This window comes from Puma concolor, chromosome B1, assembly GCF_028749965.1.
Source record: "Puma concolor isolate L17-30 chromosome B1, mPumCon1.1.hap2, whole genome shotgun sequence".
NCBI lineage: Eukaryota > Metazoa > Chordata > Mammalia > Carnivora > Felidae > Puma > Puma concolor.
The window spans coordinates 26,553,875-26,698,053 of record NC_141670.1 but is presented as its reverse complement, the minus strand read 5'-3'; the positions used below and the strand labels follow the sequence as shown (position 1 = coordinate 26,698,053).

General features: G+C 44.7%; 1 protein-coding gene across 6 annotated transcripts; it reads left to right on the top strand.

The window, feature by feature from the left end:
• Positions 1–29,014: 29,014 nt before the first annotated feature.
• MFHAS1 (multifunctional ROCO family signaling regulator 1) lies at positions 29,015–129,886 on the top strand. Of its 6 annotated transcripts, none has more exons than XM_086703340.1 (5): positions 29,015–32,157; positions 116,705–116,831; positions 122,958–123,068; positions 127,095–127,295; positions 128,217–129,886. In XM_086703340.1, exons 1-3 carry the CDS (start codon positions 29,160–29,162, stop codon positions 122,983–122,985), a joined length of 3,153 nt encoding a protein of 1,050 aa, XP_086559466.1. In that variant the 5' UTR covers positions 29,015–29,159; the 3' UTR covers positions 122,986–123,068; positions 127,095–127,295; positions 128,217–129,886. The 6 variants fall into 6 exon arrangements, with proteins under 6 accessions (XP_086559466.1, XP_086559467.1, XP_086559470.1 ...); XM_086703341.1 differs by lacking the exon at positions 122,958–123,068 and adding an exon at positions 119,711–119,909; XM_086703344.1 differs by lacking the exon at positions 122,958–123,068 and adding an exon at positions 119,711–119,909 and having other exon boundaries at positions 116,705–116,881.
• Positions 129,887–144,179: the final 14,293 nt, after the last annotated feature.

Sequence of the window (144,179 nt, the reverse complement as noted above, 5' to 3'; positions counted from 1 at the left end):
CATCTGAACTGTGGTGCATCATAATTAACTCATTTTTTGGTTTTGAAGTGGTTTTTTGTTTTTTTGGTTTTGCGGTTTTTTTTGGACTAAGAAAATGTATATCATCTAAAGAAGAATGTTCCAACTATTTGGACCCAGTTATTCCACTTCCAGGAATTCATCCTAAGGAAATACTTCAGAAGGGAAAAAATGCTAATCATGCAGAGATGTTTATAATCAACTTTATTTATGATGGCCAAGAAGCAGTTAGAATCATATGTGACCATTAGAACTGATATAGAAAAAAGCATGTAAGAAGCAATCATGTGTGAGTATTATGCCTCATAATTTTACACATTGTGGAGTTTACAAATTGGCTTTATGTTACACTGCCTCATTTATTCTTTACAATAGCCCTGTGCAATAGAAGAAATTCTCTCCATCTGCTGGTAAAAACCAGACGAGAGGAACTGAAATGGTCTGTCTGAGGTCACTCATGAAATATTCAACATGTTGACCACAACAGTTTAAAAACCATATGTATATAGATCAAAATTGGAAAGACCATGGCAAGTTGCACATAGTTGCTCTGTTCAAACAAAGTGTTTTTCTCCACAGGTGTGTGTATATATATTATATGTGTGTGTGTTGGTAAAACTCCTTAAACACTGAATACTTCTAGGATTATTTATCCCAGTCATTGAAGCTATGTTCATCGGCGTCCTTATCAAACAGCAAAACCTTGAGACTACCTATGACATAGGGTCTCTGCTCTTTGCACATATACGCCAATCATATTGATGTCCTGTGTTCCCATACAGACAGGAAGATCGTCTGGGGTGGCCAAACCAGTGGCATTTACGTCTGCCTGCCTGCTACACCCCCAATTCCAACACAAAGATTAAACCTCGGTTGTCCGGGAGAGTGACTGACTTGATAATACACTGTTGTTTGTTTTCTTCTCTTCCATGTTTCTCTCTCTCACTTCTATGCCCCTGTTTCTTGGGATCACCTCCCAAATAAACTACTTGCATTCAAGTCCTTGTTTGAAGATCTGCTTTGAAAGAACCCCAAATAAGACACTGTATTTCCGCAGGGAAGTAATTACTTCTTTGGGACACTGGACATGCGGGGTTGGCCAGTCCTTCCATTGGCCGTACACACCCAGAAGGCAGGAAATCTGGGTGACACAGTACAAGAGTGGCCCCTAGGAGAATAAAGCAGCCCAGAGAAGGCTGGGGGGGGTGCACCTGTAAGGACATGGGGTGCAGCAAAGGGAACAGAATCTGCACAGCACAGAGGTGACATGCCAGTCTGCCAGGCTTCTTTGATAGAATTCCATGCGACCTTTACACCCTACGGGTCCCTAGTATTTATTAGGCCTACATGTATTGCCTGATTTTCTGTAACAGATGCACTTCATTACTGACACACCAATACGTATACTGATGTATAACAAAAAATAAAAATCATGCTTTAAAAAAAATTTTTTAAGTTTGTTTATTTTTGACAGAGACAGAGTGTGAGCATGAGCTGGGGAGGGGCAGAGAGAGCGGGAGACACAGGATCCAAAACAGGCTCCAGGCTCTGAGCTGCCAGCACAGACCCTGACTCGGGGCTTGAACTCACGAACGGCGAGATCATGACCTGGGCCAAAGCCGGACGCTTAACCAACGGAGCCACCCAGGCACCCCTAAAAATCATGCTTTTAAATGAAATTAGCCTTGTTTATTAAAAATACACATTGTAAGTTTGTGATTCGGAAGAGCCTAAAAGTCTAATTTGGTCTTGGGGGCACCTGGGTGGCTCAGTCGTTTGGGCGTCTGACTTGGCTCAGGTCATGATCTCACGGTCTGTGAGTTCGAGCCCCGGGTCGGGCTCTGTGTTGACAGCTCGGAGCCTGGAGCCTGCTGCGGATTCTGTGTCTCCCTCTCTCTCTCTGCCCTTCCCCGCTTGCGTTCTGTTTGTCTCTCTCTTTCTCAAAAATAAATAAACATTAAAAAAAAATTTTTTTTAAAGTCTAATTTGGTCTTCACTTGCGGTCAATCATGATTAACCCACGACACTATAATTAAAATAGCAGTGTCTCTGGGTAACAGTTACTGCCAGACTCAGTTTAGGGCACAGATGAGAAAACAAGCAAAACCCAATATTGTGCCCACACTTCTGAACAGGTTCAGTTGTAAAAGCCACGTACGGTTTATGAAAGTTCTGCTTCGGGGAAGCAATAACGAAATATAATTTCAAGTCTTGCTCACTTCTGAATGTATTTTATTTAATTCTTCAGGATACACACATTTAAGAAATGTCTGGCCGTAGAAGGAAAAAGGCCAGCAAGAAACAACACAATGGATATTTGTTAGAACACACATTGCCAGCCCCTTCTTCCTTCAAAACAATCATTCTTTCACTTAAAAAAAAAAAAAAAGATCTGGTTCAACCGATGTTAGAATTTGTAGCAAGAATCAAGGCAGGATTTTGCTCTTTTGATAAGATGGTTCATTATTCTGTACACGGATGCACATTATACGATACCCAGAGCCGATATTTCTCCCCCTATAATTATGTCCCATTAGGACACTGGAACACAAGGAAACATCCGAGCATTGTTCATATTTGGCCTGAATACGTTTGATTTTTTTTTTTTATTGTGGTAAAATATACATAACTGAAATTTACTATTTAACCCTTTTTAGCTTTACAGTTGATCAGCACTAACTACATTTACAGTGTTGTGCAACCATCACCACCATCCATTTCTAGAACTTTCTCATCTTCTAAAACTGAAACTCTGTGCCCGTTAAACAATAACTCCTCATTCCCCATTCCCCTAACCCCTGGGAACCTCCATTCCACTTTCTGTTTCTACAGATTTGACTACTCTAGGTATTTCATATAAAGTAAAATCAACAATATATGTCCTTTTGTATTTGGCTTGTTTCAATCACTATAATGTCTTCAAGGTTCGTCCATGTTGGAGCACACATCAGAATTTCATTCCTTTTTAGGGCTGAATATTATTCTATTTTTTTTTAAGTTTATTTATTTTGAGAGAGAGACTGCGAGCGGGAGAGGGACAGAGAGAGAAGGAGAGAGAGACTCGCAAGCAGGCTCGGTGTTGTCAGCACAGAGCCAGATGTGGGGCTCGATCCCACAAACTGTAAGATCATGATTTGATCCAAAACCAACAAGTGGACACCTAACAGACTGAGCCACCCAGGCGGCCCTATTTTATATATGTATGTGACATTTTGTTTATCCATTCATCTGTTCACGGACACTTGGGTCTTTCCACCTTTTGGTTATTGGGAATAATGCTGTTATAAACCTTGGTACACAAATATCTAAGTCCTTGTGAATTTTATTTTTAATAGACATTTCATTTCTAACCCATATAGCATGTGTGATGTTTGTTTATTTATTTATTTATTTATTTTAAATGTTTATCTATTTACTTTGAGGTGGGGGAAGGGGCAGAGAGAGGGAGAGCACCAATCCCAAGCAGGGTCTGCCCCGATGCGGGGCTTGAAGCCATGAATCGTGAGATCATGACCTGAGCCCAAGTTGACTGAGCCACCCAAGCGGCCTTCTGATGTATATTTAAACTCTATTGAGGATCTTTGCTTTTGCGAGATTAGAGCTCCAAAGACTTTACAAAGTAATCATACGGATGAAATATTTTCACAATTTTGAAATATAGACAGAAAATATGTATAAACAAGGAGAGGGGTTTGGCTTAACACAAAGGAAATAAAGGTGAAGCTTAATGATAGAATATAGATATCAAATACCATAAGCCCTATAATACATCCTGCATTTCTCTTTTTATAGGTATTTGTCTTAGTTTTCTAGAACTGGTCATAAACAGATGACAACTTGAGAGGCTGGGTTAGAGTGTTCTTAGAATGATAGTTAAGCAAAAATAATTTTTTGAAATGTTTATGTATTTTGAGAGAGAGAGAGGAGGGGAGGGGCAGAGACAGAGGGAGAAGGGGAGAATCCCAAGCAGGTTCCACACTGTCAGCACTGAGCCCAACGTGGGGTTTGATCCCATGAACCGTGAGATCGTGACCTGAGCTGAAATCAAGAGTCAGAGGCTTAACCAACTGAGCCACTCAGGCACCCCAAATTTTTGAATTTAGTATTGATTTAAACTCTTAAAACTTATCCTGTGGGTTTAAGGAAACTTAATTTTCTTAAAGTGGACTTTTTTTTCCCCCTTTAATCTTTATATTCACAGAGCTGCTCTCCCTGGTGTCTAAGAACTTTGAAAGAGATTTTGGTTTTGGCTTCAAATACTGTCTGATGTTTTTCACACCATGAGTGGTTTTCTATGAACAAAGTGAGCACGTCCACCCTGCCGGAAGGTGAGATAAGACCACTACCACAGATGGTCAGTTATGCATCAGCCCATGTAACCCAAAAGCGGATTCTTATTTTGAAAACCATGCAGACAAGATGTTCAGTGGAGCAAATATGTGGCCCAAGTAAGCTTTTCCACTCTAAGCCACTGGCACGACTCCTTGTAGCGACTGGCTCCAACTGTTGCTAGGTAACCATCTTGAATAGGACACCTAGCAACTATTAACCTCCATCTTCCTTTTCGTTCTAGCAGTCTTTCTTTTTTTAAGATTCTGGTTTTTTATTGTTTCTATTTTTTATTTTGGGGCGCGCCTGGGTGGCTAAGTCGGTCAAGTGACGGGCTCTCGACTTAGGCTCAGATCACGACCCCATGGTTCGTGGATTGGAGCCCCACATGGGGTTCTGTGCTGAGCATGAAGGCTGCTTGGCATTCTTTCTCTCTCTCCCTCTCTGCCCCTCCCTTCTCGTGTGCTCTATCTCTCTCTCTCTCAAAATAAATAGATTTTAAGAACTTAAAAAATAAATAAAAAATAATTATTTTTAATTTTAGAGAGAGAGCAAGAGAAAGAGAGAGAGAGCATGCGCATGTGGGGAGCAGGGCAGAAGGAGAGAGACAGACTCTCAAGCAGCTTCATGCTCAGCACAGAGCCCGAGGTGGCCCTCGATCCCAAGACACTGAGATCATGACCTGAGCAGAAAGCAAGAGTCAGTCCCTCAACTGACTGAGCCAGCCAGGCACTCCTATTTTTTTTTTTTTTTAATAATCTTTACACCCAACGTGGGGCTTGAACTCACAACCCCAAGATCAAGAGTTGCAACTTTACTGAATGAGCCAGTCAGGCATCCCCTGCTCTGTTATTCTTTGAACAGACTTACAATTCCCAGATCCAGTGGAATATCAAAAGTCCAGCAGGGAGGGGACAGAGAGAGATCTGAGACTGTCAGTATCTAACCTTTCCATTTTTAAAGGTTATACTTCTTTGTGTCTCTCCCCAAATTCAGTAAGTATATACTTTCGATGTAAACAAAACTAAGGCTCAGTATATACTGTTTGGCCATTTAAATAACTCCTTTGTGAGGATGATGAGTTAATACAAATAACGCTCCTGATCAATTAGTATTCCATGCAAGGGCATAATCTTTTTGTGGACAAGAGTCCACTTAATGCAACCCTTTCATTGACTGGAATTAGGTGCTAAAGAACTCAGAAAGTTCTTGCAAGGGAGTTATATCATGAAAAGTTATGCGCTCTCTCTTTTTCTTTCTTTTTTTTTTTTTTAAGCGATCCAGGAACTGGTGGGGGGATAAAAAGCAGTGAGAAAAAGGTACAAGTAAAACCTGTATTAGTTGGGATTAGATTTACCTGTGACAGGAAATTCAAATTAAGATTGAGTTAACCAAGGGGGAAGTTTCTCTTTCATTCTACGGAAACTCAGCTGGTGTGGTGGCTCCACAATTGTGAGAAAAAGATAGTCTTCTTCTATTTTCTTGTCCCTGTCTTCCGCCTCATGTCCAAGATGACTGTCCACCCCGGCATCAAGTCCTATCTTTCCCAGTAGGAAAGAAAAAAAGTGAGGAGAAGGGCACCCCCACCCCCGCCATTTTTAGGAAGCTAACAAGAAGTTTCACATTCCACTCCCAGCTTGAGCAGCGCCAACAAACACTCTCTTTTGCCTGTAGTTTGCCACACTCCACACATTTCCAAAGTCACTTAGGTTAACACTGTTTCCCCTGACCTCACCCGCCTCATCGCCGTGGGCTTGTTTCAACAATTGTGATATAGATAGTTTTGGTACACTTTGCATTCCATCCTGGGATCCCTTGGCTACCTGAAGTATCTGTAGATTTGCACACATTAATGTGTTCTCTTTGTGCTGGAAAATTCTACTGCTTTTGTTGCATATCATTTTAAATATTAATAAAATACATCATTTCGATATTGTTTTAACGAATTATCTTTAATGGTTTAGTATTTTAATATCAATTTAATATAAAGGACAGCAAATGATTTACTCAGGGTTGCATAGCTGTTGAGCGGCAGGGCTAGGATTCAAACCCAAAAGAGTGACTTTCCAAGACCCCCTTTGCGACTTGTGTCATTTTCTTTTTTTCAAGAATCTTAATCTCTGCGTGTTCTCATATGATGGGCAAGACGTGAGATTTCCCCTATGTAGAGTTGCTTGCTCTTTCCCATGCTTTGGCATAACACACCCTACAATTATCAGGTCAGGTTTGGAGAGTGGGTATGGAAGGTTTGTTTTTAGAATTGCCAACTGCCACTGAGTGAAAACGGCACATTGACAACCGATTTGATAGTATATTGCTGAAGGGGCGCTGACCAAAGTTGTGGATGGGGCCTCACTAATGGTCATTCGGCAAAGCCCATCCCATCATCCATGTTTCTTTCTCCGTGTTGTACTCATATCTTAGATCAGTCAGCGCCCATTTGCAATCTCTGCTCGCTTCAGCTCCCCAACAGCTGGCCAATGGTTCCATGTAGCCATCCCTCACCACCTCATTGACCTGCTGTGCCCTCCCACCTCTCAGTTTATAATGTGCTCAATGGGGTTGCTCCCCTGACTCCTGTTAGTGATGGCTGGTGGCTGTGGAAGCTGAAAGAAGCTGGAACTGGTGCTATAGCACAAGAAAGAAACAAGCATTGTGTCAAAAGGTTGTGTCTGAGGAAGAAAACAACTGACTTTCTCATGGAAACTCAACGAAAATTCAAAACAAGGCCACTGTATTTTTCTCCTTTGTGACCAGTCACTTCAATGCATTGTATAGTGGAGACCAGTAACTGTGTTCCCTTATTGATTCTCCCCTTCTTCCTCAGGAACAGAATCGTTGAATGATACCAGGACCATGGCCATCCAGAACAAACTAGTTGATAAAGTTGCCTGCCACAGGGGTACATATTAACAACAATTGGATACTGTTATATGCGCATACTGAAACCGAACAATCAAATAAAGGGATGGTGATGGTAGGAGTCCAGTAACTCATTGCTGGAGCAAGGGGAGGAGACTAGAATGATCCATGTACTAATGGACTGGAGATATCTATATGAACTCATGTTTAGCTTAATACAGATACGAATAGTTACATATAGACATATTCATACATATGTGTAAATACAGGGTTTAGTATTTGCACATATAGTCCCTTTCTCTTTCAGCTGAGAAGCAAAGACATTCCAATAACAATGAGCTTATCCATCATCCAGATCCCAATTACTTAAAAAATTTTTTTAATGCTTATTTATTTTTGAGAGAGACACACACACACACACACACACACACACACACAGAGTGCAGGTGGAGGAGGGGCAGAGAGAGAAGACACAAATCTGAAGCAGGTTCCAGGCTCTGAGCTGTCAGCACAGAGCCCACTTGGGGCTTGAATTCATGAACACTGAGATCATGACCTGAGCTGAAGCTGGATGCTTAACCAACTGAGCCCCCCAGGTGCCCCAGATCCTAATTTCTATTACCATTCTCCAATAAAAGCAATCAGGGTTCCTTAGTGAAATGGCTGGTTCTAGGACTGGGGTATGAAATGTACAAGATGAATCTGGAATAGGTTGTAGATCCAGAAATTAAGGAAGTAAGGAAATACTTCAACACACACACACACACACACACACACACACACACACACACACACAATGAAAGAGCATGTCAAAGAACAAGGGGCCAAATAAAAGAGCCCAACAATATGCGATAATTGAAAGTATTTGGGATGGGATCTCAGAACAGAAAAAGGGCATTAGGTAAAAACTAAGGAAATATGAATAAAGCATGAATGTTACTTAGTAATAATGTATGGGTTGATGAATCATTGATATATTATCATTGATACATTATTACATTAATTGTAACAAATATACTAATGCAATATGCTAATAATAGGGAAGACTGGGTGTAGGATATATGCGAATACTATGATCTTTGCAATTTTTCTGAAATCTGGAACTGCTCTAAAATAAATCTTACTTTAAAACAATGATACATGATGGGGTGCCTGGGTGGCTCAGTGGGTTAAGCGGCTGGCTCTTGATTTTGGCTCAGGTCATGATCTCATGGTTGGTGGGTTTGAGTCCTGAGTCAGGCTCTGTGCTGTCAGCACAGAGCCTGCTTGGGATTCTCTCTCTCCCTCTTTCTCTGCTCCCACCCCTGCTCTCTCTCTGTCTCAAATTAATTAATTAATTAATTAAGAAGAAGAAGAAGAAGATACATAAAAAGTGATTTTCACATTGTAAACATTCAGTACGTGTGTGTTGACCTGAACTAATTTTATTGTCAGTACACTTTCTCAAAATGAGGGAACAAATGACTTCCCTGCCAGGGAAACTCTGTATAGTGAGCTAGCACTGTGGGAATTTCTCCAAATTCCTGTGGAGTTAGTTCCACTCCCGAGAGGGAGTATAGAACATGTTTTTAGAATGAAAACCAACAGGCTTTTTTTTTTTTCTTACCATCTACAGTCTGGAACAAACACAGACTTGAATATTAGAGAGTAAGGAGCGACATGTGAGCACAAAGCTAATGTTGAAAATGACTCACATCACGGAAGATAGAGCTGCAGTGAACTGACTGATCAGTCACACCACCCTGCTCTAATTGTGATTACAAAAGCTAAACTTTTTATGGGCAACACCCAATGAGCCAGACTAAACAGGAGGAATTAGGAGCGTTTAAATAGGGGTGCTGAATGATAACACCAGCCTCACTGTTTCAGAGAACCTACTCCAAATGCAAACCCAACAGCCTGGGGCAAAGTAGGGAAAAACAACCCTTTCAAAGAGCTTAAGTAATCAAGTGACAGGAAACCCAAGATCCACAGTGGGTGAAGGGAGGGATGACTCAGGAGAACAGGGTTCTGGGAGCACCCAGCAAGATGCCAATGAGGAGCCACTGATACAGGCAGGGTTTCTAGTCCTTACTCTTAGCCTAGTTCAAGAGCCTTTTCTTGCTGGTGTTTTTTGTTTGTTTGTTTGTTGTTTGTTTGTTTAAGCATTTCTTTTTCAGTAATTCCTCATTTGTCACTATTGTTCTATGTTGCCTTTGTTACCTTTCACAATTAAGCATGCAAGCAAAGCAAAGAAGTTCCACCTGTGAGAACTTGATAGAAAACAAATGAAAACCTTACATGGGTGTGGCTCTGCATAAGAGTTTTGTTCTGGAGGGATCTGAACAGGTAAATGTAAACTAGTGAGTGACAACAGGGTTCTGTTTTCCTTCAAGCTGTAGGTATTAGAATTGGTAGAACTTTCAGGCAGGCTTGGAAATCGAAATTCTCTGTCCTGCAAACGAGAATGATTGACGATGAAGGCACAATGTCTCCCAAATAAAAGTGGACACATTTTGAGTGAATTTTGTTTGCTACTAAGAATTTTTTTTGAAGGCACTTTGTAATATACAAATGGCCTTTGGTCCTGTATGGCTCACGTGGACAAACAATAATTGTATCTCACGTTTGTGTAGCTTGCTACATTTTAAGGAATGTTTCTTACACTTTACCCCACTTGTCATCTTGACAACCTTTTCATCTGAGCTGAGTTTAACTTAGATCTTAGATACATAAAACTAGATCCTTCCAAGAGAAGAAAACCCAGGATGAAGTATACAGTAAAATATCAAAGATATGAAAATAGTTTAAAATATCTGGAATTACAGAGAAATATAGAAGCTTTCCTTCTTTCCTGGATTTCATTCTTGGGTTGTGTCAGGAAATCCATGAACTGAGGCTCTTCTAAAAAAGTCTCCTTCAGACGCTTTTTAAAAATCACAATGCCCAGACCACACCCCAGATCAAATAAATCAGTATCTCTAGGGGTGGGATCCAGGTATCAATATTTGTAAATTTTTCAGGTGATTTCAAAATGCAACCAAATTTGGGAACCACTGTCCCTATATAAAAAAAGATTTCTCAATCAAAAATGAAGTTGTGTGAGCCTTTGGCATACTGAATTTGGGGGCTCATATCATTTGTAGTAATGTTTGAGGAATCAAAAGTAAAATTAGGCTTGAGAAAATATTTTACGGGTACTACACAAAGGGTTTCCCTCATGTTTGCAATAGATTTGAGGTAGTAGAATTCATTTAAACTTAAATGGGAGACAAGCATGATGAAATTAATTCATAAGTTACCTACAAACAGTGCATTTCTGCTAAGACAGCAACTTACTTTGTGCATTACTGGGTATGGATTAAGGAATGAGTTCTTGAAAGAACATTTATAGTAACTGAGTCACCTGCTGTCACAACAAATCAGTTTCTTACCTGAGAGACTTTCAAATTCAAGAATAGTAAATGCTTTTAAATGAATTGTAACAAGCTCATTCTATAGTTAAATGACTTTGGGGAGTCAGTTGTTCAAGACTAAATATCCAAAATTCTCTAAATCCAGCTCTAACATCGACTTATACGTTGATCTTTAGGGATATAGTTTGTGTGTGTGTGTGTGTGTGTGTGTGTGTGTGTGTGTGTGTGCTTTAGTTTTCCCATCTGTAAAATGGAGTATTCACATCTATTTCATGAATGAATTGAAAGAATTCTTTTTTTGAAAGAATTCTTTTTTTAAATTTTTAAAAAATGTTTACTCGTGAGAGAGAGAGAGAGAGAGAGAGAGAGAGAGAGAGAGAGAGAGAGAGAATGAGTGGGGGAGGGGCAGAGAGAGAGACACACACAGAATCTGAAGCAGGTTCCAGGCTCTGAGCTGTCAGCACAGAGCCAGATGCGGAGCTCAAACCCACAAACCATGAGATCGTGACCTGAGCCGAAGTTGATTGCTTAACCAACTGAGCCACCCAGGCGCCCCTTGAAAGAATTCTCTTTTTTAAAAAAGTTTTTTAATGTTTATTTATTTTTGAGAGAGAGAGACAGAGCATGAGCGGGTGAGGGGCAGAGAGAGAGGGAGACATAGAATCCGAAGCAGGTTCCAGACTCTGAGCTGTCAGCACAGAGCCCCACGTGGGGCTCAAACTCACAAACCATGAGACCATGACCTGAGCCATAGTCCGGAAGCTTAACCGACTGAGCCACCCAGGCACCCCAGAAAGAATTCTTTATAATGCACTTGGAAGATGAAAAATACATGTAATGAGAGTTCCTATGGAGGTTGCTGGAGATATGACTGCAGTTCATTTTTCTAGCTAGAAGTTAGTCTCCTTAATCATATGTTCATTTTCAACTTTGTCCATTCACTGATTCAACAAATAGTCAATTGTGACCTACTATGTGCCATGGCCTGGGTGGTGAAAAAAATTCCCTGTCCTCATGAAATGATAGTTTTGTATGGGAAAAAGACAACAAACACACAAACAAACATATACCAGGTTAGGGAAGGGCTAGGAGGAGATAGGTGGAGGGAGAAGAATTAAGCAGAATGGTAGTGGGATCCAATTTCATGGGAGTGGTTATGAGGGTCTCTAGGAAAGATTACAAGAAAAAGACCAGGGCGGGGAGTTGTTCATGCAAACATCTTAGGAGAGAGATTTCTAAACAGAGAGAAATCATAATTGGAATGTGCTTGGGATCTTCAGGAATAATACAAAGGTTATTATTGTATCTAGGAGAGAGTGAGTGTGGGGGTTCTTTTAAATTAATATTAACTCATGCATCACAAAAGTCAAAGTGATATACCTAGAGTTCTGTTCTAAGCAGATGGTGATGATTTATGGGTCAGCATAGGAATTTCAAAAAGGGAATCCTGGACATTCTTTTCTTAGTCAAATATTTATTAATACTCATTATATTCTAGATTTTAAAAACCCACAGATGTTGTTTTCGGGAAGTATTTAGTTTAGAGAATGTATATGTAAGTTCACCCTCAGTTTCAACAAACTCAACTATATTAGTATTAAGTTTGCATTAGTGCTTAGGTAGATTCTATGGCAATGCTACATTATTATTATTATTTTTTTAACCTAGCCAAGTTGCAAAGACAAAAGTGACTCTTTAGAAGTAATGACACTGGAATGAGACTCCAGAGGAATAATGTGTGTTTTCTCTCTGCTCTCAAACAAGTCACTAGATTTATTAAGTGGAAAGATCATTCAAAAGAACCCAGTAAATTCTTTTTAGAAGTTTATATCTTACAGACTACAGTACTGAAAAAGGAAAACATTAAGATGTTTGCAATCAAAATAGGAAGATAAGTTTTGAAAAATACTAAATATTTAAGGCAAACCAAAAAGTACAGGAAATAATATAATGGATAATGCATTTTGATAAAAAATAATCTATAATCTATATTTTTATTTCATTTAACAGGTTAACAGCAATAGATGCTTTGATGGGTTTGCTCTTTTTTCTCTTTTTGAATTTAATCTTTTTTTTTTTTTTTTTTTTTAATTTTTGAGAGAGAGACAGCGTGTGAGCAGGGGAGGAGCAGAGAGAGAGGGAGACACAGAATCCGAAGCGGACTCCAGGCTCCGAGCTGTCAGCACAGCCTGATCCGGGGCTCAAATCCACGAACCGCCAGATCATGACCTGAGCTGAAGTCCGCCGCTCAACCGACTGAGCCACCCAGGCGCCCCTCTCTTTTTGAATTTAATCAACCCATGGCCAAAATGGTTTCATCTATGCCCAAATGACCAGTGCCATACCATTTTACCTGTAAATATTTCATTATGTATCTTTAAAAGAAAGTCTTTACTTTTAATTTTTTTTTTAAGTTTATTTATTTTGAGAGAGAGAGTGCATGCACATATGAGTTGGGGAGGGGCAGAGAGAGAGAGGGAGAGAGACAGAATCCCAAGCAAGCTCTAACTACACTGTCAGCACAGAGCTGGATGTGGGGCTTGAACTCACGAACTGTGAGATCATGACCTGAGCCAAAATCAAGAGTCAGACGCTTAACCGACTGAGTCACCCAGGCGCCCCTAAAAGAAAGTCTTAAAAAAAGAACAATACTTCCTTAACCCAATCAGGGTTTAAACGGCCCTTATTGTCTCATAATTTTTTTAATTCAATGGATTTTTTAAAATCACAGTAAAATGGGGCGCCTGAGTGGCTTAGTCAGTTAAGCCTCTGACTCTCGCTCAGGTCATGATCTCTCAGTGTGTGGGTTCGAGCCCTGCATCAGGCTCAGGACATGATCTCGCAGTTCATGAGTTTGAGTCCCACATCGGGCTCTGTGCTGACAGCTCAGAGCCTGGTCCGTGCTTCGATTCTGTGTCTCCCCCTCTCTCTGCCCCTCCCCGGCTCGTGCTCTGTCTGTCTCTCTCTCTCTCAAAAATAAATATTAAAAAAATTAAAATTAAATCACGGTCAAATGTACAGAACATAAATTTACGACTTTAACCATTTTCAAGTGGACAGATTAGCGGCGCGTTCACACTGCAGAAGCAACCGAAGAACTTCTTCATTCTCCCAAAGTGAAATTTCATACTCATTAAACCATAACCCCCCCCCTCAAGTCGCTCCCACTCTTCTTCCCCAGGAGTATGACAGCCACCAGTCCACTTCCTGTCTCTGTGAACTTGACGACCCTAGTCCCCTCACAGAAGTAGGACCATGCCATGTCTGTCCTCTGTAACTGACCTGTCTCACTGAGCATAATGTCCATGGTGCAGCGTGTGTCAAGATTTCCTTCCTTTTTAAGGCTGAACAATATCTCATTATATGCATACTCCACATTTTGCTTATTCAGTTATCTCATAATTCTTCTTGACCATTTTATCTCGGTCTTTATCTGCAAATTCAATGAATTCTTTGGGGACAGAGCGGCACAGAACACGTGGGGCAGCGATATCTTTCAAAACCCGAAGAGCCGAGCAGTCTGAGAACCGAAGGACCGAATTTCAGCCTTCGTGAGACCTTCGTGGGAGTTCTGCCAACCCGAAGTTAACCACTTGGAAGAGGAAAACAAACTGCTCTCCGCACTTGCGGAGCCTGTGTTTTTTGTCTGGTGGACGTGGTATCTGTCACATGATGAAACATCATTACAGGGAGTCCAGGAGCAGCGAGGCTGGCTGTGTGTGCCCAGCTGGGCGGGTGGGGAGAGAGAACTGTGCTCTGGCATGTTGATTCAGCACCTCCGGCAAAGGCACTTGTGAGCGTTTGTTCCCAGACGAATTTCCCAATACATCTGAAAGTTGGCTTGTGCGGGAACAAAATTCCCTGCCCCTGCATCATGGAGGCACTTCCCGTGCGGTCTCGTGAAAGAATAGGTCATGTCAGCTAGACAGACGTGAATAGATATTTTGCATTATGGATGTCAGGCAGGAAATGAAAACCTGAAGAATCCAAATTCATTAAAGTTAATGATATATTGATGGGGTTAGGGTCTGAGAATTACAGTCCCATGACTTCTCCCAACTTTTTTCCAACCTATTTTTTTTTAAATATTCTATTAAGGTTAATAGCAGCATCATACATGTAAAATTGCTCTTAACATATATTAATGTTAAAATATTTTAATTAGTTCAGCTAAACTAGCAAATTGGGTCCAATGCCACATAATTGGAAATTTTCCATCATTGATGTGACATATAATTGGTTAACCATTTTAATAAGTTTTTAGCATTTTCTAGCTCTGCGTGCATAAACAAACGTCTCCTGTCGCAAAAATCCATATAAGTGAGAGAGGAAATAAGAGTATTTACTTCGCATTCCAATATTACAATTGGAATAATAGTATTCACAAACTTGAAGTGTGAGTGAACTGGACAGAATGTAAAATAGAGTTCTCCAGTCACTAGTTGTATAATAGCACTAAGTAAAAGAGCTATCCAAAATATGCATAAATGGAGAATCATAGAATATTAATATTGAATGGAATTTAAAGAGTATATAACTCGGGGGGCCATAATCCACTTTGGATTCTTGAATTGAGAATCTGATAAAAACTATGTATCTTCTCTCTCAAAACATGCATAGAATTTTGATTTAATTTCACATGTTCATAGACCATCTGATGCCCCAGTTAAGCATCTGAGTAATTCAACTCCCTCCTTTTGTGGTTAATGAAATTGAGAATAATTATGGCTACATGGCCCACCTACAGTTATAGAGTGAGGTTGGGTAGAGAGTTCGCTCTAGTTATAAAGCGATTTCTGCTGTCACTTGGTTGTGAAATGTCTAAGCAAGAGTTGATTTCAAGTGATTCATATGAGAGGTCCTATTGGCCAGAACGTGCCCGCTCAGCCTCAGTGTGTCAAATTCTCACAGGTGGGGCCTTCAGGTAGCATATTTGTGTTAACATGGACAAGACATTAAGCGCGGTCCTCCATTCAAATGCTGGATGAAGGCAAGCTAGGGTCTACTACGGGATACGGGCCTGGACTCTCTCTCATGCTTTGAGATTCTTGGTCTCCTTCCCTGCTGTTGACCTTGGTGCCTTTTTTTCTTTTCTTTTCTTTTCTTTTTTTTAAGTAGGCTTTATGCCCAGTGCGGAGCCCAGTGTAGGGCCTGAGCTCAGGACCCTGACTGAGATCAACGGCGGAGCTGAGATCAAAAGACTTATGCTTAACCTACTGAGCCACCCAGCTGCCCTGACCTTGCTGCCTTTATGCCTTCGCCTCCTTCTCCAGAGACCAGCCCTGCAGACCAGGCAGGAGAGGTTAGAGAAATGCGGTGTCAGAAAAGGGAGGAGTAGGCCAGAAAACTCTCTTTACCAGGATTAAAGCTGAGCAAAGGCAGCATTCTCAGAACTTCATGTGTTTCAAATATCCTTTGTAGCTGGAAGTGAGAGTTCTGGAAATGTTTTGTATTGTAATCCTAGGCAACCATAGTCCTGATGTTTTTGGAATGTATTTTAAAATGCTTAGAGAGTCTCATGCAGCTAATGTAGAGAAACTGCCCATGTAGGATAATAGTTGCAGTTAAGGTGAAGAGGGAAGTTTCGATTGATATTTTAGGTTAAGAGAGGAATTTCCTTGTGAATGTATTTGCTCTCAAACAAATAGTAAACTGAAATATAGAAATATTAAAGACAAGAAGTGCTTTTTCTCATTGCTTAAGCAAAGTATATGTACTTTTTGGCATGACTTCCTTTTATTTCTTTTTATTATTTATTTACTTATTTTTTAGAGAGGGAGAGTATGATGGACCAGAAGCCAGAGGGAGAGAAAGAGAAAGAAAGAGAGAGAGAGATAGAGAGAGAGAGAGAGAGAGGGAGAGAGAGAGAGAGAGAGGGAGAGAGAGAGACCTAAGCAGACTCTACGCTCAGCACAGAACCTGACTCAGGGCTTGATCCCACAACCCCGGGATCAGGACCTGAGCTGAAATCAAGAGCTGGACATTCAACCGGCTGAGCCACCCAGGCGCCCCTGCATACCATTCTTTTAAGATATAACTTAATCTAGTGGTAAAGACAATACCTGTTATAGAAAATTTGGAAAACAAAAAAGGAAGAAAATAAAAATTGGCGTAAGTCCGGCAAGCAGAGAAAACAACTACTGACAATTTGATGCATACATTTCCAGGCTTTTTTTTTTTTTTCTATTAATGTGAATTTACACTCACAATACATATAAATATATGTAGGCATGTACATATCTATTTACACCAAAGTCAGGTCCTGCTTTATATGAAGAACTGTATCGTGATATTTTCAACAAATGTAACAACATAGGTATTTTTAAAGTTATTACATTTTTTTTGGAAAACAATTGCTAATGGCTACATAGATTCTATGCTATAGGTGTGCCAGCATTTACTTAATCATTACTCTATTACTAGAAATCCAGGGTGTTTCCAATTTTCCCCACTTAATACTATTGTATGTGGATCTTTGGGTGCATCTCTATTTCTTCAGAACACTTCCCAGGAGTAGAATATTTCCTTAGGGTTTTGCCAATTATTATTAAAGTTGTGCCAATGTACTCCTAGCTGTAATTCAACCTGTGAGTGATGTTTCCTTATTCTTCTATTTACGCTGTTGGTTAATTGTTTTGCTTTTTTTGCGTTTTCTTTTTATTGTATTTGTATGCAATAATGGATATTAAGTAAACTTACAGTGGTAGTCATCTTATACACATGAGTCAAACAATTATGCTGTATACTTTAAGCTTACACAGTTATGTATATAAATCACATCTCAAAAAATGGAAAACAAAGATCAGTATAAATACATAAGATCTATGGCGGTTTGATAGGCTAAATATGGTCTACTATTTTAATTTTCATCACTTTGATTACACTTTGAGTGAACTACTTTTGAGGGAGCCTGGGTGGCTCAGTCGGTTAAGTGGCCAACTCTTTTTTTTTTTTTTTTAATTTTTTTTTTTTTCCAATGTTTATTTATTTTTGGGACAGAGAGAGACAGAGCATGAACGGGGGAGGGGCAGAGAGAGAGGGAGACACAGAATCAGAAACAGGCTCCAGGCTCTGAGCCATCAGCCCAGAGCCCGACGCGGGGCTCGAACTCACGGACCGCGAGATCGTGACCTGGCTGAAGTCGGACGCTTAACCGACTGCGCCACCCAGGCGCCCTAAGTGGCCAACTCTTGATTTCGGCTCAGGTCATGATCTCATGGTTTGTGAGTTTGAGCCCCACATCAGACTCTGTGCTGACAGGGCAGAGCCTGCTTGGGATTCTCTGTCTCCCTCTCTTCTTCCCCTCCTCTGCTTACTTTCTCTCTCTCTCTCTCTCAAAATAAATAAATAAACATTTTTAAAAATTAAAAAAACCTATTTTCCCATATATTTGTTATCTAGAGGTATTTCTTCTAAAAGAGCTATTTTCTGGGGTGCCTGGGTGGCTCTGTTGGTTAAACGTCCGACTTCAGCTCAGGTCATGATCCCATAGTCCGTGAGTTTGTGAGTTCGAGCCTCGTGTCAGGTTTTGTCCTGACAGCTCAGAGTCTGGAGCCTGCTTTAGATTCTGTGTCTTCCTCTCTCTCTACTCCTGCCTACCTCGTGCTTTGTTTCCCTCTCTCTTTCAAAAATAAATGAACATTCAAAAAAGTTAAAAAGCTGTTTTCTTTGCATTTTTTATTATGGTATTCATTGTTTGCAAACTGATTTCTGGGAATTCCTTATATATCTTGATATATAAACCCTTGATATACAAACCCTATGTTACATGTATTGAAAATATTTCCCGTTTTTCATTTTCTTCAGCTTGTGATGGCACTTTTATCCTATCATGTAGCACGAAATGGTACCTGTATCTCCAAATTTATTTGAGCTGAACTACTTTACAGTGGGGGCGGCCCTCATTGTATTTATCTAATAAGATGAATGGAGGGGACACATATGGAGGGTTTTCTGAGTTAATGGTGAAGTTTTGAATTAAAGTCCTCAGCACCTCTGGTTTCTCAAAGATATTTCCATTCGAATTGCTGAGATTATACATTATCTCAATAAACCCACGAATTATAGTTTCAAAAGCAGTCGTAACACAGAATCTGCTTGTATTGATCCCCACGTTGTCTTTTTAAATGCTGTTGAGACTGTCTTTGAACAGTCTTACATGGCTGGCTGCAGTCAGAAAGCCTTCTAGTTCATAATTATATTCTTACTCTGCTTTTCTCTAGGCAACCTTGGCCTGAAGCCTATCTCCTTCTTTTTAAAAATTTTTTTTTTCAACGTTTATTTATTTTTGGGACAGAGAGAAACAGAGCATGAACGGGGGAGGGGCAGAGAGAAAGGGAGACACAGAATCGGAAACAGGCTCCAGGCTCTGAGCCATCAGCCCAGAGCCCGACGCGGGGCTCCAGGCTCTGAGCCATCAGCCCAGAGCCCGACGCGGGGCTCGAACTCACGGACCGCGAGATCGTTACCTGGCTGAAGTCGGACGCTTAACCGACTGCGCCACCCAGGCGCCCCAAACCCTATCTCCTTCTTGCTCTCATTCCACTTTCTTCAAAGGCTGCAAGAACCGAACACACTTTCACATATTCTCCTTTGTTTCCAGGACCATTCACTTCTCACCCCATCTGCTTTGACATAACCATTTTCTTTAATGGTCTGTAACTTGCAAACTCACTCTCAGACACAAATTTCTATGCTAAGATTCTGCTGTTTCAAAAAGAAGCCAATTCAAGGTGCTCTGGCAAAAGCAGGGGATTTATGGTAAGTCTTTCGGGCAGGGAATGTAGCCAAGACTCATGAATCCCAGGCAAGAAATCAAAATGTTGTTGGAAATTCAAGATATTATGCTCTCTCTCTTATATCTGCTATCATTTTATGTCTGCCTTTTCCTTTCATGGTGGACTGGCTTTCCTCTCCTCCCACGTCCCTCTGATAGTCCAGAGACAGCTGCTCATGGTTTCCAGTTTAACATCTGGATCCACAGAAAGACTAACTTGCTCAGTCCTCAAGGGTAGCAGAATGTGCTGCCCCAGAATATGTCACTTGAGCAGAAGGATTATTATGAGCTGAAGGCAATTGAGAAGCAGATACAGGAAAAGCTTGTATCTTGCCTCAAAGTAGGACAGACATTTACAAAGGTATCCCTCTCTACCAGGCAGGGCAAAGGTTAATCCCTGGGGACAACTGTAGACCCTCATCAATGGGGAAAGCACTGATTTAAATGTGCATGTCAATCCCACTGCCCCTCGCTGGTCCTCCCACATCTTTCTTCTGTCTTCAGCTAAAGATGCTATATAAGCCATAGTAGTCAGCCACAGCTTTGAATTACTCCCTCTCCTCTGGGTATCTCCTGTTTATACATGAAGCATACATGTTCATAACTTCTGTTTGTTTTTCTCTTGTCAATCTATCCTTTATTATTACAGAGGCCTTGGCCAAGAACTCGGGAGGAAACAGGGAAAATTCTTTTTCCTCCCTCACAAACTTAAACTCCTAGGATAAAGCTCCTATAATTTTTTCCAGTTAATCTTGGGGCAAATTTTTATTTCATTTGTATACATCACGTTAAACCTGTTTTAAAAGGCATATTTTAAAAAGCCAATGTTAAAAAAAAGATGAAGAAGAATCAATTTAATATTCTGTGCTAGAAAAAAAACCCAAATTCCTAATGCATAAACCTCGGTCCTCTTAGTTTTGAAAATGTAAATTAAATGTCATTATGATTGTAGTCCAGAACCACAAAGACCATCAAACAGTATTATATCTTACAGAGGAAGGGAAAAGCTTCCTCAAATTGTTCTTTAACATCTGAAGAGCCACTGTCCTTTGGGAACAAAGGAACAAAACTTAGGATTCTGCTAGACTTCCTCAAATCTGCTCTGAGAATTCTGAAAAGGACAGTAGCTTTTGAAGACTGTCTTAACCAACTTAGACAAGACTGTATTTTTCCACCTAGATGAAGACAACATAGACAGAAGCCCTCTTCAGTTATCTTGTATTCAGGTATGCTGCACTGAGCCTTATGGAAATATTTATTGGATGAATAATGAAGCCATGACCGACTGTGATGCTTATATTTCGACACACCATAGTTTCTTATATTTACATGGCATTATTCCAAGACATTTCACCATTTCATAGGATGAAGAAGTTTAGGTAGGGAATCAGGTTTTATTGTTCTGTATTACAGAAGAGGAAACAGAAACTCCTTTTGGCTACAGGAGTAATAAAACATCAGGAAGAACATAAATGGTAACTTTGGCTTTCCTGTCTTCTAATAAGTACATGGCTTTATTTAAAAAAATTTTTTTAATCTTTGTTTATTTTTGAGAGAGAGAGAGAGAGACAGACTGCAAGTGGGGGAGAAACAGAGAGAAAGAGAGACACAGAATCCGGAGCAGGCTCCAGGCTCTGAGCTGTCAGCAAAGAGCCCGAGGTGGGGCTCAAACTCGCGAACCTTGAGATCATGACCTGAGCTGATGTTGGACGCTTAGCCAACTGAGCCACCCAGGTGCCCCTAAATACATGGCTTTATTATACTAATAATAAAAACTGTAGTTCTTTGGGAAGACTTCTTATTTTTTTAATGTTAATTTTTTTGAGAGAGAGAGAGAGAGACCATGCACATGAGCAGGGGAGAGGGGCAGAGAGAGAGGGAGAAAGAGAATCCCAAGCATGTTCTGCACAGTTATCGTGGAAATCAAGAGTCAGATCCTGAACAGACTGAGCCACCCGGGCACCACAAGACTTTGTATGATCTACTTTGGTGCCACACATCATGATGTGTGTTTTGTGTCACTGTAGACATCCCCCTGGACTGTTTTCATTTTAGAAATACAATGTTTCACAAGGAGGAGGCAATATGCCTATGCCATTTATTTGAAACTAGCAGTTAACTAAATTTGAAAATGAAATTAACTGAAAATATTTAAAAATGAAAACTGTTTTTTGGAGGGGCCCCTGGGGGGCTCAGTGGGTTAAGCGTCTGACTCTTGATTTTGGTTCAGTTCGTGATCTCCAGGTTCACGATATCACGCCCCGAGGGGGGCTCTGTGCTGACAGCGAGGAGCCTGCTTGGGGTTCTCCAACCGCCCCCCCCACCCCTCCCCTGCTCTCTCTCTTTCTTTCTCTCTCTCTCAAAATAAATTTTAAAAAATGAAAAATATTTTTCAAAACTATGCAGACAGAAGCAAAGTCTTAAACCATCTGTCCCCCTGTCACCAAATCCCATGAACAAACTTAATACATTTCAGGCTAGGAACTGAAACTACTCCTAGACCTGCACAGGCTGGACACACACCATCCTCGGAGACGGCACAGAACCTGAAACCACCCGATTGTCGCTCGGGTCTGCTGGAGCGCTGCCTTGTCCTCCCTTGAGCAAAGGATGCACCATGCAGTGGCTCACTGTTCCTGGCTCACCTTCAGCATTAGGCGCGAAAGGGGTGGGAGGGGGCATCCTCTCTGCTCTTCATCCTCCCTCTTCCCTCCTCCAAGTGCCAAGTGTTCTACAGTCAGCTCCATTTGCCGTAATTATTTCACAGATGTTTTTCATTTGTCTTTCTCTGGAATGATTTGCCTTCTTTTGTTCCGAAAGAGGATGTCTGCAACAGGACTTGGGCTGAGAACGAAGAGGGGTGGGGTTGGGGTTCAGGGACACCGCTACTTACAGACCCCCCAGGGCAAGTTCTAGAATTCTAGGTGGCATTGTGGCCAAGCCTTTGGCCCTCAGTGAAATAGTCTGGATCCTGCAGAATATCTTCAGCTGAAAGTACTTCCAACGGATGCTAAAAATACATTGCAGTTTATTTTCCTCAGTAGGGAGCATATGTGTTCCTGTTTGACCTGGAAACACAGAGAGATCCAATGTTAAATTGAATGCTGCCCGTTCCAAGATAAATTTGTTTTCTGTAGAGCCGGGGAAAGAAAAAACAACGGACATATTGGTACAATTTTGCCTTTGCTCTCTGGGGGAGTCAGTGTCTTGAACACATTTTTTTTCTTTTTTTTTTTAATGCTCTGTTGGTAGTTAAGTGACCACTCAGACTTCTTAGCCAATGCTGATATATGCTGGCTTGCATTCAAATCAGACGGTGAGTCCAAAGAGGGGTAAGAAAAGTTGAAGTTTTTTTCCCCCTAAACAAAAGATGACAGATTCTTCGTACTTAATCTTAGCTTGATAATTTAGTTTTCTACCTTCTTCATTTTTTCCCCCTTAATGCTCTTCCCAAAAGACAGAATCTGAAATGCCTTCCATAGTATTATGGACACTTGTATTAAATCCTCTCTCTCCAAATAGACAAACAAGTCAAACACAGCTTATCTACAAATGGCAGATAAATTCTGTTTCCTGCTGTAACATTTAAGAACAGATGTTAAACCCATTTCTTGTAGTTTGGAGATAGTGTTTGTTTAGAGATTTCACTTGTCCAATATGGCATTCTTCAATGCTGTAAGAGCAAAGTTCAATTTCTCCAGCTGGTACCACTTCTCTATAGCTTAAAATACACAGTCGGCTGACAGTGAACAAGACCCATTCCTCTCCCCAAGAAATAGCAGTGATTAAAACATAAGTTTTGGACTCCGCCTTCTGTGGAGTCTGGATTCCGCCACCTTCATTTTCCTCCATCTGTAAAATGAGGAGAAAAGTGGACGAGGCTTTGGTGAAGATTACGTGAAGCCTTGCATGAAACGCTTACAGCACAGTGTCTGAGCACATAGACAACCTTTAATACACGTTAGTTACTATTACGAGTGATTACTCTTTGATATCTTGGTTAGTCGTGCCCAGTACCTTCCAAGATCCTCTGTGGCTAAACTGTCCTATGTCAATTCTTAAGCCGTGCTTTCTTCCTGTTTTAAAAAGATTTTATTTTTAAATAATCTCTACACCCAACACGGGGCTTGAACCTATAACCCCAAGATCAAGAGTCACGTGCTCCATCAACTGAGCCAGCGGGGCATCCCCTTAAGGCTTTATTTCTAATCCTCTTCTGCATGACAAGCCTAAAACCTTCTTTGCCTCTTTCCAGTTTTCCCTTGATATCCCCTGCTTCTATCTCCAGCAAAACCAAACCAAGAAGGGTATGGCTTGACTAAAATCACAGAGGTGAGATTTTCTCTCATTTGCTTGTAGCCAGGTCCAAAGGAACATTTTTGTTGCTATTGTTTTTCCAAACAAAATACTAGCTGGACGTAAAATTAGAAGAAAGGAGAACATGGGAAGACCTTCCCTCTTGTCATGATAAAGGCAGCATATACTCGGCCTCTCCAGACTTCAAGGAGAGAAGTAAATTTTCTCATGCAATGCTGTAACTCTAGGTTACCTAGACAGCTAGTTTCCATTCTCCAAAGCCAGTTCAAACCTCAAGCCCACGAATGTCCTGAAATCAGAACTGTTTTGAAAGTCTAAAGCCGCTGAAGCAAGTAAAGTGATACGTTTCCGGGAAGCTGAGGGTTCTGAACTCCTGAAAGGTAAGGAGACAGCAAGAAAAAGGGGTCTTTTGGAAGACCAAGTGTGTTAGCTAACTGTGCTAGTTTCCTAGAAATGGCCTGCTTTTAGGTGCAGGATGTCTCCTATCCTGGAAAATCCCTCCGTCTTGGGCACACCGGGACATGTGGTTATCTTAGAATAAAGACTTGATTAAGCTGTGGTGGATAACATTAAAATTCAGTGGAAATGGGTACTCACATGATTTTCCAAATGTAAGCATTTTTTTAAAGATTTTTTTTTATTATTAAGTAATCTCTATGCAGAAAGTGGGGCTCTAACTCATGACCCTGACATCAAGATGCACGTGCCCCTCTAACTGAGCCAGGCAGGTGCCCCCAAATCAAGGATTAAAACAATTTTTTTTGATGTTTATTCATTTTTGAGAGAGAGAGAGAGAAAGAGACAGCATGAGCAGGGGAGAGACAGAGAAAGAGGGAGACACAGAATCCGAAGCAGGCTCCAGGCTCTGAGCTGACAGCACAGAGCCCGACACGGGGCTCGAACCCATGAACTGCGAGATCATGACCCGAGCCGAAGTTGGACACTCCGCTGACTGAGCCACCCAGGCGCCCCAGCATTTTTAATATAACTAGAGAAACATAAACAGGAAGAATGTAATGACTAAATATTTTCATAAGAAGCTACCCATAATCGAGGCAAGTCCTAGCCGGTTTGTCCATGTGGTTGTAGCAGTGGTTCCTTTCACAGCCTTATTCTACTGGCAAACCCGATTCCTACAAGGAAATAGTCGGCCTTTGTAAGGCTCTTTTTGAAAACCCAAGACTTAACGTGACACCAAATATCCCACGGGCCAAGGAGGGAGCAAGTTTCCAAATGGAGTTGCCTAACACTATTCACAACGGGAAGCCACGGAAGAAGGGTGAGGTCACCTTTAGGGAGCGCTGCTGCTGGCCCGGTGGGGATGGAAGCCAGATTACCAGGCCCGAGGAGGGAACCAGGGGAGAGGAGCCTGACCACTGGCCCCAGACCACTTACGTAAGTCATGCGACAGTGAGAAGAAGTAAAGCAATGAGATAACAGCTAGCGGGTCACCAAGGTCAAGAGGAAAATCTGGCAAGACGGAAGAAAGTTGAGTATGTTGAAGACAGAGCAGAAGATATCAGAGACGAAGGCTTATTTGGAACTTGTTGCTGGTCTTAGCGAGGGGGGTAAGAGGAGAGAACCCCGGCCACCGGGGCCCTTTACACCATGACTGACAGCCACATCTTTCAAGGCCTCGCTTAAGACGCAGCTTCCTCAAGCGTGACCCCCCTTTCCCCGGAAACAACAACGGGTGTCCTAGGAGAGGCTGCACTCTGGGAGGAAGCCCTACGCGTAGAATGCCATTGCCATCACATGGCAGCGGTGAAAATGAAATGCTTTTAGGAAAACCCTAATGTGCAGGACCACCCCTAACTTTTGCAGCGCCTGGGGCAAAACAATAATCAGAGGTCCATATTCCACATGTCTAAATATCTAAATGTGCTACATTTAGCTGACAAATGTGGCATATCCACACGCCCCCCCCCCCCCATCCTAACGTGGGCTCCATCCAACACAGGGAGGGGACTGGGACTGGCACACACAGACGGCCATCCACACCCTGGAGGCGAGGGATATACACAGCAGCAACTCCTGAATGACTAGACAGGACCGTGTCCACCTTCCCCAGCTGTTTGCACCAGGAATTTAGTGTTCTTCATACCAAAAGTGTTCTAGAAGGTTGAAGGGGCATGTCCATATTCCTCACTGGCCCATCAGAAACTTTTCCACAAAGGGTGTGTGTGGCTAGAGGAGGACCAGATGTGCCAAGGTTGGGTGCCCAACCTTGTGTGGATTTAAGAGCCATACTGGACACAATTCATTTTCCCGGAGTTTTATTTTATCGTTGCATTCTCCTGATTTGACTTTTTAGTTTTTAGCATAATGACTCTCAAAGAGCTCTTGAAGCAGACATTACAAGTCTTCCTACATGACTGACCCCAACAACACAGAGTAGGTGGAGGGGCTCAGAAAGGTGTATTCCTGCTGAGATTTCACACCAGGCTTTAGTGTTGCGGGGAGGGCTGAGAGGTCCCAAACAGGGCACTCTCTAGCCCTCTCAGCTCTAGTTATCAGATACAGAAAATCACAGGTTATCTCCTGACAAAGGAGAGCACCGTCTTCAAAGACATGGAAGTCTTTTTAAAATGGAAGTATAATTTTCTGATGGCTTCTAAAGGGGAACTGCTTAGGGGCCCCTGGGTGGCTCAGTCGCTTAAGTGGCTGACTACGGCTCAGGTATGATCTTAGGGTTCATGAGTTTGAGCCCTGCGTTGGGCTCTCTGTTGACAGTTCAGAGCCTGGAGTCTGCTTTGAATTTTGTGTCTCCCTCTCTCTCGGTCCCTCCACTGATCATACTTACTCTCTCTCTCTCTCTCTCTCTCAAAAATAAACATTAAAAAAATGTAAAAGGGAACAGTTCAGTACAGGTCATTTAGATCTACTCCAAACCACTTTAGGACTTCAGGGTAGCCACTGAAAGTGGGGTAGGGAACTCATGCCTTCTCCAATCTCCTTCCTGAGCCCGAGCTTCACATATGGGTTGGAAGGAGCTAAAGGTGGAGAATTTAGGGTCTGAAGAACACCGTGAAGATGATGCACCAGGGGAATCACCCACATGGGAGGTTAGCAAACCCGGCTCTGCCCTTTACCTAGCTGGCTGATTGAAAAGTTGCTTATTTGGGGCCTGTTTACTCTGCTGGAAAAAAAAAAAAATGGTCAGTGTAGGTCATCTAGAGTGTTTCTTGGGCTGAGAGGCTGGAGGAATCCTTGGGCAATTTGATCTCCTAGGAAGTTTCTTCAGAGCACAGCTCAGTTCTCCCTTCTGACTACCTACATTTCACCTGTGGTGTGGGAGAGGCCAGTTACAAGATGTAGGACCAAGGCTTGATAACCATCCCTGGGGCAGATTTCCAGACTAAGATGTTCAACAGCTCTCTTTGAAGAGACAAACTATATAACTGCACCAAAGATGGGTCCGCAAATGAGAGCAACGACATGTGAAGGGAGAACAATTAGTGCGCTAAGTGGTGCATTTAAACCATGGTGCATTTAACCAATCACATTTAGTCTTGCATCTGAAAACTATTTGCTTCATTATTAACCAATTCAGAGGCCGTGATGGAAGTGATATCAGATACCTAATGGGTTTTGAGGTTTTGGTAATTTTTTTTTTAAATGTTTATTTTTGAGACAGAGAGAGACAGAGCATGAACGGGGGAGGGTCAGAGAGAGAGGGGACACAGAATTTGAAGCAGGCTCCAGGCTCTGAGCTGTCAGCACAGAGCCCGACGCGGGGCTCGAACTCACAGACCGTGAGATCATGACCTGAGCTGAAGTCGGAAGCTCAACCGACTGAGCCACCCAGGCGCCCCATTGGTAATTTTTTTTTAATGTTTATTCATTTTTTTGAGAGACAGAGACAGACCCCAGTGGGGGAGGGGGACACAGAATCCCAAGAAAGCAGGCTCCAGACTCAGGGCTGTCCGCTCAGAGCCCCATGCTCTGCTCGAACCCACAAGCTGTGAAATCATAACCTGAGTCCAAGTCGGAGGCTTAACCGACTGAGCCACGGAGGCGCCCCGAGGTTTGGGTAAATTCTGAAGATATTACTTACTTAGTGTAGATGTGATCTCAAGGAAACGTCCTAACAGAGATAAAATAAACCTTAAAAATGAGCACTGGGCTGTGCATTTTGCCTGGAAACGGCTGCCATTTTCTTGAACTAACAGTAAAAGTACTGTACGATGGGGATATGGGATTTGTTTCACGGGGCCGTTGTGGGGATAAATGGGATACCCTACATGAAAAGCCCTTGCATTGCGTACCCCAGCCCCCCAGCCCCTCCCCGACTCCCCAGCTCCGGCCAGGAGCCTGCTCCAAGTCTTCCCCAGGAGAGCTGGGAACGTCTGTCTCGGTCAGTCTGGCACAAAATAGGGCCTCAATAAATATTTACCAAATGAACGAACGGTTGCCTGCTTTAGTCCTTTTGTTTAGTCACACTCTCGTTCTAAGCTCCTACAACGCAACCCAGGCCCCCGAATCCCGCCAGCTCCATCACGGTGCGGATGCAGGGTCAGGGGAAGGGGAAGGGCGGTAAAGCAATGAGCAAGGGCGGCCCCCGGACCCGACCCAGGAGGGGAGAAAAAGGAATCCTTAGAGGCGCGGGGCCAACAAAGAGCCAGACGCAGGCCAGCCCCACCGGGAAAACCCCGAAGCCCGGATCCGTAGCCAGGGCCGGCTCCCCGCGCGCGCCCGGCCGAGCGCGGTCCCCGTCCCGGGCCCGCACCCGCCGGCGCCTCCGACCCCGCCGCCGCCGCTCGCTCAGCGGCTCCCGCCCCCGGGGCGGTGCCGGGAACACGCGGCGCCTCCGCCGGTCACGTGGGGGCCGCTCCGCCGGGCGGCGCTGCCGCTTCCCGATCGCGCCCTCCCAGCGCCGGGGACGCGGCGCTCGCGCTCCCGCCCGAGCCCCGGGAGAGCGGAGACAAGGAGGCGCCGCCGCCCCCTCCTCCCGGCTGCGCCCCGGCCCTGCGCCCGCAACATGCCGGCCGCGGAGCCGAGCGCCGCCCTCCTCCTGGAGCTCGCGGAGGCGACGACGCTGCCGGCCGCGGGGCCGCGGCTGCGAGGGTAGCGGGGCCGGAGTCGGCACCGAGGCGCCGCGAGGCGGGCAGAGCGGGAGGAGGAGCAGCAGGCATCTTCCGCGGCGCGGCGGGCGGCGGCCCTGCTGCCCCGGCGCGCCCATGGCCCGGGCGCGAGGAGAATGCGAGCTGCGCTGCCCGCCGGCCGCCGCCGCCTCCCCCCGCGCCGCGCGCTCGGCGCCCCCCGGAGCTGCTCGCGTCGCCGCCGCCGCCCCCCAGCTGCGGGCGCCCCGCCGCTGGCTGCGCTAGGACCCTCAGCCGCCGGTCGCCGAGGGCTGGTGGGAAGGGAGGGGCGAGAGGGCCCGGGAGACTGGCGCCCGCCCGGGCGCAGCGCGGCATGTAGCTGCGGGCGCCGGCGCGAGGGTGTCGGCCCGGGGCCCCGCCATGGCTGGGAAGGACAGTGGGAACCTGAAGACGGTGAGGCTGTGGCGGGACGCCGCCCTGCGCGCCAGGAAGCTGCGGAGCAACCTGCGCCAGCTCACCCTCAGCGCGGCCGGGGGCTGCCCGGGGGCCGGCGCCGAGCAGCTCGACTCTCCCGACGCCCCGCAGCTCGTGCTGCCGGCCAACATCGGGGACATTGAGGTGCTGAACCTGGGGAACAACGGCCTGGAGGAGGTGCCCGACGGGCTGGGCTCGGCGCTGGGCAGCCTGCGCGTCCTGGTCCTGCGCAGGAACCGCTTCGCCCGGCTGCCCCCGGCCGTGGCTGAGTTGGGCCACCACCTCACCGAGCTGGACGTGAGCCACAACCGGCTGACCGCCCTGGGCGCGGAGGTGGTGAGTGCCCTGCGGGAGCTGCGCAAGCTCAACCTCAGCCACAACCAGCTGCCCGCCCTGCCGGCCCAGCTGGGGGCCCTTGCCCACCTGGAGGAGCTGGACGTCAGCTTTAACCGGCTGGCGCACCTGCCCGACTCCCTCTCCTGCCTCTTCCGCCTGCGCACCCTCGACGTGGACCACAACCAGCTCACTGCTTTCCCGCGGCAGCTGCTGCAGCTGGCGGCCCTGGAGGAGCTGGACGTGTCCAGCAACCGGCTGCGGGGCCTACCTGAGGATATCAGTGCCCTGCGTGCCCTCAAGATCCTCTGGCTGAGCGGGGCCGAGCTTGGCACCCTGCCCAGCGGCTTCTGCGAGCTGGCCAGCCTGGAGAGCCTCATGCTGGACAACAACGGGCTGCAGGCTCTGCCCGCCCAGTTCAGCCGCCTGCAGCGACTCAAAATGCTCAACCTCTCCTCCAACCTCTTCGAGGAGTTCCCTGCCGCGTTGCTGCCCCTGGCTGGGCTGGAGGAGCTCTACCTTAGCCGCAACCAGCTCACCTCCGTGCCATCCCTCATCTCGGGCCTGGGCCGGCTGCTCACCCTCTGGCTGGATAACAACCGGATCCGCTACCTGCCCGACTCCATTGTGGAGCTGACCGGCCTGGAGGAGCTGGTGCTGCAAGGGAACCAGATCGCAGTGCTGCCGGACAACTTTGGCCAGCTCTCGAGGGTGGGCCTGTGGAAGATCAAGGACAACCCGCTGATCCAGCCCCCCTACGAGGTCTGTATGAAGGGGATCCCCTACATCGCAGCCTACCAGAAGGAGCTGGCTCATTCACAGCCGGCCGTGCAGCCCCGCCTCAAGCTGCTTCTGATGGGCCACAAGGCTGCGGGGAAGACCCTTCTCCGCCACTGCCTCACGGAGGAGAGAGTGGACGGAAACCAAGGAGGAGGGGACAAGGAAAAGAGCTACCCGCCTGCGGCTCCTTCTGTGAGCAAAGGCATCGAGGTGACCAGCTGGACGGCCGACGCTTCGCGGGGGCTGCGGTTCATTGTGTACGACTTAGCCGGGGATGAAAGTTACGAGGTGATCCAGCCCTTCTTCCTCTCCCCAGGAGCCCTTTATGTGCTGGTGGTGAACCTGGCCACCTACGAGCCGCCCCGCTTTCCCACCACCGTGGGCTCCTTCTTGCACCGGGTGGGGGCCCGCGTGCCTCACGCCGTGGTGTGCATCGTGGGCACGCACGCAGACTTGTGTGGGGAGCGGGAGCTGGAGGAGAAGTGCCTGGACATTCACCGCCAGATCGCCCTGCAGGAGAAGCACGACGCCGAGGGGCTGAGCCGGTTGGCTCGGGTGGTGGACGAGGCCCTGGCCCGGGACTTCGAGCTGCGCTCCGCCAGCCCCCACGCAGCCTACTACGGGGTTTCCGACAAGAACCTTCGGCGGCGCAAGGCCCACTTTCAGTACCTGCTCAACCACCGGCTGCAGATCCTCTCCCCGGTGTTGCCCGTTAGCTGCAGGGACCCTCGCCAGTTACAGCGCCTTCGGGACAAACTGCTCTCGGTCGCCGAGCACAGGGAAATCTTCCCCAATTTACACAGAGTGCTGCCTCGGTCCTGGCAGGTGCTGGAGGAACTGCATTTCCAGCCGCCCCAGGCGCAACGACTGTGGCTGAGCTGGTGGGACTCCGCTCGCCTGGGCCTGCAGGCGGGGCTGACCGAGGACCGGCTGCAGAGCGCCCTTTCCTACCTGCACGAGAGCGGCAAGCTGCTCTACTTCGAGGACAGCCCAGCCCTCAAGGAGCACGTCTTCCACAACCTCACCCGCCTCATCGACATCCTCAATGTCTTCTTCCAGCGGGATCCTTCCTTGCTGCTGCACAAGCTGCTTCTGGGGACCAGCGGCGAGGGTGAGGGCGAGGGGGAAAGTTCCCCACCGGCGGCGGCGCCCACCCCGGGCCAGGAACTGCTCCGGACCACCCAGCTCCATCACTATGTGGAGGGCTTTCTGCTTCATGGGCTCCTGCCAGCCCATGTCATTCGGTTGCTGCTGAAGCCTCATGTCCAGGCCCAGCAGGACTTTCAGCTGCTGCTGGAGCTGCTGGAGAAGATGGGACTCTGTTACTGCCTCAATAAACCCAAGGGCAAGCCTTTGAATGGGTCCACGGCCTGGTACAAGTTCCCATGCTATGTGCAGAATGACGTGCCCCACGCAGAGGCCTGGATCAACGGGACCAACCTGGCCGGACAGTCTTTTGTGGCCGAGCAGCTGCAGATTGAATACAGTTTTCCCTTTACCTTCCCACCCGGGTTGTTTGCACGCTACAGCGTCCAGATCAACAGCCACGTGGTACACAGATCGGATGGTAAACTTCAGATCTTTGCATATAGAGGGAAGGTTCCTGTGGTGGTCAGTTACAGACCTGCCAAGGGGGTCTTGCAGCCAGACACTCTGTCCATTGCCAGCCATGCCTCGTTACCAAATATATGGACGGCGTGGCAAGCCATAACCCCCTTGGTAGAGGAACTGAATGTCCTACTTCAGGAATGGCCTGGACTGCACTACACCGTGCACATTCTCTGTTCTAAGTGCCTTAAGAGAGGGTCGCCCAATCCACACGCTTTCCCAGGTAAGTGGAGAGAAAGACGTGGCTTTTCTGTGGGTAAGTGGAGAGAGGGATGTGGCTCTTCTGTGGTAATGTTTTAAGGTGCATTTTTTGAAGATGCCGGTGTTTCATTTGATCGACTGTTTGCTTAACCTCACAGGCGCTCCGAGAAAGTTTTTCAATGTGAATGCAGGGGGTTTTAGGGACGAGCAAAAGAGAAATACAGTCACCAGTGTCATACTCTCCTAATGAAAAGACCCAGACCTCAGAAGCGGGTTCCAGGCCCACTGTTGGATTTTGGATCTCCTTTTCCCTTTTCCCAATTCAGCCTGCCTTCCATGGAAGGAATTTCAGGTGGTTGAACAGAAGACGGATAGCTTCATGCTGAGCCCTGGCTTATTGTGCATATTAGACACATCTCTACGGGGTGCTCGCGGCTTGAGATGTCATTGTCATCATCTTTGGTTTAAATTCAGCGTAATCATAAAGTAAAAATTATCGCTCACTTTTCTTGGGAAATTCTAGAGAAGAATGTTTTGTAAATGGGGTGAATGATGGTTTAGTAAAGACAAAAATTTCAGTCTGTAATGCATGACTAAGTCCTGGGATCACTGTTGCCCAGCACACTCTAAGGCATGGAAGATAGATTACTGAAATCTCTGAGGGGAGTTTCCTCGGGTATTTCCTGCCAGTTTTGTGCTTTAGAGATGTCTAAAGGTTTGGTTTTTGCTAAGCGTTAGAGCTTTTTGGAAATACTTTGTGAGAGATGGAAGGGACAAAAGGCTGACAAGAGTTTTATGGTTTTTTTTTTTTTTTTTTTTCCTTTTTCTCTTTTGGGGACTGTTTTGCAATAGACGTTTTTCTGTTTTACTTTTTTAAAGCATTGTAGGTGAGTGGGAGAATTCCAGAACTGGTGGTGTGGGATTTTTTGAGCCTGGTTAATTGATACCCTGAGTCTTTAGCTGGGAATGTGTCCATTTTTCACACTGGAGCATTCTTTAAACAACTCCGGCTTTTGGGGAGCAGGTATGGTTAACAGCATTCCGGGCATCGTAGGGACAAGCCCAGTGACAGCATCATGGCCAGTTTCCCCCCCTCAGTCTCCACCCCCAGGGTACATTGAGCTGTGATGAAATGGAAGACCGCCTGCCATTCTGATCTTTGTCCTAGTCTGAATGCAGCTCCTAATAGTGTCAGGAAGCAATCGGACACCAATATTTCCAAAGGTAACCTCTTCCTGCTGCCCTAGATCTAGGCTGAGTTTAATTCTTCAGCCTGAAAAAAGCCACCGTATTCAGTTACCACCAGTCAATTGAGCTGTCCATTCGGAATGATTATCTGGTGTCATGTCATTGTGCGTGACTCTTCAGTTTGTTTTATATTTGCCTTGGTGCCTTCCTCATGAAAGCAAACACTTCTTTATTGTGTTACTGGATTGAAGAAAGTGGTTACGAGTTACATAGTCACAGAGTAGCTCATTGAAGGAGCTGCCCAAAGCTGATTCATAATCCAAAGATGAAGCGTTAATAAATCTGTTCCTATCAACAAAGGGGAAGACACAGGTTATTGGACAAGCAAAGCTCCGGGCAGGGGAGTTCCAGGAAATTTGAGGAGTAAACCACGAGGCCAGAATTTTTTCTTTTTTTTCCAACCTCAGATCTCCATTTTTTATTTTTAACAGTCATAAATTCCACAAGCAAAGCACGTACCGTGTGCCAGGCTACGGAAACCGAGAGCCCCTTCTCTTGCTATTGTTTTGCCTGTGCGTCTTTCAAAGGAGGCACACCTGGTTTGCGATGTAGGCCGTAAGGAGAAGATGATTTTCTCAACGTAGAAAACAAATAAATGGTTGAAAACCATCGAATTGTATTATATATCGAGTAAGAGTAAATCATGAGTTGGTTTTGTGCTAGAGATTACGCACGTCTGGCTTATACATGGTCTGAGAACTAAGTTAATCTTTTTCGCTTCATTTAGGATTGTATTTCTTCGAAAAGTAGCAAAGGGCACAGAGTAGTGGGAAAAAAATGCTTATGGGTACATTCATGACATTAAGAAGCCAGAGAAGTAACCGTATGGTGACAGATGTTAACTAGACTTACTGCGGCGATCATTTTGCAAGGCACGCAAACACTGAATTGTTACGTTGTTTACCTAAAACTAATACCGTGCGTTAAATACACCTCTAAGTAAATAAATAAGTAAGTAAATAAAAGAAGATGGGAAGAAACCCATTTTCCTCTTTCAGATTCTTCCGTGACAGCACTCAATTGATACTATTTGTTAACAATTCTGAAAAACTTGGGAAGAGCTGACATAATAAGTAACTAGAAGGCAATGTAGGAACAGAATTATAATGTTGGGTGCTCAGTTAGGGCATACGGTTAAAAATACGTTTGAGCCCCTAGGTTTTATTGAAATATATTTTAACTCAGCAGAAACTTTCTTTAATCTACTGGCAGCCCTCGAGTCTCTTTAAGAAGTCGTTTTGCATTTTAGAGAAGCTAAAACAATTTGTTACTTAGTTTTATGTTCAGTTAAAGTGTCAAACTCCCCTGGAAAGTCTTAACAATTTTAGATAGGGTGGTGTGAAATTGAAGGAGAATGTTTTGTGGACCGTTTGCTTGTACGCGTGTGAAGCAATTTTAAGTGGTTAGTTTTGTTTTTTTTTTTTTTTAATTTTTTTTTTTTCAACGTTTATTTATTTTTGGGACAGAGAGAGACAGAGCATGAACGGGGGAGGGGCAGAGAGAGAGGGAGACACAGAATCGGAAACAGGCTCCAGGCTCTGAGCCATCAGCCCAGAGCCTGACGCGGGGCTCGAACTCACGGACCGCAAGATTGTGACCTGGCTGAAGTCGGACGCTTAACCGACTGCGCCACCCAGGCGCCCCAGTGGTTAGTTTTTAAAATCAGTACTTTTTAATACAAATGACTTGATCAAAAATCTGTCAGAGGAATTTGAGACCCATCAGAATGAAGTTTAGTGGGGAAAAAAAGTCATTTATTGTTTTCAGTGGTGAAAGACTGGATTTTTAATTTTTTCAACTTTAGGACATTAAAATAAGTAGTAAATTACTGTCTCCCTTGATTTTATACAGAAGAAATGTAAAGTTGCACTACGATCTCTTAAAGTTTATTTTGGCGGGGGGAGGGGGGGGGGAGTCTGTTTTAGCCCTGTTCAATGTCAGTAGGGCATTGCATTTTCTGGCCTGAGCTGCACCAATGTCATTGACCTAGAGAGACATAATGCTGGATTTCTCTTTTCTGATTTTAGTTTACAAAAGAAATGTGATGTTTTGGAAAATCCTCAGCCAACAACCACTTGGCTTTAAAAGTTCTAGTGAAAAAAAAGATCCACTTATGTTGTTAGAGAGATTACCTATGTATCTTATTTAAGATGAAAGCATTGGCGCACCTGGGTGGCTCAGTTGAGCGTCTGACTTCACAACAGGTCACTATCTCACGGCTCCTGAGTTTGAGCCCCGCGTCGGGCTCTGTGCTGACAGCTCAGGGCCTGGAGCCTGCTTCTGATTCTGTGTCTCCCTTTCTCTCTGCCCCTCCCCTGCATACACTCTGTGTCTTTCTCTCCCTCAAAAATAAATAAACATTAAAAAAATTTTTTTAATTAAAAAAGACAAAAGTGTTGAGTGACAAGAGATGCTTTTGGAAACTCGGATGAGGTTAGATAGATCCTAAGTGTATGGTCACGTGTTTGCCCGCTCTCACCAGGTACTGACCTGCCAGAGTCGGACAGCCAGGTTTCTTCCTCGTGACTTGGTGGGATGTTCTTGTCCTGGAGTGAAGTCTCTTCTTGTGGAATATTCATTCATGCTTTTGTTCTTTTCTACAGCATGCTATCCAAGCCAGGAGCACCGACTACTCCTTTGGTTGGATGATGCATGGCACATTGAGTAAGATGTGGAAGCCAGGCTATAGGTCTGAGCAAGACTCTAGTCCCTTGAGAGTCCGTGCAAGTGGTTGAGTGAACGTGGTGCGTTTTTAAATTGGAAGAGTGGGCCTTCGTGAGTTGAACTTGGTGTGAATGTAGTTTTTCACTAAATATCCTGTTCTCCAAATCATTAAAGGTCCTGTGTAGGAATAATTAGGAAGCAACCCAGGGCAGGAGACAGACTTCCCACATGGTCGTCTTTATATTTGGTCTGTCTCATTCAGGCAGTGACCTGATGCCTCTCTCCGTCTCCTGAGTGCTTTGTGCCCCTGTTCTGTTTCTTGCACACTGTATACCTCTGAGGCATCCAGCGTATTCTGCCTTGCTCTGCTGGTGTTTCTGTATGTCACAAGATCTCTTTGATTAGGTTGTCCACTTGCTTCCTCTGAGCAGGAGACCCGCCTGAGGCTTGGTGGCTTTTTGTAAGAGCCTCTCAGATGTTTGCTGAATGATTGTTTGGTCTTTTGTGAGAAATACTTTTTTTTTTTCTTTGTTATTCACGTACTCTGTCAAATTCCCAGGTGGCCCCCGTAGTAGTGATCATCTTGCTTTGTCCTGTGTCCCAACTTCCCTCCTCTGCCCCACAAACGTCCCTCTGGTGTTTCCATTGTGTCTGTATTACTGGTCTTTCCCTTGAATGGGCCCTTCATTGTGACCACTGAAGCAAAGGAGAATTCTTGCCTTATTATAGCTCAGTTTTAGAGTTACTGGAATCTGAGCATGACCTAGTTGTTTGGATTGAATTAGTCATTGTTTTTAATTTCACAAAGGTTATTAAATATCTTTTTAGTTTAGCTTTATTAACATTGATGCCTCTTGGCTTTTATTTTGTGAACAGTCTTCTTTGAACTCTGGAGGGCTTTGTTTCATATAAAAATCAAGACCTTAATCATGCAGTGGGAGAAAGAAATACCATGAAAAATAGAATTCAAAGACTTGAGAGGCCTTGGGAGTATTCAGATTATTTTAAGTATTAGGTGCTTCTTCTTTAAACCCTAGAACAGAATCTCAGGCCCATCTCTGCACAAGTAGTTTAGAATTTCCCTGGAGAAAGTATTTTTTATTCGCGAGCAGATGTTTTATGTCTGCCGTCTGCTCGTCTTACTCCCCAGTAAACCTCTTCTTTTTGTTCTCAGTCGTTTACTTCATTTTAACACGCAAAAGGTCATCTTGGGGATTAGGTGAGAGAATGCGCCGAGGAAAACAGTTGTTTTCCTGTGTCTGTGGAGAAGCGAGGGAGGGGGCTTCTGTTCTATAATACAGGACAGGAGGGGTGCAGGCTGATATCGGGGTGAACATTTCTGGTTGCTTTCTCCATTCACCCATTAAGTTGCTTCACTCCATGGAAACCTGTTTTGATTAAGGACCTGGTCATCCATCTAGTAGGATGCTGTTTTTAAAAAGCTAGGGCAGGTGCTGGCCTCCTCCCTCGCCCTCTCTTGGCTCCTGAGGCTTTGCAGTCCTGTGGCCCGGGGTGGAAAGGAGAGTGGCTCTGTGCTTCTGGGCTCTGTGGAGAGCACCCTAGTAGGGTCTGCTTGGGGCAGGCCCGGGCATCTTGTTGCTCTCCCTGGTTCAGCCGCTCTGATTGTAAAACCAGTTCCCGGTGGTTGTCAGGTTGACGTTTCTCTGGGGACTGGCTACCTTCACTGTAATGCGTTGGGATGGGGAAGCCCCATTTTGGCCTGCATTCCCTAGTTATGCTCTAGCATCAAAGAAGCTGTCCCCTGATCCGTACTTGGCTTCTCACATCCGGGCAGCCGGTAGAACCCAGAGCAATCCGCAGGCGCCTCAGACAACCCCAGAACACGTATGATGACGTGTTTTCCGTAAAGACTCTTCCTCCCATGTAAGGTATGGCGGTACATACCATGTAAGGTATGACAGAACCATATGGCTATGGTTCTGTCCCTTCCTCTGAGCTCTGACGTTTCCTGTGATGGCACAGCACTCCCGGACAGGGCCAGGCGCAAGGCTGAGATGGTTGAAGGTGTTCAATAGAGATTGATTACTTTTCAAGAACTCAAGAAACTCTAGTGTTCCATAATCGATTCCTTGGCGAGGTGCTTTTTTGGGTTGTTTATGATGTTCTGGGTCTTAAAGTGTGTATTTTAAGGTAAACGTATACCATTTTCCTGCGTGATGTTTCCGGCACCTGTATTCCTGCCTCCTAGCTCCTACAGGAATGGGGGAGGGGTGGGCATAGGAGCAGCTTACCGGGAGGTCAAGGTGAACAAGTGCAGCAGCCAGCTTCAGAAAGCCCTTTTCCACCCGATCTCACGTTTGCTCAGTGAGCCCTGCCCGTCCCCCCCAAGCGGACTGTTCCCTAACTCGCTCCTTCTGACTCACCCCCAGCCCCCCCTTGACACTGTCCTCTAGACAAAGTGTAAAAGGTGAGGAGAGTGCAGGTGTGGTGCTGGTCCAGGAAGGAAGACGTTTTCCATGGTTCGTACCAGCCGTTTGCCTTCTTCCATCGGCTGTTGCCTTTTCCGTTCCGGGTTAGGGGTGCGGGTTTGAGTTCCTGGAAGGCGGAAGAGTTGCTGGCTGTGACGAAGGCAGATACGTTTCTGCGTGGACTGTGCTGTGGATAAGAACTCCCAGACCCCGCTGCCCGCACGCTGGCGTGTTTGTGGAGAGGGAGGAGGAAACGTCTTTAGTTATTTTCAGTTTGGGCACGGAATGCTTGAAAACATATTCTCGTCTTTCCTTTCTCAACATACTCTCTTAGCTGAACATTCTGATACTTCGTTTCTTAAAGAGTAAATTGGTGAAAAACCATCACCATCCTTTTTTTCTTTAGCCTTGTATTTCCAGAAGGCAAAGAATACAAAAGGAGAAGAAGGTTCCTGAGTTTGAGCCCCGTGTGAGGCTGTCTGCAGTCAGTGCAGAGCCCGCCCTCTGTCTCCCTCTGTCTCACCCTCCCCTGCTTGTGCTTCGTGTCTCTCAAAAATAAATATTAAGGAAAAAATCCACATAACAGGAAATTAACTCCTGTTAAGTGAACAGTCCATGGCATTTAGTGCATTCACGTGGTTGTGGCCCCCACATAGGAGGTCAAGTGCTTCCGGAGGCAAGGAGCAGGTGAGGTTGCTGGCTTCCTTCCTGGGCGAATGGACTGGAAATTCTCTTGCCAGGTTCTTTGTAGCAACTTTGCTTTTAAGGCACGAATTGAGGAGAGTAGGGCTTTTTAGGCCAGGCTCTGAGATGCCACGTTGATGAACATCTAACATGGTTGCATCCGGAATCCTCTTACTTGGCGTCAGTGAGAGGAAGAAAGTAGTTCCTGGGCCTTCCGGTCTGTTCTGTGGCATTTGTGATCTCATGGGGTCTGACGATAAAGAACACATAGAAGAGGAGCGCCCCTAAGTACTGTGCAATCACGGTCTTCTGTGCAGTGCTGTTTCTCTACAGAAATTTTGAGTAGCGCTCTGGAACAATTTGCAGAACCATAGGCAGATATGAGTTAAGGAGATGGAGTAGCATGGAGACAAAAATTAGGTTATTAGCAGATTAGACGGCCAAGTGTACTGTAAGTTTATTAGCCGGATTCTGTCATTAATCACTTGAAGACCTGCTGTGTACAGAAGTCTGTACCGAAATAGGAGGAGTTGGAGGAGAATAAAATCAGTATGTGGCCTAGGCCATGGGGAGCTGAGGTGGGATTTTGGGCTTATTTATTTATTTTGAGAGAGAGAGAGTGGGGGAGGGACAGAGAGAGGGAGAGAGTGAATCCCAAGCAGGCTCCACACTGTCAGCACAGAGCCCAACGCGGGGCTCAAACTCACAAACCGTGAGATCATGATCGGAGCCAAAACCAAGAGTCGGATGCTTAACCCACTGAGCCCCCTTGGCACCCCGGTTGATACAATTTTTGATTCTCCTGTATATGGAATCAGACTACATATGGAGAAATTCATTTGCTGGTTTGAATCATTACTGAGAAGAAGAACCTGGCTTTTGATTTTTCCAGAAGAAAAATGTGATTGTACTGACAGAAAAATGTCCTCATACTTTGAATTTGCTTGGCAGAGAGGAGTAGGTGGAGAGTAATGCCTGAGCCATTCTCTTCAGTTGACTTCCAGTTTAGATCACTCGTTTGCAAGAAATTGCAGGCAGATCTGGAGAGGATGCTGAAAAAAGACAATGCATGGTACCCGAGGCTTTCTAAAAACTTTGAAAACAAATCTGCTTTTTTGAGGAGGAATAATGACTCCTCATCAGGGACCTTCACATCTCTGAGTCGTTTATGGATTTGCTTCCTTTTGAGAGAGATCAAAGTGATCAGTCATTTCTGACACCAAAGATTTATGAACACCGACTCTGAAGACGGTGCAAATTAAACGGGATGCTGCTATAGTAAAAATATATGGCTGCTGCTTATACGTTTCTTTGTTGGAGGATGCTTTGTTGAGGCGGTTTTCTGTTGTCAGCATGTTAAATGTTGAGAGAATTAAAGAGTTAATTTTCTTAGATCCTCTCCACCTTTAAAATGAAGGACTTATATTAGTACCGTGTTACAGGGGTAGCGAATTTATGGGGAGTAGAGCAAACCTCTTTCTTTACTTTTCTTCTTCTTCTTTTTTTTTAGGGAGAGTTTTAAAACATAGTAATGGAAGAGAAAATAAAATCAGAAAAATGATATTTCTTTTTTTATATAAAATTTTTTCAATGTTTATTTTTGAGAGAGAGAGAGAGAGAATGAGAGAACAAGCAGGGGAGGGGGAGAGAGAGAGGGAAACACAGAATCTGAAGCAGGCTTCAGGCTCTGAGCTGTCAGCACAGAGCCCGATGCGGGGCTCGAACCCACAAACCCTGAAATCATCACCTGAGCTGACATCGGTTGCTTAACTGACTGAGCCACCCAGGTGCCCCAGAAAAATTCTGTTTCTCCCAGGGTCTGTTGTTTGATTTAGCAACTTTTTTGTTGTTTCAGTAAGATTTTTATTTTTCACGCCATAAAGGCTATCATTGTATTAATCATCACGCCAGACTTTCTAAGGGGACAAGGTCGGAAGCCCGTGAGATGCAGGCCCTCTCTTGAGTTCCCACCTGTTCTAGAGAGAGTGCTAAGTGCTTCTAATGGGTGATCTCATTTAATCCTCCCAGCAACCCTGGGGGGTAGGTGTTATCACTGTCCTCATGTGCAGGTGGAGAAACTGAGGCTTAGAAAGTTAGTGACTACCCCACAGTGAGAGTGCTCTGGGGTTTCAGCCCTGACCTTCTGCTCCATCCCTCTGTCCTGCTCTGGTCCTAAGGTTAGGCTGCCGACTGCCTTCCAGCATGCACGGACCCCCCTTTTCTCCCGTCTTTCCTGGATGCCCCATCCTGTAGCACCGAGTGCTGGGCCTGTGGGGTCTGCTAATGCATGGGACCTGCCCTTGCGGAAATCAGCAGAGGTCACAGTCAGGTGCTGGGGAGAGGTGGGGTCTCAGAGAGGGGTTCCCAAAAGGACCACAGTGCAGGTGAGCGTTTAAGGGGTGATTTCCAGTTAACCACATTGAAGGAGTGGGGGAGGGTATTTCAAATTAGAATGGGATTTAAAAAGTTGGGGGCGGAGGGTGATACAGAGTTCAGTGTGCCATGCCTGGGGGTGGGCATGTGTGCACGAAAGCACTTAGCTGTCTTATTAAGGAAGAGGCTTCTTTATTTGAGTCACACGTATGAACTGATAAGAAGTTTGCTGGTGACCATGGCTGGTCCAAAAGTTAGAGTTTTGGAAGCATTGTTCCTATTCCGTGAGGCAGGGCTGTGTTCAGAGAGTGGAAGAGCTTTATGTCTGGAGAATGGCAGGGTCATTTCGAATGACTTGCTCAGACTTACAATCAAGTTGTTGCTGGGCCGACAGAACACCCGTCCTGGGGATCCACGTCTGAGCGTGCCACTGGCTACTTTCTCCAGGTCTGAGAACCGGCAGGAAAAGAGAGTTGGTTATTCTAACAGCCAGATGGCCTCATGCCTCCATAATCCCTGGAAATGTCTCCGAGAACTCCGATTTTCCTGCCTCTTAGTCTTAACCATAACAGATTTGCAGGAGAGGCAAATTGGGCTGTAACACAGTTAGCATTTGATTGTGGACTGAATTTCAGTATCTTACCTTTGTGTTTTTTTGGGACATCACAGGCTGAAAATGCTTTTATGAATTTTGCAGTAATGGAATACTGTATTCCGTGCACTTCATTTGTTTAGACACCACTCCCCACACCCTGACAGTATTTTCTCCCATGTTTCATTGTAATCCTTCGACTTTCCTTGCCTCTTAATTGATCAGAATATACTCAGTTACATTTTAATTGGAATCCTAGGAAGTGCAAGATACTTTAAATGTGTGATTTATATTTTGTTCAAATTGACTTTATATTTTGACTTGAAATACCTGAATTTCCTGTGTCATTTTAAATTTTTTTTTTTAACGTTTTATTTATTTTTGAGACAGGGAGAGACAGAGCATGAACAGGGGAGGGTCAGAGAGAGGGAGACACAGAATCTGAAACAGGCTCCAGGCTCTGAGCTGTCAGCACAGAGCCCGATGCGGGGCTCGAACTCACGGACCGTGAGATCATGACCTGAGCCGAAGTCGGACGCTTAACCGACTGAGCCGCCCAGGCGGCCCTCCTGTGGCATTTTAAAATGGAAGCCTTGCAATATGGTGGTTAGATGCAAGGGCCCTTGAGTAGATGTCTGCTTTGGAATCCCTGTTCCCCCGCCAGTTAGCTGTGTGATTTGGGGCATCATTATAGTCTCTGTGTCACAGGGTGGTTCTGAGATTGGGTTAGTACATGTAAAATGCCTAAAACAATGCTTGACGTATGGCAAGAGCTCAATAGATGTTAGCTGCTGCTACTGTTTCTGCACTTATTCTAGGAAGCACAAGTCTAAACATATATTTGGAAATCTCATTAGCTGTGGATGAAATTCCCCTTGTTGGGGGGAAGGAGTGTAAGTGTAGCACAATCCCTGTTCATAAACACTGTATGCTCTTTTGAACACGCTTTTTTCCCCTTTATTAAAACATACAGATTTGAGGGGTAAAGGGGAAAAAATTCGATATTGTGACTGATATCTAATATAATTATTTAACACAAGTTACTCTCTTTTTAGTCCCCCTTCCTTTTTTTTAAGTTGATGTATTTATTTTAAGAGAGAGGGCGCATGTGCACAGGCATGCATGAGAGCTGGGTAGGGGCAGAGAGAGAGAGACAGAGGGAGAGAGAGAATCCCAAGCAGGCTCCTTACTGTCAGCGCAGAGCTCAATTCAGGCCAGTCTCACCAACCATGAGATCATTGACCTGAGCCGAAACCAAGAGTCAGACGCTTAACCAACTGAGCCACCCAGGTGTCCCAGTTTTTCCCCCTTAATTTTCAATTTATTAAAATATGTAGCTGTAATCACACTGTATAAATAATTTAAATATTGTTTTTTTAACCTAAGTAAGCGGTCGTGAATATGGTTTCATATTATTGGTATCTACGTGATAATTACAAATGCTTGCATAACAATACATCAAGGGGATTTTTACCTTTGTTAATTTTACCACTGGACTCAAGTTGTTTCAAGTTTTTGTTGTTACGAGTAATTCTCTGATGACTACATTTCGAGTAATTCTCTGATGACTGTATTTCTTTATAAAAGCTCTTTCTTATTCGGGCAGTAATCCCCAGAGTGGAATCATTGAGTCAAAGGCGAGGAATGTCTAAGATCCAGTACATGTCACACTGCTTCCCACGAGGGGCCACAGTTCATTCTCATACCTGCTGAGGACACCAGATTGATCTCACTGTACATCCTCAGTATTGGGTATCGTCTTAAAAACGCACTAACATTTGATAGAAGACAATGTCTCACTGATGGTCAAAACTTTATTTCATGAATATGAATGTTTTCCTCTCTGAACGTTGCCTAATTGTGTTGCTTCTTTTGTGAATTGTTTAATAATATCTTTCAGCATCAGCTTAGTGGTATTTTCATTTTTCTGATTTTAATCACAGTGATTTCTTATTTCTTATAATTACAGGCTTCAATTTATATGAACTCTTTATAAATGTTAAATATAATAACCTTTTGCTATCACACATAAGGTATTTATTTTCCAGCATGTTTGCCCTTTCGAGTTTAAAAAATTTCTAATGTTTTAAATTTTATTCAGCACATGTCTTGATCACTTCCTCGTGATCAAATATAATACCATTATCATTTTTCTAAGTACAGGGAAGTAACAACAGAAGGATTCACACGGGAACCGTAATATCTCCACCTGTATAACCTCTACTGACAATCAAAAACTAATACCTGTATATGGATGTTATGTTTAGGAGCAGAATCCCATCTCTCATAACCCTAACCCTGAGTTCTCTTGGGGTTTTCTTGGAAAATCTTCCATTTTCTTGGAAAATGTTTCTTGTGAATTCTTCCAAGAAAAAGAAAGCATATGTTTGCATATGTATATGTGTGTGTGTGTGTATAACATATATATGACATATATATGTTACATATATTTTTTATGTTCTTTTTTAAAAAATGTTTATTTTTGAGAGAGAGAGAGTGTGTGTGCAAGTGGGGGAAGGGCAGAGAAAGAGGGGGACGAAGGATCTGAAGTGATCTCTGTGCTGACGGCAGAGAGCCCAGTGAGGGGCTCCAACTTACAAACGTGAGAGCATGACCTCAGCCAAAGTTGCCATTTAACCGACTGAGCCCCTCAGGCGCCCCTGCATATATTTTGACCTGAAAAAGATAATGTTACACTCATTGTTTTGCACCTTGCATTTGGCCACCTAAAATTGTATTTTGGAAATGCTCTCATATGAGTAGTTTTAGACCTGTTGTATGTTTGTATATCAGTCATATTCTACCAATGGATGTCCTATATTGAAAAACCTTGGATTCTTTCAAGCTTGTTTTATAAATTTTATGCTAAGAAAATGCTTCAGTTTCCAGCATCTTGAGAAATACTCCTTTTTATTTCCTTCAGGGTTGGTAATCCAGCTCTGTGCTCAGAACACTGTTGAGATACAACCAGAAGACGACAAAACTCTGAGTCAGAATGATGGGCCTCCAAAGGGGGCTTGGAAAAAAAAAATAAAAAGGGCCTTGGGAGTTACAAAAGTTTAACTTTGTGATCTAAAATAAGGGCAGTCTTTTTAATGGACTGTTGTGATGCCTATTGGAATACCATGTTTTCAGCACTATTATGCATTTCTCAGCATCACTCGTCCATTTTATTATTATTTTTTAAGATTTTATTTTTTAAGTTCTCTCTACATGCAACATGGGGCTCGAACTTACAACTCTGAAATCAAGAGTCTCATGCTCTGTGGGCTGGGCCAGCCAGGCAGCCCTAATTCATCCATTTTAATGTGATGGCGTGTTTAGATATAGCAATACTGACAAACCTTGCATCTCTACAAATAAATTTTCCACTGGTCAAAATAAGATAGTGGTGGCAAGAATAATGCTGTGTCCATGTGAGAAATGAATACAAACATGATTGATAATGAACTGTATTTCATTGACCGAAAACATTAGTTCTCCTTTTTTTTTCTTTTTTTAAAGTTTATTTATTTTCGAGAGAAAGAGAGCGCAAAAGCATGTGTGAACAGGAGAGGGGCAGAGAGAGAGGGAGAGAGAGAATCCCAAGTAGGCTCCGTGCTGTCAGCGCAGAGCCTGATGCAGGGCTCGAACTCACAAACTGTGAGATCGTGACCTGAGCCTAGGTCAAGAGTCCGATGCTTAACCAACTAAGCCACCCTGGTGCCTCAAAAAACATTGCTTCTCCTTTCTACCTCCACTGTCACCTAAAGAAAAATCTGCCTGTGCCAGTGGGACAGTTTTCATTTCTGTCCTATAACTAGTCCTAGAGTTCCAGAACATTGTATTTTCTAGACCTCAGCTTGGTTGTTATGCATAGCAAGTGTACCCTGGTTGTTTTATCCTGGTACAAGTAGGGATTCAAACTTTCTTTTTCTTTTTTTTTTTTTTTTCGTTTATTTATTTTTGAGAGACAGAGCACAAGTGGGCGAGGGGCAGAGATAGGAGGAGACACAGAATCCAAAGCAGGCTCCAGGCTCTGAGCTGTCAGCACAGAGCCTGATGCGGGGCTTGAACTCGTGAGCCGTGAGATCATGACCTGAGCTGTAGTCGGACGCTTAACCGACTAAGCCACCCCGGCGCCCCGGGGTTCAAACTTTTAAGAGATGATCTGAACTGTTCACTCTTCTGTGTGTGCAATGAGTAAAGAATGGTTGGGGTGACTGGGTAGCTCAGTTAGTTGAGCATCTGACTCTGGATTTTGGCACAGGATCCCAGGGTCATGGGATCAAGCCCTGTGTCAGGCTTCCTGCTCAGTATGGAGCCTGCTTAAGATTCTCTCCCTCTCTCTCTCTCACTCTCTCTCCTCCTCTGTCCCTCTCCCCCTGGTCACACACACACACACACACACACACACACACACACACACACACACACTCTCTCTCTCTGTCTCAAAAAAAAAAAAAAAAAAAATGGATAACCCCAGCACAATAAAATGTGTTTAAACTGTAAAAACAGTAAAGAATTCAATCCTGTTAGGGTTGCTTTTGCATTTAAAAGATACTTAGTTGTCTGTTTTGCTTCAAGGTAACAAAACTGGCAATCATTTTCTTAGAGACAGAAAATTTTTAACAGGGCTCATTGAAGGGTTTGGTCTTTAAAATTCTCCATCTCATGCTAACTGTCCCAATCCATGCAGACGGTGTGGAGAAGAGTATGCCTACCACATTTTTCTGAGCATCTTGTTAAAAAATATGTATTTGCTGGGATGCTCTTGACCTACCTTGGCTGCACATTGGCCTGGCATTGCTGTGGGCTTGTTGCTCGTGAATTGCATGGGGAAGAATGGACAAGAGAGATACGAATTTTCCAGAAGACCACTGTAATGCCCAAACAGCTCAGCCGTCTGCTGAGAGCTGGGCCACTCTGTGCCCAGGGCACAGTAACACAAAAAGGGGATGCAAAGCCCCCTTAGGATGCATCTGTCCCTGTCGCTAAGATTGCTCACCCCCAGATGGCTGATGAGTGGCCCAACCCTCTCTAGATAGGGGCAGGTGTTCTTTTGAGTTTATTTCTTTTATTAAAGCCTCTGTGACTACGTATGCCTTTTCCCTTCCCCAAGAAAAACATATGCGTGCCCTCTGGTTACCATGTAATATAATGTGCATTCTCCCTGATTACTACATTGTTTCCACCTTTTTTTTTTTCCTTTGGCACAGAGAAAAGGAAAATTCACTTATTTTCTGTTTGGTCCTTGTAGGAATTTGCCTTGGAGGCTGTTGGGCTAGGCTTTACTGCAGGCAGACAGTTGATCAGATCTGTGTTAGCCTCTCAGCTACTTTTTGAAAACCGTTCATGTTTCCAAGCATTGTCTGTGTGACAATGGTGCAGCATTTAAAGCTTACCCCAATGGCAGGGGTGACTGCGTCTTGTTGATTACCAGGGCTGTTAAAAGTCTCTCGCCGAGGCAAGTAAACAAAAACCAAAACAACAACCAGGTGACCGTTTCGGACCTGCTAGGCTGCCGTTTACCTAGCCCCAGGTGTCCCCCCCCCCCCCCCCCCCGTGCAGGCCGTCCCTATGCGCAGTCTGCGAATCTTCTGATTTATTGTGCCCTTTGTGATCTGAGACACATTCGTTCATGGGGGGATTTCCCTTGAACGCAGAGCCCGCTGTAGACCAGGAGGAAGAATCAGGAATTAGAATGGGGCACATTGTTCTTTGTTAGAAAAGCATCCTGGTTCTTCATTTGTAGACAAATATTTGCTTTCGAAGAATCTGGTGCACGTTGGTGGCTTTGTTCACATCCACGCGTAAACACATGCTCCGTCACCTCCCAAGGATGCAGACACACGCGTCACCCGGATAATACAATGCTTGGAATCTGGGTGTGTGCTACTTAAAGTACGAATAGCCTCCCACCTCTGTCTCCTCCCCCCACCCCCCTTAGCTCATTTCTGTAACGGGACAGATCTTCACCCCAAGGAGCCTACATAGCATCCTGTGGAGGGTGACGTAGGACAAGTGTCCCATTAGCTATAGCTAGAGATGAATCCTGCCAGGCAGCTTTCTTGCATTATGCCACGGCAGCATCAGAGAGAGAGGCCTTGCATCTTTCATCTTTCAAAGCCAGCAGATTAGGGAGTAAAGAAGCCCGCACCCCTGGGGAGCTGCCCTGAGCCTCAGTTTCTTCGTGGGTACACGAGGAGAAATCATCCTCACCTTCCCTTAGCATTTGTTCCTCCTCTCACAGCCTCCTTAGATGTGAGGGTTGAATGGATTCATGGACGCCAAGTATCCAGGGTAGTTTTGACACATAGTGCTTGATAAATGTTAGCCCATGATCCCCGTTCATGGTGAGGAGCACCGAGGCGTAGGGCAGCCGAGTGACTTAGCCAGACATACACAGTATGTGCCAGGGCCCAGGCTCTCCTCCTCCAGGAAATATGCCATTTGTCACCACCCTGTACTGCCTTTCAGGAAAATGCTAGCTTTCCACCTGCCAAAAATGGGTGGTTGGTTGAATGACCAATGGAATAACGTGCAAACGCGTGAGCGTTCAATTCCATAGTGCTGGACGACAAACATCACCTGATGCTCTGTAATGATGCGGCTTTGGGCAGGTGATGGGGAGTCAGAGGTGATGGAGGCCCTGATCCCAGGCATCTGCAGTCTGGGCAAAGCAGACAAGCAGTATACATATGACGAACAGGCCCCAGGAGCCAGAGGAGGGCTGAGGTGGGGGAGCTCCCTGGAGCCAGGTGGGCGGGGCTGGATGCGTGAAGACAGGTCTCCAGCAGGGCAGAGGTGGTGCTAGGGGACTTTCCGACAACCACCAAGGCCACTGGAGTGTCACAGAATAGGGGTGGGGGGAAGAAGGTCAGACAAATTACTGGACTGGAGTCTGCTCTTTTACTTAAGAGTGCACATGACATGTAAATATTTTTTTAATCTTTTTTTTTTTAGAGGGAGAGACAGGGCGCAAGTGAGTGAAGGGCAGAGGGGAGGGGGGACAAGCAGGGCTCACTGGAAGCAGGGCTCAAGCTCACCCAATTGGGACTCTGACTCACAAACCGTGAGATCATGACCTGAGCCGAAGTCAGATGCTTAACTGCCTGAGCCACCCAGGCGCCTGCCATGTAAATATTTTTTAGCCTGTATACCCGATTAGCTAAAATTCGTGACAGAATTCTGGGCAGCTCAATATAAAGCTATTTTTATTTGATTTGATGATTTTTCCCCTCCCTGGGGGGAGAGGGAAATATTCAAGGGCTAAACGGGGGTGTGTCAGGTTCACCTTTTGTAAGACCACTCAGGGCAGCATGGAAGATGGGCTTGAATGGCGTAAGAAAGGAGTTGGGGGGGGGGGCACTCTGAGGTAAATCTAATAACAGGAAGTGATGTAGGCCCTTGGGAAGGAAGGGAACAGTCCAGGATGTTAATGAGGAGGTCTTGGGCCTCTCTGCGTGGCCCTGAGATCTTGAGATACGCCAAGTAACCTTCCTGGGCTTCTGTTTCCTGTGTGTCAGGTGGAAAGCGTATCTCCATGATTTGGATGAATGGGATGGAATAAATTTGAACCACACTGGGGCATTTGTTCTTAAAACAGAAAGCAGAAGTGATTTGATAAGATTAATTTCAACAGGACTGTTACATGTTGCTTGCTTACTTAATTGGTTTATTAGGGTTGTTTAGCCACCCTCCTGTGATGGATACCGAGCGAATCCTAGAAGATTTATGGTCTTTGGATCATGAGTAATGTCATTTGCAGAAAACTAAAGTTCCCTATTTGTTCTTGAACTTGGACGGGTTGTGTAGGAATAAGAGACTTTATAAATATCTGGGAACCTTTTGCCACCTTAAAATATTGAAAGGATAAATGGGGCTGATGGCAGCTTGCTTCGCATCATGAATTATGTATGCAGCATGCCCCAGGGTTCTTTATGGCCGTGCATAACGAATCACCTTTTGTTCTAGCTTATTTTTAGTGGTGGTGCTTGTCAAAGAAGAGGTCAAAGCAAACATATTACCAAGATCTGTTTGGCCCGGGATGATCGTCTTTTGCCATCCTCTTCTGTTATTGCTTTTGTCGGTGCTTTGTGTACTCTTTATCGAATAGGTCTGCAGTAGGGTGGGGTCTGGGGAGAGTGGGAGGAGAAGGCCCCGGTGTTGACAGCTGCGGGTCGGGCTAATGGCAGAGCACAGAGCAGGCACACCCCTTCTGGGTTCGCTGCACTTCTTTTTTTTTTTTTTTTTTTTTTTTTTTTAACGTTTATTTATTTTTGGGACAGAGAGAGACAGAGCATGAACGGGGGAGGAGCAGAGAGAGAGGGAGACACAGAATCGGAAACAGGCTCCAGGCTCTGAGCCATCAGCCCATAGCCTGACGCGGGGCTCGAACTCACGGACCGCGAGATCGTGACCTGGCTGAAGTCGGACGCTTAACCGACTGCACCACCCAGGCGCCCCTTTAATGTTTATTTTTGAGACAGAGAAAGAGCATGTGTGTATACAGGGGACGGTGGCGGGGGGGAGAGGGAGGTGAGGGAAGGGCACAGAGGAAGGGAGACAGAGGATGCTAAAAGGGCTCTGCGCTGAGATCGGAGAGCCTGCTTCAGGGCTGAAACTCAGGAACCATGAGCTTATGACCTGAGCCAAAGTTGGACGCCCAACCGATTGAGTCACGCAGGTGCCCCACCTGTGCCGTAAAAATGTAACAGAAAGTTTATACGGTGAAGAATTTAGGTGTCTACCTGCACTATTAACCATTGTGATTTTAATAAAACCATAGTCTTTGTTTAATTGCATTCTCTGCTATCACAGACTTCAAGAGCTCAATTCATCTGCTTTATTACCTCGTTTCCTTCAATCTGAAGTCCTGTGGTGTTTCCCCTTCTCTGTTATATTAGCGCATGCTAGCAATATGGGAAATAGTGTGACTGTGTTATGTGTAGCTGAACCGGATGCTAAAAATAGATCATACCAAGTCACCTCTCTCTCTTTGGGCTCGGTGTCACCTTCTAAATTTTTAGTTGTTTGCAAATGATGGGATTATACCTTAAAAAGGGTCTTGTGTCAGGTCTCTACCTCCCCATTCACTTCAGAAGGCTAATGATGCAAGTAAACTCATATCCAATATCATATCATGATTTTATTTTAGGATTCCTCGAGGCAGTTGCCTAGTGGGATAGTTCACAAGGCCAGAGAGATCCAAGTAGTAACATGAACATTTTCCATCACATTTATGCAGTTCTGTCTTCTGCAGAAGATACAGGAAGCAGTCAGTGTGTGTGACGAGACCGTGTAGGAGATTGGAGAAAGAGGAGGATTAGTGGCCCCTTTGTATCACTGATCCTTCTTACCGGCTCTTGAGAGTCAATCTTACTCGGTAACTGTACATCGATTCCTCTCGTAAGTCCCTGTTTAAACGCCAGAGTTGTATCTTCCGCAAAAGCAGTGGTCAGTTAGGGAGAACACTTGGGGCAGGTGAAGTGGCAAGGGAAGTGTAGGTAGAGAGGCGGGGACTCAGTGGCTAAGCTTTCCCGAAATTGCCCGGCCGAGTCCGGAGAGCCCCAGCATTTGAACATCCTTGTCATCGCCCCCTTTTGAGACTGGACGGTTTGATGCTCCTGTGTGCCTGCGAGAGCGAGCAGTGGTGCGGAAGGAGGACCCCGTTCTGTAGCAGGAATAATCCCTGTCCTGATCTGTCTTCCGCAGTGAAATCATAGGGCACTGTTTTAGATGGACCAGGCTTCTGAGTCCATTCTTCTGAGCTCCTGAATTAAATTCTTCTGAGATCCTGAATGTCAAATTTGGGAACACAAAGTAGTGGGGCCAAGGGGCTGAATGGCTTAATATCGGTAACTCAGTTTTTACAATACTAGCAACTTCGTAGAAGTTGTAGACCACTCACCTTGAGTAGCCTAAGAGTGGACAGTGAATGATATAAAACTGTACTCCTCAGCCACTTTCTGAAATGAAGAGAAGTCATCCAGAGAGGAGTGAATGTCATGTGTCATGTGCTGCTTTTCAGCGTGACTCCCCTCCTATAGGACTTTTTGGGCTGCGTCTGGTGAGTTAGGATAACTCCTAATCTCCCTCTCCACCTCCCTTCCCCTTTGTTAACCATTGTATTCGGGAATTTCCAGTTTTTGCCCTTTGAACTTGTTTCTTTTTTTTTTTTTTATTAAAAAAATTTTTTTTCAACGTTTATTTATTTTTGGGACAGAGAGAGAGCATGAATGGGGGAGGGGCAGAGAGAGAGGGAGACACAGAATCGGAAACAGGCTCCAGGCTCTGAGCCATCAGCCCAGAGCCTGACGCGGGGCTCGAACTCACAGACCGTGAGATTGTGACCTGGCTGAAGTCAGACGCTTAACCGACTGCACCACCCAGGAGCCCCTGAACTTGTTTCTTAAACTAAGTGGAGATAGGTTTTTATGAGGAAACAGTTTTCCTAATTTTCTCATTTGGAGGGTGAAACTTTTTTTTATTTTAAACCTTGGTGGACCCCTAATTGATTAGTTTGGAGACTAGTAGCTAAACTGTGATTTTTTTTTAGTAGCTAAACTGTGATTCATACATAAGCCAAAGGAAATCTCAAGTAATCTTTGGGATGAGAAGATGTCAGTGCTATGTATATAACTTTATTTATTATTTTTTAAATTTATATATTTATTTATAATGTTTATTTTTGAGAGAGAGAGTGTGTGTGCACGCATGGGGAAAGGGCAAAGAGAGAAGGGGACAGAGAGGATCTGAAGCAGGTTCTGCACTGACAGCAGAGAGCTCGATGAGGGGGCTCGAACTCCCAAACTGTGAGATCATGACCGGAGTGGAAGTTGGTTGCTTAACGGACTGAGCCACCCAGGTGCCCCTGTTACATAATTTATATCTCACTTCCTACTTCTTTTCCTTTTTTCCTTCATTCTGTCTATCTTTCTGACTGTCTTTCTTTTTTAAAAGCTAGAGACCATGGGTGAATTTAAAGGGAAAATGACTGTCAAGTGACTCCAGGTCCTAAGGCTTTTATTCTGGGATGTAGCCAGGAAAATTCATTTTATGTCATAGAGAAAATAAATTTCAAAAGCATCTAGTAGAGACCTGGTACAAATTACAGGAAGGAAATAGCTAATTTCATGCATAATATGATTCTTATAAGATGATGTAAATATATGTTTGAGTATTTTAAGAAAAATAAATTTGAAAATGATTTATGAAACCAGTTATTTGAACTCTTCTGTACTTTGACCTGCCCGAAACACATCAAAGTTAACATGAGAGTATTTAGGGTATGCATTTGGCCCGAGGAACATTAAATATATTTTTACTTAGCAATTGTTAATAAGATGACATCGTATCTACCAACGTGTGAGTGGGGATGGGGAGCAGAGGTGGAGAAGTGGGGTCAGGGCCATTTTGTTGCACAGTTCCATTGCGTCAGTGGAAAACGTGCTCCTGGAGTTGGGCAGTGGACAGCCCTCAGGGCCATTAGCAGCAGGCCTGTTGGGAATACAAGTGGAAGTACTTTGTTCATTGATTTATTCTTCTGCGCTTCTGGCTGGGTAGGGGTAAAGTCCAAATTGAGAGTGAACCAGCACTCAGGGAAATTAGTCTCTGAGACAAGCCAAAGGTATAGGAATCAGATGATCCAAAGAGAGGTTAGGTACTTTTTGGTAAGGTGGTCTGGAACAATCTAAGGAGTAGAGACCAGAGTCCAGGAGGTGTTAGTGGTAACAGTATAGGTGAGAGCCTGATCTCGGTAAGGTCAACTGGGTAGGAATTCTTTGTGTCCCATCTAAGCAGGGAGGAGATGAAGGGCTGTGACGCCTCACTGCTACAAATGGAAGGAGCCACTGTTAGTTCAAAACAAAACAAAACAAAACACAGTGGTGGTGGTGATGCAGAAGGCAATAGCATCAGCTAGAGGTCTTACGATAGGTCCATTGGGAGTGAACTATCCCATGAGGAATCATTCACAAGTTTTTGAATTATTGACAAATAGGCATTCTAAGTTGAAGGACTTTTACTACCTGTTATCAAGGTAATCAGGACAGTATATAATCAAGACAGTATGGTATCAGTGTAGGGATGGACAAAGCACTGGAAGACAGTAGACTGATATATATGGTTAATTGATGTTTGCTTGACAAAAGTACAAAAGTAATTCAGGAGGGAAAAATAATATATTCAACAGATGGTGCTGAGATAATTTCATATCCATAAAAATGAACCTCGACCCATACCTCACGCCATATACACAAATCAACCTGAAATAAATCATAAATCTAAATGTAAGGGCTAAAACTGTAAAATCTTCTGAGGGAAACATAGGAGAAACTCTTTGTAACCTTTGAATAGGCAAAGGTTTTCTTTGGTTTGGTTTGGTTTGATTTTTAGCACAAAAACTATATAAGAAAAAATTTGATGTATCGGACTTAAAATGAAAAACTTTAGGTCTTCAGAAGAACTAGTAAGAAAATGAACAGGCGATCCATAGTTCAGGAGAAAACATTTGCAAAACATATATCTGATACAAAAAGAAAAGCCTCTTACAACCCAATGCTAGTAATAAAATCCAATTAAAAACTGGGTAAGGGCACCTAGGTGGCTTGGTCAGGTTGAGCATCCATTTCTTGATTTTGGCTTAGGTCATGAACCCAGAGTGTTGGGAACGAACCCGGTGTCAGGCTCCATGCTGGGCACAGAGTCTGCTTAAGATTCTCTCTCTCTCCCTCTGCCTCTCTCCCTTGCTCATGCTCTTTCGCTAAAATTAAAAAACACAAACAAACTGGGCAATAGATTTGAATAGACACTCTCCAAAATAGGATGTATGAATGGCAAATATGCATATTAAGAGATAGCAATATCATTAATCATTAGGGAAAGGAAAATTAAAACCACTGGGAAATACTTCTACATACCCCCTGGAATGGCTAATATTTAAAAGACTGACTATACCGAGTGTTGGTAAGGATGTGTAACAGCTCAGGCCCTCCCCTGTGGCTGATGGGAAGGCAAAATGGCATAATCACTGTATGAAACTGTGGGTGTGTCTTAAAAAGCTAAACATCCATTTACCATATAACGCAGCAACTTCATAACTGAGTATTCACTCAAGGGAAATGAAAATATTTAAAGAAAGATTTACGTGCAAAGAGATTTAAAAAGAAAAAAAGATTTACAGCTTTTTTTTCATTATGGTCAGATACAGGAAACAGCTTGTTTGGTGAACGAGTAAACAAATTCTGGGGTATTACTTAACAATAAAAAGAAATGAACTATTAATAAAACAATCTAGGTGAATCTCAAAGCCATTGTGCTAAGTGAAGGGAGCCAAACACAAAAGAGTATATACTGTATGAGTCCATTTGTAGGAAACGGTAGAAAAGGCAGAAGGCTGCAGTGACAGAGAGCTAGTGGTGGGGGAGGGGATGTGCTCCCAGGGACCTGTTTTGGGTGATAGAAATATTCCACACCATGATTGTGGTGGAGATAACAAAAATGGATACATTTGCCAAAAACCATCAAATTCTACACTTAAAATTAATATAGAGTTTTATTGTATGTAAATTATACATCATTAAAACTAATTAAAAAAATAAGTTCTGATTAAAATGATCTCCTTAGATACCCAGAAACACACCTTTTGTTTTTCACATGAACATGGTATATGCCTCATGATCACATCCTTTGTACGTGAATGTTTTGGTAAGTGAAACGTGTTACTGAAGATATATCCAGATTTCCCACCTTCGCTTGTGGGATTAATTATATTAAGTTGAACCACAGGAAATTGTTGATATCTAGTAATTTCTGACCTTCAAAAGCAGCAATTTCATATGGTTCAACTAAAGAAGACATTTTGTTTGCTTTCTGATACGCTGGAAAGGCTTGTGGCAGTGGTTACAGTTCAAGGCTACGTGCAGTGGTTATATTCCAAGGGTTTTCTAAGACAAGGAGCCTCAATTTTTCGTTCTGAGTTATGCATTTTATTTTATCTCATTGTGCTTCAATTCAGTTCAGTAGATGCTTTATGTATCTCTACCGCTTTCAGGTCCTTTTACTTGGAATTAGTAAGGAATGGCTATAAAGATGAATTTGTTGCTCCTGCCCAAAGGAATTTAGGTGATGAAATTAGAAGACAAGTGTAGACTTTGTCATAATCACAGATAAGAGACTGAAATACAGCTCTTGGTCGTCCATGTCTCCATTGTAGTAAGTAGAAGAAGGTATTTGGGTTTCCTTACTGAAGAAATAAGGGGTTGTAGATTTGTATATGTACATACACACACACACACACACACACACACACACACACACACACACACACACACACACATGAACCTGAAGAAAAAATGGAAACAAGGCCAACCATTCAGTCTGTGTGAAAATTAGAGCATTCTGCCAAGAGCAAGCCTCTCTTCACCTTTCTCAAGAGGAGTCGGTAAGGTTTGCCATTACTTAGTGGAATACCTCATGCTGACTCTTTAGTTCTTGGTTGAATGTATGGAGTCATCGGCTCACCTCAGATAATGAGTGCTTAAGGAGGCGTGTTTCTGGGTGTCTTTGTGGTCTTTCGTTTGGAGTGCAGATGTTGGGCAAGTGGCTGTCACTTCATCCTAAGACTAAACTTCATTGTTGACTAAGGTGGCGACAGGGGCCACACTCAGCATCCAAGAACAACCCTGGGAAACGCCTAAAGACATATTCTAGAGAATTCGATATAGCAGTGTGTCCAGTCTGGTGAGCTTAATGCCCTGTTTTCTTAGGTTTCTAAGTGGAGACCCGTCCAAGCAAAATGGAAAAGAAGGAGCAGAACGTATGCTTTGTGTTTCCTAATTATGGTGTACTTTCTTCTCCTTCTAATAATCAAGTATTATTAGGGGGACTCAAGGGGACTGAGAGGGCAGGTGGTTATTCTTTTCGTGTGGAATGGAGTTGTCCTAAACAGTTAGAGATGAGGTTGTTGACACATAGCACATAGGCTGTTGTTTTTGGACATCTGCCCCAGAAGGGAGTGTACCCACCAAACGATGTTATGTAAGTGGGATGGGTTTCCATGCTTTGTTCTGCGCTCTCTTTATGGAGTCTCAGGTCCGTGTGTGTGTGTGTTCCTCTGAAAATAGACTTTGCTTTTGATCAAGGATTTGCAGCTTGGAGAAGGAGTAGGCAAACCCAAACGAAGTACTTCAGTGGGTTTTTGTTTTTGTTTTTTGTTTTTTTTTGGTGGTATTGGGGAACAGTAGAAGAGAGGACAGGCTTTGGAGTCAGCCAAATGTGGTTTCAAATCCTACAGCCTCCTTGTAAGGTGTTACAATCCTGGGCAAATTATTTAATTCCAAGCTGCCATTTTCCTTACCTGGAAAATGGGATTAATACCAGGTGTCCCTTAAACAATGTTGAAAAATAGACACTAAGTTACTGCTAATATTCTTTTTTATTCTTTGTAAAATTATCATACAGTGAAATTGACCCTTCTAGGAATACAGTTCCATGAACTTTAACTTGTAGATAGATTTGTATAATCACCACCACAATCAGAATACAGAAAAATTCTATTATGCTCTAGTAAGCTTCCCCTGCTGCCCCTTTATAATCATGCCCTCCCTCTGTCACAAAAGCTTCTTTTTGAAAAGGGTCTTGGGGTACAAATTATGCTTAGTTTACATTTGAGATCACCCCAAATTTAGGAAAATCTTCAGTTTATGATAAAAAAAATACATATTATATTAGGAATTACTTTTCTGGGTTGCGGCAGCAGTGTGTATGTGGGGCAATATGTCATTTTTTCCCTCTTTTTCTTCTCCCTTTCTTCCTTTCTCTGGAAATACTTACAATCCTGCACATTGGAAACGCTAAGCTGCAGAAAATCTAATTCCAAAACTACTGCATCTGCTTTGAGATTGTTTCTAATGCAGTCATACACTGACATGAAATTTAACGAAACTGTGTTTTGTACCACATTTAACATCGGTCCCCACCAAAGTTGTAAAATATGTACTTTGTCTGTCAAATCCCTCCATCTTTTGAGGCAGTCAGAGTTCTTTGAAAGCAGGTATCTGCCCTTAGGTTCCCTGCCTTCTAATTGAAGAGACTAAACTAAGACAAGCCTGGCTGTCTGTTATGGCTTAAGTTGTGCCCCTTCTCCCCAAGATATGTTGGCGTTAACCCCCAGTACCTCAGAATGGGACCTTATTTGGAGAGAGGGTCGTCGCAAAGGGAAACAAGTCAAAATGGGAACATTATGGTGGGTCTTTGTCCAGTATGACTAGTGTCCTGATGAAAAGGGGGAATTTGGACAAGACAGTCATCACCTGGGGAGAACGCCACGTGGAGGTGAAGGCAGAGACCAGGGAGTCGCAGGAGAAGCCAAGGCAGACCAAGGATTGCCAGCAACCACAGAAGCTCGGCGAGGCCTGGGTCAGATTCTCTGTCGTGGCCCTCAGGGTTGTAACCACCCTACCTGCACCTAGATCTCGACTTCCAGTCCCCAGAACTCTGAGGCAATCCATTTGTGGTGTTTAAGCCACCCAGTTTGTGGTATTTTATATGGCAGCCTTAGGAAGCTGACGGGCTGTCTTTAATAAAAATTATTATTTTTTTAATTTATTTATTTTGAGAGAGAGTGAGAGAATACAAGCGGGAGGAGGAACAGAGAGAAAGGGAGAGAGAGAATCCCAAGCGGGGTCTGCATTGTCAGCGGGGAGCCTGATGCAGGACTCGAACTCCCGAACCGTGAGGTCGTGGCCTGAGCCGACATTAGGAATAGGACGCTTAGCCGACTGAGCCACCGAGGCACCCCTAATAAAAATGACTTTTTTATTTATTTATTTTTTTTAATTTTTTTTTTTTCAACGTTTATTTATTTTTGGGACAGAGAGAGACAGAGCATGAACGGGGGAGGGTCAGAGAGAGAGGGAGACACAGAAACGGAAACAGGCTCCAGGCTCTGAGCCATCAGCCCAGAGCCTGACGCGGGGCTCGAACTCACGGACCGCGAGATCGTGACCTGGCTGAAGTCGGGCGCTTAACCGACTGCGCCACCCAGGCGCCCCAAAAATGACTTTTTTAAATGAGAGTTTGTGTGTTGGAAGAAAGGGCAAGTGGTGGTTGAGGAATTTGGAGCCCTGGTGTTGGTGGTTGCTGGTCTATGGCTTGTGGACGTTGAGTTTCCTGCTGTTGACGCCACTGTGTGCAGAAGCCAGCACTTATTTCACTCTTTTTTTGTTTAGACTGATTTGAACCATTACTGTCTCCTTCCCTCCTTCTTTCTCACCCCATCTTACTCTCTTCCTCCTCCAGATTCTTCTTTTTCTCCCATGCGTGCCTAATCTGCTTCCTCCCCAGAGCCTGCTTCCTTCCTCCCACTTGGCGTGGCTCACCTGTCTTATCACTCGTGGTTGCACAGAGAAGAAGTAAAGCGAGTGATATTGTACCTTCATGGAGTCCTGTCCCCGGACAGGAGGAAATTATTGATTGGTAGGTGCTTTGGGGTGACTGTTTCCTAAGTTTTTGTTTTTATTTTCCTAGAAAACCCCCTTGATTTTCTTGAATTCTAGACAAGTCTCTACTTTGGGTTTAAAAAAAATTTTTTTTAATGTTGTATTTATTTTTGAGACAGAGAGAGAGCATAAGCAAGGGAGGGGCAGAGAGAGAGGGAGACACAGAATCCGAAGCAGGCTCCAGGCTCCGAGCTGTCAGCACAGAGCCCGATGTGGGGCTCGAACTTACGAACTGCGAGATCATGACCTGAGCCGAAGTCAGAGGCTCAACCGACTGAGCCACCCAGGCGCCCCACTACTTTGGGTTTTTTAAATCGCACTATTTGAAGACCTAAATTGATGGGGTACATTTGGTTAATTATGTACAGAATCCACTAAAAATTCTTTGATCCCCCTGGGACTTCCAGAGGGTGTGGACCTTACCACCTGTACCCTGTCTTTCTCTTCCTCACCCCACTTAGACTGCGTGGACCATCACCACACGTTCACCTCCGTTGGCTCAGCCCCGCTTCCCTGCCACATGATCCTTCTAGTGTGAAGTGTTTGAACGTAGCTGAAGACGGACAACCACGCTGCATGGTTTCCCCTTAGATGTACGACATCACGTCGCTCAAGTGTCCCCCGAGAATGTCCTGCTACACCGCCCTCGTTTACCTTCTTACGCTCCGGCGGCCTGACATTTCTTACTTTCTCCTCTCTGTTAGTGGTCAGCGACCTTTGTCGCCCTGTCAGCTAACGTCTTCGTTTCTGATTTTACTGAGAAACAAGGAGTAGGACGAGAACGTCCCCATTGTCCTGACACCACATTTGCCACCATACTTGTATCCGTGCCCATATGGTGTCTTCGCCTTGCCTGTCCCGTGGACGAGCCACCCCTGTCCTAGCCACTTGTACTCCTGTCTCTTCCGAAGCGCTGCGTTCTTACGGTGAGTGCTCCCCGCGCTCTCGTGGTTCACTTCCCCCCCACCTGTGTGTTCCTGGCAGCGTGTCATTAGCCCGTAACATCTCCTTCCTTAAAACAAACAACCGAAGCCTGGTTTTTCCCTGATGGTCTTCTCTTGCTGCCGTCTCCCCCCCTGTTTAGAGTGAAGTTGCTCAGAAACGTTGTTCATCCTCTGTATTGACTGCTTCTCGTTCTTTCTCAAAGCTCTTTCAGTCAGACTTCGTCCAGAGCTGCTCTTGTCTTGGTCTTCAGTGGTGACCGTGTGGTCAGTGGCCCGGTCCTCCTCCCACCGGACCCCGCTGTTGTCCCCGCCATCTTTCTGGGGCCACTGCCTTCCCCTGGCCTCCTGTTTCTTTGCTGCTTTGAGGAACATCATGCACCCAGCTGTCTTGCCTCACCGGATGCTCTGCTCAGTCCCCTTTGCCGGACGGGCTTTCTCATCCCAGTGTCCCAGGCTGCTAGGGACATGCCTCTCCTGACACGTCTCTTCTCTCTCTGGGAAATCTGGGCCTTGTGGGCCGTACAGTCTGGCACAGCTACTCAAACCCAGATGCTGTAGCACAAAAGTAGCCATTGGCGGGGTGCCCGCGTGGCTCAGTCTGTTGAGCGTCCGACTTCGGCTCTGGTCGTGATCTCGCGATTCGTGAGTTCGAGCCCGTGTCTGGCTCTGAGCTGTCAGCACAGCTTCAGATTCCGCGTCTCCCTCTCTCTCTGCCCCTCCCCTGCTTGTGCACTCTTCCTCCCTCCCTCTCTCCCTCTCTCTCTCTGTCTGTCTCTCAAAAATAATAAACATTAAAAAAAAAAAAAAGCAGCCATTATCATCGCCTACATTTGAGCCAGTGTAGCTGTGTTCCAAGAAAACTATTTTGGACTGTACTGTTTTAATTTCATGCGGTTTTTACGTGTTGAAATAGTTTTAATTTTTCTAACCATTTCAAAAACGTAAAAACCATTTTTTTTTTGTTTTTTTTTTTTTTAATTTTTTTTTCAACGTTTATTTATTTTTGGGACAGAGAGAGACATAGCATGAACGGGGGAGGGGCAGAGAGAGAGGGAGACACAGAATCGGAAACAGGCTCCAGGCTCTGAGCTATCAGCCCAGAGCCTGACGCGGGGCTCGAACTCACGGACGGCGAGATCGTGACCTGGCTGAAGTCGGACGCTTAACCGACTGCGCCACCCAGGCGCCCCGTAAAAACCATTCTTAACTCACATATCATACAAGAGAGGCTGTGTCCTGTTTGGCCACATTGCTGACAAGCACCCTGTATCATGGAGCAATGTCATCTGTTCCTTGGTGTTAGTATACCACACATATGCAGGTGACTGAAAAACTTGTATCTCCAGCACCAACTACCCACCTTGAGTTTCAGGCTCACACATTTAGCGAACCTGTACCACCACTTGGATATCTAATAGGCATCTCGTGTCTAAAATAGAGCTCTTGATTTTTTTCCCTCTCAAGACTACTTCTTTGGCTGCTGAGTGGACTAAACCTCAGTAAAAGTAGAAGGATAATGCAGCCGTTCCGGATTTAGAACCACCGTGTGATGGAGAGGATGGATGAGGACTCGGGGGCCAGACTTGGATTCAGATCCCAACTTTCGGCTCCTTGCTAACTGTGTGACCTTGGGAAAGTTACCTGACCCACCTGCCCCCTCTCTTTAAATATGAAAAACACTAACTTTAAAGGGATGTGAGGATGATGAATAAATGTGCCTGACATAGGGTGGGCTCAGCAGGTCATTAACAGAAACCATAGTAAAAAGCTACCTATGCGTAGATTGTCAGATGAAGGAAACATTTTTTATAATCAATCTATTTGTATAACAGAATAAAGATAGCTTACCAAACTGGAGTATAAATTAGAGCAGCAGAGAATTCAGAAGGATATTCAGATAGGTAGCAAAATCTGTCAGGTTACAACTTCCATAGGTAGGGTAAGTCTGTCAACTGGACATCTTACAAATCTCTTGCCAGTTTAGCACTGTGTTGAAAAGTGTTACGGATTGAATTTTGTCCCCCTCAGAGTCCTATGTTGAAGTCCTAAGTTCTGGTACCTCAGAATGTGACCTTATTTGGAGACAGCCTTTAAAGAGGTGCTCAAGTTCAAATGAATTCATTAGATAGACTCTAATCCAACATGGCTGCTGTCCTCTTACAAAGTGGGAACTTGGAGACAGACAGGCACACGTGGCGAACACAGCCACCTATAAGCCAAGGGGAGAGGCTTGGGACAGGTTTGCCCTGACAGCCCTCAGGGGGAACCAACCTTGCAGACGCCTTGATTTTGGACTTCTGGCTTTCAGAACTGGGGGATGGTACATTCCTGTTTAAATTTATGGTCCTTTGGTACAGAAGCCCTGGTATAGGGCTCATATAGAAGGGATCAGGAGGATTTCTGCAGCAGGACGTGACGCAAGGATCTCTGCTCACACCCCGCCGTGTTCTCTAATGCCTCTGAGTCATGCCCACTTCCCCCTGTCACTGGGAAGGAAGAGGGGGTTCATGAGCGAGAGCCACAGTTACACCTGGGGCCGCGTTCTGAGAACCCTGGCATCCCTGATCTCTAAGCGATCAGCTGATCCAGAGCCCATGAGCCTGTGAATTAGAGCAGCATTACCCACAGTGTGTTGTGCAGATTAGCAATCCCAGGAGACCCTCTGGGAAAGGGTTTCTGGTCAAATTCGTTTCAGAAAATTGTGTTTTTATAGAGCTGTTTTTGAAAAGCACGAAGTATCAGAGAAAGCCTCTGAGAAGTTCTCAGAGCCTTGTTTAATGAAGCAGTTCTCAAACTTAGGTGACCGCAGAACCTGTATGCGCATGTAGTGTGTGTATAAAACATTTGTTAACATCCCTGAGAGCTGGTGTTATGTGGGATATACTCTGAGAAATGCTGATAGATAAATCTTGGTTATATTCGTCATATAGCTTTTTTGACTCAGAATACTTTATCAGTTATGGATATTTTCACTTTTCTTTTACCTATTTGGGTCTCATCCATGGCATAAACTTTTTCTCAGTTTTATTGAAGTGCAATTGACATACAATAAACTGCATATATTGCAAGTGTACAATTTGGTAAGTTTTGATGTACGTGTATACCTATGAGATCATCACCACAATCAAGGTAATGTATGTATCGCCCCAAAAGGCATAATCATTTTTAATATAGTGATCATGGTATCACATAATCTTTAAAAAATTTTTTTTAACATTTACTCATTTTTGAGAGATGGAGAGAGAGAGAGCACAAGCAGGGGAGAGGTGGAGAGAGGGGGAGACACAGAATCTGAAGCAGGCTCCAGGCTCTGAGCTGTCAGCGTAGAGCCCAATGCGGGGCTCGAACCTACAAACCACGAGATCATGACCTGGGCCAAAGTTGGACGCTTAACCGACCGAGCCACCCAGGTGCCCCTCACATGATCATTTTAAGTAGCATAGACCTAGTCTGTAGCTCTAGGTCCCAATAAAATAAACAGTTTAATATTGAACCCTCTTAGCCTCCAAAACTGGTTGGCCATTTGGAATTGTCCTATATAGCAAAGGGTAATAAAAAGAGATATGAAGAAGAATACTTTGATTTATTTATATTTAAATGACTTGGGACCATCTGTGTCTGTTTCCTTCACTATAAAAAAGCTGTATCTCGGGGCACCTGGGTGGCTCAATCGGTTGAGCGTCCGACTTCGCTCAGGTCACGATCTCACGGTCCGTGAGTTCAAGCCCCGCGTCGGGCTCTGTGCTGACAGCTCAGAGCCTGGAGCCTGCTTCAGATTCTGTGTCTCCCTCTCTCTCTGGCCCTCCCCCCGTTCATGCTCTGTCTCTCTCTGTCTCAAAAATAAATAAATGTTGGGGCGCCTGGGTGGTGCAGTCGGTTGAGCGTCCGACTTCAGCCAGGTCACGATCTCGCTCACGATCTCTGTCTCTCTCTGTCCCAAAAATAAATAAAAAACGTTGAAAAAAAATTTAAAAAATAAATAAATAAATAAATAAATAAATAAATAAATAAATAAATAAATGTTTAAAAAAATTTAAAAAAAAAATAAAAAAACTGTATCTCTTTCATAGAGCTATTGCAAAGAGTAAATAAGATAACATGCATGAAAATGCACAACAATGCCTAGCACATTGTAGGCACTAACTAAACAATTTTCTTCCTTCCCTTCCTGGTTTCTTAGCCACCACCTTACCTCCTTCCAGTTTGCATCCAGGTGTCAGACAGATGGCTGTTGCTCTGGTTTGGATCCAAGGTTATTGGGCATGGAGACAGAGAAATGAGCCAGAGTAGTGTACATTGGTCGTTGTGTTAGAGCATTTTTGCTTGGTGAAGCTCAGGTATTTGAATCATCTTTTTCTAGGTCTGTTTAAAAAATGTTTTACCAAGGGGCGCCTGGGTGTCTCAGTCGGTTGGGCATCCGACTCTTGATTTTGGCTCAGGTCATGATCTCATGGTTTGTGAGTTTGAGCTCAGCTAAGGGCTCCGTGCTGACAATGCAGAGCCTGCTTGGGATTCTCCCTCTCCCTCTCTGCCCCTCCCCTGCAAGCGTGCACATGCCCCCCCCCTCAAATAAATGAATTAAAAAAAAGGTTTTACTAAAAGTTGGTGTTGGTAGATTGTTGGGTAGCAACGTGTACATATCAGTAAGTGGGGCAGGTGAGCAGAGGGAACTGGCTAGCTGTAGAGGAAAACTTGCTTTACGTTTTAGGCAGTTTTTAAAATTCGTTTGTAAATGTCACCTTTTGTTATGTTAACAGAGAGTTAAAAGTCATATGTTTATTGAATTCACAAAACAGAAGACTGATTAAATTCGAACTCATTTTTGTGAAGATTTTATTTTTGAGTAATCTCTACACCTAGTGTGGGACTTGAACCCACGACCCTGACATCGAGAATCCCACGCTCCACTGACTGAACCAGCCAGGTGTCCCTGAACTAATTTTTAATTAAAATTATTCTTAGAATTAATTTCATTAATTTATTTAACTTGGCAGTTATTTTTACTCGCTTTTGTTTGTAATTTTATATGTATATTACTTATATGTATATATATGCTACTTATGTATATATATTATATATAAACATATATGTTTATATTTATACATTACTTATTAAATGTGGTTGGGATGACTAGATTATTTGTGTCTGAATAAGAGGAAGAAGAAAGTACCTAAGCCCGGAAAGTTAATATGTTTACTTCAAGGCAGAAAAAGTTGGCATATTTTGGCTTGCCATGTATCTCATTATGGAGGCAGCGATCTGAAAGGGATATTAAATTAGAAGCAAACCTGTCCTGTACTGGTTAACCAATGAAAGTTAGATTGACTGTTTTATAGTTAAGTACTGGGGCCACATCTGGAATTAAATCTTTCACAAACTTTGTTTAAACCTTTGTTGCCTTGAATTGGTACAGTTTTCCCCCCATTTGTTCAATGGCCTAAATTTGTTTTTGGCTTTTTACAATTCTTTTTTCTTTTCTTTCTTCTTTCTTTCTTTCTTTTTTTTTTTTTTTTTTTTTTTTTTTTTTAGAATTTGGCAGTGCTTTCCAAAATGTTTCCTTCTGCACTGCCTCCAAAACAAAATTATAAACAGGTTGACTTTTTTTTTTTTTTTAATACATTATGAAATAGTGTTTTTACTTTTCTGACTTGGGAAAGTGTCTGGGTTTGAGTAAGTTCTAATGCTGGGCCTTGAAAGATGAGAACATGAATATACTTTTATCGCTTCATCAGCTAGAGAATGATGTTGGCAGTTGGGAAAATGTATAAATAGAACTATGTAGCTGCGGAGTATCCTGTGTGCACTAATAGACCCAGGAGCGCCCATGGTAGGGAACCTGGCTCATAGGGTTGAAACTCATGGGCCCCATCCATTAACTCGGCAGTTTATCAAACATCATGGCGTATGCGCTGTGTGTCGTGACAGTTTGTAAGTGCTGAGGACGCACAGATGAGTGGGGTGGGAACAAAAGGCCAATTTTATTTTTTGAAGTGTTGGTATTTTTAACGCTGAGACATGAGACCTTGTAAGGAAAATAATATGAAGCTAATTACCCAGTTTTAAGGTTTTGAACTATGGTCTTTGATGTGAGATATGATCTGGGTTTTCCACCGATGGACCCCAAACCTTACCTAATGCATTCAGCAGTCGTCATGGCCTCTTTTCCAAGGTCTAAGGCAATTCCAGCAGGAAATAAGTACATACCACCTATTTCTTAGCATTTTCCGCTTCTTTTTCTTTCTACCTTTCTTTTGCTTTTTCTCCTTTGATCTGGAAATCAAGGGGAAGTGAAGTAGCCCTTCATAAGAAGGTTCAGATAACTTTTAGGCTTGAGGCATTTCTGTGCCAGGCTTGCAGATGACGCCTGCCAGATCACCATAAAGGGAGAACCATGTGGCACTGAGGCAGGTCACTCCGGTACTGTCCTTGCTGGACCCAACCTGACCCGTCCACTCTGTGCCTTGCCCAACTCCCTTGGCTGCTGGGAGCCAAAAAAAAAAAAAAAAAAAAAAAAAGCTCAAGATATGAAAGGAGAGTTAGTTTTCCAAATATGGGCCCCAAATCTTACTTTCAGAGCTGTGTACATGAGTAGCATGTGGGGAATCCCTCGTTTCAACAGAGATGGTGAAGACCGTCCTCTGAATTGTATCTGAAACAGGCAAACTCTCAAACCATGCTAGCTCTCAAAGCACACAAAGTCATGAAGATTATTTGACGTTGTAAACAGCTCAGTTTGTTTTCTCATCTGTCTTTTCAAATCTGTTTTATGGACGGTATTCTCGAACTCCTATTAGATTACCTCGACATTGGCTTGCTTCAGATGCAAGTAACAGCAGTAAGCATACTGAATGTTCTTCACAGTTGTTGAGGTTTGGGGTTTACACAAGAACATGGCGTGGCGTTGGTCAAGTTCAGTTTCCTTATCCAGATGACTCTTACTGAGCACCTCCTGCGTGCAAGCCGCATCACTCTGTGATTTTATGTGGGTTCCTTGGATGTTATCAACAGAGCCCTCTGGGTTGAGCAATTCCTGGAAGTTTCAAAAACTTCAGCCAGCTTGGGGATTGCGTCTTACGCTGTCGATAATACTCCTAAGGGGGGAATGGTGGGTGATGTCCAGGTAGGGAAGAACACTTGGAACACTTAGCAAGTTCATGAATCAGTAGTATATAATCTGTAGAATGTGGAACATTCTAGAATAAAAAAGTCCATAATACTTCTTTTTATTATGAAGGGTAGAGAATTTATGGGTGTGCTAAATTAGGATTGAATGGCTCCTTTGCCTGTGTTTCTCAAATAACCTGGTAAGCCCCTCTCATCCTCCATTGTAGCCTGTGTGGTTCTTGTTCAGATCTGGTTCTCACCAGACAGTGCACTCCTGGGGGTCAGATGCCATGTCTCACCCATCTTTGTTCTCCCAGGATCTAGTGCAATGTTAGGGTTGACGGATAGAGTACAGAGTGCTCAGATTTGAATTTCATGTAAATAACAACTAATTTTTATTTTAAGTATGTCCCATGTATGCATGTATTAGTAAATTTGAATTTTATGTAAACAACAAATAATTTTATAGTATAAATATGTCCCATGCCATATCAGATTTAATTGGTAATCCTATATTTTTATTTGCTCAATCTGGCAACCCTATATAATGTCCATTACTTAGAAACTATTTTTTGGGGGGGGCGCCTGGGTGGGTCAGTCGGTTAAGCGTCCGGCTTTGGCTCAGGTCATGATCTCACAGTCTGTGAGTTCGAGCCCTATGTCGGGCTCTGTGCTGACAGCTCAGAGCCTGGAGCCTGCTTCGGATTCTCTGTCTCTGCCCCTCCCCCGCTCACATTCTGTCTCTCTCTCTCAAAAATAAACATTAAAAAAAAAGAAAGAAACTATTTTTTTGAACCAGAACAGGTATAATTCTACCATGTGACCACAACGTAGTATTCCTTCACAAGTAGTATTAGTGAGGATGGACCATTTCACCACCAACAACTAGGTAGCATTGATTATAGAAATATGTAGTGAGGACCTGAATTAATGGGTTTGCTAGTGCCTCTTGCCTTCTGTGAGCCAGACACTCCTAATCCAAGTTTTTTATGTCCATAAGCAGCCATTCGGGGAGGTCATGCCTGTTGCCAAATGAAAGAGTTGTCTGGGATTATGGAACCCCTTCTCCCTCTCTTCTTTTGTGTTCCTCTCGTTGCAGCTCGCCAGTGCGCTGCTTCCTTCCTGAGAGGTGAGCAGGGACAGGCAGGACCAGAGATTGTCATCTGTTCAGCTAGAGGGGATCAGAGCAGGTTATGACAACCTCGGGTATTTTAAGCCTCCAGATTTTTGCAGGGTGTGTGAGTATGTATGTGTGGGTCGGTGTATATACACAGTATAACTAAGCATGAGCGAATGGTGATCTCTCCGTTTTTATGGTAGGAGGAAGTGGAGCATGTAGGGATGAAGTCAGGGGCTGCAGAGCAGAGACACAGGCTGATTTAGGTAGTGGTTGCTACTGGGAATAGAATGAGGGTCTCCTGCTTCTTTTGGGTAGTATCGTTTTTTTTAGGCCGTCCTCCCATCCACAAAGTACGACTCTGAAGTAGGTCTGCGTATAACTGTTTTTTGTGGAAATGTAAATAGTTCTGACCTTAAGTATTTGGAAGTGAGGACTCATGCCCTTCTCCCAGAATATAAATTTGACTCGGTAGGGCTAAAAACAATTACAGCCTAATGTAAGAAACTGTTCAGCAGACTTTGTTCAGATGTCAGCCAAATTAGAGCTTTGCGTGGTGGGGCACGCTCTGTTGGCTGTGCTGTATTAGGGAAAGCAAAAATAGAAAGCTTTTTCTCTAGACTTGAGAACGCAATCAATGTATGCTCATTAAGAGCATCGGTGGCACATGGCCATGGAAGTTGGAATCGCAGCTTTACCGAGGGGTGCTGGTGTCCCGAGAACAGAGAATTTGTAAGGAAACGGAGTGCTCCCGTTGGTCCTGAAGCCATCGAAACAGCAGACGCTAGACCTAAAGCCTCGTGTGGTGATTTGTAAGTGGCCACGCTAACAACATGTGCAATGTGCCGGGCACTCCTGCAACCCTGACTCTGGAGAAAAGGGTGTCTGGTGGGGGGGCTCGCTTGGTGCTTCCCTTGAGAGGACGCTGGCGTCCCACCCCCACTTTCCACGCCCCTGAAACTGGGCTCTGCGGAAGTATTTTTGAGGAGCGTTCAGTCCTTCCCGGGGATGTACTTGGTGACTGGGAGTTTACACTTCAGCTTCAACTGTGCCCGGGGAAGAATAGTTTTTCTCTGTCACTAAGGCTTTACAGAGAACAGAGGACTAGGTGATTGCTCTTGATGGCTCAAATGCCAGAAAACCTTGTTTTATGGGAGGCATCGAAGCTTCCTATTTTCCATTCACCTTAGTTTAACATTACTGCTAGTGTTATGCTCAGGTTAACTTCCTGTATTTGTTTTTATTTGCAGTGCATTCTTTAGTTAAAGTGTTACTTCGTGAATGGAAAGAGAAAAAATAAAAGCCAGGGGCAGGGGTATAACGTGGAAGAATAGGGTTTTGTTTCCAGTCCTGTTTTGCAACAGTAGATTAAGCACTTTAAACTTGCTCTTCCCTGGTTGGTGAACAAGACGCTGAAACTCCATGTCATGCCACTACATGGTGTAATGTATTTGGTTAAACTGCCAGGCAGATCCGTCATCTTGTCTATACCGCAGTTCCACTCGCAGAGTTGGAGAGGCTGTTTTGGGGCATCCAGACCTCACTTTTCAGATCGGTCTGCACTGATCCATGTATTCTTAAAGCAGTTGTGTTCACATATGTCCGAGGCCCGGTGTCCTTCCCACTTGCCAGTGTACTTCTCATTTAAATGGCAGAAACGTTGCAAATATTAAGGACTGGAAGGATACTAACCCTCAGTGTTTGGGATCAGACAACAAAATCTAATTCCTATTCATCAGACACCCAAGTCTAAGTCATAGCACAAATGAAAAGGGCAGCTTCTTTTTGAGAGAGTTGGGAATCCTAAAAATAAGCAAAGCTTAATAAAAAGGGAAAGAAAAACGTTCTTGTCATTTTTGAATTTTTTTTTTTTTTGAACGTTTATTTATTTTTGGGACAGAGAGAGACAGAGCATGAACGGGGGAGGGGCAGAGAGAGAGGGAGACACAGAATCGGAAACAGGCTCCAGGCTCTGAGCCATCAGCCCAGAGCCCGACGCGGGGCTCGAACTCACGGACCGCGAGATCGTGACCTGGCTGAAGTCGGACGCTTAACCGACTGCGCCACCCAGGCGCCCCGTTCTTGTCATTTTTGTAATTCATCTGGCTCTGGAATTTTCTCCCAAGCCCTTGAGGCAAATTTCCATTCATGGCCCTAGGTAAGATTCTGGATCATGAAGCCAAGAAGGTTATTCTAAAGAAAAGCTGATGGGCTGTAGGCGATTCATTGCCAGAGCGGTAAAACCATCCATGGACTTGTTGGAGTATATTTGGGACTTGCTAGAAGGGGTGGCTGGTTTGGAGAAGGAGCAAAGGCAAGTTCTGTTGACCTTACACCGGTGCTGAAGGGTTAGGTGGGTGGTTGTACGGTGTGATGGCCTAGGAATTCAGGGCCCTCGGATATCATTTCTGTGTGTAAGCTCTGTGTCTTTGGACATTTCAGCTCTCTGGTCCTGCCGTCTCGTCTTTAAAATGAGGTGCTGGATTAAGTGACCTTTAAAGTCTCTTCCAGGGGCGCCTGGGTGGCGCAGTCGGTTGAGCGTCCGACTTCAGCCAGGTCACGATCTTGCGGTCCGTGAGTTCGAGCCCCGCATCAGGCTCTGGGCTGATGGCTCAGAGCCTGGAGCCTGTTTCCGATTCTCTGTCTCCCTCTCTCTCTGACCCTCCCCCGTTCATGCTCTGTCTCTCCCTGTCCCAAAAATAAAAATAAACGTTGAAAAAAAAAATTAAAAAAAAAAAATAAAGTCTCTTCCAGTTTAAAAATTCTGTTATCATTTGGAAATACACTGTCAAGAAAACATCAGTGCCAAAGCCTGCCTCTCTAATAAGGGAAGTGTTTTCAGGTTCTGTATCCTTGACTGTTACTTTTGCTTTTAACGTTTTATAAAAAGTGGGAAATTATTAACGTGTGTTATCACACCCATGTTGTTTGTGTTTCAGTTAATGAAAGAGAACTTTAAGTGACATTTACCAAGGGGCGTAGTTGAGAGTTTATAAGTGCACACTAGTGTAATTGCCACTGGGTTGAAAAGTTTACAATTTGGTTTTTCATTTTTGTAGCCTCAAACCTAGTCAAAAGTGGATGGTTCACATAAAATTATTTTCCTTAGAACAGGCACAGTATTAGCCATCAGTGTTGGTCAGGGTAAAGATTTCAAGGTGTTAGGTTCAAGTATTTGACTTTCCTTTGATTTTCTAAAAGTTTCTACCTAATCCTGAGAAGGTCTACTGGCTTCATCCAAGACCTGACTGCTTTCTGTCTCAGAGTATTTAAGGAAAGTATATTTTCTCAAAGTGGAATTTTCCCTGGGTCATACCAGGCAACTCGGCTTTGAGCCATAAATTATCTCCCAGGGTTTGGTTCCCTTTGAGAGAAAGGAAAAGGAGGTAACTTTTGCTCTTGCTAGAAAGTAAAGCTTATCTACTCCTACCTGTTTGCAGTTTAAAGAAAGGAGTAATTCATTTATGCAAAAGCATAGGTCCCTTGACCACAATAAAGCAGCCACTTAGGCTGCACGTTTTGTGTCCGGGAGACACAGAATGTATTTTCAGGCTACAGGAGGCTCTTTTGGTGCCAGATTCAGACTGAGTTCTAAGGGAAGGTAGAAATGTGTGACTGAGTAAATACCTTTATATTAATGGTACATTCTTCTCACTAACATGAGTAAGTATATGTATATGTATACACACACACATATATATACTGTATACACACACACACACACACGTGTGTGTGTGTATATATATATTGCTGATATATAACAATATATAGTGTAACCATTATATATATGTTATATATATGTTACTATATATTATATCGCTATATAGTAATATATCTTACTATTTTTATATTACTTGGTCATTATAGTTATAGATGTATAATATATATACATGTATATATACTTTGTCATATATAGTTAATATATGTTATTATATGTTATATTGCTATATATCTTACTATTTTTATATCACTTGGCCATTTATAGTTCTATATATTATGGATATAGAAGATATACACACAGGTGTGTGTATATACACACCTACACACGTACATACATGGCTGCGTGAGTGAAGGCTTGAAAGTCAGTGACCTGTTAACTCTGTCGCCGCAGTACTACTGTCCTTTACTGTGTACCTTTACCCTTGATATGTGGGGGGGAATGGTGAGTGTACTCAGTCAGCAATTTAGAGGGAAGTAAGTTTAATGGATGTTTGGAATCATGGGTAAATCGCCTTCCCACTTTCAGGAAAAACAAAAAAAAGTTGTTGTATTTAACCACTCTTTTCCAAGCCACTTTTGTGTGTGGAAGCCGACATCACCCTGTGTTGGACAAAAGTAGTTCTGTGGACATTTAATTCTTTGTGGTAAGTGGCCTGTGGGCTGGTGGCTTGCTATAGTACTCTGTTTTTCTATTGTTTAGTGTTTTTCTTTTTTTTTTTTATTGAAAGTACTCCTAACATAGGGACAAAAGGCTTTTTAAGTTTTGTCTGGGATGTTTTACTTACTGTTTTAAAAATGACTATCCAGCTCTGTTACTGGTCAGAGGGCTCGCCTTGATCTCCTCCAGTATTTTAATATTTCAGTTCCGAGTTTAATGATGAGGGGGTTTCGAGTTCCCCGTGGGTTCTGTTTGCCGATATACTCGTGTCTCTTTATGTTAACGGCTTTCCCTTTTATCCTTTGCTTGAGCTAGAGAAGGAAATGAAACTGGATGACTTACTTTTAAGCCTGACTGGCTCTTGAGAAAATGGAGAGGGGAGGCACTCCCTCAAAACGGCTAACAGGTTGAGCTGCGTGTAAATTGGCGTCATCATCCTCTCTTTGAAGAACAGGAAGGATGCTGTTACGATAAATGTGCTGGAAATCATTAAGGATGAGAGGACGGTGGGACACAAGTGGCCACTCCAAGCCGTTTGCTGTCAGGTGGGACACCGGGTGGGCCCAGGTGAAAGACAGACAAGCGAAGGGATTAGCCACGGCCACCTGGGCCTCCCTTCTGCGAAACAGCAGACCCAGGGGGTGTTTCCGAGTGGTCCAGGTATACAGGCGTCTTCTTTCCCCTTTTATAAGCGGGACGGAGGAAAACACGCCAACATAGGGAGGGTATTTGTGTATCTGTTTGTGCCTGCTTACGTCATACCAAACATGCTCCCCTCTCGGTGTCTTGGAGATTCTTTTCTTAAGCATGAATGTGGCAGGAAATCGAGGCCATTCAGCTCTATGGGTGACACCACGTATTGACTATACTGAGCAGAATAATTTGACTTTAGATGACTGCTATTTGTTGAAGTGGTTGAGAATGAAAACATCCCATTCGCCATTTACGGTAAGGCAGAATTTTAGTCGATCCATGTACTCTGAAGGTCTAGAATGTGCAGGGAATTTGCCGTAAAATTGTTTCATACGCATGCAGTGGGGCATCTTCATTCAGGGAGTTAGTTCACGACAACTGCAAATATGGATTGTTTTCATTTCTTAGTATATAGCCATTAGCTTTCTTACCAACAATGAATTTATATTCTATTTCCTATTTCTACCTTTTAAGAAAATCCTTTCTACTTCTGAGAATCTTTATCTCTCAACACATTGCTAACCAGTTTATTGGAAACAGAAACCCCCAACCCTGTGTCTGTCCCTTCCAGGGACAATAAAATACGTTTATTGTCAATGCATGAAAGTGAAACAAGATAACAATCGCTTGTAATCTCACCAACTCCGTGAGAGTTGAAGGGCCAGTGGTAGGTTTTGAGCCAAGGAAATTTTAAATGAAATATTTTTAAAAGACCCCGGATGGTGTATGGGGATAGGTTAGGGTGGGTGCAGGGAGATGACTTAGGACCCTTGCAGGAGTCCAGGCAAGAAACGATGGTACCTTAGACTGGGTACTGGCAGAGGCACTGGAGACATACGGTCACATTCTGGCTCTGTTTGGAAGATAGAGCAAAAGGGTTTGCTGATGGGTTGGCTTTGGGTTATGAGAGAAAGAAGTATAGAGAGACCAAGGTTTTGGGCCTGAACAACCAGGATGATGGAGTTGCCATTCATCAAGGTGGGAAAGACGGGGAGAAGGGGAAATCCTGAGGGGAAAAAATAGAAAGTTAAGTATGGAACCTATTTTTTATTTTTACTATGATCGTTATGAAAAGCTGTTATTGTCTCATTGAATCTTCCCAAAGCCTTTCCATAGCCATAACTGTGCTTTTATTAATAAGTCTTGGGGCAACACTAAGCTTAAGCTATGGAAACATTAAGTCAAGGAATATGGCACCTGGGTGGCTCAGTTGTTAAGTGTCCGACTTTGGCTCAGGTCATTGTCTCACGGTTTATGGGTTCGGGCCCCACATCGGGCTCTGTGCTGATGGTTCAGCGCCTGGAGCCTGCTTTTCAGATTCTGTATCTCCCTCTCTCTCTGCCCCTCCCCTGCTTGTGTGCACGGTCTCTCTCTCTCTCAAAAATAAACAAACACTAAAAAAATTTTTTTAATGAAAAAAAAAAAAGGAAAGAAAAATTGGGGGTAAAGATCAGAAAAGGCCAGTTAGGAGAAAGCATCCCCAGGAGCGTGACATGAACCCCAGCAAGAGGGTCTTATAAAAGGCAATTTAATGAAACTATAGGCTTCTAATTGAGAACCTTTTCCCAGACAGCCTCACAGATGGTATTTATGATCTTTGGTTCCTGCATCTGGCTCTAACTGCACGTGCACCAGGTTTGGACTTTGCCACCTGATGTGCTGTGTGATGGAGCTGATACTCCTAAAGAGGAATATGGATTTTCTGATACATCATAGATAGGTCAATTGCAGTCTTGTCAGTGTTGATTGATATTGATTTTCACTGTGAAAGTGGCTCTGCTCTTTCCTTCCATCCCTCTGTCCTTCTCCTTCCTTCCTTCTCATTCCTTCCTTCCTTCCTTCCATCCTTCCTTCCTTCCTTCCTTCCTTCCTTCCTTCCTTCCTTCCTTCTTCCTTCCTTCCCCTTCCTTTCTTCCCCTCCCTCCCTTCCTTCCTTCCTCCCTTCCTTCCTTCCTTCCCTCCTTCCCAAACTGTTTCCAACTTTTATGCAGACTAGCGTAGAAACTTCCATTATTTGTTCAGCTAATTGCATCTGCACAGTTTTGAAGCAGAGTGTAAAAAAAAAAAATCCAGGAACACCAGGGAGGTTCAGTCGGTTAAGCGTCTAACTCTTGATTTCAGCGTAGGTCATGATCTCCCAGGCCTGGGAACCTAGTCCTGTGTGGGGCTTTGTGCTGGGAATGGAACCTGCTTGGGACTCTCTCTCCTTCTCCCCCTTTCCTTCCCCTGTGCTCACTCTCTCTTGCTGTCTCTCAAAAAATAAATGAATAAAAAATAAGAAGTAAAGAAAAAAGAAAACATCCATTTTATTGTCTTTGCATGCAGATAAAAGCCGGCCAGTTTAAATCTCTATCCATAGCTTTAAGGGAAAAAGAACATATCCGCATCCAACACACGGAAGGAGGTTAGACCTTAGTCCATTTTTAATGCCCTCTTATTCCTCCTCTTTTAACTGAAATGGGTTCTCATTTCCTTCCTTTTTCATCTTTTGTTCAAAACTTCATCCAAGAGTTGCTTTGTTCTACTGATAATATTTGGGCCTTCTTTTAAAAATAAAGCAATGACCTAAGTGGCCAGTATTAGAACTTAAATTTGTTAATTTCGCAACGTTTATGGAGCACTCCTATGTGCCAGGCACTGTTTGAAGGGCTGGGGACGCAGCAGTGACCGTCAATATCCCTACAGCCTGGGAGTTGAAAATCTAGTTGGGAGTGTGTGTGTAGGGGGCAGTAGTCCAGGTTGCAAATATATGACTTTGTTTTGACTACGTAGAGAGCCATGGCACAGAGAGTGATGGCAGTGCATGGGATTATCCAAGAAGGGGCCTCTGCAACCAAGACCTGACCTCGCGTAGCCCCTGGCTTATGGCCAGATGGTGGACAGAAACCAGTCCTGCCTCTGCAAAATGCAAGCATCTTAATTGTATAGTTTTAGATCTTTTCAGATAAGAAACTGGTGTAAGAGTCATGCTAATTTTAAACAATGACAGGAGTGATGTATATGCCCATGCATATTTTATTTGTATTTTTGTAAAGAAACCTGGTTAAGTGTGAATAGAGTCACATTTTGAAGAAGGCTTAACTGTTTCCCAAAGTGAACAAATAACACATTTGAAGTCTGCATCTGGTAAGCACATCTGTGGGTTATTGTTTCCATTTTTACAAAAAGTAGGAACGTTGGGACTGTGATTAGATGACTTAGAATCTTATCAGTTTTAGGGCTGAAATGGAGGCACTTTCGGGGCCGGTCTAGTTTGATTTCTCTCATTTCCCTGAATGACTACCCTGATGGCAGACCGACGCTCTGCCCGACTCTCTCCCCTTCGATCGTGGAAGGGCCGACACTGTAATCAGGATCCTCCTCCTCCCATCTCTCACACTCTTCTTTTAAAAAAAAAAAAAAATTTTTTTTTAATGTTTATTTTTGAGAGAGAGGGAGAGAGACAGAGCATGAGCAGGGGAGGGGGAGAGAGAGAGAGAGCGAGGGAGACACAGAGCCTGAAACAGGCTCCAGGCTCTGAGATGTCAGCATAGAGCCCAATGCGAGGCTCGAACTCGGGAATGGCAAGATCATGACCTGAGCCGAAGTCGGACTCTCAACTGACTGAGCCACCCAGGCGCCCCTCTCTCACGCTCTTCTAAATGATGAGGATCTGTGACTCCATGTCTTTCAACATGACACCCATACGGTCAGAGTCTCAGAGAAGAGTCGACATTTAATTCTATTAAATTGACCCTGCTGTCGTTTATAAAATATGTTTCTGCTATTTATATGTTGTCTTTTTAAGCAAATAACTCCACCGCCAGAAAATGATAAAAAAGATAATTCTCCAGTTTCCGTCTTTCCATTTTTGGTTTGTTATCACTGACATTAGTGTAAAAGCTAAATTTAAAATTAGTGCCAGTCTTTTGTCTTCCAGCCTGTAGGATGTGGCTGAATTTCCTAGTGTTTGTGGGGATGGGGGCACAGGGTGAAGTGTGGGGGAGAAGTGACTGTGCTGTGCCCTCTCCTCCCCCCCCTTCCTGTTCCTGGCCTTGGGCATCCACCCCCCCCCCCTCTCTCTCTCTCTCTCGCGGACCCCTCTCTTTCTCACTTTCTTGCATGCACACCAGATGCCTGCTTCCTTGTTTTCATATTGGTTAAAGCCATACCAGTCTGTGAGTGAAGGTTGCCAGAACACGAGAGAAAACTGAGAGACAATATGGAATGTCATGTGTATCTGTGTGTCTCGAAGTGCCAGTTGGGAAGAGATTCGAGGCAGCATCGTGGGATTTCTCTGAGACAGTGCAGGTGGTGACCAGGAGTTAGGCGGTGCCCCTCCGCCTTGAACATGATACACATCAGGTGGGCATCGCGTTCAAATGCATGATGCTGATCCAGGAGGTCTGGGGCGAGGCCCGAGGCGCCGCATTCGTCCCCAGCCCCCAGCTACTCCAGGTACCGCTGGTCCAGACCACACTTGTGGGCGTGCTGTATGGTAAGGGTTTGTCCGGTCTTCGCAAGTCGTTTTAAAGGTGAATGACATACTGTGTCATGAGGTAGTGTAGCGTCTAAATCAGTTCTCTGAAATTCCAGTCTCTCCACACAGTACAGAGGGCTGGTTCTTCCCAGGGCTTCCCTTTAAAACCTCCAGTCGATGGGGCAGGCGCCTGGGCGACTTTGGCTCAGATCACCATCTCGTGGTTCCTGAGTTCGAGCCCCACGTCGGGCTCTGTGCTGACGGCTCAGAGCCTGGAACCTGCTTCCGATTCTGTGTCTCCCTCTCGCTCTGCCCCTCCTGCGCTCATGCTTTGTCTCTCAAAAATAAATAAACGTTAAAAAAAAATTTAAAAAAAAGATAACCAACCTCCAGTCCATTACTTAGATCAGGTTATTAAAAAGGAAAAGCCTGTTTACACCCAACCTCTCACGTTGCTTTCTTTCACCGTAGAATCAGGCCCTGATTATTTTTAACTGCCTGCCTTGCTGAGACTGAGGAGGCATTTTTATTTCTAGTACCAAGACGGAACACATACCCCCCTTTCTTTAAACTCAGGAAATCTTACATAAAGTTGCTAAAATGGGATGGCGTATTTCCCAAAATTATGCAGCAACATAAGGGGTGACATATTCTGGGATTCGAGTAGTAAGATCAGAGCCTTTTTTTTTTTTTTTTTTTTGGTATGTTCAACACATAGCAAATACAGGGTGGTGTGGTATAATTGAGGTCAGGGAGACTTTGTGGCGCAGCGAAGAACAGGGAATAGGGGGCTTCGTATTCTTGTTCAGTCTCTGTAGCTTAGAGTGAGGACCTCAAACCGTTTGGGCCTTAGTGTTGTCATTTCTAAAATCAGGGTCCTCTGGTTGACTGTTGACGAGGTCTCCTCCAGCTCACAGTGCTTCTCGCATTAAGTGGACTTGCCTGTGGGAAGGGAGTCGGGGTTTTTTGTTTTATTTTTTAAGTTTACTTATTTTGAGAGAGTGCGCACAAGTGGGGAAGGGGCAGAGGGAGAGGGAGAGAGAATCCCAAGCAGGCTCTGCACTGTCAGTGCTGAGCCCGATGCGGGGCTTGGTTTCAGGAACGGTGAGATCATGACCTGAGCTGAAGTCAGATGCTTAACCAACTGAGCCACCCAGGTGCCCCAGGGGAGGTAGTGTTTTATATGTGCTGGTTTCATTCCCGTAAAACAACAGAAAGAAATTTATTCATATGGTCTCCCATCAGTATTTTTAGCAAGTATCCTTAAGGAGATTGCATATAGGGCGCCTGGGTGGCTCAGTCGGTTGAGCGGCCGACTTCGGCACAGGTCACGATCTCACGGCTCACGAGTTCGAGCCCTGCGTCAGGCTCTGTGCTGACAGCTCGGAGCCTAGAGCCTGTTTCGGATTCTGTGTCTCCCTCTCTCTCTGCTCCTAACCCACTTGTATTCTGTCTCTGTCCCTCTCAAAAATAAACATTAAAAAAATTTTTTTAAAAAAGAGATATTGCATATATAGTTTGATGTTTATTAGAGAGCTTTGCTTTGTAATTGTCCTTCATTTTATTATTATTTTTTTAGTTATTTAGGATTAAATGATGATATTTAAAATATTACATATAATTAAGCTGTTAATGTCTAGGTTACACACAATGTAATCTTGATTAAAACCAACCCAATGGGAGAATATACTTTTGTGTAAGAAGTGGATTATTTTATACAAAGAAAAAACTGAGGGTTACTGGAGGAGGGGGGATGTGTTAAATGGGTGATGGGCTTTAAGGAGGGCACTTTTCAAGATGAGCACTGGGTGTCATATGTAAGAGATGAATCACTGGGTTCTATTCCTGAAGCCAAAATTACACTGTATGATAACTAACTTGAATTAAAAAAAAAAAAAAAAAGGATTATTTCACAAAAGGATTTATAACAGGATATGTATAAACAATAAGTTCCTTTAGGAATTTTTTAAGTGTTATCTTTTATACCATCTTTTTAGGAACATACTTGTAACACAAAGGAAGGCGTATCACTAAGGTAGACTTCCGGGCAGATAGAATTACGGTAGAAAGGCAGCGATGTGGGATTTCGGAAGCAGGGGTTCTAAGTACCAGTAGCATCCAACTCATGGAATTGTCCCTCGAGGAGAAATGATCATCCACTCAAAAAGATTATGCCTTAAAGCAACTGGAGGACACTGCTCTCGTGTGGAGTGTGATATGTCCAGTGGTGGTGTTGTGACCGGTGATTTCGTGGCTGCCTAGTCCTTGAGATTTGGACAGGGTAGTGCAGATGGTAATAAGCCATCTTGTTACATCCCTGGAGTTTCCCTGATAACAGGGGCATTGGGACAGTTTTGACGGATAACAATCTTTTGCAAACATTGAGTTACAATGTCCAAATTTGTAAGTTCTCTTTTCCGTGTACTAGAACGAATCATATACTAGAATGCATCCAGACGCTGATGGGTCTCTGCCAAACCTTTTTCCCCCTCCAATTATTATGCTCATTTTGAGTCGATATCAAAACTCTGGAAATACTCATCTGGGACAGATCAGGTCAAGACATTGAAGATCCTGGATCTTCTACTGTCATTTATTTCTTAGAAACAGTTGGATTCAACGAGGTGATAGTTATTCTGTGGGCTCATGTTACAAGTGTATCTTGAGACTATTCCATCAATATGTGTAATCAATAATGTGTTAAATTGTCTGAACCAAACTGATAAGAAAAAATAATATTACCTCAGATTGAGAAAGTCTCAATGGTCTTAAGAGTTTGTTCATATGCAGTCATCAGATTTGCAGAGCAAGCTTGTCACATGAGGAGGGCATAGATTGGGTCAGCATAAGGAAACTGAGGCTCAACGCAAGGGATTACTTGCCCAAGGTCCCTTGGCTTATAATCTGGAGAGGTGGGACCAGAACTAGGATATGTGATTTCTAGTTCGGTGTTCTCTCTGATACCATGTGTGACGGCTAATTTTATGTGTCTACTCGACTGGGCCAAGGGATGTCCAGATATCAGATTAAACATAACCTCTGGGTGTGTTCTTGAGGGGGTTTCTAGAAGAGATTAGCATTTGACTTGGTGAACTGAGTAAAGCAGGTGGCCTTCCCTAATGTGGGTAGACATAACCCCTTCCATCCACATCCTGCATAGAACAAAAAGGTGGAGAAAGTGGGTATTTGCTCTCTGCCTGACTGTTGAGCTCTAGGACATCAGTCTTCTCCTGCCCTGGGTGATCCTCATCCTCAGACCTTCAGAGGTGGATTAGAACCCATACCATTGGCTCTCAGCTCTCAGGCCTTTGAGCTGCACCACCAGCTTTCCTGGGGTCTCCATCTTGCAGACAGCAGATCATGAGAATTCTCAGCCTCCATAATTAAAATCTCATTTTTTATATATAACCTCCTCTTCCCCGTCCCCATTATTGGTCCTGTTTCTCTGGAGAACCCTGACTACCACACCATATTAAAAGGGACAGTCTGAGGGCACCTGGGTGGCTCAGTCAGTTAAGTGTCCGACTCTTGGTTTCGGCTCAGGTCGTGATCTCACGGTTTCGTGAGTTCAAGCCCCCCGTTGGGCTCCACACTGGCAGTGTGGAGCCTGCTTGGGATTTTCTCTTTCTCTCTCTTTGCCTCTCCCCCACTCATGCTCCCTCTCTCTCTCAGAAGAAATAAAATAGACTTTAAAAAATCAAAAACAAAGGGTCGGCTGGGTGGCTCAGTCTGTTAAACATCTGACTTTGGTTCAGGTCATGATCTCACAGTTCATGGGTTCAAGCCCCCCTTTTGGGCTCTGTGCTGACAGCTCAGAGCCCGGAGTCTGCTTTGGATTCTGTGTCTCCCTCTCTGTCTCTTCCTCCTCTGCTCATGCTCTGTCTCTGTCTGTCTCTCAAAAATAAATAAACGTTAAAAAAATTTTTTTAATAAAATTTTTTTTAAAAAGGGACAGTCTCGCTCTTTATGATAATAGCTTTTAAATGTACAGCACTTTACAGCTTTTACATAGATACCACCTTTTCTTCACAAGCTGAACGATAACGTTATCTTTATTTATTTTTTTTTTTCAACGTTTATTTATTTTTGGGACAGAGAGAGACAGAGCATGAACGGGGGAGGGGCAGAGAGAGAGGGAGACACAGAATCGGAAACAGGCTCCAGGCTCTGAGCCATCAGCCCAGAGCCCGACGCGGGGCTCGAACTCACGGATCGCGAGATCGTGACCTGGCTGAAGTCGGACGCTTAACCGACTGCGCCACCCAGGCGCCCCGATAATGTTATCTTTAAATTACTCATGTTGAATGAGGCATAAGAAGACATAATTGTGTGGGGCGCCTGGCTGGCGCAGTCGGTTAAGCGTCCGACTTCAGCCAGGTCACGATCTCGCGGTCCGTGAGTTCGAGCCTCGCATCGGGCTCTGGGCTGATGGCTCAGAGCCTGGAGCCTGTTTCCGATGTCTCCCTCTCTCTCTGCCCCTCCCCCGTTCATGCTCTGTCTCTCTCTGTCCCAAAAATAAATAAACGTTGAAAAAAAAATTTAAAAAGAAGAAATAATTGTATTTACTTTTCTCTTTCTTGGTTAATTTTTGCATCAAATCTTCTAAACTTAAAATCCTTATTTCATTTTATTTTCTCTTTCTCCGGGCTTGATTTTCTTGAAAAGAAAAACTGGAACAGTAATTACTGTCCAGAACAAGTAGCTCTTGTAGGAAATGAGTTTATTGATCTCATAAAATTCCATGCTTTACTTTGTCAATATTATTCTCATTTCTTAGTAGCATTTATCTATTAAAGTAGCAGCGTGTAACTGAGTTAACGTTTCTCTTTAACATGCATGCAGTTAAGCCTCAAACAAGTCCTGTGTGTATCGTAATGTATTTCTTTGCTTAACTTTTGTTGTGTTAAACCACAGAAAGAGAAGATCCCTAAAATGATGAAATGATGGATACTCAGGAAGGGAAAAGAGAACGTTGAGGATATTATACGGAATTTTGTGTGTGAGGTTTGTCAGAAAGAGTAGGGTATGGAGGGAATAAAGACAGACTTTTTGCTTTGCTTTGTTTTTTTTGTTTTTTGTTTTTTGTTTTGCTTTGGTTTTTAAATTTATTTTTATTTGAAAGCCCAATAAGATAACTAAACAGACAATTTCTTTATGTGTAACTTACATAAAATAAAATGCATCATTTTAAATTTACTGTTCGCAGGGCACCTGGGTGGCTCTGTCAGTTAAGCGTCCGACTTTGGCTCAAGTCATGATCTCATGGTTCGTGAGGTTGAACCCTGGCGTCGGGCTCTGTGCTGACAGCTCGGAGCCTGGAGCCTGCTTCAGATTCTGTGTCTCCCTCTCTCTCTGGCCCTCCCCCGCTCACGCTCTCTCTCTCTCAAAAATAAGTAACCATTAAAATCTATTAATTAATTAACTTACTGTTCGATGAATTGTGGCAAATGCATACACATGTATCATCACTGCTACACGCAAGATTATACAGACTCCTAAACATTCCTTTCTGCCCCTTTCCAGTCAGTTCTTTCTTGTTAGTCTCACCTACCATCAGTGTGCTCTCTGTTACTTATACAGTAGGTTTACATTTTCTAAAGTTTCATATAAATGGAATCACAAAGGATTGTCTTTTACCTGGCCTTTTTACTCAGTGTAATGTTTCTGAGCTTCATCCATGTTGTGGCATGTGTCAGCAGTTTGTCCTTTCAGTGCTGAGTGCATTCCATTTAGGACTCTACTACAGTGAGTTTATTCAGTCACCTGCTGATAGACATTGAGGTTGTTCTCACGTTTGGGTTATTATGAGTAAAGCTGTTGTGAGCATTCATATACAAGTCTGTGTGCTGTGGACGTGTTTTGTTTTTGTTTTTTTTAACATTTATTTATTAGTGAGAGACAGAGAGAGACAGAGCATGAGCATGGGAGGGGCAGAGAGAGGCAGAGACACGGAATCTGAGGCAGGCTCCAGGCTCTGAGTTGTCAGCACAGAGCCCGACGGGGGGCTCGAACTCACAGACCTCCAGATCATGACCTGACCCGAAGCCAGAGGCTCAACCAGCTGAGCCACCCAGGCACCCTGGACATATGTTTTCATTTCTGTTGGGTAAGCACCTAGGAGTGGAATCGCTAGGTCACATAGTATGTGTTTACCTTATTATAAGAAATTGTCAAACTTGTTTCCAAAGTGGTTGCACAATTTTATTTCCCTACAAGTAATATATGGGCGTGCCAGCTACACTGGGGTATTATCTTTATTTTTAGCCATTCTAGTGGACATATGATTTTATTTAAAAAAAAAATTTTTTTAACGTTTATTTATTTTTGAGACAGAGAGAGACAGAGCATGAACGGGGGAGGGTTAGAGAGAGAGGGAGACACAGAATCTGGAACAGGCCCCGGGCTCTGAGCTGTCAGCACAGAGCCCGACGCAAGGCTCGAACTCACAGACTGTGAGATCATGACCCGAGCTGAAGTCGGACGCTCAACCGACTGAGCCACCCAGGCACCCCCAGGTGATTTTAATTTGCATTTTCCTGATGACTAGTGTTGAGCATCTTTTTATGTTATTGGCTATTCACATGTCTTCTCTTGTGAAGTATCCACTAAAACCTTTTGCATATTTTTGGGGGCGCCTGGGTAGCTCAGTTGGTTGAGCGTCCGACTTCAGCTCAGGTCATGATCTCACGGTCCGTGAGTTCAAGCCCCGTGTCGAGCTCTGTGCTGACAGCTCGGAGCCTGGAGCCTGTTTCAGATTCTATGTCTCCCTCTCTCTCTGCCCCTCCCCCCTCATGCTCTGTCTCTCTCTCTCTCTCTCTCTGTCAAAAATAAACAAACATTAAAAAAAACCTTTGCATATTTTCTATTGTTGTTTGTGTTCTTATTGAATTCTAAGGGTTCTTTATATATTATGGAGGCAAGTCCATTCCCACATTAGTTTTTTCCCCATTTTTTGTTCTGGTAAAATACACATAACATAATATTTATAAACTTAGCCATTTTTTTTAAATTTTTTTTTCAACGTTTTATTTTTATTTTGGGGACAGAGAGAGACAGAGCATGAACGGGGAGGGGCAGAGAGAGAGGGAGACACAGAATCGGAAACCGGCTCCAGGCTCTGAGCCATCAGCCCAGAGCCCGACGCGGGGCTCGAACTCACGGACCGCGAGATCGTGACCTGGCTGAAGTCTGACGCTTAACCGACTGCGCCACCCAGGCGCCCCTAAATTTAGCCATTTTTAAGTGCACATTCATATTATGGTACAGCCATCACTACCGTGCATCTGCAGAACTTCATCTTGCAAAACTGTACCCGTTAAATAACAACTCCCTATTCTCCCTGCTCTCCAGCCCCCAGGCAACCACCATTCAGCTCCCTGTCTGTATGAATTTGATTTCTCTAGGTACCTCATATAAAGGGAATCATACAATATTTACCCGGCAGATTTATTTCATTTCGTATAACGTCCTCGAGGTTCATGCCTGTTGCAGCATGTATCAGATTTTCCTTTCTCGGTAAGACTGCGTAGTATTCCCGTGTATGTGAACACCTCATTTTGCTTATCGTTACTCTCGGTGGACGCTTGAGTTGCTTCTCTGTTTTAGCTATTGTGAATAATGCTGCTATGACTGTGGGTATAGAAATATCACTTGGAGACCCTGCTTTCAATTCTTTTGGGTATTTGGGGTATATTGCCAGACCATCTATTAATTCTGTGTTTCATTATTAAAGGAACCGCCGTACCATTTTCCATAGCAGCTATACTATACTTACATTCCCATCAACAGTGTATATCCTCCTTAACACTTATTATTTTCTGGGGGGTTTTTTGATAGTAGCCATCACAATGGGTACGAGGTGGTATCTCAATGTGGTTTTTTGATTTGCGTTTCTCTAATGATTAGTGATGTTGAGCGTTTTTTCATGTGCTTATTGGCTATTTATATATCTTCTTTGGAGAAAATCAAGCATTGCCTCATTGCTTTTAAAAACCTTTTGTCTTAAAAGCCTAGTAGGATAATGTATTTGGCCGTCTGTTTGAAGAAGAGCTTGTCCACCTTGGCAGAACATTTATATCATCATTTAAAAACTACACTGACATGAACATCTAGTTGCTGATTACATATGACCATAGTTCATATTGCTAAATGAGTATTTGTAGACATGGAACTTAGTTATGTTTTGTCACAGTCACAGGATCACTATTTCCCCATTACTTTCCCTAACACAGTTAAACTTTTACAAAAATACCTAAAATGTTTTTCCATGGAACTATGTTTTGGTTTCTGTATTAAGAGAGAAAGTGAGGTTCACACACATGTAAAGAGCCAGTTTAAAATAAACCATGAGATGACTATTACTGTGGACAGAAAAGAGGAAAGAAGAAAGGTTGGTTCACTTACAGAAAAATGATGAAATTCAGAGAGGAAGAAGGAATCAGATTTTTCAGACCCATGTAAGGCTGGGGGGGGGGGGGGCAAAAGAGAGCTATCTCCACTTCATTGCTGTCTCCTAAATTAATGGGTGTTTTTGTTTGTTTGTTTTTATGATACCTTGCCAGTGATTGGTAATGAATAATGTCCCCAGGACAGAGATGTTACCCAAAACAAAAATAAAGAGTATCTAAAGAATCAAAATGAAATATACTAAGTATTTCATCAGATCACACTAAATAATTCAGAATACAGTCATCAATATGCTTCAGTATCCTGTTGTTCGACTTGGCATTTTCCAGGATTGTACTTAATGGAAATGCCAACCCACTAGACCTCTGTTTGAATTCAAGACACTGTGTGTGACTGAATTTGCTGGATTAACTAACTGTAAATGGCTATTTTTGTGTAATAAAATAAAAAACACTGAAAAATGTTAAATATTAAAAAAAAAAAAGGCCCTTAAGACCTCAAGTTCATGGATATATGGATCCATCACCCGGAAAGTGCTTAAAATGGAGAGCTAGGTACTTTTTCTAAAAAGTGTAGAGCCTGAAATTTGCATTTAAAATAAGAAACTTCTCGATCACAGCCTGCATGTCATTGCTTGGTTGTGTTTACAAAGAAATCTTTGCTTTCCGTGTTTAGTTTTCTCCTGTCTTGCCTAGTATATGATGTTTTAGGTCAGATACATCCTAGATCAGGGTTCAGCAAACTTTTATGTAAAGGTAAGTAGAATATTTTTAGCTTTGTAAGCCATACAGTCTCTGGCAACTACCCAATTCTGCTCTTGTAGCGGTCGGAAAGCAGTTTACCATCTTGGAAAGAAGCCATGGATAATATGTAAAGGACTGGCGATAAAACTTTATTTATAAGAGCAGGCAGCGGGCCCTCTTCTGCTGATACCTGTTCTCTCAGGGGGCCATGCAAAGTTTAATCTGAACACGTGGTTAATGAGAGCCGTCTCCACATGTTGACCCTCTATACGATATTACTGGGGCCCCAGGAATTCTTAGAGATTTTAATTTTCATTTGAAGCCTTACTCAGTGACTAGAATCCAGAGTGAGTAAGAGAGAAAAGCTTTATAAATATTTATAAATGCTAAAAATTAAATTGCTGAAATAAAAATTGATTCTCATAAAAAGATAATTGTATAGCAAGTTTCAGTTTTGGTTTGATTTCCTTGTGGAAACATCTTCATTGTGAGGAAAATCAGGAGATTAATGAACAAATGTTTCCCAAGCGTGAGGTGGTGCTTGGCCAGGTTGTGAGGGTGACTGGCCGCCAGGGTGACGTCACAGCCCCTGCGCTGAGCACTTACCATCCTGGGAAGGCAATCAAGGCCCCTGAGAGAGGCTATTTTTGTGAATGTGTGTTTTTAACTTTTTGAGGGCATTTTATTTTAAAATGAACTTTTTTGCAGTATAATTTGCATACAGTAAAAATATACCTCTTTTAAGTACATGACAAATTCCATGAGTTTTGATATGCAAGCATCGTCTCCATCATGATAAGGAACATTTCCACCTCCCCAAAAGGTGCCTCAACCCTCTCCCTCACCACACCCCAGACAACCATTGATCTGCTTTCTGTCCCTGTATTAGGATTGCCTGTTCTAGAATTCGTATAAATGGAATGTACTCTCTTGTGTGTGGCTCAGAGATTACTAGACTTTCTTGGTTCATAAGACCCTTTGAGGATAATTTTTTTCATGGTGAGCCAAAAGGAGTAACTGACAGTTCCATTAAGTCGAGAGAACTCAGTAGGATGGAATTGCATGGTATTCAGTTGTTGCACTGCTTCTGTCATAAATTTGAAACATCCGGTGGCCAACTGTGAGTTTGCTATGGTGCCCTGGGTTGACTTAGCACACCGTTTGGGAACCACACATCTAGCTTCTTTTGCTAAGTTTTTGGGATTTATTCGTGTTGTTAGATGTGTTAGTAGTTTGTCCCTTCTTTATTTTATCTTTCTGAGTGCTGTTCCACTTTAGGAACTACCACAGTATATCCATTCACTTGATGGGGTGGGGCAGGGGGGCATTTGGGTTTTTCCATTTTTTGGCTGTTATGACAAGGACATATAAGCATTCAAGTGTAAGTCCTTGTGTAGGCCATATGCTCTCATCTTTCTAAGATTAGAAGTATTGGGTCACATAATAACCCATGTCTGACTTTATCAGAAACTGTCAAACTTTTCCAAAGTGATCTTACCATTATACTCCTACTAACAGTGCATGAAAAGTACATTTGCTTCCGTTCTCATCAATACTTGGTATTGTGAATTTTTTAAATTTTAGCCATTCTACTACCGGCTATGTTGTGTATCTTAGTATGACTTCAACTTGCATTTCCCTGATGACTAATGGTGCATATCTTTGCATATGCTTATTTGCAGGTGTGTGTGTGTGTGTGTGTGTGTGTGTGTGTGTGTGTGTGAAGGATCTGTTCACATCTTTGCCTATGTTTTCATTGGGTTGCTTGTCTTATTATTGAGTGACAAGAGTTCTAATATAGTGTGGATGCAAGTCTTTTGCCACAGTTGGTGGCTTGCCTTTTCATTTCCTTACCCTTGTGTCCTTTGAAGAGCAATATTATAAAATTTCACCTTATCCATTTTTTTTCTGATTAGTAATTTTTTTTTCGTTTTGCTTGCTCAGGATTAAGAAAATTTTCACCTAAATTTTCCACTAGAAAGAAATAAAATATTTTAATGTTATAGCATTGACTTTCACATGTGAGTGTATGTTCCATTTCAGGTTATGTTTCGTGCATGCCATGAGATCGGGGTTGAGGGTTTTTTCCATACAGATACCCAGTTGTTTCAGCATAATTTGTTGGAAAAACTGTGCTTTCCCTTTTGAATTAACTAGACCCTTTGTCAAAAATCGGTTGACTATGAATGTTTGTCTGTTTCTGAACTCTTGTTCTGTCCCATTGGTATATCTGTTCACATTATCTTGACCATTGTAGCTTTATGATAAATTTTGAAATCAGGCACTGTGATGGAGAAGGTTGTGTTTTTAAGTTCGATTTCTTTTATCCAACCATTTTTTCTCAAATGTATTTTCAGTAACTACTAAAAACTGAATATTTGGGTATTAGGCTGACTTTTTTTTTTTTTTTTTTTTAGTGTCTTATTTATTTTTGAGAGAGCATGAATTGGGGAGGGGCAGACGGAGAGGGACAGAGGATCCAAAGTGGGCTCTGTGCTGATAGCAGCGAGCCCAATGCAGGGCTCAAACTCATAAACCGTGAGATCATGACCAGAGCTGAGGTCAAATGCCTAACAGACTGAGCTGCCCAGGTGCCCCCTAGGCTGACTTTAAAAACAAATAAAGTATACTTTTTATCAGAAAGTACTGATCATAAAGACAAGTGATCTTGTTTCAGTGCCAGCTTTGATGACCTTGGGACTCAGTTTCCTTGCCTGTCAAATGAGAAGATTGGTGAGGATAGTCCTCACCAATGTCCCATTTGAATCTAATAACCTATAATTTTACACGGATCATAAACCATTTTCTCTTTAACTTGTACACTGTGCTGTGATTCAAGTTTTAAAATAGCCAAATTATTTCAGAAATAATACTGAAAACCAAAGGGCTTAATGAAAACAGTACCTGACACTTAATAATAACTTTGTGCCCTTTTCGTGGAAATGCGTCAGGAAAATCTTGATGCACAACTGGACTCTATTTTAGGAGCTTTTATGATTTTTCCCTGCTTCGGCCTAAATTTTAGCTTGGTGTTTCTACCATGTAACTATAAGTTATTAACTTAGTTAATGGCTCCACGGGCCAGAGGCTGCGGGTCTGCCTCTCATATCAGAGTCCATGAACACATCTCAGGATTGGAGAGAAGTAGAGGTCACATAGCTCCCTGTTCTTCAGAGCATGGTCCTTGGACCAGCAGCTTTGGTCACCTGGGAACTCATTAGAAATGCAGAATCTCAGGCTGTACCCCAAACCTACTGAATCCGGCATGCACAAATGTGTGTACTAAAAGTGAGGAGCTCTGCTCAAGTTGGACAGTAAGAATCTTCTCCATGGCCTTGCCACCAGACCATCTGGCCTCTAGACACCTGTGAGGGTAACCTCACAGAGGCAGTCTGTTCCATTTGTGGATAATTCTGTTCCAGTTTATATATCTAGTTTATATATATATAAATATATATATTTGGCTGTTATGAAAAGGCCATATAAGCATTCAAGCGTAAGTCCTTGTGTAGGCCATATATGTTCTCATCTTATATATATCTCATCAATATATAATATATATATATAGATCTGAAATCTGTCTTCCTATACCTCCTGGTGTACCTCGAAGTCATCCGTAGGTACTGCCGATGTGCCAGGCACTGCAAATACAGAGATAAAAAGACACGGTCTCCTTTTTCGAAGAGCTCCCTTCTACTGTAGAAACGGGAATGTCCATGAATGGCCAGTAGTCCAGTGTGATAGACTCAGTGAAGATCATGGATACGGTGCTGAAGTCGCACAAAGGAGGGAGTGGTTGATTCTGTCATGATCAGGGTGTCGGACAAGGACTCGGGGTGAAGGTGCAGCCAGTTGTGTGGGTTGAGTTGGAGTGAGCTAAACATGGGGAAGGGGTTCTGGAGGGACAGAGGTGCGATATTTCAGCCAGAGAGAGGAGCTTTGCAGAGGCCATGGAAAAGAAATGCTAGCTGAAAAATGGGAGAACCCATTGACATGGGGGCAGGGAACACTCTCAACCTGTCTTTGACAGTCCAAAGGAAAGATGAGGAAGGACTGAACTAGGGGCAAGCAGCTAGGTCTTGGCCCCTGGGGCCATGATGGATCTGCCTCAGAAAGCCAAAGAACAAATTCTTTCCCCTACATTCTTCGCTTTTGTTCAACAGCTGGTTATTACAGGCCAATTATTTCTAGAGACTTTGCTCAGCTTTGAGGGTACAGATAAAGAAGGCATGGGCCTTGCCTCCCAGCCCAGAGTTTCACGGTTTAGTGGGCAGTGGACATCTTAAGTAGTTCCTTCTTCATGTGATACTGTTTTAAATGTCTTTCTTTACTGTTTGCTTTCTTCCTCATAGAAATGATCTAGTCAATATTCTTCTGGAAGGGTAGTGTCCAGAACAGAATTAAGTGCTTCAATTAATGTAGAATACCTGAGCAATATAGAATGGGGCCTAGGCCATTACCTTCTTTCTATTAAGATGGCCTAAGATACAGACCTGCTTCTTTGAAGGTCACCTGCAATCACTTTAATTTTTTAACAACCATGAATCAAAGCTACTCACAAAATTCCAAAGGGGACTCGACATGTCTTTGCTTCTGTGTTTGCTTCCCATTCTGTATTTGATGCTTTTAATTTCATGCATCTAATTATAGGCTCTAACTATATTCCTAATAGCCCTTATCTTACTGTACGTATCCTGTTGGTCTAGCCTTTTGAGTTTGTTTTTTTTAATCTCTGGTTTCATCTTGTTGATTCATTCTTTTGGTTATTAGCTAACTGAATGATGTATGCGCTCCCTGGTAGTATATTTTCACGAGTATTATTGAGAGGCCCATGAGGGCAGGACCTGTGTCTGAATCCTATCAGCCATCGCCTGCTTTGCACTGTGCCTCTAGGTGTGAGCAAGGTGGCATTTCTGATCAGTGGGGGAAGCAAACTATCACTGCATGGTGTTAAGGACAGCTGGATACCTATTGGAAAAAGAGAAAGCTGGAGTCCTGCCTCATTCTTTAGATAAAACATGTAAACATACGTTACAGATAGCTCAAAGATTTACACTTCAGTAACAAAGTCATAAAGGCTATTAGAAGGAACATGAGGGGCGCCTGGGTGGCTCAGTTGGTTAAGCTTCCAACTTCAGCTCAGGTCGTGATCTCATGGTTTGGGAGTTTGAGCCCCATGTCAGGCTCTGGGCTGACAGTGCAGAGCCTGCTTGGAATTCTGTCTCTCCCTCTTCCTGCCCCTCCCCTGCTTGCTCTCTCTTTCTCTCTCAAAATAAATAAACATTAAAAAAAAAAAAAGAAACAAAAACATGAGTACATATTCAATATATCTTGGAGTAGAGACTGAAGACTTTTCCCCCCACTAAGCAGGTCACAGAACACAGAAGCTATAAAGGAAAAGACCGACTTTCCAAAAAGGAAAATTTCATGTGAACGTTAAAAGGTTCTGTTTGGCAAGAATTCCGTAAATGAAGTCAAATGAGAAATAACATCTTTGGGAAAATAACTGGCATGTATGTCAGAGAGCTAATTCTTTTCACATGGAAAGAATTCTTAAAAATCAATAACGGAAAGATGGACAATGAGGAGGTTGAACTGAAATTGACAGAAGTAAGCATATTAAAACATACTAATCCTTACTCTGTTTAGAAGCTCAGTTTAAAATCACGAGATCTCATGTTTCTACCTGTCAGATGCCCATGAGGAAGTTTAGTAATACTCATTACAGCGATGATACAGGGAAACAGGCAGACATATCGTTGATGAGCATTTTTAAAGATCATTTGTACAATACCTGTCAGAATTTAAAAGGTCATTATCCTTAGACTCAGGAATTCTGCTTCTGACCCTGTAAATATTTTCCAGCGAGTGTGCAGAAATAGCTACGTAGATATTTGTTGTAACAGTGTGTGGAATAGGAAAAAAATGAAAGCAAATTGTGTGTCCGTCAGGAGCCATGCAGTGGAGTGCTATGCAGTGATTAAAAATGTTGCAGCGCTCAATGTCTTGATTGTGAAAGAGTCCAGATATTAAGTGAAAAAAAAAAATCAGTGTGTATAGTCTGATATCATAAATGCTTTCTAGAAAAGATGTATGTCGGTCAGGAAGGTATTAGCTACAAATAATAAAAAGCCCCAGTGGGCATGTTTCTCTCGCACAACAAGAAGCCTGCAAACGTCGGCAGTTGTACAGGGTCCCAACTACACCACCCGTGCCTTAGGCATGCTCTGTCATTCTTCACTGTGTTCCTAATTGTGTGGGCCCCTGTCCTCATATTTTCCTTCCCCTTAGTCCTAGCAAGATGGCTGTGCCCTACCAAGCCTCACATCTGGATTTCCAGGTAGGAAAAAGGCATCGGGAGAAAAGTAGGAGGAAGGGATAGCCCCTGTTAAAAGCCAGAGTGTTTCCAGAAATACTCAGCAGACTTCTGCTTACGTTTCGCTGGTTAGCAGTGTCCCCTGGCTCCCTAGACCTTTAAGGGAATCTGCGAAGGCCAGAATTTTAGCGGGGTGCACGTTTTCTCCTCCCGTGTAATGCGGGATTCCGTGAATATGGAAGAAGAAGGGAAAGAATATCAGGTAGACAGCTGGAAGGCACTTGAGAAGTGGATAACAGTGCAGCCTTCCTCGACTTACAGTGGGGTTATGTCCTGACAGACCCATCGTATGTCCCGATAAACCATATCATAAGCTGAAAATGCATTTAATACGTTAACCTACCGAACATGACAGCTTAAACGTGCTCAGAACACTTCCATTAGCCTCCCGTGGGGCAGAATCATCTAACCCAATGCCTGTTTTATAATCGGGTGCTGGATACCTCGTGCAGTTGACTACTAAAAGTGAAAAACAGAGTGGATGTGTGGGTACAGAATGGTTGTTCAAGCGTATCGGTTGTTTACTCTGTGATCGCGCGGCTGACTGGGAGCTGCCGCTCACTGCCATGGCCCAGCGTCCCCAGAAAGGGTCACACTGCATGCCACCAGTCTGGGGAAAGTTCCAAATTCAAACTTCCAAGTATGGTCTCCAACCAGATGCATATCACTTTCACACCACTGGAAGTGTGGGGTTGTCTGCACTTACCTCTGTGGAACCGACTGGCAATCGGGAGGAAGAGGGACATTTATTTTTCACTTTATATTGTTATTTCCCACTGGGGATTTTTTTTTGAGGGGGGCGGGTTTCCTTGAATTTATTCTGTACCCAACATTAGGATGAAACGGTTCCCATAAATAAGGGGCATAAGCCCTTCTTCATGAGCCTGGTCTATAATAGGGGGGGAGGACAGAGGGGGCCTGAATAGGCATCCTTTCAAGAGACCATGGGCAGGGGACTTGGATCCATGGGCACCAGAGTGTGAGCAGGAGGCTGCCCAGGGCTGGTGGCCGATGATGCTGGGCCGGGCGGGCTGGGGAGGGGTCAGGAGCTGGCCTGGATCCTCTCCATATAGCTGTGCAGCTCTTGGGGTCCTTCAGTCCCATGTCCTCACTTACCCAGTGGATGTCGTCCTCGCCTGCCACCAGGATGGACCACATGGCAGGGGCTCCCAGGGCCTCTTCAGACAGCTGGGCTCGGTGGGGGGGGGGGGGGGGGGGGGCGGAACTGGCACAAACGTCACAAACTCCATGCGCTCCTGCTGCCAGCGGCTTCCTTCCGGCTGGGACTCCGGGAGCTGGTGGCATCCCCAGCAGGTGCCTGGGTCAGGGTCAAGGCCCGGGACTTTTCTTTCTTTTGTTTGTTTGTTTGTTTTTAACAATGAATATGTGCTAAATGTAAAGGAAGGAAATCGATAGGAAGTTGACATCAGTCCATTATCAGAACCCCTTGGGGACAGCTGTCCAGTCAGTTGGTATCTTGGACTCTCTCTAGGTTGGAGCCTCCTCAAGTCATGTACAGGTTATAATTTATACAGTCTCCAGGAACTGAAGAAGGGGATTAAGAGTCCACCTCTTTGGTCACAAAAGAAACCTGGCATTTTGAAGAGGTTCTTATTTAGTCTGTGTTATGGGCTGAATGTGACACCCCCCCCCGCCATGTGGAAGTCCTAGCTGCCAGCACCACAGCACCCTTTAGAGATAGGGTCTTTAAAGAGGGATTAAAATTAAATGAGGTCATGAGGGAGGGCCCTAACCCAATGTGACTGGTGTCCTCACGAGGAGAGGAGATTAAGACCCAGACACACTGAGAGGGAAGACCCCGTGAGGACGCAGGGAGGAGAGGGCCGTCTGCAAGCCCAGGAGAGAAGCCTCAGAAGAAACCAGTCCCGATGATTCTTCGTGTCAGACTTCAGCCTCCAGCATTGTGAGAAAACACGTTTCTGCTCTTTAAGCTGCCAAGCCTGTGATACTTTGTTCTGGCAGGCTGGCAAACTTACACATTCTTCTGTCCCTTCAAACTTTCACGGAGATCGACTTCTGTGTTCTGCAGAATCTCCAGGATAGTTGAGACGGCACTAGACTCGGCTTCCTTTCCCCGGTGAAAGCTGGTCCCCAGAGAGTCTAGCCTGGGAACGTGGAAATACTGAATGTGGGCTAGGGCAGATCCCTGACGGGCCTTTCTCCAGGACGTCTTTGCTGCGAACGCCTCATTCCCAGGCTCCTTGGAGCCCTGTCTCCAGCTTGCTTGCCCGTTCTCTGATCTGTTTTCTTTCCTTGAAAGTCAGGACTGATGGATGATCTGGCCTCTGATTGCTAAATCCATCTGGACCACAAACAGGCTTGCCTCTTAGAGACGATCTGCATCTGGGCAGCTGGTGAGACTTGGGAGTGGGATCCTGTATTCTATGAGTTGCCTTAAAATACGTATCGGCAAGAATTATATTCCCCTTCTGATGGAGCAGGAAGGGGTGTGTGTGTGTGTGTGTGTGTGTGTGTGTGTGTGTGTGTGTGGTGGTAGGGGGGATCCTTTGTACTTGAAGCCCGCCGCTTTTGGGGTTTGCGCAACTCCAGCTTAGCACTCTGTCCAAGCCAGAGCTCGGCCTCGGCCAGGGCTCTGAAATGGCCTGCAGTGGTCCAGTTTATGAGAGGCTTGAACTTTTCTGGGGCCCATTTTGCCCGTCCCAGTGGGCGATGACTGCAGGGACACTCCTGCCCCTGGTTAGGAGGGAGCCAGGCCTGCATTTCCCACAGACGTCGGTTGACTGAGGGGCGCAGAGGTTGGCCTCTGCGTTCTGGAGCCTGCTGAGCCCCTGGAGAGGGAGCCCTCATTTGTGAGGTTTGCCTGTCTGCTTACCTGTTTCTTCTGAGGAAGTGTACGGCATGCGTGGGAGGGGGCGGCCTCGCTGCTCAGCAGGTGGACATCGCGGATGGGCTGGTGTCCGAGCAGAGAGCTGTACAGATGGAAGTATTTAGGTCTGGCTAAATGCACGGAACTGCAAGCTCCTGGAAGGTACTGTTGTTTCCTGCTAAATGGGGAAGGAGAAGCACTTTTCTTTCTATAGAAAACTAAATTTCACTCTTTTTTGTGCAGTTTACCATTGGTTTTTTTCACACCAGGGAGATTTGCCACGATAGAGAAGAGTAACAGACCTTTCATATGAGCACTTGAACTCGTACATTATACACAGGGTGGCTGAGTCCTTTGAAGCCCAGGGAGACAGATGCATCTCGGAGTAGAGGGCTTTCCTGGCCATATCATTTCTCTTTTTCGGAGCCCTGGCTGCTCCCCGTGCTGAGCGTGAGACTGAGCTCGCGGACAGCACCCTTCTCGCTACCGGTGGGATGCGGTACCTTGTAACCAAGCATGACGGGCACAGAGTAGGGAAGCAGTGAGAGGGTGGCTGGGGGAGCCCAGGCCGTGTTTATTTGGCCTATTTAACAGATTGTTCTACTTCATGCTCAATTTGCGAGGAGTCTAACTTGAGAAACCTAGAAAATTCAGTAGAAAATATATTTTCACAGTATTTTTAAGCTGGAACACACTATTTTAAGCTGAACAGACCCTGGGGATAAACCAGTTCAGCCTCTTCCTTTTACAGCTAAAGGACTGGGGCCCCCAAAGAGTCAGGGATTGTCAGGAACTTGCAGGGAGTTAGTGCAGCCCTGGGATTAGAACCCACCTCTCTGTGCCCAGCCCTCGCTCTTTCCTTTCCAGCTACAATGCTCCCTGGGCTTTTGCAAAGCATTTTCCTAGACACAGAGAAATACCTCGTTGCTAGTAAAGCCGAGGCTTTGAAAGCTGTTCTTATCGTAACTTATTAGAGCTATGTAATTAGTTGCAAATAATAGCTTATAGTTACTAAAGAAATGGTTATGCTCAGTAAAAGCCGTTTATTAATTATTATGTTCTAGTCAGAGCTCATGAGTTAACTTAAGGGAAGAAGAATATGATTATGTGAAGAATAGAACCATCCTCACAATCCAAAGAAAGGAAACAGAGTCCAGGCTTTCCTTACGTGATTTGGAGCTTGGGACCGGTCCGTGTCGCTCTGTCCCTTTGCCCCCGTCTCTCTCTGAGTCCCACATCCTCTGTCTCATGACACCCATGTCCTGTTTGTCCATCACCGGCTCCCATCTCCATTGCCCTGACTTGGTCCCCTGGCCCCACCTTGGCCCCCCGTCTCCCGGCTCGGTTTCCGTCCCATCTTCTGTCCCTCTGTCTCCATAAGGACTTGCCCCATTTTTTTCTCCCCTCAGACCAGCTTCCTCTGCAGCTTGCCCAGATGCAGATGATCGCCCCAGCCTCGCTCCGCTTTAGTCCCTAATTCTGTCACCCCAATTCCCAGTTCCCCACGGAGCCATCCGATCTACCTACTTCAGCGTTGCTCGCCAGGCTGCGAGTTGCTACCATACTTCAGGACTGGCTGCCTGTGGCCAGCCCTGGTCTGGGGCCAGGGGTCTGGGGGGCCTCGGGAGCCCCCAGGAAATGCAGCCAGCACTGTGCTAGACACCCATGGGTATGATCTCATTCAGTCCTCACAGCAGCCTTATGAGGCGTGCTGTGTCGTCTCGCAGGGGCATGTGGAAACTCAGGCTCAGTGCCCTCAAAGGCATTTCCAAGGGACCTACTGCGAGGGGGTAGTCCAGCTGGGAGCCGGCCTCCACGGTCAGCGCCCCACCACCGTCCTCCTCGTCCTCCTCCTAGGCTCTTCTGGAGCTAACTCGCGCATTCCCGATAAGTCAACATGCTCTGATGCCAAGTAGACCCAGCTGGCTTTTGCACATGTTTAGAAGTCACTATTAAGCCTCCTGGGTCTGTTAGTAGACTTGGCATCAATAGGATTTTAGGAAAACCTTGCTGGAGACCCTGCATGGTACCTACTAACATCTTCACACGCTTGGGGTCCGAGGAGGATTTCTTTGCTCCAGGTCAAGTCCTTGTAGAAACACCAGAGTGAGATTTTAACACCACGAGCTGGTTGTAGGGATTTTAAAAAGCACCCCCCACCTCCCTTAAAGAACCTGTGAAACGCTGGCATAGATCGGACTTTGATTCATCAGTGGAGACCGGCTGGTGTTTTCATAGCCCCTGGCGTCAGTAAAGATCGGCTACGGACAGAAGACCTGGAGCATAGCTGGGAGGGAGGGGATCATCTGGGCACCATCCTCCTAGCTGAACAAAGATCGTGAGCACTCCCTTGCACTCCGTGAAATTTGCCGCGATGAAACCTAAGAACCGAGAAATGGAGGGTGGAAATGGGCCTAGTGGCAAGTGACCCTGCGTTTCCACTCCCTCCTTGTTCTCGGACCTCCTGCCACAGGGCCTCTGAGGCCCTGTAAACTCCGCACAGAAGCCGCTAATCCCCAGCCTTTCGTTCTGGCTCCAGCCCGCAGCTGCTGCCCGTCACCCCGCGGCCAGGCCAGACCAGGCAGGGAGCCGCTCAGACCTCAGCGGGGAGACCCAGATACCCTTCCCTTCCCGCTCTCTGCTCCCTCGTCTCTGCTGGCTTTTAAAGGAAGAGGGGTAGGGAAGGACGCTGGAGCTAGAAGCCTCTGCTTGCTGGAGAGCTCTTCGCTGTCACTTGTGCTATTTTCTCTTAAATGTGTGATTTGGGTTTGTGAAAAGCTTCCAGTGGCTTCTCCTTTTAGATCATTTAATAGCATGATGCACATGGCACCTCCAGGGAAGTGGCACACTTCGTACTTGGCCAGAGCCCACGTTTCGCGGACTGGCCAGCTGGCTGCCGTTGGCCGCAGGGCACGCCTGACTCTGAGATGCCCCGAGAGCAGGAGCCGGTCCCAGAAAGAGAGGGAGAGGGTTTGGGGGGGACTCCAGGGTGGCAATGTGGGCACGCAGACTCACCCTCCAAGGGCGCAGGAGACTGTCTAGGAAATGGGTTGGGGCGGGGAGCGGTGGCAGAAAGCAACTAAACAAAGAGACCCCATTAAAAATTATTTTGTGACCATTTATACAAAATTGTGTGAGTGCGGGCAGGGAGGGCCGAGGGCCGAGGAAGAGAAAGACGTTGACACTAGATGTATCAAGAAACTGGGAGCAAATATAGTTCCCATCCTGGCACAACTGTCAGATAATATGCAGTCGGATGAAAGAAAAGAATGTTGCACTTGTACATATGGTAAGATTCTGCCTGATAGAAATCAACCAAAACATCCCGGGTGTGTAAATATGCATTATCGCTACGTTCGAGCCGAGAAGGGAGAGAGGTAAGGAAGGCAACCTGGATACTTGGGAAGGAGTAAAGGGAGGAAAGTGATTATAACCTTTCCTTTACACATTTTATGTTAATTATTAAAACCAGCACATGTTAACTTTTTTATAATTAAAACATAAATGTAAAGAAATCTTTTTTAGGGGCGCCTGGGTGGCTCAGTCGGTTCGGCGTCCGACTTCGGCTCAGGTCACGATCTCGCGGTCCGTGAGTTCGAGCCCCGCGTCAGGCTCTGGGCTGACGGCTCAGAGCCTGGAGCCTGTTTCGGATTCTGTGTCTCCCTCTCTCTCTGACCCTCCCCTGCTCATGTTCTGTCTCTCTCTGTCTCAAAATAAATAAATGTTAAAAAAATAAAAATAAAAAAAAGAAATCTTTTTTAAAAAACAAGAAAGCCATTCTAGAGAGAAAAGGGGAAACAATTATACTGGTATAGATTGTTTTAAGTTTATTTTTTTTATTTTAAATATTTAATATAAATATCACTTTAAATATATTTTAGAGGGGCGCCTGGGTGCCTCAGTCGGTTGAGCGTCCGACTTCGGCTCAGGTCACGATCTCACGGTTCATGAGTTCGAGCCCCGCGTCGGGCCCTGGGCTGATGGCTCAGAGCCTGGGGCCTGCTTCCGATTCTGTGTCTCCCTCTCTCTCTGCCCCTCCCCCATTCATGCTCTGTCTCTCTCTGTCTCAAAAATAAATAAACATTAAAAAAAAATTAAATATATTTTAGAGTAATATCTACGCCCAACACGGGGCTCAAACTCACAACCCGGAGATCAAGAGTCGATCAGCTTGTACCAACTGAGCCAGTCAGGCGCCACTTAAGTTTTATGTTTAACAGATAGTCTATGTGAGTGGTAGGCACCTTTCAAAAGGTGCCAAAGACTGTATGGGGAAAAGAAAGTCTTCTCTCTTGTCCATGGCCATCCATTGCCCCCGCTGGAGACAAGCAGGATTTCTGGGTATCATTGCAGAGATGCTCTGTGTTTTTACCAATATATGTTTGCATGTATAAACAGGAGAAGGGAGAAGTCTACCCGTCCCCCTCAATGGTAGCAGAATAGAAGCACTGCTTTGGGTCTTTTTGGTTTTTTTTTAAGTTAAAAATTCTCTCTGGATGTATTGATATGTCAGGAGCTGTCTGGTTCTCTTTTTTATATTACTGATGTAAGCTGCATTTATCTAACCAGGCTTCAACAACCATTTGAGTTGTTTCAGTCTTTTACATTAGAAACGATACCGAAGAAGTCCTTGCGACTCTGTCCTTTGACATTTGTCAAATGATAGCCACAGAAAAAGTACCTGGGGGGGTACTCTAGAGATTTCTCTCCAAAGAAGAGGCACAAATTTACTCTCCTTTTAGAAATGTGCAAAAGCGCTAGATGCTGTTTAGCAGACATGTGCTGCCTGGGAGGCGGGATATAAGATAATGGTAGCAACAGGGACTTCAGGGACAGGGATAGAAAAGTCAGGCCTTTTCAATTGCTCATCAGTAAACACATCTCTTTTCAGAAGTTATTTTTGCATCAGCCTTGGTTTTTATGTTTCAGACTGGCAAGGATACGAGGAAGAAATGAACATTTAGTGAGCTGCTACGGTGTGCCGAGAATAGGGTTAGGTCAATTTAATTCTTGAGGTGTATGCTTGGCATTTATTATCCATAGTTCACAGATGATACGATGAGGCTCAGAGAGGCTAGATAACTTCCCCAGGGTCACACGGTGGATAAGTGGCCTTCAGACTTTGTCAGAGTATTCATCCCATTTTGATCCTTCTCCCCTCTCTCTTGGAAAAATTAGCAATCTCTGTCGCTCTTGTGTTGGAGAAAATCTGGGGATGCATTAAGCAATGAACTAGGTATAGAAGACTGATGTCACCTGTGGTTGACCTGTGAATGTGTGATACTGCTTGTGCCTCAGGAATCCCTTTTAATAGGGGTCTGTGGGGGGAGAGGACAGAGTTTGCTGTTGGATTATGTGGATTGTCCTTAAGCTACTAAGGGCTGTGTTCCAAAAATTCTTTTTTGTCTGTTGACTCTAAAGGGAAAGGCATGGCCTTGAAGGGGCGATACTCCGAATACTGGTTTGGCTTTGGCTAGACCACAAAGCCCATCTAACCTACAAAGTTATGGAAGAGCATTGGTGGCCATAGGTCTTGGCACTCTGGGTCCATAGTGGAAAGTATGGGTGAGGCTGTATGGATAGATATGGGCTAGAGCCACAGTGAGGACAAAGATAGGAAAAGGTAAGACCTCCCACATCTGTGGACTGGGATGGGCTTCAGGATCATGGCTGCAAGGAGGCTGAGAGCCTGGGGCCAAGGACACAGGTCGAGAGGAGGCTTGCTTAGGCGGAATTGTTAAAAGCATCACTGCTAAGAGGCATGGGGCCATGTGTTTTTGAAAGTCAAATGTTTGTAGGTTGTCAACTGCCTATGCTTTTTTGTTTCAAATGGCTTTATTAGACTGGTAACCTCTGATACAAATTTATCTTCAATTAAAGAGTTTGGGTATAATTTGGTATAATTTCTCAGCCCAAGAAATAAAGGAGATTTTTCCTCCCATAAAAAGCAGGGCAAATTTTATCATAGATGATAGAGATTATTATGGTCACTTTTCCAGGTGTAATTTCCAGTCTAAGTGGAGAGAAGGTGGTGCTCTTTTGAGCTAATTTTGTGAGTCCGTCACTGGATTACTCTGTGCTTCAAGACTGGAAGGAGCCAGTGTCCTCCCCCTTAGCCTTGTCTTCTTCTAGAAGTTTGGTGGAATAGTGTTGGAGGAACTAAAGTGTATGTCTCACTTGTATGTAATAATACTTTTAAGTTTCTTCATTTAATTTGAGAGAGAGGGAGAGAGCATGAGCAGGAGAGGGGCAGAGGGAGGGAGAGAGAATCCCAAGCAGGCTCCACACTATGAGCGCAGGGCCTGATGCAGGGCTCAGACTCACAAATCATGAGATCGTGACTTGAGCCAAAATCAAGAGTCGGATGCTCAGCCGACTGAGCCATGCATGCGCCCCAGTACTCTTAACCTTGCAATCGGCAGAGAGTAATTTCCAGAAGAGGAAGAGGAGAAGAAAGAAAGCAAGTTTCCATGTCTCTAGGTGATTAGAGGTGTGTGGGTATATTACCCCTTGACTTACTTTATATTCTAGCTCTTGAACGTTTGTCCTGTAGAAGCCGTCCTCGGTGCTTTCCATATTATTGCTACTTCTTGGAAGTTTAAAACTATCAATGATCTTTAACTACTTTGTCCTACTAATTTAATGGTCATTTGTAGGTAACATTACCTACCAATTATTATTAGATATTAGATAATATCTAGGTTTTTTTTAATTTTTAATGTTTTTTATTTATTAAAAAATTTTTTTAATGTTTATTGATTTTTGAGAAAATGTGAGTGGGGTAGGGGCAGAGAGAGAGACACAGAATCTGAAGCAGTCCCCAGGCTCCAAGCCGTTAGCACAGAGCCCAATGCAGGGCTCGAACCCACAAGCTGTGAGATCATGACCTGAGCCAAAGTCGGTCACTCAACCAACTGAGCCACCCAAGTGCCCCATGTTGTTTATTTATTTTTGAGAGAGAGAGAGAGAGAGACAGAGTGCAAGCAGGGGAAAGGCAGAGAGAGAGAGGGAAATAGGGATTCTGAAGCAGGCTTCAGGCTCTGAGCTGTCAGCACAGAGCCTGACGCGGGACTCGAACTCACAGACCGCAAGATCATGATCTGAGCCGAAGTCGGATGCTTAACCAACTGAGCCACCCAAGTGCCCCTAGTATCTAGTATTTTTAATATTAGAACTTCCTACAGGATTGAGTAGAGCTTCAGCTTGAATTCATCTAACAATGTACTTTTTTCTCTTACAAATAGTACAGTGAGGCACCAGGGAAATAATCGTAAATACAAGCTGGAAAAAGAATCTTGGCCAAAAGATACATGCGTAGATGGCATTTCTGCCTTCTATGCATTTGATCTGAGATCCTTGATTCTTCAGCATGAAACTAATGGGATATGGTGAATGAAATTTGTCCTCCCCAGACTCTGTCAAGCACTTCATTTTCTTGGGTAGGATACTCATGCCCTCACACCAATTGGAGTTTCTTGGTGATAGCTTAGGTTTTTGATTAATTGTAGGGTTTGGCTTTATTTTGTTTGTTTGTTTGAAAGACTTTTTTTTAATGTTTATTTATTTTTGAGACAGAGAGACAGAGTGTGAGCTGGGGAAGGGGCAGAGAGAGAATCTGAAGCAGGCTCCAGGCTCCAAGCTGTGATCTCAGAGCCCAATGTGGGGCTCAAACTCACAAGCTGTGAGATCATGACCTGAGCCAAAGTCAGACGCTTAACTGACTGAGCTACCCAGGCACCGCTAAAGACATTTTATAATGTTTTTAAGAGAGAGAGAGAGACAGAGCATGAGTGGGGGAGGGACAGAGAGAGGGGGACACACAGAATCCAAGCTGTCAGCACAGAACCTGACGCGGGGCTCAAACCCAGGAACCGTGAGATCATGACTTGAGCTGAAGTCAAACACTTACCCGACTGAGCCACCCAGGTGCCCCTAATTTTGTTTGTTTTTAATTGAGATATAGTTGGGATATAACTGGCATAGAGTAAAATGCATAATTTGAAAGCGTATAGTTCGGTAAGTTTTGATATGTAGATACCCATAAAATCATCACCACAATCAAGATAATGAGCAAATCTGTTTCCCTCAAACATTTCCTCCTTCCTCTTCTCACCCCAGCCTCTTACTGTCCCCCACTTCACCCCAGGCAACCACGATCTCTGTCACTATAGTTTAGCTTGCATTTTCTAGAGTTTTATTTCGCGGAGTCGTACAATATGTGCTCGCGTTTGTTCTGGCTTCACTGACTCAGCAGGTACTTGTGGATTCATCCATGTGGTGTACGTCCATGGGTTCCTTCCTTTTTCTTGCTGACTAGTATTCCATCCTGTGGATACACCATGAGGTCTTATCTGTTCACCGCAGTGACAGAGACTGTATTGACCCTCGCACCCGAAAACAAAACAAAACAAAACAACAAAATATATAAAATGATGACTTTCAAGACCCTGAGCATTAGGCAACAAAGGACAAGGATCCTGAGAGATGGGAAACCAAGGAAGTGAGCCCCATAGCTGCCCCAGCTGAGTGCCCTCAGCTGCAGTGCAGGGAGCGACACTGAGGCGGCCTGGCAGATTCCCTACGTTAAGGAGACCGAGGTAACTAGAGTTTGCAGGATAGAAGACTGCAGAAGAGGGAGAACTCCAGCGATGTGGAGAACCCGGCGGGGTGCTGATCAGCGCACAGGTGTGAGGAAACCACAAGCCCAGGGACAGAAGGCAGGCGCTGAGATCTTTAAGTTAAATTTTATTTTTTTTAAATCTTTATTTTTGAGAGAGAGAGAGAGTGAGCGAGTGTGGGAGGAACATTAGAGAGAGGGAGATATAGAGTCCAAAGCAGGCTCCAGGCTCCGAGCTGGCAGCACAGAGCCTGACGCGGGGCTCGAACTCACAGACCGTGAGATCATGACCTGAGCCGAAGCCGGACACTTAACCGACTGAACCACCCAGGGGGAGGCGCTGAGATATTATTACTGCAGCTGTTGTCTCCCCTTCCCCACATCCAGAACGTTACATAATTTGTGGTACCTCTGCTTCCCCCTCCCCCCCCCCACCCCACTACTCTCAAAATAACCCATTTTCAGCTACAGTTCAGCAGAGGGCATTTTTAGCTACACTTACAGGTTTCCCTAAAGAGTCTCTGAACGATGCAATCCTTAAAGTTTAGAAAATATTTTAAGACATTGGCATTAGAATCTCCCCAAATGGATTTTGACTTTGTGATGGCTTTCTCTTCAGTTTGAAAAAGACGACAGAACCAAGTACGATGGAGAAGCAGGCTGACTTCCCACAGCACTTCTGGTTGTTGCACCTGGCAGCATCGTGCGGGAGGTTGGGAAACCTGCCCTCGCTGGGCATCTGGGTACCCTTTGGAAGAAGAGGGTGCAGACTTTGGCCCTAACGGCCTGACTGTGTGCTGACCAGTGTCAGATTTGGAACCACAGACCTGAGGGGCCTGGAGAGGCTGCCTTGGATATGCCCTCAATCTGTGGATTCAGTAATTGGCCGATTCAGTTGTTCACCATGTACCGAGGGCCTGCTGTGTGCCGGGCACTGTTCTGGTTGCTTGGGATCCAACAGTGAGCAAGGGAAGTCCCCGCACTTGTGGTGCTTACATGGGGCCAGTGGAGTCAAGAGTTTGATTGTGGACATGTCCGCATCCGGGTGACAGTGCTTCATAGGTAGTTGCATCTTGGTCCGATGTATCAGTGAAAACTCAAGACAGGGGAAATGGAGGCCGTGGCAAGGCAAGTGGCCTCGTCAAGTGATGGGCTCCGCACAGATCGAGCTGCTCCGAGAATTGGTTCCTTCGCGGCGCTACCCTTTCCCCAGGTGAAGTTAGTCCTGTGTGGCGATGCGAGACTTTCTAATGGGCTTTAATGGCGTCAGGATTGCGTTCTTTTCTTTGTCTAACTGTATTTAGGCTTCAGTTTGGAAGCCAGCTACATCTGTTTCAAGACGAGATGCCATTGAAATATAAGGAGTTCATTCTTGTTCTTAATGACCCCTTTTGAGAGGCTAGGCCAACGAGTTCTGGGTTTCCATTGTTGGTGCCATACTTCCCAGATCATCATGGATGCTCGTTGCTTGTTTACAGTGGCCCCAGGTCCAGTCTGCATCTCCTGGGAATGAGACTTGGGCAGGGGGAGTAGGTAAAGCGAAGCTCATGTTGAATGAGGACCCCAGCTACAGTAGGCTCTCCTATGGTGTTTGTTTATGCGGGTGGGAGATCCCCACTGTGTGCAGAAGAAACAAGCTGGACCGTCTCAGGGCTCCTTCCAGCCTTAAGTTTGTGGGCTTCTCTGGTCTCCCAGGCCCCTGCAGGGGCTCCTCGGCTCCCCGCACCTAGCCTGACAGTCACTCCTTTTCCCTCTGAGAAAAATGTATTTGCAGAAATCTTCTCATCTTCCCTGTTAGGAGACCGGCAAATGTACGACTTCTGATCAGCCTAGTATTTCCGAATCAGGTCGATTTTGATGAGGCTGTTGGGCCAGTGTTTTAAATTTCAGGCCAGGTAGGGGTGCCTGGGCCACTCAGTTGGTCAAGCGTCCGGCTTCAGCTCAGATCATGATCTCGTGGTTCATGAGTTCGAGCCCCCGCATCGGGCTCTGTGCCTGGAGCCTGCTTCCGATTCTGTGTCTCCCTCTCTCTCTGCCCCTCCCCCGCTCACACTCTGTCTCTCTTTCTCTCTCAAAACATAAATAAGCATTAAAAAAAATTAAAGTTCAGGTCAGGCCATAAAAGTTCCTCCCATTTTCAGTTGGATGGAAAGCTACGGTTGGAGAGAGACAGTTTTAGTCAGAACGCTTCCATGTGTCTGCGTGAACTTCTCCGAGCCTGGAACCGTTTCCAGTAAGAAGTAGGTGACAGGCTCTCCAAATAAAGAGTAACCTTTTGAAAGCACTTCAGTCCAGCGGCGGGGGCTTTTTATAATCCTCACTTGCATTTTGAGAGTGGGAAGGCCGAGCTGGGTTCGGGCTCAGCTTCTTCCCCCGCCACCGTCCCCCCCCACACACTTTGATCTGTGAAGGATGTCTAATCCTTAGCCAAGTCTGTTGGAACTTTATCCAGAGCAGGAAAAAGGGAAATATTTTTCCTTTCTTGGGTGGATTTGTATTTCTATAAACCCTTAGCAATGAAAACGGAGCCAAGTGACAGGCCCGTGCGTCTGAGAGGCAAGTTGTTGAGTCAGTGACAGAAGGGGAGGGGGCAGTGCATCTTTCTGCCCCCGGCCAGCTTTGGTTTGGGTTAGACCCTGGCCGACCTTCTAAGGGTCACTGAGGACAGGATAGTGTTAAGTCCACATGAACATTTTCCGGGGGCCGTTTCTGCTGAGCCCGAAGCCAACCATTTAACTTCGGATCATAACTCTGGTAGGATATTCGTTACGTATGTAGTGGGTTCATTTGCTTCGCGTTTGTTGTTGCTGCTATGAGAGTAGTGTTGTGGAGGGCCTTAGCTGGCCTCTGTGAGTCACTTCAACTCTGGAAGCTTTACCTTCTCACATTATTGATTTACTCGCACGAATTTGTTGGCACTCATTGGACCAGCCCTTGGTACTTCTTATGGGTGGCGAGTTTTTAAAATGTGCTGACGTTGGGGTGCCTGTGTGGCTCATTCGGTCGAGCATCCAACTCTTGGTTCTGGCTCAAGTCATGATCTCACGCTTTGTGAGATAGAGCCTTGCATCAGGCTCTGTGCTGACAGCAGGGAGCCTGCTTGGGATTCTGTCTCTCCCTCTCTCCCTGCCCCTCGCCTGCTTACGCTCATGCGCGCGTGTGCCCTCTCTCTCTCTCTCTCAGAATAAATAAATAAACTTTACAACAAATAATAAAATAAAATGTGCTTGCCATTGGTACGAAATGCTTTCCTGTCAGAAAACCACCTCATCTAAGGTTCAAGTAGTGCCTCATAGTTCTATGTTTCTAGGATGAACGGTGGTTTATTTTTAGTCATTCAAGAGAAATCTTGTATATAATCTGAAGGTAAGGTATCTTGTTTTGGTGTCATTGCAATTTGTGTGTTACCTGGGCTAATGTGGGACTGATGGAGACTTTGAGATCAGAAAGGGTGAAGAGCTTTGATATAATCATTTCTTTTGCTAGTGTTCACTCTTTTAGATACAAAGGCCTTCCTGGTAGGCTCCTGAACTTACTGCACCTTCCCTGGAATCATTTCTCGTCCGTGTTAATAAATGCCGCCCCAGCCAGGTTCACCTGCTGTCCTGGATGTTTATTCCGGCTCCCAGGAATATTTATGTGGTGTCTGTTGGAACCTCACACTTAAAGGTGGAAGCCTCATGAAGTTTCAGCCTGGTATCTTGTCCCAGTGCTGTGATGAATGCCCGGGGAAGGCAACTCTGGCGATTCAGAGACCCTGAAGCTTTTCAGCAGGTGGGGAGTCTAGATAGAGGAGCGGCCTGAGGGGGGAGGGGATGGGGCTCTTACTCCACTGGCGGTGATGGAGATAGGGTGCTGTAGGAAAGGGGACTTGAGCGAGCCAAGCGTGAGGCAGTGGTAAGAGAGTATGGTACCAAGGATTGGATGTGTGCGAATAAAAAACCAAAAAAGGTAAACAGACATGAAGAAAAGGAAGTAGGAATTGTAATGTGAAGGAAGTGACAAAACTCAGGTGGCGCTTTGAAAAGAAATTGTGTTGGCAGTTTTCCCTCGGTTGAACTCTGGTCGAATGCTCTGGAAAGGGGCGCTGTGCTCTTAGGTCACAACTCTTCTGATCTAGAAGAGACCTGAGTCATTATCCACCAGGGAGGGGCGGGATGCAGCTCTTCTCGGCCTGGCACGCCTGAGGTATTCAGTCACTTCCGTCTGTCCCTCAACCAACCAAGCAAACAAAGCTTTATGTGATTAGTAAGCAGACATTACTATGAGGACAGTCATCCTCTCTTAGGAACTGGGCTAAACAAGGAGAAGCCGAGCTCGTTCACTGCAGGTGGAGCATCTTCCATAAAAGGAATATGAAAGGTGTCCGTCATCTGTGCCCAGTGGGGCGGGTCCCCCTTGGCTTGGCTTCCACTACTCATCAGGAGAGGCTGAGGACTTCACAGGTGAGAATCGTAGTGTGAGTCATAGAAGGAATCAAGCACATGACCTTTGTTTTTCCTCTTGCCTGTAACTGTCACCACCACCAGCCTCCACCTTGGAGGACGTTGGGAGGAAGTTGAGGCCAAGTGTTGACACTGAATTTGTCTAGCGCAGCCTGAGAGCAGGCCATGACGACTCACTGAAGATAGGTCCTGAGTCGCACCTCTAGTTCAAGGGCATCTCCATGACCCCAGTTGGCCTGCTTCTGTTTGGCTTAGAGAGTGTACTCTTATGGATAAGACTTTGTAAACTGTCCTCAAAGCCTCATGGCACAGAAGGGCATGTGGGCGGTTTTCTTTTTTCTTTTTTTGAAGAAGTCTCAGCTTTCAGAGTCAAAACTGGTCTTGTGAATGCAACAAATGGCTGGAGACGGCAATGTCTTTACATTGCTAAATCACCCAGAACTCAGTAGATGCCTACAATTTGAAGAATTGAAGGGCTGTGTAGTGAAAATGAAAATACGGTTCTACAAGAAGTTCGTAATTTCTGATGGTGTGAGTTTTTGCAGCTGCCTTTGGAATGCGTGCCTCAGGATGCATCCGGCTATTAAGCGGTCCTATCGTGGACTCGTTTCCAAGAGGAACTAATTGAGCCAAAAGCAAACTCTGCTCACAGGAAGAAAGCAGCATCCCTGCAGTTTAGGGGACCAGTCTGAGTCCCGGAACTCTCTACAAGTACGTGTGGCCGAGTGCTGGACAGTATCTGTAGGCATCCCAGCTGACTTCCAGTGACCCAGCGGGAAGATTCCTGCCGAGTCTCCGGGTACCCCGGCCGGTTTCCTGGCAAGTTCAGTAGCAGCTCCCTGGGCACCTTCCAGAGAGCACCAGTGTCCCAGCTGGTGTTCCCATAAATTCAGCAGCACCCACGGGAGTAACTGTCCAAGGACTCCAGCCAGTGCCCCATCCAGTGCGTTTGACAGCATGCTCCGCCCACCTCCAGACAGCTTCCCAGGCAATTTTGTCCGCGCCTGGAGGATAGGTCCCTGCCAGCTGGCTTCGAGGCTAAGAGTGGACAGGTCTAGCCTGGGGCAACCCCTCTGGGGGTCTGCACTATTCCCTATCCTGAGAAAGGTGATTCCCAGTGATGGGCACACTTCTGGCCCAGCTCTGTCTCTGCTCTTTACAAAGACGTGCCCCACTCCCTCCTGCATGTCACTTTCTCTCCCCCTAAAAAGTTATAATTCACAATCAAAGGGCTGAGACCAAAGCTACTTAACAAAAGGGAATTTCTTTTAAAGTTGAGATTACCAAAACTTACAACCTGATCTCTTTATTTCATTTCTTCTGAGCGGTGGCCAACCCAGGAGCCACCCAGTCGTGGTCCTGTGCGGTGGGGGGGGGGGGGGATGGGGGGGGTCCTCCTCTGAAATGGCAGCCAAGGGTACAGATGGTTATGTTGGAACCAGCAGATATCGGGGGGGTCTCTTCTGCCTTTTCTCACACCCTTAGGTGTGCACGGTGGCGTGTTTTTAAATTGAGCGTTTTAACGTCGGATGTTTACTTCTGCCGTGTATATACTTTCTGGGCTTTATTTTGTCTTAAGACAGGGTGTCCTGTTATCTCTATCCGGCCTTCCTCTTCCACATGAAGTAACCAGGGTGTAGTTCTCTGGTCTTTGCTGCCTGATACCTCGATGGGCTTGGAAAGTGGGGGCTTCCTGCTCACTGGTTTCAGAGGACGCTGCCTTTGCCCAGGGGAGATGTGGGAAACAGTATTCACGGATCTCAACATAGCTACATCCAGAGTCACATTTAATTGAAGTACAACAGTAGACTTTGGGGTGGGGAGAGCGAGGGGGTGAATTTTAGAATATTAGAGCGGAAGAGGTCCTGAAGACATCTAGATAGTTCCTTACCTAATAGAACCTATATACTTGTTTCTTTTACTGTCTAGACCACTTTGGCTGTTTTGAGGGATGTTCGTAATTTAGATCTTCATTCTGGATCAGGGAAGTGGCTTTTATTTGCACTAAAAAGAAATGTAAGGGGCTTTTAATATTGCGATTTGACTCATCAGTATGACACATTTGTTGTATTCTGTGTAAAGTGCTCAATGCTTGAGAATTCTGATGCTTTGCAGAAAAAGATGAAAAAGTTCCTTCCACTTCTGTTGATTTTCTTTTTTTTAAAAAAAAAACATAATAAAACTTAGCGTTCTGTTCTTCCACTGGGGGGAAAACGGTTGATGTGGCAGCTTTTTAATGCCGGAAATCTTGAGCCGGAGTAATTAAGGACAGTTTTTCATAACTTTCACGGGCACAAGGAGACTGGGCAGTGGCCTAAAACAGCTTCAGTGAATGCAGTGTTCTGTTCTTCGGGCCAAAGTTCTGCTTTTTCAGGAAGACTGACTGCATTGTGTGCCGCACGTGAACGGACCATCTCCAACCGTAGAGAAAGCGCTAGCATTCGAAACTGGCATTCCCCTTCGGCGTGCGGCCGGCATGCTTTCGCCTCGTTTTCTTACTGACTCAAACATAAAATAAATAAATAAGTAACCCCAGGACCATTTAAATCTCAAGGGACCGCTTTCCCTCTGAATTCATCTGTGTTCTTGGTCAGTTGATGTTTCTAATTAGAATGTAGCTCTAAGTGGACACTGACGCACAGAAATGTCAGTCTCATAATTTGTAACGACTACAGGGAATCCCGTCTTACTGGTGTGTCGGAGTTTTTAATCACTTCCCCAGTGTTGGACTTTTGAGAGGGTTACCAGGTTTTCACTGTTTTATAAATAGTGTTGCTATGAGCAATCATTGTATAATTTTTGTCAGAGAGAAAGGCCTACTTCCTGGAAGCAAGTTCCTGAAAATGGAAATATAACAGGTCACGTGTGTATTTATCCTTACTTCACCACCGGCACATTTTCTGTAAATGTAGCTTTTTTTTTTTTTTCCAGCTTCCACCAGCTTTGGGATTTATCTTTTTTACTGGCTTTTGCTAGTGATGACAGACGTGTCATAGATCTAACATTCTTTCATTTGAAGTTTTCAAATTTCTGGTGATGCGGTATTTTGCAGGTAAATCATTTACGGTCTAATCCTGGCATACGGCTTTACTGTAGAGAATGTGGGTACGATCACATATTCGCATGAATTCTTTATAGAGTTGGAAAAGTAAGCTTTTCAAAAAAATCTCATCAGTATGTCATAGTGTCAAGAACTTACCGGATGCCGGACACAACATTTAACACTTTCTGTGTTATCTAATTTAATCATCACGATGTCCTTGACTCAGGACAGTATTATGTGGTGGTTAAGAGTGAAGTCAGATAGTCCTGGGTCCAAATTTCGGCTTTGCCACTTCCTCCTTGTTGGTGAATACCTAACCGCTCTGAGCCTCCCTTGCCACCTCTGTATATAATGAGGACAGGATTGTAGGTACTTCATAGTGTTGTCATGAGGACTAAGTGACACGATACAATGACAGCCTAAGCGCATAATAAGTGCTCGATAAATGTTAGCTGCTACTGCGATCACCATTTTTTCTTCTGTGGTTACCGTATGTCATTTACCTTGACGTATATAACAGTGTGCTGGTAACATGGAGTCCTGGATAATCGATGTGATGGGTCTTCTGAGACCGTGTTCTCTGCTCTTGGAGGTCTTTTGGAGTCCTGCAAATTGGTATTCTTCTGTCCTTCTCGTTGTCCTTCTAACATTTCATAACTTTCCTCGGGGGGCCCTAACATACAGGACTACAGTTCCTTTTATGCACATGTGACTTTCTCAGATGCTGGGACCCTCCATATGAAAGGCCTTGACTTAGACTCCGGTATCCCCTGTGTCTCCTCACACACAGTAAGATCTCCCTATTTAGATACTGAGTGAATGGCTGTATTCTGGTGTTGCTTTTTCTAATGTTTATTTATTTTTTGTGAGAGAGGGACAATACATGAACGGGGGACAGGCAGAGAGAGAGAGAGAGGGAGAGACACAGAATCCAAAGCAGGCTCCAGGTTCTGAGCTGTCAACACAGAGCCCGACGCGGGGCTCGAACTCACGAACTGTGAGATCATGACCTGAGCCGAAGCCGGACGCTTAACTGACTGAGCCATGCAGGCGCGCTGGCTAATATTTTAGCTTGAAAATCAAGTTTGTGTGCAAGAAACTTGAGATGACCAGCTTCTGTTTTAGTAGATAACACATATTATGAACCACTTTTGTATTTGTGATCATGTTTTTTGAGAGGAAAAGGCTGTTTTCCTCATTTTCTGAATCTAACGACAGGGCACATTCCTTCCGTCCTAAGAATCCCGGCACCTTGCAGGAGCCTGTTGGAGGGCGGGGACCTGCAGGAGGTTGTGAACCGTGCAGCTTGGCTGCTCGGTTTTCTGCAGCCTCGAGTGGAGTTTTCACACCTGGGAGGCTTCTCCTCGCCTGCAGCTTTCATGCCCCCCCTGCGGCTGGCAGTGCTGCTGGGGGTAGGGCCTCCATGAAACCGGTTACCTGGCTCCGTAGGATCCTGGGAATCTGGGGTAGGGGGCACTAAAGCTGTCAGTTTAATAAAAATTCATAACGGGTGCTTAACGGTCTACTGCAAATAATTGCAACCCTGGCAAACGGGTCCGCTCCCCCAAAACCAGCTGCGATCCCGCGCGCTCGGGCAGCTGCAGGAGGCCTGTGGGCATTCTGCCCACCAGGAGAGCGTTCCCAGGGGAAACCACGGAAGCTGAGTGTGTCCAGGCCTTGGGGGTGATCCTGGGGACAGAAAGCGCAGAGTAGAAATGTTAGGTAAGGAAGCAGGCGACAGGGGGCTTAGAACCAGGGTCGCAGACCTCGTCCCGTCTCCCCGGGGATGCACAGCTCTCCGTGGCACTTGGAACAGACCCGCCAGACTCAGAGGGTTTCTGACTTAGAAGGTCGCGTTTGGACCAAATGACTTCCAACTTTCCGTCCAGCTCTAACGTGCTACACCACTTTGGTTCGTGTTATGGCCTTGGTAGCATTTTAGTGTTTACATTTTTAACTTGCATTTTTATGTTTTGGAACCTTTCCTTAGTTGGTGTCAGAGTATGGCTCTGATACCCATGTATCCGTGGTACAAGCTAATCATGTGAAATTACCTTTTGCAGTCGTTGGGTGTTTATAGTAGTTTGGCTAAGGAACTTCAAATTACATTCAGTTCATATTGTCCAAAGCCACGGAAAAATGCTCGAAGCAGGAAACGAATGTCTTATCGCAAAACTGCAAATATGTCAACGCTTAGTTCATTATGTAAGAAGAGTGTTTTTAGATTGCTCCTTTAGAAGAGACGTGTTCTGGCGTAAAGAAGCAGTTCCCACTTTGGGAGGTCTTGGACGGTCGTGGCAAAGAGTAAGCATCCCAGAGATGGCTTCCCAAGGTCACATTCCAAGCCTGCCACTCTCCTGCCCTTGACTCGGGGTACGCCACATAACCTCCCTGACCTCGTTTGTAAAGTGAGGATGACCCTCCTAGAGACATCGCACAGACGAAATGAGAGGTACATTTAAAGCTCTCGGTTCACTGCTGGCACGTGGGCGTGCCTCACCAGTGTGAGAGTTCCGCTGAAGGTGAGGCATTTCAAAATACGGTATTTTGACGCCAAGGACTTTCTAATCATCCCTTGTTGGCTTAACTTTGGGTTCATTAGAATTTTTTTTTTAATTTTAAATTTATTTTTATTTTTCGAGAGAGGTGGAGGGAAAGTGCATGCATGCAGGGGAGCGGCAGGGGGAGAAGGAGGGAGAGAATTTTTTTTTTAACACTTTGTTCATTTTTGAGGGACAGAGAGAGAGCGCGAGCAGGGGAGGGGCAGAGAGAGGGGAAGACACAGAATCTGAAGCAGGCTCCAGGCTCTGAGCCGTCAGCATAGAGCCTGACGCGGGGCTCGAACTCACGAACTGTGAGATCATGACCTGAGCTGAAGTGGGAGGCTTAACTGACAGAGCCACCCAGGCGCCCCTGGGGCCCTGAGAATTTTCAAATTAGTTCTACTAAGTGATGGCTGCCAAAGGGCTGATGTTTATTTTCAGTAGCATCTTTCCCCAGTCGGCAAGCGTTTTGTGTCCTTGGTTTGGTCTGTTTACTTTCTAGGTTTACGTAGGGGGATTTAGGCAGTAGCAAGTGCTGTCCTCAGCTAGAAGCTAGTTACTGAATTTTCTCTGAGCGACAGCACAGTGCCAGCCATGAGAATAGAGAGAGGGCAGGGTGCTGCCAGTAAGTAGACGAGGTGGAGGGGAAAGTAAGGAATGGAGGTCCTCACTGCTCTTTGGGATTTAACGGTCTAGTTGGAGAGAGATGAGATCCGGGCGTGCAGAGGACGCAGATTTCCTCTGGGTGTTGTGGTAATGCATTAAGTTAACTGTCTGTTTTTACTAGACCCCATTAGTCATAACATAGTCTTATGCTGGTGCTTTCAAATCCCCACACAGACCTACCCAGGATATCCTCTTGCCAGTGTGAAGCTGGGCTGTTTACCTAGATAACACCTTTGGTCGGCTGCGTGTCGAGATCATTTCTGCAGGGCTTTGTTGAAGGGCTGCTACGGTCTGTCTGAATCCCATCTGCCCCAAATGCTAATTATGACCACCTCCTTGGCAGCTTCTCCAGGCCTTAGGGATCCTCGCTCAATTTGCCACAACATCTAGATAAAGACCTCCGGAGTCAGTCCATGAAAAGGAAGGTGAGGAAAATAGCGGCAGATGCTGTCTTTGTCTGGAAGGATGGCCTCTTCGCCACAGCCATTAGAACGTTCTCCATGGTGATGCAGATGAGAATGTAGGCGGTGGGCAGGGAGCAGGGCCGGTTTGCGATTCCGGGCGCATATCTGTTCTCTTGAGTCCATTGTCTGTAGACAACTCACTACCTGCCCTCCTCCCGGCTTCCGCAGTCCCCGGGTGCTGCATTCCTCTGTGGAATGGTCCCATTATGAAGGCACACCTCATTAACGCACTTTCTCTCTCCTCCTGCAGGGGAGTTGCTGAGTCAGCCCAGACCAGAAGGAGTGGCCGAGATCATTTGCCCAAAGAACGGCAGCGAGCGAGTGAATGTTGCCTTGGTTTACCCACCTACACCGACTGTGATCAGCCCCTGTTCCAAGTGAGTTCCAAACACGGTAGCCCCGGTCGCTCACTCCCCATCCTGCTCTGGTAGGTGTGATACAAAGGGCCGAGTGAAAGTGCCTTCCAGCAAACTTTGGATGCTCTCCCAAGGCAGACCTAGGTATCTGGGTGACAGAGGCACCATGGCTTATGTAGCAAACTAGGAATTTTTATTTTTTATTGTTTATGATTTCTTTTTTTTTTTTTTTTTACTTTTGCTGATTAAAAGTGAGAGCATTTGAAAAAAAAGCATTTTTTAACAGCTTTATCGAGCTGTCATTTCATAGGCAATATGGTTCACTCATTTAAGGTGTGTAGCTGGTTTTTAGTAGATTTGCAGGTATATACATCCAAAAAGAACATTTTTTTTTATGGAAAGTGAGCACCCACTAAGTAAGAAAAGCCTACAGCAAATCCGTGGTAGACAGTTTTTTTCTGTAGGTCTCTGATTCTCAGCCCTTGATAATCATGGCTGTGCAGATTGCCCCCACCGTTCCCCAAACCGCCTGAAACACAGAGAATGTACACGCGTGAACTTTTAGATACAGTGTTTACTTGGTATTACAGATTGAACTCCTCCTGTTTTGGGTTTTTGTTTAGTTCTTTTTGTAGTGTTAAGAACCACAGGCCACTTTTACGGGGCGCCTGGGTGGCGCAGTCGGTTAAGCATCCGACTTCAGCCAGGTCACGATCTCACGGTCCGTGAGTTCAAGCCCCGCGTCAGGCTATGGGCTGATGGCTCAGAGCCTGGAGCCTGTTTCCGATTCTGTGTCTCCCGTTCATGCTCTGTCTCTCTCTGTCCCAAAAATAAATAAACGTTGAAAAAAAAAAATTAAAAAAAAAAAAAAAAAAAAGAACCACAGGCCACTTTTAAAGTGAGATAAAATCCCTTTTTGCTGCAAATCTTGCAAAGGAGCAGGGCACAGTCTTCTTGGAGATGCTCCGGGAGACAGCAGCGACGTGGCTTGTAGGGCAAAGCATTCATGCGGCAAGCTTGAGTTTTTCTTCCGAGCTGACCCCATAGAATTTTGTTTTCACAGACGAGCTTTTTATAGGGAGGTTCTGCAGTTTGCATCTGAAAATGGTGGCCTGTCCACCTCCCCTTGAGAGACTCGTTATGGGGTGGGTTCCACAACAGCCCCGCGCGGTAGGAGCCCAGGCCTCAGCCCGGAAGTGTCCGTTTGCCTGACTTTCGCGTGTTGTCTGCAGAGCGAGGTGTTCAGTGGGTGCTCATTCCTTAGCGGCTGCAGTAGAAGGGTGCTTTGTCCAAACCAAGTGACTCATTAGAACATCCCTAATTCATCTCGGCTGGAAGATGTCACTAAACACCCACGGGAAACTCTTATCTAATGCTGGGTATTCAGAATGCTATTTTAGCTAACACACACATGGTCTAACTCCTCACGCACGGGGCCCGTAGGACATTGGGAAATTGTGAAGCACTTCTTACGATTACATAGTAGCTTCATACTAACCAGAGCACCCCTTGTCCCTGTCTGTTGTATGAATATATCAAACACAAATGTGATTGTTCTTTGGTGGACGTTGGCCCCTTTCTTTCAGAAACACAGTGGGGAGAGGATGAGGGGGGCTTACAGAAGTAGCAGGGGGTGAGGGAAACCGTTGCACTGGCGTAGGTTTTCCTGAGCAAGCACAGACGTTAACCTCTTGTTTCGCCATAGCCGCGTGGCGTTTAATAGGTGAGATAGAGGTAGAAGTTGAAGTATCAGTTTGCACAAGAAACCACAGTGGCAGCCAGCCAGCCTTATCGGTGCTTTCCCATGGGCTTCTCGTGGTGCTGCCACAGAAAGACATTTATACCAGCCTGGAAAAAAAAAAAACAAAACGCTATCACCTCCTCTGTCTCTCACACGTTATTATACTTAAATTGAATAAGCAGCTTTAAGGTCTTGGGTAATCAGAGCCGCGTAGCCTCAGACATCTAGATGCTGGAGAGAATACCTTTAGGGACTGAACTGCTTTTGACCTAGCTATGTGAATAGTTTTATTTCAAAATGGATTTTTTGTTTTGTTTTGTTTTAAAGCCTCGTACAATGGACAGCGGGTTTGGAGTGTAAGTCTCAATTCTAAATGAAGGAATATCCATGAAAACAAACAGACACTCAGGTCCGGCCCTGCCCAGTGGAGGTCTGATTTATGTCGATGACTGTGTATTGAAAGCAGGAGATTTGGGGGACTGAGGAGGAAAGCCGTCACAGGTGGTGGTTATTATGTAGTCACAGCTTGGGTCTGAACCTGACGATTAAACTTGGGGGTGCCAACAGGCAGTAGGAATTAGGAGTCTGGACCACTGCACTGGCTTTGCAACTCTAGGCCAGTTAACTTTTTAGCAAGGCATAGTAGAGTGATCTTTTACTTCTCTATCATCCCATTAAAATGCAGGTGGGTGGTTGAGATCCATCTTTCTTAATCGGGCTTATGTATGTGAATTTCCAGAGGGAAGGGCCAGGCACTAGTCTTTGGAAAAAACGATAGTCCCCCTGATGATTCTAATGTGTGTATGCTGGACTTTCTGATCTCTGGGCCCCCCTCCATGACTCTAAGCATGGGCTCCCTGGCCAGTGGGCTTTTAGCTTTGTCTATAGAGCCTGTCTCTGGTCAGCAACCGATTGTCAGCACCAAGGCAAAGCTGATCCGTGTGCTACATGGATCAGTAACTTATCGTTCAAATCAGGAAAGGATTGAGGTTGACAGGAGGGCTCTTAATAATTATTCCAGGACAGCAGGCCAGCCAGTAAAGTCTTCAAGGCGTACAAGAATTATCACCCTACTCCTATGTCATTGATGTAGATCTCATGGTGGTTTTTTGAAAAGACAGTCCAAGCTCTTTAACCAGCTTACTCCTCTCCTTTACAGGTCAAATCAGAGACTTGTCATTTAACTGCCTGCCTTTGACCATGTGTAAAATAATGGTGCTGCCATGCGCTTTATAAAGAAAAACCATCGATGACTGTTATTTAACTGGATCTTCCTTATAAATTCCAAGTTTTTCTATTTCTCATTTAAAAATTTTTCTGTGTTTTATTTCCCTATGGGGAGAGACAGAGAATAAAGAGTAAGTAGTGATTTTTTTTTTTTTAAGATGATTTACTTTCATCCATTGTTTTGGTGATTGGTGGTTGGGGTCCCTACCAGGTTTCCATTGGGAAAAGGTCACATGAAAGAAATGCCTCTACTGTACCTCTCCCTCCAGGGGGATACTGAGGAGCTGAGTGGCTTCTTGTCTTTGCTGATTATCAGAAATATGAGTCCTCTCCATACTCTGGCTCTTCTGGGCTGATTTTCAAGGATATTTGCTTTTGAGATGAGGTGAAGACTCACCTAGTGACACATTTGCTAGGTCGCTCTGAAAAACTTCTTACCTCCTTAAGGATGTGGATTCTGTCTGATACACTTTTTAAATAATTTAGTGATTATTGACATTTATTATGTGGTTCACAGCCATCACCACTATCGAATTTTAGAATATGTTCATCACTCCTAAAGAAACCTGTGCCCTCTGGTGTCTAATACAACACATATAGTTCCGGGCAGGCAAGAAATTTTTTCGTGCCGCTTTCAGAATGGCTTTGCTGCTTAGTGTGTTGGTATTAAGCAGACTTGTGAGTTTCAAAGAAATTCTCATCACGTGTTATTCTTGGCCTCGTTCAGTCTAAAGGCAGTGAATTGACTAGCACCCCCACCCCCAATGCCAGCCCCCCATTTATTGGACAGTAGAGAAGTGGGGCTGCTTGCAGGGAGACCTGCCTCCTTCAGACCTTTTTTCTCTTTTTCTTTTTCTTCCTTCCTTCCTTCCTTCCTTCCTTCCTTCCTTCCTTCCTTCTTTTAGCATAGGAGGCAATGTTTTAAAACACAAACTTATTTTGTAGAGAAGCTTTGGGTTCACAACAAAATTGAGCAGAAGGTACAGAGAGATCCCACATCCCTCCTGCCCCACTCTGCACAGCTTCCCTCCACCAGAGTGGCACATTTGTGGTACTAGATGGGCCCAAGGTCCCACAGTTTACTTCATTGTCACCCAAGGTCCACAGTTTACTTCAGGGTCCACTCTTGGTGCTGCATGTTCCATGGGTTTCTATGTCTGCCATTGTAGTATGAAAGGCAGTATTTCCATTGCCCTAAAGGTCCTCTTCCTCCTTCTCTTTATTTATTCCTCGGTCCCCGCCTCCTCCTTAACCCCCGGCAACCGTTGACCTTTTCTCTTCAGCCTCAGTGAAGTATAAGCGACAAATAAAATCGTACGATGGCTAAAGTGTTCATCGTGGTGATGTGATATATGATGCATTGTGAGAGCTTCTCACCACCTCGCTAATCACCCCGTCCGTCACTTCCCATCCCTTTCCGCCAGAAATTCTGGTCGGCCGAACTGACCCCTAGGCATTAAAGGGATACTGAGTCTTGGACATTATGAGTCGTTAAAGGCAGAGTCCTACTTTCAGTGGGAAAAGTAAGGAGAAAGTAGATTCATTGTTTTAATTTATTTTTGAAAATTTTATCTGTGAATTCCTGTCTTTGTCCTGCTGCTCTGTACATTGAGACACTTAAAATTCCAGTTCAGAAGGGAAGTGTGAACTTCTTTAAGCGAATGGCAGCTCACTGTTTGCTTTTAATTTTAGGTACCCTGTACGATGTTCCTCTTTCTCATTTCCAAAGAGGTTTAGAGGAACCCAGCCCCCACCAAGTATATACTCAGATAAACTGCTAGATAACCCAATTTATCTACTGCTTTTCATTAAATAAGTTCTTTTAATGTTTTTTTTAAATTTTTTTTTAACGTTTATTTATTTTTGAGACAGAGACAGAGCATGAACAGAGTAGGGGCAGAGAGAGAGGGAGACACAGAATCTGAAACAGGCTCCAGGCTCCGAGCTGTCAGCACAGAGCCCGACACGGGGCTCAAACTCACGGATTGTGAGATCATGACCTGAGCCGAAGTCGGACGCTTAACCGACCAAGCCACCCAGGTGCACCTGATGTTTATTTATTTTTGAGAGAGAGAGAGAGACAGACAGACAGACAGGACATGAGCAGGGGAGGGGCAGAGAGAGGGGGAGACACAGAATCCCAAGCAGGCTCCAGGCTCTGAGCTGTCAGCACAGAGCCCCGCATGGGCTTGAACTCACAAACCGCGAGATCATGACCTGAGCCAAAGTCGGATGCTTAACCAACTGAGCTGCCCAGCTGCCCCTCTACTGATTTTCATTTAAAAGACAGGATCCAATAGGTTAGCATCTAGAAATGTGTTACCTGAAGGCATACTGAAATGCAACCGACATTCTTCCATGTGGTTTCCTAATGGACAGACTCTGGAACATACAGGACATGGGAATATATCATTTTTATTTCCTGACAGTTGCCGTTTCTCTTGTGGTGGTTCCGTGTCTGTCTGCACTCCATGTGGAATGGTGGCAATGAAAAGGGAAGCAGATTCTGATTTGGGCAGGTCATGTGTTACAGAATTGGAAAATATGGGCCGGTTTGAAAGTTGTCAAGCTAAGCTTTCTCCTTTTCCAGAAAGTGCGACTAATGATAAAAAGGGCCGAGACACTGCATCTCAGAACTACCTCTTATACTTGGGTTATTGTATATATACGTTTGTAAGTAGTCCCAAGGATACAGTGATTGCTTCGCATGAGAATTTGGCAGTTACATTGTTACCACACAGGGATATTTAAGACCAATTGAAATAGCCCTTTATAAAAAGTAGCATGAAGACACTGTCGCCTTTATCTCATCAGATAAACGGGCAAAGTAGGTTTAATTACACTCAGGATCGTTAGTATGGACCTGATAATTTCTTTTTACAAGAGCAACGGAGCAGCACAAACTTGGCTTTAGAACGATGGGGGATTTTTCAGTGACCACAGGATTGTGAAACACGGAGGGTGGGGATGGTATGGTATTTCAGAAGGAAAGGAAGCGGAATGTGGAGGTGGCCTGTGGGGTGTATCATGCTGATTTGTGTTGATTTGCTTTGTTTTTTGTAAGGAGTGAGACCGTTCATTGCCTCGCTCCTTTCACAGGCGAGGGGGAATAGTGTCTCTTGATTATTTAGTGCCCCATCAGCCACACTGATACTAGAATTTGTTCCCTCTCTGCTTAGGTATCTCCATACTTTCTTGGAAAATTAAGTGGAAAAGATAGTGCTTCTTTCCCTTATGTCATCATTTTTACTGTACCCAATCTGTGACTTTAGGAGCACCAAATTTTAAGGGTAAGTCTCCGGGAAGCAGAGAGGGTTTCTTGAATTAGGGACTTCCTAAGGACTTGAGAGTTTAGGGGAAAACGGGGGGTGGGGTGGGCTTTGGGATGAAGAGATCTCTTCATATATAGAGCAGGCCATTTTAAGGTTACAAATCTTTTGCTTATTCAGAATCAAGACAACATTGAGAATTAAGAATCAGGAAACTGCTTGATTCTTTGGCCTAACTTATTATGATACTGCGTATGTTAGTAATCTCAGTTCCTTGCTGGAAGAAAGAAGGCATTTTATTTTTAAGATTACCTTTATTATTTTTATTTTTAGAGACAGAGAAAGAGCATGCATGCGCGAGTGGGGTAGGGGCAGAGGGAGAGAGAGAGAGAGAGAGAGAGAGAGAGAGAATCCTAAGGAGGTTCCAGGCTCTTGGGGAGCCTGATGCGGGGCTCGATCCCATGACCCTGGGATCATCATCTGAACCGAAATCAAGAGTTGGGTGCTCAGCCGCCTCAGCCACCCAGGCGCCCCAAAAAAAGTCGTTTAAAAAAATGTAATATGCACGAATGTAACATCACGAAAAGCTCGAGCGGATCGACACAGCAAATAGCTTCTTAAAAGTAGTGTTTGCCTTTATTTTCTCAAGGCAGTTTGGGCGCTGGAGTTACACCGCCCGAGTGTGAATCTTTGCCATCTGTTGGTGCCGTGGCTGTAGAGCTCTGTCAGAAGCGGATCCCAGAAGCGGTTGTCTTGTGGGGTTGTCGTGAGCATTTAGAGAGGCCATTGCTGGGGAGGCCAGGTAGCATTATTCCTTCCACAGAACAAACAGCGCTCAATAAACTTGGTTGCTGCTTTTTCCACTAGGAATATTAGTGGTGTGCACCATGGGTGGCATATCAAGGTAATCATAAAAAAAAAAAACGTCAAAAGGCAGATATAGATACTAGAATAAAATGTGCTCACCGACTTGCCTAGCAACATTTACTTATTTAAAAAAAATTTTAATGTTTATTTTTGAGAGAGAGAAAGTGCAAGTGGGGGAGGGGCAGAGAGCGAGGGAGACACAGAATCCGAAGCAGGCTCCAGGCTCCGAGCTGTCAGCACAGAGCCCGACGCGGGCCCGAACCCACGAACGGTGAGATCATGACCTGATCTGAAGTGGGGCGCTCAACCGACTGAGCCACCCAGGCGCCCCAACATTTATTAACTGAGGTGCCTGCCCAGGGAGGGTGCATGTTTGTGCTGGAAGGTGGTGGCAGGGGGGCTGGCCTGCCTTGCCAAGTAACCGGGGAAGATCCGTTTACAAGGCCACCTGGAGTGTCCTGGCCCCATCCTCAGGGGGGAAAGTGGGGATGAGTGGTATCATTTCTTTCATATTATAATCACAAACGCCTGCAGTGCCAGATGAACAAAACCCCCCAAGGCACTGGCTCACTGGCCCCTCACCGCCCTGTAAGTCACATAGGCCAGGGGTCTCTGGACTCCAGACTAGGCCGCGTGCCAACAGTCACAGTCATGGAGTGATGCGCCTCCGCCTGAAACCCACACCGTGGCTTCCAGTTCAGTGCTGTTTTCACACAAGCTCTTACTTACGCATTTGTCTTAGAATGTAGTATCGTAACAGAGCCTTGCACATACGGTAAGGCCAACAGATCAGGAAGTGACTGCCACTGAAAAAGACAGCTTAGGACTCACAGGGCCCTAGAGGAGGGTGTATGCTGTGCCATGGGGGGTGGGGGGGGGACGGAAACGAGGCACAGAGAGGGGACTGTGCCCAAGAGTGCGAGTTTGCCGAGGGCGGGTGCTGGCTGGGCCCTGCGGGCCTGAGCGGCTCGGGCGGGCCTCGGGGCACAGGGAGGGTCCCTGGTTGCCTGGCACGTGGCCCTGGAGTGAGGGGGGCAGATAGAGGGTGGCCCGCAGTGTCGGAGCCTGATAAAGGCGGTGGCTGAGAGGTGTGTGCTCTGGATAGCGGGTGGGTACTGAGAAGCGCGCTCACGTCGGTGTTGTTTAGGGTCTCTAGGAACCTGCTAGTGTGGGGGGAGGGGGGCCTCCAGGGGCAGCGAGGGCCCGGATGTCGAAGAATCCCAATACAGAAAATAAAAGACCTGATTAATTAATACAACATGGTAGAGCCTCAGTTTCAGCCTGAGCTTCTAAATACCTAGACTGTGTGTGCTGTGTTCCAGGAAGAGCAGGTGCAGAACCCCGAGAGGATTCTGGGTCTGAGCCCCCATGCTGTCCTTTCCCCCAGCGCCCCACGGCAGCTCCCTTGGGTGTCCCGCGGGCTCTAGGCTTCACTGGTGTGAGTTACTGTCTTGCCCCTCAACGCTCCTCGTCGGTCTGCTTCCCACCTCGGGGAGTGGCGTTGCTTCGCTCCCGTCTGCCGAGCCAGGGGCTGCGGCTGCAGACACACAGCCTTCCCGAGACCTGTTCTCCCATCTTATCAGTGTATCTTGACACGAGTAAATTTGGCCACACAACCGTCTCTTTGGCCCTTCCTTTCCTCTAGATGCACCTGTCCCTGCCAAGATACCTGTGACTGAGTCTCAACTGGCCTCCGTCCCTCTAATGTCTTTTTTTTCCCCCTACGAACCAATATTATCTTTCAACGTCGGACCCTCGCCACTTCTGTGTTTAAAAGCCTCAAGTGGCTTCCTGGTGATTATAGGCTCTGGGTGCCCTTGCTTCGACATCCTTGTGCTTCTGTCTTACGTGTGGCTCAGGGGAACAGACAGCCAGACACAACTGTCTGCATTTCCGAAGGCTTGTTGGGTTCCGTGAGGAAAACATCTGCATCCCTCTCACAAACCCAGAACTCGAACCACCGAAGTTAACTGCATGGTGGAGATGAGAGTTTTCACACTGCCATCCTCTTTACATTAGATTTATTTTCTTATTACTCGAATTTGAGGCAGTTGTCAAAACTTTCTCTACTGGGAAGTTTGCTATATATGAATAGGCCTTCAAAAAGTCTTTGTGGCTGAGTGCCATAGAAACATGAAGCTATCCCCAGGGCTCCGAACATCCCAACCTGGCTTTTAGCTGTCAAGCACGCTGTGGAGTCAAGTAACCCTTGCTAAAGGCTGGCTCTCTCGCACCCTGGTGGGTTCCCTCCAGAAGTTATTTAACCTCTGGGAACCTTCGTTTCCTTCTTAGTGAATGTAGAGTAGGATGGAGCTTACCCCATAGGCGTGTTATGAGTTGAGGATTAATACAGTAATGCACTGCGGTGAGTGGGTGTGATTCCTGATGTGTAGTAAGTTGTTAGTAAATGGAAGGTGCATTTTTTTGGTAATGTTACTAATATTTTACAAAGTTTCTGTGAAATCAAGCACCATTGAGAGATGGGGGGGATGGAGGGACTGCATGTCATTATAGGAAGGGTGACATAAGGGATGAGGACCTTTGACCTCTCTCTCTAATCATTTTGTCTGAATTGAATGCCACTCTGTTTAATTAGGTGGTGATACAGGAGTTTATTTTATATTCATCCAACTCCAGCTTTTAGTTTGACAGCCTTGCCTGTATGTAACATTGCAAGTGAAATCATGCCTTTTAAGGCCAGTTAGACATCCTAAAAGTTCTCACTTTTCAGTATATATTCCTATTCCTAGAGGGCTATTTAGCTCGCGCATGCGTGTGTGTGTGTGTGTGTGTGTGTGTGTGTGTGTGTGTGTGTGTGTTTCCTGAAAGGACTCAGTGCTGTGGTTAGTGTTTGGGGTTCTTGATTATAAATCTCATTCGGCTGTGAAATTACAGTGGCTTAGGTGGTTATTACTAATTCGTATAGTTCCTCATTATGCCTAAACTTAATGTCACAACCAGAAGTGTTCGACCAGCTTTCTAGTGAAAAGACGCTTTTCTTTGTAGGATCCTTAATTGCCTGACACTCACATTTTTATAAGGAATTCTAGAAGTAAAAATTAAAATTGGTGCCAAAAAAAACCCCCGATTAATAGTTTTGCTTCCTGTTCTTAGAATTGAGAATATCCTTCTCTGTCACCTTTTGTCATGTCTGTGCTTTCTTTTCCTCTACCCGTATAGGAAGAACGTTGGTGAAAAGCACAGAAACCAATGACTTCTATGGCTATGGAATTTCCGTGGAGAAAAGAGAGCATCAGAACTCACCTGGACCATCATTCGTACCCGGCAAACCCTCCACACTCCCACGCGCGTTCCGTGAACTTGAGTAATAACTGTCCAGGGTGCTTGCAGAGGAGGGATCGCACCTGGCCTGTAGATGAGGTGGGGGAGGGGCGGGGGAGGACGGGGGTGGGGGGGGAAGAACATGGAGCAAATGTTTTACAACCTGAACCTCAGAACTGTGATCCTCCAAGGAGAGCGCTACTTGAAGAAAAGAAAAAAAAAAAAAGTCGAATGGCTTCTCAGGGATTTTGTTTTCTGTGCACATATAAGCCATAGTTGCAGTACAGGTGGCCGTGTTTTGAGCACTCAGATTTCAGTTCTGTTAAATGTGAAAGAAGGATCGACTGACCGTTCATTGCTGTTCCGTAACTAGTGTAAAATATGTATATGTTTATCTTTATTTTTATAATATGCAAATACATTTAAATTTATACAGTTCGAAGCTTCTAGCGTTAGTTAACACTGGGTGCAATATTCTGCATGAGGACTGTGCCAAGATGGGGCTGGTTTCTTATTTTAGCAAAAGGCCTTTCTGTTCATTCTTTCATCTTTAGTCCTTCTGAGATTTTAAAAAACCCATCTGTCTGCCCATGGATTAAGTGCTGGTTCGCAGAGGTTGTGATAATCAGCAAGAACCTTACCTGTATTTCAGGCAGTGTCTCCTCCCCTTCTTTTAAATAAAGGTCCCTGCCTGCAAGCCTGTTCCTTGGGCAGGCTGGTGGGATTCTTGTTTTTCTTTGCCCACATTTCCAGTGGTGCTGGGCAGAATGTTCCTTGCTCCCAGCTTCCTGTTGACATTACGTTGTCACTAGATGATATGCTAATGGATTCTTCAGGGGCAGAGGACAGAGGGGTCGTGGAAGCCTGGTGGTAGGATTCTTCAGGGGAGGGGGACAGAGGGGTCAAGGAGTCCATGGAAAATCTGAGTCTTTCAATAGCTTAAGATAATCAGGAGTCAGTTGTGAATGGTGCAAAGAGCTTTGCTAATGAGTACTTCTCTCTCTCTCTCTCTCTCTCTAGAACAGAGTCTGAAATTTAGCAGAGCACTTTGAAAGCCCTTCACATCTGGCGGTCAGACCTTGAGATAGTGAGCTCCCTAACTGGAGAGCATAGTCCCGCATTGGTTATTTATAAATACAGAGCCTCTGATTGGATGGTCTGCTGCCAAGAACTAGTAAAACCATTGTTTTAAAATCTCCACCAAGTAAAACGTGAAAAGCAAAGCAAATTGCTCTCATCTACTCCTAATTGGGGCCAAACAGTATCTGCTGCAATAGTAACACGTTCTTTGAAGAGTATAAAGGACTCTGTTTACAGCTGCCTCCTCTGTGTGTTGATGGAAAAATGTGTAAGACAAACTGTATTCTCACCAGTGTAAGGCATGAAAAGTGAGTCAGCTGGTATTATTCTTTTACTTCTTTTATAAAGTATTGACTCTTGGAATGCCACTATACAAAGTCTCAACATATTTTTTAAAAGAAACAAGCAAAGCAGCTGCATTGTGAAAAATCTTGAGTTTTGTAGATTTTGTGCCCCAGGAGTTGACTTCACTAACTCCAGAACCTCAGTGAAACAAGTATGATTTGTCATGATCATAAAATCAAATGGGATCAGACTATTTCTGCATTTTTTTGATACTTGAATACGACACCTCAATCTTGAGATTTCGTTTTCTTTTAGAACACAGTCACGAGATTACCTGCTTAATCCTTTGGTCACAGTTCTCTGTGTGCGTGCGTGCGTGTAAACTGAATGGTAACATTTAATTGCTTTATGGACCATTGAATTGTTGGGCATAGGAGTTTTGTAATTGGCACGAGACAGTTCCTAAACTGTCAAATTAACTGACTTTGACCAGTCTTTTTTTGCAAGGACACTTAAGGATGTGACTTCGGGCTAACTCCCCAGGGGACCATATTAAGTGAAAAAAAAAAAAAAAATGCTCCTTTGGGTGACATACCCTGCAAGGTGTTTATCATAATTATGAACATAAATGCCCACATTCTTAATATCTGCTATTTTTTGACAAGTGATGTTTTGTGCTGTCATCTGAACCCTAGAGAAGCAGTGTAAGAAGAAATCTTGGTGTCACATGTGTTTCGGCAAAAAGGTCGTCATGATTGAGGGTCATGTGACCAAAAGAAGCTCCAGAAAAGCTTGAGAACTTGCTTCAGGGTGGGGGGGAGGGTTGGAGATACAGAAAACACTCTGCTCTACTGGAATTTTCAGTGTCTGTGCAGGAAATTCCGTTTTCTCTTTCCATACCTGGGAAGGCTCAGCCAGCCGAGGTGGACGGGCAGTTCCCAAAGCACAAGGGGGAGTCTTTCCAGACCAAGTAGCCCTCGCCTGGCAAACAAACGCCCTTCAAGTCTGTTATGGTTTCTATTCTTGCAACCAATGGTATCAAAACCGCTTCCTGGAATTGTAAAAGTGCTGCCAGAATAAATGTTTTTCCCCCTTCCAAGAAAAAAAATGACAGTGCTCATATTTGACATTTGTGCGTTGGACTCTTTTGAATGAATAAAAAGGAAAGGGTTTGGTATAACTCCTGATGGGGTGTGTGTTCTTTTTCATGCCACAGTTTGTAAATTGTCATTGTGGTTTCCCACTTAATTGTCGTGACTGGGCAGAAATTAAAAAAAAAAAAAAATTCAAGAAAGTTCAATAAAAATACAAAGACATGGTTAAGCGATTATATTTCCGGAGTTTAGTTATTTTTGTTTTTGATTTCTTTACTTTCAATTATAGAAATACGATTCATAGTTTTAGTTCGTAGGTCACTTCTGAGCTTTGGGAGATGGATGATGCCAGCCCTGTGGGGGGGGGGGGGTGGAGTCCCCACAAGGAAGACTGAAGGGTCCCTGGTTAAAACCCTGCCTCTCTTCAGACTAGAGATTCAATTCTTGAATATCAGCTCTCACTTCAATCAGACCCTTTTTCAGTGATCTGCGATACTCTTAAACTTCTGAGTCTGTGACACGGTTGGCAAATCCCCTTTCCCTGAGTTTTTTCAAGGGTTCTTAGCAGAAGTCTTTGCCACCACCTTGTAAATATTGGCCCAGGCGCCAAAAGGGGTCTGTACTCACAGGACCTGCAGGTACTGGGTCCGAGGCTCTATTCCCCCTATGGAAAAAAAAAAAAAAAAGTTGATAAGGGGAAAAAAGAATGTGGGTGCTACTCGCAAAAGCAACACCCTCTGGGAGGGACCGGGAGCAGGAAAACCCTCCCTGAGGCCCAGGGCAGAAAGGCCCCTTGACCCGGTGCTTCCCGAGAAAGCAGGTGACGCCTCTAGGGGCCCCGGGCTCCAAGTGCCTCTGCGGAAGAGCTGAAACCATGCTGTGGCTATCAGAATTTTCTTAAAATTTTTAATGTTGATTTGTTTTTGAGAGAGAGAGAAACAGAGCATGAGCAGGGGAAGAGCAGAGAGACAGGGAGACACAGAATCCAAAGAAGGCTCCAGGCTCCGAGCTGTGCGCACAGAGCCTGACTCGGGGCTCGAACCCACTGACCGCGAGGTCATGACCTGTGCCAAGGTCGGATGCTCAACCGAGCCACCCAGGCACCCCCAGAATTTTCTAAAGGATAGCGAAACAGGCCGTGTGCTCCCTGCAGATAGGCCTGCCCCGGCAATGTGTCCAGGCCCGTGGAGTCCTCCCTAGTGCTCCCTCTCCTGTTGAAGAGCATACAAGGAGCAGAAGTCCTCATTTGGAGCCTAGTTTTAGATTATTTTTTTTTAACCAAGAAACTCAGAGTTCTTTAAACTTGCTGAGCAGGTCACCGATCAGCAGGTGTCAGTGGTGACAGCTACTGCACATGATTTATCGCCCAGCTCATAACCTCTCAAGGCTGTTTGTGAGCTTTTTGAAGTCGATTCCAGGTTTGCTTTGACTACACGGTGCGGTTGCTCAAGCGTTGGATTCAAAAGCCCAGGGTTTCCCTTGTCCACGCCTCTGGTGCCCAGTGGTCCTGGCAACAAGGAAGGGCCTCACCTCCTAGAACTTGACTCTCTTGCACCGAGTAGGGAGGGGACACAGAGTTGCTGGAAGAGGTTTTATTGAGCAGAGGAGCCTTGGAAGTTACCTGGGTTAGAAGGCGTAAGAAAATTCACCTGGCAGCAGAAACCCTATTTGAATATTTCAGCTCAAGGGAAGCAGTGCCTTTTTCACGTGCATATACAAGAAATATCTTTGAATGAAATGATTCCATTCTGACTCTGAGATTAATTGAGAGTTTTCTCAAACGGCTCCATGAAACTGTTGTATCTCCTGAGATGCTAACTCGTGCTCCTCTGTAAAGGAGTCCTGAGCTTTAGTAAGTGTGAGAAATGCCGCTTTAAATAAAGCAGCACAGTTTTTGCCGCAGGCCTCTGAGAAGCTCTTGGATGCCACTGCAATCTGTGAGTGGCCCAGAGGGGAACGGACCTCCATGCAGCGTTTCTCCGCGTGTGAGTGTGGAAGGAGGCCCTTCCCGAGTCGTCTGCAGATGCCCTCGGAGACCGGGTTTTCCAGGGTATGGGGCGTGTGGTGCCAGTGCTATCGGGCGCAGGTGTGGTTGCTTCTTTGCTGCCTTTTATGTTCGTAGGAGGCAGGGTAGCGTTCTGCTAGAAAACTGGTATTTCTTCAATTTGAAGTTGAAAGTAAGTTTTGCTGCATCTGGAATGTTTCAGTGCAGCTAGAGTTTTCATAGGAACACAACTGAAATTTGAATGAGAAAGTTGGTTAGAAGTGTGAACACTTGAATTAGTTTTTGCAGAAGACCCTTATAGATATAACATTTTTTCTCTCTGGATATTTTACTGAAGCCAGACCGAAAAAGGAATCCCGTTTTCACTCATCAGAAACAAAAGCAGAATCTCCATAACCGATCTGGGATCCGTAGAACAGAACACATCCCTTGGATTTATATTATAGTCAGTACTTGAGGAACCAAATCATGGCATGAAATTAAGTTGGGTACAGGCCACATGCCCAGTGTGTGCTGAGGGGTACGTGTAATTAATGCCTGGCAAACCAGTGATCCGTTCACTCTTTTCTTTCCTACTCCAGAGAGTATGCCAGGATGGTGGGTGAGCAAGACTTGCAGAATGACAGGGTAAGGAGCTCAGTGTAAATTCTCCCCAGCAAAACAAAATAGGGAGAATTGTTTAAAAAACAAAACAAAACAAAACAAACAAAAACAAACAAAAAAAACACAGTCATTTAAAATCCCCAGAAACCATCCTAAGGACATACAGCAAATGGAGAAATATCCATTCAAGAAAATCTACTAAATACAAAATCAGCCAGGGTCTGTGACCTTTAAGCCATGACCTTCCTGACCACACCCCCCCACCCCCCCCACCCACCCCCCCCCGCCATAGCTCCATGTTCCAGAAGTGGTACCCTAGGCCCTCTACTTTGGGAAGATGTGGCCCAGAAGATGGAGATTCTCTCTCCCCTCAACTCCCCATTGGGGGCTGCGGTTTCTCCTTGGGAGAGGCAGGCTACCTGCATTTCTCATCCTCCTCAGCCCTCTGTTCCAGAAGCTCTGTTCCAGGCAAGAGGAGCCAGGAGGACGAGGGCCACCTCCTGCTTGCAGGCGAAGCTCTACCGCAGGCAGGGCAGAAAAGGATCCTGAGGCCTCAGTGGTCCCTGCCCCTCCTCACCCCCAGGAGAGGCAAGCAGGGAAGACTGCTTCCTCCTCCCTCAGTGCTGACTTGAAGAGCAGGGGTGACATGGTCAGAAAAAGTGGATCCCACCCTCAGTGCAGAGTCTCAGGGGTTTATCCAGAGTAAAGGCAGGCCATAAGGATGAAGGCCCCCACAGCTCTGCCCAAGAAGACCGACTTTATTTGGAACAGGGCCCGGGGAAAGGCATGTCTCAGGATGTTGGCAAAACCAGGGGATATCTTGGAGGCCAGTAGCTCCAGGATCCAAGGGAAACAGAGCAGCTAATGGAACCAGGGAAAGAGCCAAGAAGAGACCTCCTGGGATCACAGTCAATTCTGGCAGTGCTCTAGGCTGCACCCACTCAGGAGTCATCAGATCAGGACATGGGGCAGACTCCAAAGCATCCTCCAGACACAGCCCCATCACCACAGGGCAGAAGCCTCACTGGCTCAAGGGGCTCCAACATAACCTCTGAGCAAACACCGACTCAATGAGCTACTCTGGCTAAGGGGCTACTCCTACAAAGGCAGGCTTGCAACTAAAACCACACCTATTCCTGGGAACCGAGAAGACTGTGCAAGTCCAAGACTGAGCTCTCTCAGGAGTGATCAGAGAGGAACTCCTTGCTACTAGTCCCTGGCTGAACGTGGAGCCCAAAATGTAAATTCCCTGAAGTGTGATAGCAACCTACAAGCTACGCACACACGTCCAAAAGTACAGGGTGGACATCTAATGGCTGGAGGGGGCTAAAGCACAACTTTTGACCAGCAAGGGACTTATGCAGAACCAGGGGCAGCCCCTATGTTGCTGGGCTAAAAGATAAAAACTAGGGAGGAAATCTGAGCAGGGATATCAAAGAGCCCCAGTAAAGGAAACTACGTAGGTGATGGTAAAAACTGTGTGATTGCGTATGCCTTCTTTCTTAACTGATTTAAAACAATCGGACAAAACAATATGTATATAAGAGAATGTACACGAATGTAACATATTCAACAATATAAGCACAAAGGAAGCAAGCGGAACTAAACTGCAATGGAGTAAGGAATTGACATCACATGGTAATTGAAATCGAAAGGAAGAAAGGAATGAAATTTACCAAAAGGTAAATAAGAAAGTTATTATAACAAATGTTATGGTATATACTTCCCTCTTCTTTCTTCCCTCAGCTTCTTTAAAAATATTATATTATATAAAGCAGGTGTGCCTGGGCGGCTCAGTCAGTTAAGTGTCCGACTTCAGCTCCGGTCACGATCTCATGGTTTGTGAGTTCAACACCCGCGTGGGGCTCCGTGCTGACAGCTCAGAGCCTGGGGCCTGCTTCCGATTCTGTGTCTCCCTCTCTCTCTGCCCCTCCCCTGCTTGTACTCTCTCTCAACAATAAATAGATGTTTAAAAAAAATTCTTTTAAAGACAAAGGAAACCGATAACCCAATTTTAAAATGGGCAGAGGATTTGAATGGACCTTTCTCCAAAGAATATATACAAATGGTCAATAAGCACATAAGATACTCAAAGTCATCAGCTCTGAGGGAAATGCAAAGCCAAACCTCGGTGAGATACCACTTTGCTCCCACTGTGATGGCTACAAAAAAAGAAAGTAATAAGTGTTGACAAGGATGTGGAGAAATTGGAACTCTCTACATTGCTGGTAAAACGGTGAAGACACTTAGGCAAATGGTTTGGCAGTGTTTCAGAATTTTAAACATACAGTTACCTATGACTGGGCAATTCCACTCCCGTGCTCCAAGTTTATACCAAAGAGAAATAAAAGCACGCCTCCATCCAAAAACTTGTCAACAAATGTTTATGGCAGAACAATTCATCAGAGCCAAAAAGTAGAAACAATCCAAATAGACATCTACTGATGAATGGATGACTAAAATGTGGTTTATCCACAGAATTGAAACACTATTTGGCAATACAAGGAAATTAAGTGCCAATGCATGCTATCACTTGGAGGAATGTTAAAAAAGCCAATCCTAGGAGATTACACATTGTATGATTCCATTTATATGAAATATCCAGTACAAGCATATATTGTGGTTGCTTGGGGCTGGATGGAGGAGAGTAGGGAATGACTACTAATAGGGTAATGGGTTTCTCTTAGGGCATTGTAGTAGTCAGGGTATCCAGAGAAACAGAGCCAATAACATGTATGGGAAAGGGGTTAATGATACGAAATAGGCTCCCACGATTCTGGAGGCTGCCAAGTCCAAAATCTGTAGAACTGATGTCTCCGTGTGAAGACCATCTGGCAGGAGAATTCTCTCTTACTCAGGGGAGGGTGAACCTTTTGTTCTCCTCTGACCTTCAACTGATTAGATGAGGCCCACTCATAGGGGGCAATCTGCTGAGGGCCAAGGATTCCATGAGAACGATTTAGAGAACAAAGGGAGTGATGGAGCCAAATTGAGAATGGAGTGATGAGGTTTTCAAGTGAAATAAAGGAAAATATTTTAGGGAAAAGAGTTGTTAGACTGCTGGCCAGCATCAGGGTAGAGTCTGAGGATGTGAAAAGATAGGGAGCCAGCAGGCTATGCCCTGATAAAAGCCTTCCACAACATTGCGCCTACTGAATACAGTTCAGATTCCTTGGTCAATTGGCATAAACCTAACTCAGCTCTATTTCTGCCACAGGTGTGCTTAAGACTATCAGAGCAACCGCACCCAATTCTAAGGGAGACACTTTGCCCACAGCTCGTGCTAGCCCTCTGCCAGTCCAGCATGGCTGGTTGAAGTAGGCATGGGCATCTGGTGGCCATGTATGCAAAAATCATCCGGGCCAGCACGTTTCCTGCTCTTAGCATTAGACACGCAGGGACCAAGCCAACCAACAACAGGAGCAGGGGGAATGTCAGGACATGGAAAGAGGGATCAGAGTGGCGATTGTGACCACTTCCATACTGCAGTAAAGATGGAGCAGAGACTTGGCTGAAGCAGAAGAAGCTGGCTGGAAGAGAGGAGAGCTGACCAATGCAGGAAAGCATTCCAGAGACCACACCTGCTGTGAGTGAGTCTGCAGACAGTCCCTGGTCCCTAGAGTTGCCTCCATCGTTCCAGTCCAACTATGTTATCAAAATGAACCACCCATTGCTAGAGGTAACTTGAATGGATCTCTGCGTGTGCACCAAAAATACCCGGCTGGAGCAGGGCCTCTTTCCGTTACCAGCCACTCATTACACACTAAGTGCCGTTTGGCACGCTGGAGATTCAGCACTACTTGAGGCAGACTGGGCCTCTGCAGAGACCTGTTTTTCTTGTGGTCAGAGTAACGTTCAGGACTCACACTGAATTCCTTACGCCCAACCCCATGCCCTGCACTTGCACTCCCCTGGCCATGTGCTTGGACTACCCGTGTTCAGAGTGGGTTCTCATCACAGAATTCCCTTCACCTGCTAAATGCTACCCTTTGCTTGTAGCCTTCTGGCAGCTCTCAAGCAAAATTTATTTCCTTCTTTATGGTACTACGTAGCGCTTCTGTAGCCATCATGGCACTCCTGCAATTCTGCCTGGAGTTAAAGTTGTTTATATGCCCATCTCATCTTCAGGAACTTGAACTCTTTGAGATCAGGAAATAGGCCAGAGTCCTCCTCCCCTAGGGCCTATGACTGAACCTTCCACAAGAGATCCCTTCAATGCATATTAGTTCAACTGAATCAAATTCAACCTACGAGGAACTAAGGAGGGAGAAAGTGAGGAGGGCATTCACCCTTTTCCCTCATTCCCAACTTCTACATCCAAGTATATGGTCACAAAATGGTGGCATGTATCTGAAGACTTGTCCAGCTGCCTTCCTACAAATCCAAATCATCACTAGCTCAGACAATCTTGTTATTTTTTTTTAGCTTTGGCACGTGGTCACTATGGCCTAGCTCTGAAGAGGGCATGGTGAAATATTTCCGAGTGCTTTGAACTGGCAAACCCGTGTTTATACAATTACACGAAAACAAGCTAATGTGATGGCCTTGCTGAGGTTTAATGATGTTGAGGTCAGGAAATTACAGTCCCCTGACTACATGTCTCACTGCAGATTGGTTTGTATCTCATCGGAAAAGAATCTCGAGTTGGAGCTATTCCTTCATGCATAGGGGGCTTGCTATAAATAAGGGGCTAGAGGAATGAATTCTTTTTTTTTAATTTTTTTTTTCCACATTTTTATTTATTTTTGGGACAGAGAGAGACAGAGCATGAACGGGGGAGGGGCAGAGAGAGAGGGAGACACAGAATCGGAAACAGGCTCCAGGCTCCAAGCCATCAGCCCAGAGCCTGACGTGGGGCTCGAACTCACGGACCGTGAGATCGTGACCTGGCTGAAGCCGGACGCTTAACCGACTGTGCCACCCAGGTGCCCTAGAGGAATGAATTCTTAAGTGCATTTTATTTCATCCTGAGAGACACAGATGAAGATAAGTGGATGACTGTCAGCTTCCGGGCTGCACCAGAAAATTTCACTAACTATTTGCAGGTGGCAGCAACACAAATAATAAGGGATGTCTTCTCACGAGTCCGGGCTCCTCTCTCAATCCGTTCTGCCAGGCCCCACTGACATTGCCAAGACACAATGGACATGGGCCAGAGATGCAGCCAATGTAGGGCCAGAAAGTGCACTTAGCTTGCAATCAGAAGACCTAGTTAAAGACCCAGAGAGCCACTAACTAGCCATGGGATCTTGGACACATCTCTGACTTCATGAGATTGCTCATCGGGGTATACTCAATAATTGCTTAAGGTCCCTTTCACAGTTTGAGTTATATCTATACCAGGTCATTACACTATTGTCCCACATTATGACCTTGACTCACCAACATTTGGGTCATTGTTCTAATTATACTGAACCACACACATGTCCTGACCTGGTTCTCCTTGTGACTAAGTCTGCGTCTGTCCTACAGTGGGATTTGGCTGGGCTGTGACACGTTTCCTCTTACCCATGCATGATATTAAAGAACCAGCCTCTAGGACTTCTGTCTCCTCAGCAGCAGGGTCTAACAGTTACTGAACCAATTCATGTGGTCACTGGCCTTTGAGGAATTTATCATAGTGTTATTTTTAAATTCAAGTGAAAAGAACTAAATGTTCAAGTTCTTAAGTGGAGAGGTTGGATGAGTGATACATTTTCTGTGCAAGGGTGATCTCTTGTAAAAGTTCAACACAGTTAAAGAAAAACAGTACATCTAGCTGCACTAGAAATGTTTAGACCCAGGGATGCCTCTAGCATGTTGTTCTTGAAACCGATGTTTTTGAAAAGGGACTGACCAGGCTATAATGTGAGGCATTTCTGAGGCCAAACTCCCCAGATGAAATCTAAAGCAGACTTGTGTCAGGGTGCCTGGGTAGCTCAGTTGGTTATGCTTCTGAATCTTGATTATGGCTAAGGTCATGATCTTAGGGTCGTGAGATCAAGCCCCACATGAGGCTCTGTGCTGACAGTGCGAACAGAGCCTGCTTGGGATTCTCTCTCTCCTTCTCTCTTTGCGCCCCCCCCCCCGACTCTGTCTCTCAAAATTAATAAACAAACTTAAAAAAATATAAAACAGGAGTGCCTGTGTGGCTTAGTCAGTTAAGCATCTGACTTTGGCTCAGGTCATGATCTCACAGCTGGAGGGTTCAGGCCCCACATCGGGCTCTGTGCTGACAGCTCAGAGCCTGGATCCTGCTTCAGATTCTGTGCCTCCCTCTCTCTCTTTGCCCTTCCTCCACTCGTGCTCTTTCTCTCTCTCAAAAATAAACATTAAAAAACAAACAAATAAATAAAAATCAAACAGACTTGTGTTGCATTGTTAGGATTGTAAAATGAAGATGCTAAGAGGGACCATGTCAGTAAATCCACCTTAGATTTGACATCTTGTGCCACCTGGTGCTGTGAACATTCCCACACAGTGCACCTTTCATGTTTGCCTCTTTTGTGCTCATACACTGAGGCCATGACAGTGGAAGTTGGACCATTCTGGAAAACAATGAGGAATAGCTATCAAAGCCATCAATGTCTAAATTTCATCCCATTCTCAGAAATCTATCCCAACTTCACAGAAATATGGACAAAGCTACATATATAAGAATGTTTAGCAAAAATTTAAAGCAACAGTCATCCAAATCAGTAAAGAAGAAGTAAAATTTTCACGGTTTTCAGGTGACATAATGCTCTATATAGGAAAGCCTGAAAGACTCCACCCAAAAACTGCTAGAACTGGTAAGCGAATTCAGAAAGGTTGAAGCATACAAAATCAATTGACAGACTTCTGTTGTATTTCATTACACCAATAATGAAGCAGCAGAAAAGGAAATTACAAAACAATCCCATTTACAACTGCACCCAAAATAATAAGAAACCTAGGAATACACTGAACCAAAGAGGTGAAAGATGTACTCTGAAAACTAGGAAGCACTGATGAGAGAAATTGAGTAAGACACAAAAAATGGGAAGACATTCCATGTTCATGGGTTGGAAGAACAAATGTTGTTAAAATGTCTGTACTACCGAAAGCAGTTTACAGATTTAATGCAATTCCTTTCAAAATACAAACAGCATTTTCCACAAAGCTAAAACAGTCCAAAAATGTAGATGAACCACGAAAGACCCTGAATAGCCAAAGCAATTTTGAAAATGAAAAACGAAGCCGAAGGTATCACAATTTCAGACTTCAAGTTATATTACAAAGCTGTAGTGCTCAAAAGAGTATGGTACTGTCACAAAAATAGACACATAGACCAATAGAACAGAACAGAAAATCCATAAATAAACCCACGATTATATGGCCAATTAATCTTTGACAAAGCAGGAAAGAATATGTAATGGAAAAAAGATAATCTCTTCAACAAAACATGTTAGGAAAACTGAACGGCAACATGCAAAAGAATGAAACTGGACCACTTTCTTATGCCATATACAAAAATAAATTCAACATGGATTAAAGACCTAAATGTGAGACATGAAGCCATAAAAATTCTAGAAGAGAGTACCATCAGTAACTTCTCTGACATTGACCATAGCAACTTTTTTCTAGATGGGTCCCCTGAGGCAAGGGTAACAAAAGCAAATATAAACTACTGAGACTACATCAAAATAAAAAGTATCTGTACAGCGAAGGAAACAAAACTGAAAGGTAATCTATGGAATGGAAGAAGATATTTGCAAATAGCATATCCAATAAAGAGTTAGTATCCAAAACATATAAATAACTTATAAAATTCAACACCCAAAAAACAAGTAACCCAATTAAAAATGGGAAGAAGACATGAACAGACATTTCTCCAACTAAGACATCCATATGGGCAACAGACACATGAAAAGATGCTCAACAGGGAAATGCAAATCAAAACCACAATGAGATATCATTTCACACCTGTCAGAATGGCTAACATCAGCAACACAAGAAACAACAAGCATTGGCAAGGATATAGAGAAACAGGAACCCTCTTGCACTGTTGGTAAAAATACAAACTGGTGTAGCCACTGTGAAAAACAGTGTGGAAGTTCCTCAAAAAGAAAAAAATAGAACTGCACCATGATCCAGCAATCAGACTACTGGATATTCACCCAAAGAAACAAAAACACTAATTCAAAGGGTAACATGTACCCCTATGTTTAAAGCAGCATTATTTACAACAGCCAAATTATGGAAGCAGCCCAAGTCTCCATTGACTGATGAACAGATAAAGTAGATGTTTTATACACACCACCCATACACACAAACACACACACACACACACACACACACACACACACACAGGAATATTATTCAGCCATCAAATGAATGAAATCTTGTCATTTGCAAAGACATGGATGGAGCTCAAGAATATAGTAATGGTAAGTGAAATAAGTAAGTCAGAGAAAGACAAATACCATATGATTTCACTCATATGTGGAATTTAAGAAACAAACAAATGAGCAAAGGGGAAAAAAGACAAATCAAGAAACAGACTCTTAACTACAGAGAAAAAAATGGTGGTTACCAGAGGGGAGGTGGGTGGAAGGATTGATGAAATAGGTGATGGGGATTAAGGGGTACACTTGTATGATGAGCACCAGGTGATTTTTTTTTTAATGACAATTTAAGGGGCATCTGACTGGCTCAATCAGTTAAGCGTCTGATTCTTGGTTTCAGCTCAGTCATGATCTCATGGTTCATGGGATCAAGCCCAGAGTTGGGCTCCATGCTGACAGTGTGGAGGCTGCTTGAGAGTCTCTCTCTCTCTCTCTGCCTCTGCCCCTCCTCCACTCACATGAGCTTTCTCGCTCCTCAAAATAAACAAACTTTAAAATAAACTTGAAAATTTTAAAGTAACCATGGGGAAAGGATTCAGGAGAATATATGATGGGAAATGGCATTAAAAATATGTTCTGAATGTTTTATAATAACATACAAAAATTTTTGCTATAATTTTCAGTGAAAAAAAATGAGGTTGGAAGTTTTACAGAAAACAGTTTTTCAATGCTCATTAAGATAAATGCACAGACAAAAAGCTGAAAGACAAAATGCCAAGAGGGATTACATGAGATTTGGGAGGACAGGTGATTGTCTTTCCTCTTTTACACTTTGCTTTGCAAGTTACCCACAATACCTTTGCGTTGAAATTACAGTATTACAAAACATCAGTGAGTGTCCCTTAGATGACCACCACCCTTATCTGAGATTGCCTTGTCTCCCCATTCATCACCACCACACTTTTCCCCCCACAGATACACTGATAATGAGAAGATCAAAGCCACAGAACTCACTTCTGTTGGTGAGGATCCCAAGGGTCCCAGCCCATATAGATGGGTTTAGTGGGGAGTTCCAGGATGGGTGGGTGGGGGCAACTACCTATTTTCAAATCATTATCTTGAAGACAAAAGGAAGAAACACAGCAAGATGAGCATTTATGGATGACTGCTTGGTTCTGAAATCCTAAGCGTTACCCAAGCGCCAGAAGAGAGCTGAATGATGCCAACACAACCCCATCGTCCAGGAAAGCCCAGGTGATCACACTTTTTCTTGGAACAGACTTCTCATTCGGTGAAAGCCTGGGACTCTAAGAAGCTTCCAGCATTTTGCCCATTACATTAACTCATCCTTTAAAAAGTCAGAGTGGTGCTAAGGAAAATCAGAGAGCAGATTCAAGCCTTGGGCCTTTGGGCCACATCTAGCACAGGGGCTTTCCCGGAAGGTCGTCTAATCCTGGATGTGCTTTGTACACTACATGCCACAGGAGGTAACCACATATGAAAAGCTGGTGCTAATCACAGAGGAGAAGGTTATAGAACATACACAGGTTTTAAAATTCATACATAAAGACACACACAGAGTCTGGAGGGAGATCCCCCAGGGTATTCACATTTTTGAATGATGGAATTATTGGTGACGTGATTTTCTCTGTGATGCTGTTCTGTATTTTCCAATATTTCTGAGTGAGCATGTGTTGCATTCCAGTATAAAGAAAAGATTTATTTTTAATATTATAATTGGGGGATAAGTATAATGGTACATAGAAAAGACTCAGAAGGAGGTGGAGTAAGAGATACATTCGTATTTTCTTTTTATACTTTCTTTGCATTTTCTAATTGTTTGGCAATGAAACTGCATTCCATTTCCCATTAGAAAAAAAAACAAGGACATTTACTTAAATGAGTCCTAGATGGCTTCTAGAGAAATGTTTATTTTCACAGCTAGATGTCTTTTATTTCTCCAGTAGGGGAGGGATTTTTCTCAGCCATTCATGGGCTGTGCTTCTTTAGAGATCCACCTTGAGTCTGATGCTGTCAAAAGTATTTACCAAGCAGTTATTAAATAGTTAAGACTGTGCAGGAGACCCTTTGCTTTATTCATTCTTTCAACAAACATATTTGCTATTCTGTACTTTAAAGGCATTGGTAAAAACATTTGTCTCTGCCCCTAAAGCACTTTCTGTCTTGAGAATAGAGATGAGTTAACATACAATTACAGAAGAGCAAGCCGGTCCTTCAAATTTAGTAAGCTCAGAATCTCCTGGAGGGCTTCTTCTACCTAGACTGCTGGGCTCCACTGGAAGGCTTTCTGATTCAGTCGGCATATCCCAACTTAGGCTGGTGCTGCTGGCCTGGGTCCCATCTTTGGAGAACCATTGTATTATAACTGATGGAGAGAGAGAGAGAGGAGCCTACCCCCCACCCCCAGTTGTCTCCATCAGATGGTGTGTTTCTGCTGATTGGTGTGAAAGTGGGGGAGGAGGTGGGGGGAGGACTGGCCCACAAGGCAGGATTTGCAATCAGTCCACAGGATCCCTGAAGCCTTAAGAGGTAGGTCTCTCGGTCACCATTCCTCCTCTTTGAGGTCCTGCGACAGCCATGAACTCTTTCCCTGCTCCTTTCTGGGACAGAATTCTCCCAACTCCACTTCTCTTCTACCTCCTCTTAAAACTTTCTGTACACACCAAAGAAATCTGAAGTCCCACCCTCTCCCAAATGGACGGGCCCCCACCCTGGAGGTGGCTACCAATTGGCCTTAAAATAAAAAGGAATCCATATTGTTAAAACGTTTCCGAGGCCATGCTACAGACTGAATGTTTGTTCTCCCCCAAAATTCATATGTTGAAATCTAACCCCCTCTGTGATAGTATTAGGTGGTGGGGTCTTAGAGAGGTGATTAGGCTATGAGGGTAGAGCCCTCCTGTATGGGATTGTGCCCTTATAAAAAAGTCCTCAGAGAGCTCCCTTGCCCCTCTGCCCTGCGAAGGCTCAGCAAGATGGCCATCTAAGGACCAGGAAGCAGGCTAAAAGAGCGGACCTACGTGGGCCGATTCCATCTTGTTCTGTGTCCTCCACCTTGAGTGACTATGTCCCCGACATGGCCCCTTTCCGGGAAAATCGCAGAAACCTCAGACCACGCCTCCTCCCCTTGAGTAACCTCCGGCTCACCTGTTCAAACTTCCTGATCAAAACACGCCCTGCGACCTGCCTAACAGGACTCTGACCCTTCCCCAGCCAATCGGCTGAGGCCACAGTCATTACCTCACCAACTGCCCCTAGACCCCTATAAAATCTTTGTGCTTTTGAAACTCCCTCTCTCTCTCCAGTATCTCACCTCTGCGTAGGTGCAGGTAGGGGATTGAGCTCGAGCTAGCTCGAATAAAGGCTCTTTGCTGTTGCATTGGACTTGGCTCCTGGTGGTCTTTGGGGATCATGAATTCTGGACATAACAAGGCTTTTATCAGACAACGAATCTACCAGCACTTTTATCTGGGACGTCTAAGCCTCCAGTCTGTGCTATTTTGTTATAGCAGATCCAACGGAGTTAGACATACCGGTAGACACACAAGGAAACTGACTGCACCCCTGGTGAGACAGACCACCAAAATACAAGCCCTTCAAGAAGGCTTCA

Excerpts from the sequence above, each read along its gene's own strand:
- MFHAS1 (XM_025932880.2), top strand. The coding sequence starts at position 29,160 with ATGGCTGGGAAGGACAGTGGGAACCTGAAGACGGTGAGGCTGTGGCGG. Across the intron at positions 32,158-116,704 it reads CAATCCACACGCTTTCCCAG|GGGAGTTGCTGAGTCAGCCC; the intron begins GTAAGTGGAGAG and ends CTCCTCCTGCAG. Across the intron at positions 116,832-127,094 it reads GTGATCAGCCCCTGTTCCAA|GAAGAACGTTGGTGAAAAGC; the intron begins GTGAGTTCCAAA and ends CTACCCGTATAG.